Source organism: Amphiura filiformis, chromosome 1 (genome assembly GCF_039555335.1).
Source record: "Amphiura filiformis chromosome 1, Afil_fr2py, whole genome shotgun sequence".
Taxonomy (NCBI): Eukaryota; Metazoa; Echinodermata; class Ophiuroidea; order Amphilepidida; family Amphiuridae; genus Amphiura; species Amphiura filiformis.
The window spans coordinates 9,161,863-9,283,464 of record NC_092628.1 but is presented as its reverse complement, the minus strand read 5'-3'; the positions used below and the strand labels follow the sequence as shown (position 1 = coordinate 9,283,464).

Below are 121,602 nucleotides of genomic sequence, written 5' to 3'. Positions count from 1 at the left end.
CTCGAAAAATCGAGTGCGATCTTATTTTACTATTGAAATCTAGTCGACTGCATCGTTTTAAGAGTGTACATACGAGAGGTAAAATACCATTCTATGTTGTCATAACCCCGGTTATACGTATCCAATGTTGTAACAATTACTGAAGAAGTGCATTATGTTAAACTATAGTTTGCTACATGTATATTGATGACCGGGATTGATGATCTCTGATTTTTCGGGCACGTTTCTTATAGACTCCGTCATCCTCTTCGTGCACTTAAGTTAAGTACCAAGCAGACACAAAAACGTTGAAATTAGGCTGAAATCACGCTGCACATATATTCGAAATTTGATATTAACTATGTTGTTAGCGTTATTAACTTATTTCTACTAAGTTCTCAAGTTGTAGGTTGAAACTTGGTTGAAATCTATTTGAAATTTCAACGTTGTATCCACTTTAGATTTTTTTAAATTTGATATTGATGCAACGTTGAAAACCTTATTTAAATCTATGATTGCACACATACAGAGGCGATCTATTCAACAATTTTATTCATCTATTGCTATGGTAGTTAATCCGAATATTACATAACTTCGACAGCGAATAGTGGCAGTATGACACAGATGGATCAATAGAATGACCTTGCCTTAAGAGGCAATTAGGGGTTTTATGTTGATAGTTAACAAGAGTTATTGCCTTCGATTTGGTTGAAAAAGGAGGTGAGACATGATTAATTATTTTGTTCAGGTAGTGTAACCTAATGTGACTAGATAGTCAAATAATATCTCACTAGATTTCCGGGTAAAATATGACTGATTCCTGACATGATTGTGGGTCAAATTTGACTCGAAAAATCGAGTGCGATCTTATTTTACTATTGAAATCTAGTCAAATCGACTGCATCGTTTTAAGAGTGTACATACGAGAGGTAAAATACCATTCTATGTCGTCATAACCCCGGTTATACGTATTCAATGTTGTAGCAATTACTAAAAAGTGCATTATATTAAACTATAGTTTGCTACATGTATATTGACGATATCTGATTTTGGGCACGTTTCTTATAGACACCCTGAACATCTTCGTGCACTTCAATTTAATAGCAAGTAAAACGTTGAAATTAGGTTGAAATCACGTTGTACATGTACTTGAAAGTTGACATTAACCATCTTAACGTTATTGACTTATCACTGCTTATCTCTACCTAAGTTTTCAAGTTGTAGGCTGAAACTTGGTTGAAATCTGGTTGAAATTTCAACGTTGTATCAACTTTAATTTTTTTTTTAATTTCAAAGTTGATGCAACGTTGAAAACCTTATTTAGGTTAAAATTAATCACCATTAATCAACGTCAAAGTTTCTTATTTCGACCAACCTATAGGTTGAATTCAGGTTAGCGGGATGTCATTTTCTTCGGTGGGGGGGGGGGTTATACTCCGGTCGGTGACCTGAGTCAATTTTTACGACCCCCTATCGCAGGCTAAATTTTTTATGACCCCCCTATCGTGGGTCGAAAAATTTTATGACCCCCCCTCCTTCCGACTCAAGACAAATTATTCATTGCCGGAAGTAAGGCGCGGAGGGCGCCAAAATCTTGGAGCGGAATGTGTGAACCTCACAAAAATCTTTCATTGTATAACTATAAAGATTGTGCGCACATTTTGATTTTTTAAGTTAAAAGTCACCAGCCCTTAATAATATAACCCCCCCATTTTGGTTGTTAAAAAATTATAACCCCCCTCCCCCTATTTTTGGTCTCAAAATTCTATGACCCCCCAAGTATATTCATGATATGTTGATATAAGGTTGAAATCACAACAAACACGATAATGTTTTTAAAATGTTATAAACGTGCAATAAACGCGTTTTGGTTTTGTAACATTTAAATGTCGGGTTTATAAAATGTCATGAAAACATTTTTAAAACGTTTCGTATGAAAAGACAATAAAACAACAATTTAATAATGTTATCAAAAGGTTAATTACAAAATACTTTTTGGCAATTTTTTGTGTTAGAATATTTTGCATCATGTTTTCTAAAACGTTTCTAAATGTTATCAAAACGATTTATACACTTTATATAACACGACATTTAAACGTTTTATGTCATGTTTTGTGTGTGCTGGGATATGCCCAAAGGTCAAGCTTGCATTATTGCTAATGCGCAAATGTGTTTTATTTTTACAAACAAAGTGCCATTAATTCACATTATGGTTAAGACAACTATGCATTTGGGCAAGCATTTTTCACAATCACTCTGTACAATGTACAGGGTGTACCAAATAATTAGTGCCCATCCATGTAACTGAATTTTGGAAATAAATTTCAATAACACTGGAACGGGGCTTGGAACTTATACGTTTTTGCAACTTTGCTATAACTAAATGCGTCTGGGAGACTTCATCAGGCAACCGACCCGCTGTACTGGTCATGTGATAGTTGGCTAGGTATTGTCTTGATGGCCCGGTCCCATGCATAAGATACGTTAAAGCGGAGTGCACCTTTCTTATTTAAGGATGATGGTAGCAATACAAGAGAGGGGTCTCCTCTTAAACTTATTTTATGCCTGGGGCCGGGTCATGAAGACGATACCTAACCGTCTATCACGAGTCAATTGCCTGATGAAGTCTAGTGGTTCCAGACGCAATTTGACATAGCGATGTTAAACAAAAGTGTTTCCCGTATTAGATTTATTTTCAAAATGTTGTTTATCAACTAATGGCTGACTAAGAACATTCACTCATTCATCCATATGACAGTTTTCATGCTATTTTGAAATTTCGCCTGACCATGACTATATGTGACGCGTCATGTCAAAAGGAGACACTTTTGGGCAGGATCGTAAATGGAGAAATAGCCAAAAATCTGCCCGCGGGTGATTTTTTCACAATTTGGGTTTGTTGCGAATTTGTGATGTTATTAATGTTAAAAATATTGTCTGATAGTTTCAGACCCGAATATAACTAGCATCTTGTATTTTTGGACATATTTTTCAAGGCAATTCCTACTCTCAACATTGTCAATAATATTTTTAAAGGCCGATATCTCAATTTCCAATTTTATAATACCATAACTTACAAACTCAATATCTTCGCTTAGGAATGTCCGATTACATTGGGAAAAACGGCATTGTGGAGCAAAATATCTCTTTATTATAGATATGTAAAAACCTCCAAATTGATAACCTGCCCAAAAGTGTCTCCTTTTGACATGACACGTCACATATATGTTTTTCTTGACATAAGGAAACATAGATTGCAGAAATAACAGACAATAAACTTAATCTTTTGATACTGTGGTGTCTTTGAAATGGTTGTGTATGTGTTAATAATAATCCGATGTGCTTTAATATTTCAAGCACCTGACTTTGATTTCTGAAATGAACTGGATAAAAACATTAAAATAGTTAAATAATTAAATAATTAAAATCCTATTATGTGATAAATGACAATTTCAGTGCTCAATATTTAAATTGTAGCACTATTGCGATGTTTACCATGTGCATTGTGTCATGTGATGTGTCTTTATTTATACTTTGAATGAGGTGCATCGATGTCACATGCATTATGCCATCATTTGTTTTTTCGTATAATTATAACAAGGCATCGAATCAAGTAAAAAAATCAAATTCGTCCATAAAAAATGTAGAAACACATCTTTCTGAAAATTTCTTTCTGATATCTTTATATTATTAAATTTGGTCGAAATAAGTCTCAGTTCATTTTTAACTGTCTAAAATCTTCAGACTGTAGGCCCTATATTAACAGTATAAAATGGTTTATTTGTTAACTTGTCGTTCAACTTAATACATGTAGTAAGTGGAGGAGCACAACAACTATAAAATCATATCATCCCAAATAACCAATTTTATTTATTGAAAGGATATAGTGTACCCACCGTTTACGTCGACATGAGAACATTTTCTTCAAATTAAAGGTGGGTTGTCTGAATGGATCTTATTATGGTGTTTTCTACTCTACATCACGAATCACAAAAACACTCTGATCCTGAAAACAAGCTCATTCCACGTTTTGAATTAGATTGCTCCAGTGGTTTGGATATCAGAAGCAAAAATGGCTTATAGAACAAATGCAGTATTACATACCGCTAGAGGCCAGGGATATAGCCAACCTGAACGATGTCCAATAATGCGGCCTTGAAGCCCTTTCTTACAAAAAAAAAAGTGGTTACACTCAATAGGCCGAAGGGTAATTCGCCCTAGACCTGTAAATAACTTACGCTCTAATCCTAACTCTAAACATAGCCCTAACCGGAACTCTAAACCAAAATCCAACCATAACTCTAATCCTTACATTTACCCTAAGTCCTTAGTCCTTAATTAACACCAAACCGAACCCTAATGCTATCCCTAAGCCATAACCGTAACATTATCCCTAATCCTAAACCTAAAATGCTCTAAACCCCTAAACCCTAACACTTTTCGGACTAATGACCCATCAGACTAATCATGTTAATGGACTGTTCCCAAAAAAAAGTAGCATTGTGACTTTATAAAACCGTCGCTGTTTTGACATACTGTCGTATGACGACTTTTGGGCAAAATGAGTTATATAAACTTTCAAAATCTGTGAATTAAACTCTATATATTCACAAAGTTTTGAGACCTAAATGCAATTAGTTAATGAGATATGGCACTAATTAGTGTGATACGACATGTTTTTTATGGAACCCCCCGAAAACGTCATTCTGTATTTTGACATACAGGCGTATCAGGATACGTCGCCATAGGCCACCGTGTAATTGTAGTTGCCTATTATTTTGACATACTGTCGTATCACAATGTCGTATCATTATTAATACATAGGTTTTCAAATTGTGCATATTTTGGCATACTGTCGTATGAGTTTGCAGATTAATTACTACTAATTAGTGAATGAATAAACGGTTTGTATTATGTTGAGAACAAAGACAGATATATTATTGATTATATTCTTTGATAATAATAAACGTATTTGTCTTTTCTTCTTATCGGAAACTCCCGGAGGAACTCGGCAGGGGCGATTTCCATCACCATTTCACCAAGCTGACACAGGGTCAATTTCTACAAACTTTTACGTCTATTTGGAAACATCATAGCCTGATGGTCCATTTTTGGACGGTACAATGATTACTCTAGGGTCTGTTGAGTAGAAGCAATGGCCGAGATGGGGTTCGAACCCACAACCTTACGATCATGAGTCCAATGCTCTAACCAATGCTCTAACCACTGCGTCACACTACCCTATTTTACTATGGTGCTCTCCAGTGGGTCTTCAAAAATGGAAAAATCTTTAAATGCGATTTTCTCAAAACTGTATTTTTCGTCATACGACAGTATGTCAAAACAGTGACGAAACAATAGCCTGAAAATCATTTTATTTATGTGTTCTAGTCCGACAAAAAGAGATGTACTAATCCGATTTGAAAAACATTGCTTGAGTCTGACTGAAGCAGTACATTTCATATGACCACTTTAAAATATCATGGGTGAGCAAGTTTGACCTTGACATTTTAACGGCAAATTCGTGAGATTTTAAACCAAATTATAACGGTAACTTTCCGTTTCCTGGATAAACAATTAAAATAAATAATCGGTTGTTTACCAAAAAATCAGTTGTGAGTGGGTGAATGTGCAATTGCATTGGGGTGGGTAGGGTGGGGTGGGTGTGCGTTACACGTGTTTATAACTGTTGCAACCTACGAAAAACTTTCTTGTCCTTCATATAAATACTGGCAAAAAGACATCGTGTAATTGTATGTTAATTACTGAGTCCTATGAAAAGGTGTGACTATAAAAACGATTCTCTTATGCATCTACGCACAGTTTCCACCTCGATACATCCGAGCACACAGACATTTTCAAGCATACCCCGCCCGTCTAAACTCTACGAAGACTGTGTTTTACTACACTGTTGAGTGCATAGCATCATAATTAGAGCTGTGTGAGATCTAGTGGAAAATAGAAATCTGTGATTGGTTTTTGTCAAAACCTCACAGTCTCCCCTTCATCCAACCAGAATTTTATTTATATAGAACGAAAGCTAACACTTCCCCCAAATAACACTTTTTCTCATTAGGTCAACAGATAACGCAATTCAATGTATATAGCAAGGCGAATATGGGAAATCTGTTAAAAACGACCTATCCCAGCATAATTTTTAACCAAAATGTGGGTTTTAAAAGTCAAAGCCTCAAGTGTTCCTTACAATATTTTTCAAATTTTATGTCATTAAATGAAAGAGCGCACTTATATTGTCCTACTAGGCTCATTAGAATGAGCAATGGCAAATTCTCTTTAAATTGTAAATCTTGTGCAAAAAGTTACTATTTTCGCCTGTTTTGTCATACGGTTGTGAATTCAATGAACTATAACTTTGCTGAAGAGCGCTTACAAATTGAAATGATCTTAAAAACGTGTTACTATACTGCAAACAACAAATGTTTACATTTAAGTTAAACACGATATAGTGTATATTTTGAGTGTTTATTAACAATGATTTAGCATGTTGTTATTAACATAACTTGGTGTCAATAAACATGTAAATAGACACTAATGTGTTTATAACAATGATTATTTTTTTCTCTACAATACACACTATTAGTTCAAATATAAACATTTAGGTTTGCATGTACTTTTGTATTTCATACTGTGTCAAGTTTACAATTTTTTGTTCAATAAGGAAATAAGTAAACTTAATGTACAATATGCATTGAAACAGTTCATTGCACAAAATACAGGTTAGATAGTCAATTCTGTTTAGATATCGGTAGAGTATGTTGTTCATACACTTCATTAATAAAAATGGCATCTATGTGTACCAGGAAGTACTTCATCGTTCTTTATGTTTTATTTATTTGCATTGTTGGAACAACAGGTGAGATTAAACTTATTTTTAGAGAATTATTAAAAGTGTTGAAGTATAAACCAGACAAGGCAAATGTGGTAACTGGGCTGCTCCGGTATACCATAGTTAATAAGTAATGGCATGAGGTAAATCAAAGGCAAGTCGAGAACACATAGAAAGTAAGCTCAAAACGAGTCCTGAACATGACAAGATCAGCTGTCCGCGAAATCTATAATACGTTGAGCTACAATCCCCGGAAAAATGTGTTCGAACGCTAAGTTATAAGCTCTTATTTATACATGTACTCTAATTTCCATGTTCTTCTTAGTATATTTGCGTACGATTTATACCCGAAAAGATTTTTTTAGGTATGAACTGCATTTCTATTGGTCATATCGTTTTGCCTTTTAAGAATGTACGATTTCTCCAATATATTGCACAGTGTGGCTGGACGACGGTGATAAAGGATCCATGTGTTATGATGCCTTTGCACTGCAAATTACACACATGCAGTTTTCGTCCATTTTCAGTAATAGCAATGTCACGCGAAAACGAATCAAGCTATTTCCATGAAAGTCACAGAATAAGTAGGAGACATGTATGGCATTGTATTGCACTTATTACGGTTAGATACACTGTTGACAATATTTTTAATATTATGAAGGAATAACCCAAACAGGGTATAAATCATTCTGGGACACCTTGTATTAGTCACTGAAAACTGGGGTCCTCTCGCTATTCCGAAGGTCCGCCATTCCGAAGGTTCGCTATTCCGAAGGTTCGCTTTTCCGAACGTGTAATTTTACCATTCGCTGTTCCGAATGTAATTAAAGGTTCGCTATTCCGAAAAAACGGTTCTCTTTTCCGAAGGTTCTCTATTCCGAAAATTCTCAAAACACAAACAGGTTATCTATTCCAAAAACAGAAAGGTTCTCTATTCCGAATATGAAAAAAGGTTCTCTATTCCGAATATTCAAATATGGGTTCTCTATTCCGAAAACGAATAAAGGTTCTTTATTCCGAAACAAGTCACCGTGTTCTCTACTCCGAATATGAAAAAGGTTCTCTATTCCGAATATGTTATATGCAGTGGAATTTGTAACATCATGGCTAACCGAAAAACTTTGCTTGGTTTCTTTTAGGGCCTTTTCCTCCGTCATCAAACACATCATTCTGTCAAGGCTAGCGCTAAAACTACAAAAGGCCCCAGGGCCCATATGTGGTCACTAATGGGCCCTACCCCGTAGATTTATCCTTTACCCATCTTGGCCCCAGAGGTCAAAGGTCACGAGCCCCAGATTTCGGAATGGAGAACCCTTTTTTCATATTCGGAATAGAGAACCTTTTTTCATTTTCGGAGTAGAGAACACGGTGGCTTATATCGGAATAAAGAACCTTCTTTCGTTTTCGGAATAGAGAATCCATTTTTTTCATATTCGGAATAGAGAACCCTTTTTCATATTCGGAATAGAGAACCTTTTCTGTTTTCGGAATAGAGAACCTTCGTAATAGAGAACCTTTTTAATTTTCGGAATAGTGAACCTTCGGAATAGCGAACCTTTGGAATAGCGAAGTTCGCCCCTGAAAACTAAGAACTATAATAGTGTTGTCTCAATGTTCATCTTACGTGTTCCCCCTCCCCTTTCCCCACCAAACAATGTTGAGAGAAGATATGGTGGAGAGGAGCATATTGGGCATGCTGACATTGTTCGGGGGTAGAAGGGGGCATTAAAGGCCTTTAAAAAGTATCCGTATACTTATATAACAAATATTTCTAAGATTGTAGCTATACGTCATCTTCAACGACAACTTTAGGTACGAGCCACACACTCAGTCTATAACAGTCCAAGAGATCCGGTTTTTACACAGCCGTGACGTTTTTTCTTACAGGTTCTTCTTTCTTTAAGTTAGGCGTGCAGCCTAACTTATTTCTTTCTTGCCATTTCTTTCTTTCTTTCTTCTTCTTCTCACAATTTGCTACTACTTCCACATCCTTGATCGGATTTCGACCAAACTCGGTCACAAGCAGTATTGGGTAGCTGGCTACAAATGTTATGGGTTGTTTAACGTCAGAGGTCATCCAAGGGGTCACAGGGGTCAAAAAAGGTCATTTTAACCGAAAATGCTCCGATTGAGCTGAAATTAAAATGCAATGATCCTTATGACATTCTAAACATGTTTCAATTATTTTACAATTTATTTAAGGTCATTAAGGGGCCATAAAGGGGTCAAAGGTCAAGTTTTTCAAAATGCTCCAATTGAGCTGAAATTTAAATGCAATGATCCTTATGACATTTGAAACATTAAAAAAATATTTTAAAATTCATTTAAGGTCATTAAGGGGTCATAAAGGGGTCAAAGGTCATGTGTTCCAAAATGCTCCGATTGAACTGAAATTTAAATGCAATGATCCTCATGACATTCTAAACATGTTAAAATATTTTACAATTCATTTAAGGTCAATCATTAAGGGGAAATAAATGTGTCAAAGGTCAAGTTTTCAAAATGGCAGCTTAATCTTATCCAGCACAGTATTGCTGATCAGATCAGATCGTCACAATCATCAGCCTAACTTACCTCGTGCCCTTGCAAAGGGCACAGTTATTTAGTTAAGTTAGGCGGGCAGCCTAACTTATTTCTTTCTTGCCATTTCTTTCTTCCTCTTTCTTCTTTCTTCTCACAATTTGCTACTACTTCCACATCCTTGATCGGATTTCGACCAAACTCAGTCACAAGCAGTATTTGGTGGCTGGCTACAAAAGTTATGGGTTGTTTAACGTCAGAGGTCATCCAAGAGGTCACAGGGGTCAAAAAAGGTCATTTTAACCAAAAATGCTCCGATTGAGCTGAAATTTAAATGCAATGATCCTTAGGACATTCTAAACATGTTTAAAATATGTAAAAAAATTTATTTAAGGTCATTAAGGGGTCATAAAGGGTTCAAAGGTCAAGTTTTTTTCAAAATGCTCCAATTGAGCTGAAATTTAAATGCAATGATCCTTATGACATCCTAAACATGTTAAAAATATTTTACAATTCATTTGAGGTCATTAAGGGGCAATAATGAGGTCAAAGGTCAAGTTTTCAAAATGCTTCAATTGAGCTGAAATGTAAATGCAATTATCCTTATGACATTCTAAACGTGTTTAAAATATTTTAAAATTTATTTCAGGTCATTAAGGGGTCAAAGGTCAAGTTTTTCAAAATGCTCCAAAACGGCAATTTATGAAACAGCCTTATTAAAATTAATACTATCCAGCATCCAGCACAGTATTGCTTGATCAGATCGTCACAATCATCCGCCAACTTACCTCGTGCCCTTGCAAAGGGCACAGTTGCTCTAGTTACACAGCCGTGACGTTAGTCACGGCTGTGTCTTTTTTCTTACAGGTTCTTTACACAGCCGTGACGTTAGTCACGGCTGTGTCTTTTTTCTTACAGGTTCTTTCTTTCTTTCTTTCTTCTTTCTTTCTTCTTTCTTCTGTCAACCATTACATTTGCTCTAGCACTCACATGCTTACATCGATTTTGACCTAACTTGGTCACAATGATCATTGACCGTGCCCCTACATGTCACATGAAACTTGTACGGTCAAAGGTCATGCAGGGGTCACAGGGGTCAAAAACGTGATTTCAACTAAAAATGCATCTTCTCCCATAACTTACGTTGGACAGTGACCCCACGTGCACACATGCATTGTTATTACCCAGTGTCTATGTGGTGTACACAGATTTGGGGTCAAAGGTCATTAAGGGGTCACTTCCGGTATAAAACGAAAAACCTTCAAAATTTTTTATTAGCTAAGTAAACCATAGCACAGTAACAGTATGTTTACATATGATCTGTAGTCACCCAATGTATATGTGGTATTTTTTTTTCTTAGGGTCAAAGCTCATTAAGGGGTTACTTCCGGTATAAAAAGAAATACCTTTAAAATGCATCTTCTTCCACAAATTATGTGGGACAGAGACGCCACTTGCACACATGTATTGTTATTACCCAGTGTCTATGGGGTGTACACAGATTTGGGGTCAAAGGTCATGAAGGGGTCACTTCCGGTAAAAAACGAAATATCTTAAATTTTTTTTATAAGCTAAGCAAAACATGGGACAGTAACGGTTCGTCACACGTGATCTGCAGTCACCCAATGTATATGTTGTATTTTTTATTTGGGGTCAAATCTCATTAAGAGGTCACTTCCGGTATAAAACGAAATACCTTTAAAATGCATCTTCTTCCACAGATTCTGTCGGACAGTGACGCCACTTGCACACATGCATTGTTATTACCCAGTGTTTATGGGGTGTACACAGATTTTGGGTCAAAGGTCATTAAGGGGTCACTTCCGGTATAAAAACAAAAACCTTCAAAATTTTGTATTTGCTAAGATAAACATAGGACAGTAACGGTATGTTCACACATGAATTGTGGTTACCCAATTCATATGTGGTATCTTTTTATTTGGGGTCAAATGTCATTAAGGGGTCACTTCCGGTCTGAGACGAAAAACCTTCAAAATGCCCCTTCTGCCACAAATAACATGGCAAAGTGATGCCACGTGCACACATACATTGACATTAGCCAATGTCTATGGGGTTTTCATATATTTTGGGGTCAAAGGTCATTAAGGGGTAACAACACGGCTGTGTTCGTGGTCTTAGACCACAGCTAAGTCTAGTTCTTCTTCTTCTTTCTGTCAACCATTACATTTGCTCTGGCACTCACATGCTTACATCGATTTTGACCTAACTTGGTCACAATGATCATTGACCGTGCCCCTATATGTCACATGAAACTCGTGGGGTCAAAGGTCACGCAGGGGTCATAGGGGTCAAAAACGTGATTTCAACTCAAAATGCATCTTCTCCTACAAATTACATAGGACAGTGACGCCACTTGCACACATGCATTGTAATTACCCAGTGTCTATAGTGTCTATACACAACTCAAGGAGGTGTCGGACTTTAAATATCTTGGTTCATTTGTTGCCGACAGCAAGAAAGACTTTCTGACTCGCAAAGCTCAAGCATGGAAAGCTTGCAACAAACTGCACACCATCTGGCAGTCCAACATATCAAGAAATACCAAGCTTGCCTTCTTTAGAGCCTGCATAGAGAGTATCCTCTTATATGGAAGTGAGACCTGGACAATGAAGAAAGATCTTCAGGACCGTCTTGATGGTACCTACACCCGGCTGTTGATGAGGGTTCGAAATATATCCTGGCGTGAACATAAAACCAAAGCAGAGATCTATGATGGTGTTCCACAGGTGTCCTCCATCGTTGCTCAACGGCGAGCCAGATTTGCAGGCCACTGCTACCGTGCAAAAGACCAAATAATTTCAGATGTCATCTGTATGAGGCTTCCACGAACATGTAGAGGAAGAAGACCATTCAACTACATCGACTGTGTGGCAAGGGACGTCAATCAAGAAATTAATGACCTCCCAAATCTGATGGCTGATAGAGATTCCTGGAAAAGAATTGTAAACTCTTTCTCGGATGCGTCCGCAAGATAGATAGATAGATAGATAGATAGGGTGTACACAGATTTGGGGTCAAAGGTCATTAAGGGGTCACTTCCGGTTTAAAACGAAATACCTTCAAATATTTTTATTAGCTAAGGAAAACATAGGACAGTAACGGTATGTTCACATATGAGTTGTAGTTACTTAATGTATATGTGGTATTTTTTTATTTGGGATCAAAGGTCATTAAGGGGCCACTTCTGGTATAAATCGAAATACCTTTAAAATGCATCTTCTCCCACAAATTACGTAGGACAGTAACGCCACTTGCACACATGCATTATTATTACCTAGTGTCAATGTGGTGTACACAGATTTGAGGTCAAAGGTCATTAAGGGGTCACTTCCGGTATAAATTGAAATATCTTCAAAAAATTTCATTAGCTAAGAAAAACATAGGAGAGTGATGGTATGTTCACACATGAATTGTGTTTACCCAATGTATATATGGTATTTTTTTATTTGGGGTCAAAGGTCATTAAGGGGTCATTTCCGGTATTAAACGAAATGCCTTTAAGATGCATTTTCTCCCACAAATTACGTAGGACAGTGATGCCACTTGCACACATGCATTGTTATTACCCAGTGTCTATGGGGTGTACAAAGATTTGGGGTCAAAGGCCATTAAAATGTCACTTCCGGTCTGAGACAAAAACCTTCAAAATGCCCCTTCTGCCACAAATAACATGGCAAAGTGATGCCACGTGCACGCATACATTGATATCAGCCAATGTCTATGGGGTTTTCATCTATTTTGGGGTCAAAGGTCATTAAGGGCTTACAACACGGCTGTGTTCGTGGTCTTAGACCACAGCTAAGTCTAGTTTCTTCTTCTTCTTCTGTCAACCATTACATTTGCTCTAGCACTCACATGCTTACATCGATTTTGACCTAACTTGGCCACAATGATCATTGACCATGCCCCCACATGTCACATGAAACTCTCGGGGTCAAAGGTCACGCAGGGTCACAGAGGTCAAAAACGTGATTTCAACTAAAAATGCATCTTCTCCCACAACTTACGTAGGACAGCAAACCCACTTGCACACGTGCATTGCTATTACCCAGTGTCTATGTGGTGTACACAGATTTGGGGTCAAAGGTCATTAAGGGGTCACTTCCGGTAAAAAAAGAAAAACCTTCAAAAATTTTTATTAGCTGAGTAAAACAGCACAGTAACGGTATCTTCACATATAATCTGCAGTTACCCAATGTATATGTGGTATTTTTTTTATTTGAGGTCAAAGTTCATTAAGGGGTCACTTCCGGTATAAAAAGAAATACCTTTAAAATGCATCTTCTTCCACAAATTAAGTCGGACAGAGACGCCACTTGCACACATGCATTGTTACTACCCAGTGTCTATGGGGTGTACACAGATTTGGGGTCAAAGGTCATTAAGGGGTCACTTCCGGTATAAAACGAAATACCTTCAAAAATTTTTATTAGCTAAGTAAAACATAGGACAGTAACGGTATGTTCACACATGATCTGCAGTTACCCAATGTATATGTGGTATTTTTTTAATTCGGGTCAAATCTCATTAAGGGGTCACTTCCGGTATAAAACGAAATACCTTTAAAATGCATCTTCTTCCACAGATTCTGTAGGGCAGTGACGCCACTTGCTCACATGCATTGTTATTACCCAGTGTCTATGGGGTGTACACAGATTTGGGGTCAAAGGTCAGTAAGGGGTCACGTCCGGTACAAAACGAAAAACCTTCAAAATCTTCATTTGCTAAGAAAAACATAGGACAGTAACGGTATGTTCACACATGAATTGTGGTTACCCAATTCATATGTGGTATTTTTTTATTTGGGGTCAAATGTCATTAAAGGGTCACTTCCGGTCTGAGACGAAAAACCTTCAAAATGCCCCCTCTGCCACAAGTAACATGGCAAAGTGATGCCACGTGCACATATGCGTTGACATTAGCCAATGTCTATGGGCGTTTTCATATATTTTGGGGTCAAAGGTCATTAAGGGGTCACAACACGGCTGTGTTCGTGGTCTTATTTCTTCTTCTTCTTTCTGTCAACCATTACATTTGCTCTAGCACTCACATGCTTACATCGATTTTCATCTAACTTCGTCATAATAATTATTGACCATGCCCCTACATGTCACATGAAACTTGCGGGGTCAAAGGTCACGCAGGGGTCACAGGGGTCAAAAACGTGATTTCAACTAAAAATGCATCTTCTCCCACAACTTACGTAGGACAGCGACCCCACTTGCACACATGCATTGTTATTACCCAGTGTCTATGTGGTGTACACAGAATTGGGGTAGTAGGTCATTAAGGGGTCACTTCCGGTATAAAACGAAAAACCTTCAAAAATTTTTATTAGCTAAGTAAAACATAGCACAGTAACGGTATGTTCACATATGATCAGCAGTCACCCAATGTATATGTGGTATTTTTTTTATTTGGGGTCAAAGCTCATTAAGGGGTCACTTCCGGTATAAAAAGAAATACCTTTAAAATGCATCTTCTTCCACAAATTACGTGGGACAGAGACGCCACTTGCACACATGCATTGTTATTACCCAGTGTCTATGGGGTGTACACAGATTCGGGGTCAAAGGTCATTAAGGGGTCACTTCCGGTATAAAACGAAATACCTTCAAAAAATTTTATTAGCTAAGTAAAACATGGGACAGTAACGGTATGTTCACACATGATCTGCAGTCACCCAATGTATATGTGGTATTTTTTTATTTGGGGTCAAATCTCATTAAGGGGTCACTTCCGGTATAAAACGAAATACCTTTAAAATGCATCTTCTTCCACAGATTCTGTAGGACAGTGACGCCACTTGCACACATGCATTGTTATTACCCAGTGTCTATGGGGTGTACACAGATTTGGGGTCAAAGGTCAGTAAGGGGTTACTTCCGGTATAAAACGATATACCTTCCAAATACCCCTTCTGCCACAAAAAGCATAGCAAAGTGATGCCACGTGGACACGTGCATTGACATTAGCCAATGTCTATGGGGTTTTCATATATTTTGGGGTCAAAGGTGATTAAGGGGTCACAACACGGCTGTGTTCGTGGTCTTAGACCACAGCTAAGTCTAGTTATGATTTATTTCGAAAAGTTTTCACTTTGGCAAAAAGTCATGAAAGAAAAGTTGCCAAACACTGTCAGACCTAACAGAAATTTTTAGTAAAGCGTTGAAAAAATATTTTTCCTTTTCTACTTTTATTAAATTTTGACTGATTCACAGCAAGATATCTGGGTCCAGGCGAATATTCCTAATGACTTGAAACTTTTGATGGGATAATCTATTTACAGTAAGGGGTGTTTGAACATTGCAATCATGCATATTGATCAGTGATACCACCAAGGAGGTTAGATATAGAAAGGAGAAGAAATATAATTACGTAATGCTTTGTTCTTTTGATGCCGATTTGAGTTTCCGCCAAGTTATTCATCGAAAGGTACCTTTTGTTCGGGACAAAGGCCTTCCGCCATTAAATCGGTTACAGCACATTAACGCTATAATAGGCAGGCTACTGTCAATAAGTGATCAAATGAAAGTCACGTGAAAGCGCCTACTTGAACGAGAGGTACCTTTTGTTATAATACCACCCAAGGGTGTGCTTGAGTTGTAGAATTATTTACCACCCACCTTAATTTAGGCGCCTCATTTAAATAAATTCAATAGAGCTGCTGATCGATTACCCGTAACAACGTGTCATTGCTGCTAGGTATATAGGTCTCTCTGTGTCACTTTCTATAATTAACTACTTCCTTAGCCACTGATTGAAACATGACAGCGTGAGTGGAGGAAACCTTCTAGATTCAACAGTCTCTGTTAAGGTTCAACAGTCATTGTGTTTCCGTGGGAGAGGCGATCCACCCTTTAACTAGTGGACCTCGGCTGCTACCCACCTGCCCAATAAGCAGGAAACTGTCTCGGCTCCATTTATGGACAAAGTGATGCCACGTGGACACGTGCATTGACATTAGCCAATGTCTATGGGGTTTTCATATATTTTGGGGTCAAAGGTGATTAAGGGGTCACAACACGGCTGTGTTCGTGGTCTTAGACCACAGCTAAGTCTAGTTATGATTTATTTCGAAAAGTTTTCACTTTGGCAAAAAGTCATGAAAGAAAAGTTGCCAAACACTGTCAGACCTAACAGAAATTTTTAGTAAAGCGTTGAAAAAATATTTTTCCTTTTCTACTTTTATTAAATTTTGACTGATTCACAGCAAGATATCTGGGTCCAGGCGAATATTCCTAATGACTTGAAACTTTTGATGGGATAATCTATTTACAGTAAGGGGTGTTTGAACATTGCAATCATGCATATTGATCAGTGATACCACCAAGGAGGTTAGATATAGAAAGGAGAAGAAATATAATTACGTAATGCTTTGTTCTTTTGATGCCGATTTGAGTTTCCGCCAAGTTATTCATCGAAAGGTACCTTTTGTTCGGGACAAAGGCCTTCCGCCATTAAATCGGTTACAGCACATTAACGCTATAATAGGCAGGCTACTGTCAATAAGTGATCAAATGAAAGTCACGTGAAAGCGCCTACTTGAACGAGAGGTACCTTTTGTTATAATACCACCCAAGGGTGTGCTTGAGTTGTAGAATTATTTACCACCCACCTTAATTTAGGCGCCTCATTTAAATAAATTCAATAGAGCTGCTGATCGATTACCCGTAACAACGTGTCATTGCTGCTAGGTATATAGGTCTCTCTGTGTCACTTTCTATAATTAACTACTTCCTTAGCCACTGATTGAAACATGACAGCGTGAGTGGAGGAAACCTTCTAGATTCAACAGTCTCTGTTAAGGTTCAACAGTCATTGTGTTTCCGTGGGAGAGGCGATCCACCCTTTAACTAGTGGACCTCGGCTGCTACCCACCTGCCCAATAAGCAGGAAACTGTCTCGGCTCCATTTATGGACCGGGAAGCTGCGAATGGCCCAACAAGCCTGCAGTTGATATACTACCGTTCAAAGTAAACAAAGGAAATGTAAACGGACTGATTCAAATGGAAAACGACACGGAACTGTTAAAAGACAACGAAATAGCACAACGACTAGGACTGCAACATGGAATGTCAGTGGAATTGGACAGAAGGAACCAGAGATTGTTGAAACAATGCAGAGGTATAGCATCTCAATCATGGGAATATCTGATACAAGACTTAAAGGAAAAGGCATGAAGGAATCGCACAACGACTATGTACTCATCTGGTCTGGAGTGGACAAGAACAAAAGAGCCGTCCATGGAGTGGGTTTCTACCTACACCCAGAATTAGCTAAGAACATTATGGAAGTTGACTACATATCCGAAAGAATAATCAGACTCAGAATTACAACAAGAGAAAGAGGTTACAACATACATCCAAGTGTATGCTCCATGCAATGATTCCTACTCAGATGAAGACAAGGATACATTCTTTGAAGAGTTATCTGATGTTATAAACAGTACAAAGAATCAGGATATGCTGGTGGTAATGGGAGACATGAATGGACACGTGGGAAGTGAACGATCACCTTGGGAAGATTACCTAGGACCCCACAGTGCACCAAACACAAGTCGGAACTACAATGGACAACTCATCTTGGAACTTTGTGCCCAACATGATCTCTTTGTCACAAACACATTCTTCCAACATAGGAGTAGCCAAATATTCACATGGTACAAGTGGAATGACCTCACCAAAGCTTCTCAGCTTGACTTCATCCTCATTAAAAAGACAGATCGATGCAAAGTGAATGACTCTAAAGCAATGCCAAACATCCACATAGATACTGATCACAGACCAGTCATGATGGAAACAAGTGCCAGGAGAAGACCACGGCCAAATAAAAGGCAGCAACCTGAGACAATAAACCTCAGAAAATTAGCAGAAGAACCAGTGAAGGCAGCCATCGAACAACAGATGGATCAGCTATTCCAAAAACTACCAGATCATGAAGGAAATACAGAAGAAGAGTGGACATGGTTCAAAGATGCTCTAACAGACACCCTTAAAGCAAACTGTGGGACTAAGAAAAGAAAAACAGGACAAGTGAAAGGGACATCCTGGTGGAATGACACGGTCAAAGCAGCAACCAAAGAGAAGAAAAGACTCTTCAAGAAATGGTCCAAAAGCAACCTGGAAGCAGACTACAACGAGTACAGGGAAGCCCGGCGTAACTGCAAGAAGACTATCAAAGAAGCCAAAGACCAGTCTTGGAAAACATATGGGGAAGATCTGGCAGAAAAATCAAGTAGCTCAAGCAGAGAGTTCTTTAAAGCAGTTAAAGCCTACGAACAGCGGGACGAGCCTTTTGACCCAACCGCCATCATAAACGACAAGGATGGAAACCCCCTCACAAACAGCTGCGAAATCACCAACAGATGGGGAGAATACTTCGAAGATTTGCTCAACCCAAGCGGTGATGGTGACAGACAACAGCAGCAGCCCTTCCATCCTCGGTTCCAAGAGGAAGTTGATCCACCCATACTCCAGGAGGAAGTCAGAAATGCCATTAAAACCAGTCCCAAAAACAAGGCAGCTGGAATTGATGACATCACAACAGAAGCCATACGTGCTTGTGGAGATACAGGAGTCAAATGGTTGACAAGAGTGTTCAACAGGGCTTGGGAGGAGCGAGCTGTACCCGATGACTGGCAACGTGCAATAATTGTCCCCATCTGGAAGAAAAAAGGGAGTAAAAGAGATTGTAGCAAATATAGAGGAATCTCTCTGCTCAGCCATACTGGGAAGATTTATGGAAAGATCTTAGAGAAACGAATACGACCAGTTGTTGAACATCAGCTGAGCGAAGCGCAGTTTGGGTTCAGGAAGAACAGAGGGTGCACTGATGCCATATTTGCTCTGAGACAGCTGTGTGAAAGGAGTATTGAGTACAACCAAGATCTGTACACTATATTCATAGACCAAGAAAAGGCATTTGATCGAGTAAACAGAGATCTACTCTGGACTGTGCTAGAAGACTACGGTGTAAAAGGGCAACTGCTGGACAGTGTGAGAGCCATCTACAGGGACAGCCTCTGTACTGTCAGGACAAGGACAGGACTCACCAAGTGGTTTCCTGTGAAGTCAGGTGTCCGACAAGGATGTGTCCTCTCGCCTCTCCTGTTCCTCATTTTTATGGACAGGATCACCCAAGAAGCAAATCTAGATGAAGAAGCTCTCAATGAACTACTGTTTGCAGATGATCAATGTCTCATCCACCAAGACAGCCTTAGCTTACAAAACCACACCAACAGACTGCACGCAACCTGCCAGAAGTATGGCATGAGCATAAGCATCCCAAAGACAGAAACCATGCTGATCAGCCGATCCCAAAAGACCTTGGACATCAAGATTGACAACACAACCCTCCAGCAATCAAAGGAGTTTAAGTACCTGGGCAGCATCTTTACTGAAGACGGGAAGATAGACCGAGAAATTGAAACCAGATGCCAGAAAGCAAACAACATCACCTTCATGCTTGGGCCTATACTTTCCCACCCAGCTGTGCCAATGGATGCAAAAAGAACAATCATCAACGCAATCTATACTCCGACTCTCTGCTACCAGGCACAAACATGGGCTATGAACAAAAAGACTGAACGGAAGATCACCACCTGTGAAATGAAATGCCTACGAAAAGCTGTAAACAAGACACGACGGGACAAAATTAGAAATGAAGTCATCAGAGACATGGTTGGCACCAAGCCTATGCTAGACCAGATTGAAAGCCATCGCATCAAATGGTTTGGTCACCATATGCGCATGCCCACAAATCAACCAGCCCTGCGGACCTACAACAGCAAACTGTCCGGTACCAAGCCTGTAGGAAAACCAAGAAGAAGATGGATTGAGGGGGTCAAGAAAATCCTGACAAGGCACAATACCAACCTGACAGATGCTACCCATGCAGCCCAAGACAGACGTCCCATCATTTCCCCGCGACTCTGAGAGGAACAAGCGGAGGACAAAAGTAAAAGTAAAGTAAGTAACTACTTCGCAGCTATATGTTGTTATCGTTGTTATAGGCCTGTTCAACAAAATCAAATGGATTTCTTACTATCACGAATATCCATTTTAAAAGCCAGGACCAATTGAGGTAGTAAAGGAGGGGTCAAGAGGTGAAAAGAGGAGAAGCGGATGGGTGATCGAGATTGTAGGGGAGGGAGGAAGACAAAAAAAAAGGAAGAGGGAGAAGGAGAGAGAGGAGAAGGAGAGCGATGGAGTCACAGGGCTCAAATTTACATAGGCGTAGATCGGGGGTGGGTTGGGGGGGGGTAAATTCCCCTAATATTTTGCCAGGGGGTGGTCAATATGATCATCTCGCCAATATTGACGCCTATGTATTGGTTTCTGTCGAAATTAACCTCATTATTTGGCCATTTTAGCCACAAAATGCCATTGTTTAGCGCTTCGCGCGAATTTATTCCAGTTTTGTCCCATATTTCACCAGTTTAGATTCATTATGCAGTCATGTATACAGCAGAATTCACCACGACCTTTGCAGGACTTAAACCCCATTACACCTAGATAAACCTCATTCAAAACAGCTCAACTATGTTAAATCAGGGATGTGTCTCATATCCCTGGTTAAAATCCATAAACATATGTTTCTGATTTCCTGTGCCATATCGCAATGTGCTGTGATGAAATAGGTATTATAATTTCAGTTGGATGCACCATTACAAAGCAAACGCACATTTACAATACTGAGCGTGGACTTTGTTTCCGAAATGAGAACAAAAGTCTGCATATTGTTATACAGCCATGTTGATGGTACAACTCATGTCAAAATTGTCACATTTATTGTGATCGTATCACACAAGTAAATAAGAAACATGTCGTTTTAGACTTAACACGGTTTGGAAAAGGTTTTTCCATTTTTAGCTCCCTATCGGGCAGTCAGAACTCCATATTTGGGAGGGCTCGAACACAATCTTCCCAAAATCGCAATTTAATCATTTTAGATGACCATAGAGGGAAAGAATTGAAGTTTTTTTACAGCTTCTATGGCGAAAATTGATCAAACCGATCACACGATGGTGCTCGCTTGAAGTTGGAGCTATCTCGAGTCAGCTGTTGAGCACAATTTGCCATTAAAATTACACGTCCGACTGTTATGAAATTTTGGAAGACTCTCTTCAGAAAAACAGCTCGACAACAGCTTTCCCGTGACATTTTTTACTTCAAATTGTAGTATGTTAAGGGATCTAAAATGAGTGTTTATTGCGTTTCGACAGAATTTTTTGTGGGACATGAGAGCACCTCAGACCTATCGAATTGCATTCTGAATACGAAGCATGTCTTTCTGATATCAAATATTTTTTCATTTTTTGAAAATCACAATATAATACAAATTTTATGACAAATTATAAAAATTTGATATTTTAAAATTTTTTGATATATAACAGTCCTCGAAGTAAATTATATAAATCTAATGACATATTCTTAAAGTGTATATAGCAGGGAGGAAAAGCCGACGGTCAATTGAAAATTTTGAACTTTAATATTGAAGATATGGATATATTTTCCCAAAAAGACCTAATTATTTAGGTGTTTTGAGAAAAAAAATCCATATCTTCAATACGAAAGGTCAAAATTTTCAATTGATCGTCGGCTTTTCATCCCACCTTCCACATACACTTTAAGTATAAATCATCAGATTTGTTAAGTTTACTTCAAGTACTGTTAAATATCAAAAATATCAATTTTAATGATTTGCCATAAAATGTGTATTAAATTGCGAATTTCAAAAATCAAAATTATTTGATATCAGAATGACATTCTTCGTATTCAGAATGCAATTCGATATGTCTGATGTGCTCTAATGTCCCACAATAAATACTGTCCAAACGTTCATACCCCAGCCCTTAAGGATGAACATTATAATTCACATGTGAGCCTCTATGGCTATTATTGGGTGAAGGGTTTTTCCTCCAGCCCACTAACTAGTCTATTGCTTATACCTACAATACCGTGAGTGAGCTAAAGGTCAATCATCAATTGGAGCGCTGTGTGTGCACTGAATAGGAAAAACGGACAGTAACTGCATAATGTCAAGAGACCTATGCTAACATTTTCGGGCGCATTTGTACCATAAGGTCCACTGTACCGGATACTTTATAAAAAATCCCTCCCTCCCCCCTCCATGTCAAAAAGAAATCTACGCCACTGCTTAAGTGTGTGCATAAGTAAGAATAAGTGCAGAGAAAGGAAAAGAAAGGAATGAATAAAAAAAATAATAATCATTATTATAGAATCTAAGCATATACATGTATCAGCACTAGGCAGCCATTTAATGATGTCAAAACCTTAATCCGTTACGTAAGTATAACACCCACTCAGACATATTTCACACCTGCCAAACACAAGTCACCCAATTTCGATAACTGGACGTTGAATGTACACTCTCATGAATATTGATTGGCAACATTTTCCAATATGTCAATGCTCAAATCGGACACAATAGAACAATAGACCCTTCAGTGCGTTGGATACCACCATTTTTTTCTTTGTTCTTTATCATCGATGCAATATAATAATAGATGCTTTTAATAACTGTCGTTTTATCTTTTCTGTTTCGGGAGCTCTATTGTTCAGAAACGAAAACGCAAGGGATTAAGTGAGATGATGTTTAATTTGACTTCATTCGGTCATTTCAGATGTTTAGTTTTAGTTTTGGTTTTGGTTTTGGTCACGTGGTTTCCTATATATTATCCTGCCAAACCACTTGACTCACAAGATATCGAATTCTTTGTTTCTACCTTTTGTTAAAAACTGAACATTTGTATCAGGCAGATTCGGTTTTCGTTCCAGTTTCTTATAAGTGGTGTTAAGAAGAAAATTATTTGATTTTAAGTTACATGATCTAAGAATACAAAAGAAATGTTTAAATTTCGCAGTGCAATATTCACGAGGAGAGAAATCGAGCATGGCAATCTACATTGAAAGACGTGGTTTACAAAATCGAATAAGCCAGGGCTATTTCAGCTGTGAAAATATATAGACCATCGAAATATGTGCATTCGACATTACAAAAGGAGCGACTGTTGTAATTGTATAGGTGTTATAAACAAAATCGATTCATGTCCTTAATCCCATGTACCAGAATCGATGGAAGGTCGTTATATAACTGCTAATAACATTTACTGAAGCAATTTTTAACGGAAAAAGTAGAAGATAGAGGGGAGAAGAGATTGTGTGAGTGTGGGAGTGTGTGGGGGAGGTAAGTGGGTAAGGGCAGGGAGAAAGAGAAACAGATGGGAGAGAGCATTGGAAGTGAAAAGAGAAGGGGGAGGAGAGCTCGAGATAGAGAAAATATCGAATGTAGGGGAGGAGGGGGGAAGGAGACACTTAATAGGGAAGAGGTGGTTATATAGGTGGGGGAGAGGGGAGCCCCTCTTAAAGAGGTATGGTTGTGCTTACCGGGGATAATAAACTAATTCATAATCAAATCATCTCCATGCATCGTTTATGTTTCATACAAACAAACAAAGCCCCCACCCCACCCCATCCATCAATATACACGCATGTATATGATTTCTAGGCCTAGAACTCGGAGTGTAATATGCCACCTTCGACAGAGAGCATCACCTGTCGTCCGCGGGGATAGATTTCCGATACCAATCATGATGATAATTATGTTAGCACAATAGGCTATTGTATACTTCTGGTTATATACACTATACTGTGCCCTCCCAGCATAATAGTGTTATGATTGCAGACCAGATCTGCTCTACTTTTTAATCCCTTGATTTTTGGTTTCTGAACAAAAGAGAAACCAAAACTAAAGATTTGAAATGAGGGATTGTTACGTTTGGGGCATCATGCTTCTCATTTCAAGAGGTAATAATAGGTGCTGTCAATCACACTTATGTCTGTCAATAAAGTTTGGATAAGTCAATTATATGCAACACTGGTGCTTCAAGTGGGCAATCTTACTCATGTCTCTCATTTAAAGGGCAGGTCTATTGCAAAAACAAGTTTATCTCTATTCGAAGAGAATATTTATTACATTACAAGTTGACACTCGTTGCAATTTTTTTATGCGTATTTCTCCTGAAAAATGAGAAATTGTGTTGGTAAAGTTTAGCCTCGTACGTGTTCTTTCTCCGTTTGAAGCGTACGTGTTCTTCCCCCGTTTGGCTGATGACGTAAGTAAATGAAGCGAACACTATATCATGCTCTCATCATACAATCACAATCACTTTGACAAGTTTGACATTAGCAACAATGAGTTGTACTATTATTTACCATAACAATGCTGCATAACAATATGCAGATTATTGTTCTCATTTGGGGAACAAAACGTCACACAGTATTGTTACTATGCATTTGCTTTGTAATATTTCATCCAACTGATGAAGTTTTCCCCCTTAAAAGTTGTCTTTCCCACTTTGTCCACCCTCTGAAAAAGTGCTTGCTACGCCACTGCCTCTGAAGGGCCTCAAACCCTCTCAAACACCCTCTCTTCCCCCACATTTTGATATGGTCGACGTCTCTGCTGGTGCCACATGGGAAGGATTCGCCGGTCATTTGTCGAACGTTGAACGATCGGATATAAGACGCCTGCAGGATTATTAGCGGCCACAACGCATAGAGACACGAACTGGAATCTGACCCCCAAATCCGGTCATTTGTCGGACATTGAACGATCGGATATAAGATGCCTGCAGGATTATTAGCGGCCACAACGCATCGAAGAGACGAACGGGAATCGGACTCCATATCCCACCGAATCTTCTGCCGGACTGGTGATTTTTCCACCGGATCATTACTCGTCGATACTCGATAGATCGCCCAATAAAGCGGCCAGTTCCAAAAAAATGCTTAACTACAGGCCTTACAGTACGACAGCAACTTCGTGACCTCTTTTGTTCGACAGAAAATTTATACGGGTTGGTGAACACGGGTTACGTAACACAATGGTGAAATTTTAAACTATGATGCAATTTTATCAGTTTCGCCGTCGAGCAATGATTAAAGGAGGAAAGAGGAAAAGTGATCCCGCCCGGGAATTGAACCCAGGACCTCTGGTTTACGAGACCAGCGCCTTAACCACTTGGCCACGGGAGCTTCATGATTAGGCAGACTGGGAATTCAACCTATAAGCGGTCACTTAGCCCTACTTCTTAGCCGGCAAACGCTTTTTATCAAAATAGCTCCAGAAATGGAAGACACGGGTCGTATATTGCTCCATTTACAGTACGACAGCAACTTAGCTCACTTCCGGTAATTTTTACCGGCGTGACCTCTGCTGTTACGTAACGCAATGTAGAAAATCAGGTGGCAAATACGGTTTTTCAGAAAACATCAAAAAAATGGAATACACGAGTCGTTTCTCCCTTCATTTCCATATTGAGCCCATAGATAAGATATGAAACATGCGTATAAGGCAAAGAATAACGTGTAAAAGTTGAATTATTGTGGAAAAAATGAATGCTTTTGGTGCGCGAAGTAGCCTAAAAAAATGACAGAAAATGCATGTCACGATCACTAAAATGCTTATATATACAGCTTTGAGGAAACGCCGGTCTAATGCTTTTCTGATATGATAAACATTAATTAACCACAGCTTGTATTAAAATTTCAGCGAAAATGAGCGGTGGAACAACCTAGTCGTAGGTTGAAAAGTTGCGTTCTTTGAGTTCTCGTGTCATAAGCGCACGTTGCAAGTGTCACGATGCTTCACGAAATGGATCCCAGCCGGCGCTGTCTATTATACATGTTATATTGATTAATATAGCAATTAAAAACGTCTATATATTTTATGAATGCAAATTGTAACAAAATATTGTAGTCGTCAAAGAAGGTAGTATCATCTCATTTAACTGAAGTACAAGCAGTTTTGAAAAGATTGTTGTTGAGTGAGATCCTTGAACATGTTGAACGAGAAATAAGATAGCAAAAGAATACCCTTTGCCCGAACAAGTTGCGATGGCTTAGTGGACAGAGCGAAGGTGTGCAAGGTTGAGAGTTTGATTCCCATGTTATCTTTTCGATGATGTGGAATTTTTCAGTGCGTTTTTCTTTTCTTTTTTCCTCTCCCTTTTGTCTTTAATAATATAGGCCTAAATGAATGTCAGCTTGAAGGCCCACTTTTTTCATGATTTATTTCTTGTTCATGTTTAAGCCTAATCCTACATTCGAGTTCATATCTTTTAAAAAAAATGCATTTAAGTTCAGTAGCTTTCAATATGAAATAATCAAATAAAGCATGTCAAACTTAAGTAATCTTTAAAAGTTCAAGAATATATATATATGCCTATAAAATAAAGGAACGTCAACACAGATTTTCACGATTTTTTAATTGGACTAGACCCTATCGGCAACATATTTTATGAGCTTTTATGTATACATATCAAATCATGAGATGCACGAATTTCAAACCTAATATTTTGGCATATTTGTAATTTTTATACAATATCCAACTTACACCTCGGATAACACCTAATTGGAATCAGCCCAGTTCGTTGTAACTTTGATGTCTTATTAAGACTAATCCCCCATAGAACACAACAGTTAAGCGGTCAAGATATTAAGTGTTTTCTTTCATTTTTATCTCGCTACTTCTGCTTCAAATGTAACGTGAAAACCTTCCTGACAGTTATTTACTAATATTATAAATATTGTTATAATTTTAGGAATAACAAAACTTCAAATTTGCCCGAAATCGTATATTATGGCTTTAATAAAGATATGAAAACTAGGATTTAAAAATATGAGTTAAAATCAAATCAAAAATCAAAGAGAGGTGCTTGCGGGGTTCGAACCCAGATCGAACTTCCAAATACATGTATTTACCACTAAGCCATACCAGAGATATGATTAATTCGGTGACAATAATAGCAATGTTATACCCACTCAGTGGCTCACTCGTGATTCTATTTCTGGAATTAATTAACACCGTCCAAATAATGTAACACAAACCTTTATGCTGACTTTTAAAATTGTTTAAAATTGTTTGAACGTTGTCAAGGCAAGGTGTGAAATACAAGTAGTATTTTAGTTATAATAACCTTGATGATACCCGACCTGACCTTCCATTATGGCGCCCTATTCGTGTTATGTATTTCTATTATGCTCTCAAGTAAAATAAAATTCCAATCTGCACTGAGCAGACAGAATGTTACTTGGCTCCCAGCATGAATTATTGATTTTATACGGAGGTAAAGAAATGCACAGTGTATGTGCAAGCCGTACAACAAAGGCAACAATACTCCAAATATTTACGGTAAATCTGAATAGTGGTCACATGTTCACATATCATGTGGTCGGGAAAGCACGTGGCAACATTTTAAGATTTCAGGATTGTTTACTAGTTAATTGCCATTTGTACTCTTTATTATTTATCTTTGTTAATTAACATATATGTTAAATGCTGATAAATCGTGGTTGGCTGCCCATCATATCTGTTAAATTAAATGTTTTATGAATATAATTCTACCACGCAGAGGGGGTCACGCAGCAGAATTTCACATCACCTGACTTAGCTCGATTTCGAAGCTCTGCTGTTCAAATTCATGTAAATTTCAAAGTTTATACATTTAATATATTTAATACGATACTAATTTTTTGTTATAACCAACTGGTGCACGAAATATACTATTGTCTGTCCAAATAACTTAGACACCCGGTTTTTAGGATATATTTCGAAAAGTTTTCACTTTGGAAAAAAGTCATGAAAGAAAAGTTGCTAAACACGGTCAGACCTAACAGAAATTATTAGTAAAGCGATGAAAAAATATTCTTCCTTGTCTACTTTTATTCAATTTTGACCGATTTACAGCAAGATATCTGGGTCCAGCCGAATATTCCTAATGACTTGAAACTTTTGATGGGATAATCTATTTACAGTAAGGGTGTTTGAACATTGTAATCATGCATATTGATCAGTGATTCCACCCTTTTTTCTTTGATCCTTTTACTAATTCACAATAATGGTGTCTACTCAAATGCAATCTACCGCGAGAGGTCGTCTCACACACATAACAAATACACTGCGATCAAATAGGTTGATGACAATATTTGATTGAATGGACTGCACTGTGCCATGATTTCGGTGAAGGACACCGGTTCAAATCCTTTGTTTGGAGCCAATCAATAATTCCATGCTCAACCTCTATACCTCAAAAGATGTCACAGTTGGTGCATTATAACAAATGATAGAGCAAGTTACTATGTGGCTGGAGTGTATTGTGAATTATACTCCTCACCAATAACATCAGAACATTTATAGTGCATACAATTGGTATTTTCTTAGAATTGGGCCAAGCCAAAAGCATGCACAGAACAAGATTCAAATAGCCGCGCCGAATTGTTGTAATTGGTTGAGGGACAGCTGGGATCACTTATAGTTAATACACTAAGAATAAATATGCCAATTAGAAACACTGTCTGCATTTTATGAACTGAATTATATTTTTCATTTTTATAAAATGTTTTTGGTGAGAAGTATAATTAATTTACTATTCATCCATTCACTATCCAAAATCACCATACCTACAAATCTGTATAATGAGACCTTCCAAAATAGTGGTACCCAACTTCTACCGGATTATTTTTAAAGTGTTCAGAAAAACCTTCCAATTTCAATAGAATTTCTGGTAAACTCTCACTCAATGCTTTGGAAACACAAAAATCCCGTTAGGTCTCAGCGAATGTTAACACTTTTCTTTCATGACTTTCTTTAAAAGTGGATATTTTTTCAAATAAGTAACAAAAACTGGGTGTCTAAGTTAATTGGACAGACAATAGCTTATTACCTATACAGAAAGGTGAGTATCAGCCTTCACTCAGCAAATTGACATGCCCGGCATATGCAGCCATCTCCGTCTGGATAACATGACTGTCGCCCTCAATACGTCTGGGCACAAATTTAAATAACAATACGCTATTTACATATCAATGCGGCCTCATGCTAATTAAAGCTGCCCCATCCAGGAGTTCATCTATGATGTACATTCACGTTTCTATACACTTCAACCGCTATTGTTATATCATAATCCTCGGATTATATCCCAACACGATGGTCATCGGTGACGTAACATTTCTATGACATGACATTTTCAATTCTAAGGATACCGTCAAGCGACCATTGCTTCATGGACTAAATGCAATATGCGGCCGTGTGAGCAGAAAAGGGCGGGAAATATGAATGAATTATGGGACAGATGGGATAACATAGCCAAACATAATGCCTTGTGGGAAGGATGTATTACCAAAATCGGAAGTAGAAAGTCATATATTTGACACATTTAGGGGGAAATTTATCTATGTGGGAGGTCTGGGGCTCATATGAAGGCAATCATTTGATAGAATTGATTTTCCGTTTGTCTTATGATAAAATCTGTTGCCATTTTTCGGAAACAACCGGAACAACTTGTTTTATACCTTTACATTTTAATTAAATTTGGGGTCAGCGAAGATACGATTATCCTCACAAAATGTAAAACTTTTTTTTAAAGTGCCTTTAGTCGAAAATACAACGTATTTTGATTAAATTTCCCAATATTAGTATTGTTTTGACTTCTCTGCATCTGAAAATGCAGCAAATGTTTATAGAATCCAGTCTAAATGAACGTTAAAATTGCGCTTTATCGTCCAAGGTCACACCAACCGGTTTAAAGCGCAAAGATTTATCGCTATGAATTTCCAGTTATGCTACCAAATCACGCTGATGGCGACAATATAAGTGTCCTCAAAAGGGAATTTGTTGAGTCCTCTTCCTTTGTAATGAAGAATAGATAAGAGGGATTAGTCACAGGCGATCGATTTCGTTGTGATTCCTTCTCATCTGCTATTTCCATGGTCATATGTGATGCGATCAAGCCAAATCAGTCGGAACTCGGAAATATTGATTTTGAGATATAGCCAAACAAAGGAAACTTTTCCTTTTGTTTCTTCTTGTTTTGGAAACTCTTTAATTGCTCATATCTTTGGAACTGGTTGTTCAATTTCAATGGGGTTTTCTGCAAAATCTAGCTATGTAAATGCTTTTTACTATCCTATAGGAAACTGAAAATTTATTATTGCCGAGTTCCGACTGATTTTGCTTGATCGCATCACATATTGAAAACAACAGTACTCTTGACTTGTTTACTGTCAGCAAAATGCATACATCACCCTGTCCTTGTGTACAACAAAGCTAGGCCCCATTGTTTATTTAGATATATGGCTACACACCAATCCACTGTTACACAAACTAGGGGCGAAATTACCTAGCCGGGACACCGGCTAGGTCTTGTGATGCTATCGGATCTTTCTTTACCTAGCCGGGACACCGGCTAGGTCTTGTGATGCTATCGGATCTTTCTTCTTTCTTCTTCTGCTTCTTTCTTCTGGCAACAAATTTCAAAATGCTTCTTCTCTTACATGTTACATCCTACAATGACGTCACTTGCACATATGCATCAGCTATATCCAGTGTCTATAGGATATTCACAAATTTGGGGTCAAAGGTCATTAAGGGTCATTTCCGGTATAAAACCAAATATCTTCAAAATGCTTCTACTCCTACATGTTACATCATATAATAACGTCACTTTCACATATGCATCGGCTATATCCAGTGCCTATAAATTATTCACAGAATTTGGGTCAAAAGGTCATTAAGGGGTCATTTCCGGTCTGAAAGCTAAAAATATTCAAAAAATCACTGTCTTTACAAATTACATAGCAGAGTGTTGTCATTAGCACACATGCATTGCTACCAACCAGGGTCTTTGGGGTGTCTACAGTTTTGGGGTCAAAGGTCATTAAGGGGTCGCTTCCGGTCAAAAACCAAAAATCATCAAATATGTTCGTTTTTTTATATCTCAAAACGTAACAAGACCAGAGTGACATAAATTTCATATATGCATTAGTGATACCTGATGTATGCACGGTATTTTTATTTTTTTGGTCAAAGGTCATTTAGACGTCATTTCCGGTTTTAAGCTAAATAACTTCAAGAATTTTTATCTCCATAACTAAGCATAGTAGATTTTTTTAATTTAAACTGTAACAATGCATTTTCTCGGTGTATATGAGGTTTTTTTATATTGGGGTCAAAGGTCATTAAGGAGGTCAAAACGTCAAATTTGCAAAAAAATGTTTAAAATTACGGAAAAGTAGCTGTATCTCAGCCTATGGAAAACGGATAAAGCCCCTACATGCTACAGTGATGCACCATTAATGGTGTGAGATGTCCATAATAGCCGGTCAAAGGTGAAACTTTAAGTTAAGACTGGCATTTCCGGCCCGGCTAGGTCCAGATCTGTAACCAGATCTAGTCTTTCTTTCTTTCTGGCAACACGTGCGTGACTTGCCACGTTTCGCCCTAGCTCTGTTATGCTTTGACAGTTTTTGACCATACTTGGTCACAAACACCACTGACCATGTCCCCACATGTGACATGACATTGAACTCCATTTGACCTTTGACCTGCTCACAATGGCAAAAATGTGATTTTACTCTAAAATGCTTCTTCTTCCACAAATAACATGTGATGGTGACATGCTTAGGTCATGTGACTTGACTTTGGTCGGTGTCTATAATTTATTCACAGAATTTGGGTCAAAGGTCATTAAGGGGTCATTTCCGGTCTGAGAGCTAAAATATTCAAAAAATCACTGTTTTTACAAATTACATAGCAGAGTGCTGTCATTAGCACATATGCATTGCTACTAACCAGGGTCTTTGGGGTGTCTACAGTTTTGGGGTCAAAGGTCATTAAGGGGTCGCTTCCGGTCAAAACCCAAAAATCATCAAATATGTTCATTTTTTTATATCTCAAAACGTAACCAGCCCAGAGTGACATAAACTTCATATATGCATTAGTGTTACCCGATGTATGCACAGTATTTTTATTTTTTTGGTCAAAGGTCATTTAGACGTCATTTCCGGTTTTAAGCTAAATAACTTCAAGAATTTTTATCTCCATAACTAAAGATAGTAGATTTTTTAATTTAAACTGTAACAATGCATTTTCTCGGTGTAAATGAGGTTTTTTTTATATTGGGGTCAAAGGTCATTAAGGAGGTCAAAACGTCAAATTTGCAAAAAAGTGTTTAAAACTACAGAAAAGTTGCTGTATCTCAGCATATGGAAGACGGATAAAGCCCCTACATGCTACAGTGATGCACCATTAATGGTGTGAGATGTCCATAATAGCCGGTCAAAGGTCAAACTTTAAGTTAAGACTGGCATTTCCGGCCCCGGCTAGGTCCAGATCTGTAACCAGATCTAGTTCTATTTGTATTTTCAATGGCGTGTTCGCTTTTGGGCAAGTAATAATAGAGGTTATCCACTTCACTCATGTGTGACTTCTAACAAAAGGCACTGGTTCCCGTAGTATTCCTCATTCAAACTAATTCAATGCACGACCTCGGAGTTACCTGCATGACTTTGGCGGGCTATTTTGAAACAGTCATGGTTGCATAATGCACATGCAGGTACTTCTTTAGAATGTCCTAAACAAGGTATAGCAGTCGTTGATAGGATATGCAGCTTATAGAACATGGAATTGTGAAGCTTCACCTTTTGCGTGGTCTTGACTTTCTTAAGCCAAATTGGACTTCACGTACACAGAACTTTATTTAGTTGAAAGATCCAGCTTCCCGCTGATACCCTTTATTTTTTGGTGGGGTGAAATTTTATTCTGGTTTTTGTTCAGTAAAATTTGCTAATTTTAGACTACACATTTTACCATTTAAATTCACAGTTTTTCAACAAAAAATATCATGTAATTATCCTTTACCTGCTGATACATGTAGTTCTCTCAACCAATTTGTCGTTCAAATACACAAAAACAAATCTTTAAAAGACCGATTTCCAGCAATCTCCATGACCACGGCAAGCGCTGTGAAAAGAAAATCGAGATCAATCTGTGACCGGATGACTGACTGACAATAGAATGGCTTCTGGCATTTATTTAACTTATTACAGCCTTGTTCACACAGTCGGACTTAAACCACTTAATACCGGACTTAAATTACGTCGGTAATAGTATCGGGTATAAGTGGCAGTGTGAATGAGCGTCGGATATATAGAATGGCTTCTGGCATTTATTTAACTTATTACAGCCTTGTTCACACAGTCGGACTTAAACCACTTAATACCGGACTTAAATTACGTCGGTAATAGTATCGGGTATAAGTGGCAGTGTGAATGAGCGTCGGATATAACTATATCCGACGTAATGTGGTTTAAATACGACAATTTAAATCCGAAGATGACCAGGGTTAAGAGCTGTTAAGACCGATCGAAACGTTACGATCGGTAATAGTAATTACGTGTGAACACTGAACAGCGCTTTTGGGCTGTCGGATATAACTGTGACCTTTCACCTTTCTGCGTGATTCAGCGTGAAGAACACTTCCGGGTTAAATTAAATCACTCGCGCAACTGATTTGAAGCAAAGTATAAATAGTGTGACCAGTGAGAGATAAAACAAAATCATCATGGATGCAGGTGCGAATATCAAACGCAATAGAGGAATGAACTGGCAAGAGAAGGAGACATTAGCTCTGCTGACCATTTCCGGTTAGTTATGACCGGTAATAGCTCGGATATAAACACGTCGGACATAGAGCTATTGCCGACTCGTCGTGTTCACACAGTCGGACTATTACCGGACTTAAATTACGTCGGTAATAGTATCGGATATAAGTGGCAGTGTGAATGAGCGTCGGATATAAAAAAATTACTATATCCGACGTAATGTGCTTTAAATCCGACAATTTAAGGCTGAAGATGACCAGAGTTAAGAGCTGTTAAGACCGATCGAAACGTTACGTCCGGTAATAGTAATTACGTGTGGACACGCAGCACTATTGGGCTGTCGGATTTAATTGTGAGTAGGCCTATATCACTCGCGGAAAATTTTAAGCATCTGGAGTAATTTATGGCTGCAGCTGCAAATATTAATATAAACTAGCGGGATGCAGGCCTTGCCGTTTAGATTTTAAAGGCGAGTGGTTAATCACTCGCTAGCATGATTGTAGGCGAGTGGTCGAATTTTCACAAATATCACTTATTTAGGAAATAATCAATTAGAGTTTCTGTCTTGACACGGTATTTATGTACATTTATGTTGAAATGCGCGCGAAGCGCGCTAACATTTTTCACTTTCTACGCTTGGAGGGAGTACAGCATCGATTAAATACTGAAATGGCTGATTCAGTGGCTGATTTTGGGAGATTCGCAGCGAGTGATATTTAGTGTCTATGGCGAGTGGAAAATCGCGCACTAAAAATCGAGTTTGGGCGAGCGGCGGCGAGCGAGAGCGATCGCTCGCCTCAAACGGCAAGGCCTGGGGATGCGATTATTTTTTTCGGACATCACCGTTAGATGAGTAAATGGGAGCGTTCACTATAACAGGAAGAATTACTGAACAGGTAGAATCATTGAAAATTAACATTAAAATCTGTTCTTTCTTACATTTCCCTTTTAGCTTATTTTTTTATTTGCTGCTTGTGATTTCCCGTTTCCATAGAGGGGTCAATTGGAATGACAAGGAAACATTGGCAATACTCAAAATTTGGAGAGACACGGAAAGTATTTCTGGGATAAAAAAAGCTTTGGGAGGAGATAGCCACGCTATTACATGACAAGGGGGGTCCCGATACGGTCGGGGGAGCAGATACCTGTAGTGATAAAGGCACTGAAAACTCTCCATCGCACCCTCCATGATCGGGTGAAAAATTCAGGCGCAGGAGCAATTGACCATCCTTATTGGGATAACCTACACGAGTTTGGGGGGGTAGCAAATGTTAACCCCAGAGGGTTCAGTGGGGGGGCAGTATGGCCCTGGATGTAGATGGATATGAAATTTATTAAGCCATAAGCATGATAACAGAAAGGCATGCAATTGCATTTTATAAGTTGATTAGGGGGGTCCCAAATATATACGGAAAGAAAAAAAGGGGGTGTCATAAAATATTTTTGATGACCAAAATGTAGGGAGTCACAACACAGCATGACTACAGATAGTGTGTTTATTTTATTCAAAAAGACTGATGCCTGTTTTTTTTGGGGGGGGGGGGTGTAAACGGAGGGGGAGGGGGGGTATGAAATATTTGCTGCCGAAATAGGGGAGGTCGCGATTTTATTGAAACCGACTTTTTGTAAATTTGGGACCCCCACCAAGAAAAAAATAGCATGATGATGGGAGTCAGTGTAATTTTGTTTATTTTTGTCATTTTTTCAAAGATGTCCACCATAGTAGGGCCTACATGTATAAAATGCGATATAGAGCTAAGTCTACTGTAAAATGGGACTACTTTGTCAAACTAAAATAATAATAATAATAATAATAATAATAATAATAATAATAATAATAATAATAATAATAATAATAATAATAATAATAATAATAATAATAATAGAACCTACATAAATACAAAATTGGTCTTAATTTTGGAACTTTTGAATTTGCATTTTTCTTACATGACATACCTACCGCATTGTCTGTAATTTGTTCTAAAGAGGGCGTTTATTGAAAGTGAATTTTCAGTGAAAACATTTAAAATCGGGTTAAATTTTCTGATGATGCTCATGTAGAAAGAAGAGATTTATGACCGGTAATAGGCTTTAACGGACATAACACGTCGGGCATACGCTGGCGAAGTTACGTCATTTATCGGATTAATTACCATAGCAATAGGTGAAAACAATTTTGAACATTTCGCGCTGTACTACAAGCAGGTTGCACTCATCACCTGTATGTCTGCAATCATAGATTGAATACAATACCGGTCTTTTCAAAGATACTAATCTTACAGGTGCAACTAATCAGCATGATTCACCTATTGCTATGGTAGTTAATCCGATTATTACGTAACTTCGCCAGCGTATAGCATATTGCCGACAAATGTGGACGCACTAAGGGATTAGCGGAAATATTTAATTCGATCGGACATAAGCCTAGATAAAATATTACCGGTAATAAGTGCATGTGTGAACACAGCTTACGAGTTTGAATTACTGATTAGGGCCTATACTAGTTTTAAGTTTCCGTAAACTGCCGAAAATATTCAAATGGTTATCATTTAAATTTCTTTTCCTTTGACCTTATTATTAATTTTACTGGAAAATTAATTATGCTTGACTTTCCATAACTTAACAAAACTTTTGATTTTTTTAATGGGAGTTGCAATATATATAATGCTTTTTTACTCGTTTGTAAATCATGGTCACCCTGCAGTTATTATTATTATTTTTAAAGAGCATGACTGCGAAATTTTCTATAGTCCATGATTTAACGATGTACTTCCGTGTATATTTTATAATATATACAGTTAGCAGCCTGGACAACCGATTCTTTTGTTTAGCAAGGCTCACTCAGTCATTTAATGTGGCAATACAAACGATCGAATTTGGTGTTGAAACGAGCTAAATTTTGAGTTACACCTTTTCAATGTAAAATTAATTTTCTCGGCCAAATGAAATGCAATCATTTTCATTTTTCAGTAAATGTCAGGTCAAATTGTAGTGCTTGATACTTATTTTTTTTTCAAATCCTAGTGTTAAACTTAGGCGTGAAATTCAGTCATTTCGTGTAAGATTTTCGATTTTGATAGGCTTAAACTCTGCCCGCGAGCCTTTTCTTGGATCAACCTTTTAGCTTTTCAAAGTAATATAGTACGCTAATGAAGGATTTTTCCCAACTTTCTAACGCACATCACCGTGAGCGATATATCATAGTTTTGTCAGAATTTACGTTTTGATTTCACCATTTTTCACCGGCTGAAATTTTTTCAAAATCAACGCGTGAAATATAAGGCTAATAATACTAGCATTGTGGATCGATATCCCTGGGTTTAATAGGAATACCGGCATGATACAGTGTTGCCAGAACTTCAATATAGCAACGAAATTCCCAGGCCTAATAGCGCTCCTATACTGATCATGTTTATAGCACGATGAGGATATTTCATCATCACGTGAGTGATTCGGACCAATGTGTTGAAATTTGCTTCTCCTCAAAACAACTTTGCCCGAAGGCTTACATGCAATTGGGCAATATTTTAAACAAAACTTTCTTTTACAAAACATTATATTACGCTGTATGTTTTATGATCAAGCAAACTGTTTGGAACACACTTCCAAAGAAATAACCTTCGTAACGCCCCGGCGTAACGCTCCAGACTTTCGTTATTTAAACGCCAGAAATAGATTGTCCTTATAAGAACCATCAGAGATTGTAGCTTATAAGAACCGTTCATTATCATTGTTAACTTAAACAGGTTTTTTTTTTAAACATCTTTATAAATTGATTGTTTTTATGTTTGTTTGTAAATTTCGTGCTTTACGCGCTTTGAGTTCCTCATCAGAGATTGTGCCTTATAAGAACCATTCATTTTCATTGTTAACTTAAACAGGTTTTGTTTTAAACAAAAACCTGTTCAAGCAATTATTTAAAATTGCTTGCCTAAAAACAGAACAACTTGGATGTTAATACTTGACGTAGTGTTTCAATTGTCATGAAGGTGACTGGGTATGGTGCCTTTTGTTTGTGTTTGTTTGAAACTGCTTTTGGAAACCCACCGAAAGTCATAGGCCCTAATGAAGCAGCCAAAACAATACCAGGTTAAACATGGAAGTTTATAAAAACTTATTAAATAACCTTAAGGAAAAAAAAAAAAACATTTGTGGCAACAATAAGCCTTGCATTGAAAGTCATGGTTAAAGTGTGTTGATTACCACACCAAAGTTTCCCTACATACACCCCCGCTACCCACCTAACACACATCTGCACCGACCCCACCCTATAGGCCTACATGTACATGATATTACATAATAATATATAGCATAGCTATACATTTAGGTATAGCGCTTAATTATGACAAATATGGTTAGGCCTATATATAGGCCTACATGTCAAATTAAAAACAAACCCGAACACTGATGAATCTCTACAGAAACCCGAACACAAGTCTGAAGGGTGTAATGAAAATGGCAACCCGCGATGGGGGGGGGGGGGCAGGGGTAGGTCATACAAAATTCACATGGAGATAGGAGGGACAGAAGATTAAAATCCCCTATAATAACACGCTAATTTTTCTAGGTTTGGACCGTGGATTTTCATGAACCTAGGTAAACAAACACACAGACAGACAAAATGGTTTTCATAATCATGGAATCCATATAAATTGAAATTGCAGGCTATCACGGGAGCAAATTTTTAAAATTCACCTCATTTACCAATTGGGGATTTGGGCTACCAAATCGCTAGTCGAGCAATCTTCATGATCTTTGCTTTTCAATGGAAAATTGCCCTGGATGACAACAATGAAAATATCGACTATTTCTGCTGGTTGCGCACGAGATAAAAGCACCGAGTTTGACATTTTCAGAGCATGAAGGGAAAAAGGGTAAATAAAACGGACATTCTGACAAAACTATAATATATAGACCCACACGATGTGCTTTACAGAGGTGGGAAATATCTTTCTTTAGCAAACTATATTAGTTTGAGACGCTAAAAAATCAATTCCGTAAAAAGCTCGCAGGCGAACTCAAGGCCTATAAAAATCAAAAATATCACACTAAAAGATACAATTTGATGCTTAATTTTAACACCAGGATTTTAAAAAAACATGTATATCCAAGCACCAAGTTTTTAACTGACATTACTGAAGAAAAAAAAAATATTTCTTTATATTTGGCCGAGAAAATTAATTTCATAGCAAAAGGTGTATCTCTGAATTGTGCTGATTTTAACATGTATCGATCGACTTTTAGCGCGACTAAGCATTTCTAAAGAATCGGTTGTCCAGGTAGGTGACTGTATATGTATATAAGAGAACTACCGAATCAGTCGAGCGTGTGGCGGATGAACATATTACCACAAAGAAAGTTTCAAGTGGTGTTTTAAGTACCCCAAACAAAGAAAAGTGAATGGAGGTTAACTGTGGGTAATATGTTTATATAATATGATTATATGTTCGAGCGATCTCCTCTTTTCTCATCTTCTCTGATCTTCTTAACTCCTCAACAATGGGTCACTGACCTCAATCAATGACCTAAATCTACAGAATATATCCATTACTCGTCGAGACTCGATAGAGCGCAAAATAAATAATATTCTTGTTGTCCTTTGACATGTTTCCATAGTTAGCCATGGATATATTCTGTAGAACTGGCCGGTTTATTGGGCGATCTATCGAGTATCGACGAGTAATGAAAATATTTTTGTATACGGTGATGCCAACGTTGACCCAGTCCGTCGTAGTGTGACAGAGCCATCAAGATTTGTGCATGCACAAAACTTGCCGACGGACTAAACAAACATCACCTAACACGAAACGCATTTGGCGGATAATAGCAGGACATAAAAAGAACATAAAACGAACATTGACGAGCAATAACGGATTTGCTAAAATACCATCAGTTTCTTGTACGTAGGGATGATTCGGTTAGGCGAGTCGTGTTTTTTCCACCTGTCCATGCACAAAACATGCCGAAGGACTTTTAACGAACATCACCTTACACGAAACGCATTTGGTGGATGATAGCAGGACATATAACGAACATTGGCGAACAACAACGAATTTGCTTAAATACCATCCGTTTCTTGTACGGAAGACCGATCCGGTGTAGTGTGACAGGCGCTTAAACAGTTAATTATAGAATGGTGCACAGGCCTGGCTGAAACAAAAGAATCAAAAAAGGTATACGCCAAGAATGTTCGAATCACGTACGTCGAAGTTCACTTTATAATGTGCGAACAGTAGTTAGAGGATAACAAAAACGACTAGTAAGCAATTCTACTAAATGACATCACAAGTTCAAGTCGTCTGAAAAAAAATTAAAATCAACATGGGATCATCGGGAAAAATAGGTTCCTAACATAAAATAAAACACTTCCGCTATATGGTGTTTCACGATATACGTCGCGACGTAAACAACGTACCGGTATTAATAATTAATTAGGTAAAAGCAAATGTGTATCCAAATGTATGCTAATTAGGGACAGTCTGTTTAGCTCAGTGAATAGAGCACTCGCCCCGCAAGCGAGAGGTATGGGGTTCAAATCCCGCATAGGCTATACAGGCATGTCCGGAGATATTACTCGAGTTTATCTGTCTATGCATGTCATGCTTGCACCGGTAATTTCATGTTTATTTGTGCTAGTGTGCGATGCGTGATTCTTCTTTCCCCTGTATATTGATATATTATTAGCTTTCCACAGATCTGACGAATAATGCACCAGCTGACTCTTCCACATTTAAGTCTAGGATAGATCAACAAAAAGATAATCACTGTCCTATTTCAATCCTGCAAACTGTTAAGCAAACATTTATTAAATCAAAAATAATTGCATAAAAACAATATTAATGTTTGTATTCTTTTCCATTATGATCTAAAGCATTTCCGTGTTAATCATTTTCATTTTGGATTACAACCACGTAATATCATGGCCACAACGTGAAAACACCCCGGGAAAACACCTTAAGGTTGGTGGCTAAATGGCAACGTCGACAATAATTATACTGTGAAATATTTCATTCAAAAAAAAATACATACATGTCTATCTGGGCCTCAAGGAAGAACAGATGATTAATTGTGTTTTCAACTGATTGAGTGTCCCAGTTAAAGAAGATATAAAAGAAACAAAAAAATCGAGAAAAATAACTTCTATTACTGCACTGTTACTACTTGCATTGTTTATTTATTTCTTTGTTTGCTTGCTTATTTTCAGGTCAATGTTACCCCGTCAATGTTCAACTAACTCCTGTCACCTATTCAACGTATCGAGTATCATGGGAATGTCGAGATCCTGGAAAATCCAGTGAATTACAGGTTGTCTACACACTAATTAACAAAGACGGATGTAACGCTGATGACCAATTGAACATGCAGCAACAGTCTACAGAATGGGGACAATGGAACTGTCAAGCAGTCGAAGGACTCAACGCCCGTTATTCATACTGGATAGACGTAACTGGACTTTATCCATACTCCACCTACAATTATTTTGTTCAGTCAAGGGTATTTTATAGCTCTATTAATGACTACTTGTATGACCAAACCAATGTAGTTTCCTTTATAACAGGTAAAGCAGGTAAGCATATGCAATATAAATTATGTTTGTTTTGTTTCTTATTTATTCATTCTTTCATTAAATCTTTCGAAATGCATAACAAAAAGTATAAACAAATTATGTACAGGTAAATTTCACAAGTACTTTATACGAGATGTCTATAAAATGTCTTTACCATTTTTAAAGAGGAATCTAGGTCAATTGTTTTGACCAATTTGTGTGTGTGGTATTACAATGAAATTTAAAAAACTGTACGAGCCACCAAGCTCCCCCAGGACTAACAATTTTTTTACTTAAATAAATGAAGAATTGAACTTTTGTTCACAACACATAAAGTTGCTCACCTGAAATTTTCGGTTGTTATTACTACAACCTTCTTCAGCAGAATGATCCAGTTCGTTGATCGATTTGACGACTCTTGACTTGTGACGTCAGAACTGGATCGCAGACTCTTGCTAAGTTGTAGCGCCCCCCGTCCTTATTCAGAGAGGGTTGGTTGGCCCGGATGTGGATGGCCTCTTTGACTCCTCTTTCGAAGTACCGGGGTTCTCTGTCGAGGATCTGCACTTTCTCTAGGTCCACGTGATGTCCTGGGGACTCTATGTGTATATGCTGAGATACCTCGGACGAGGTGGAGCTAGGCCGCCTGTGCTCAAGGAACCGTGTTTTTAGAGACCTGCCAGTCTCTCCTATGTATGATTCCGAGCAGGGACCCCGGGTGGTCTGACCCTGGCAAGGAATCAGATATACGGGACCCGTGACGTCCTTTTTGTCCGTTTTGTCCTTAGGCGCAACTAACAGTTGACGCAGTGTGCGCGTTGGCTTAAAACACACTCTTATGCCATATGAGCTGTAAATGCGTTTTAAGGCATCGGAGATGCCTTTGACATAAGGAATAACGACTTGTCCTTTGTTGGTGTTCGTACTGTCCTTCGGCGGTTTACTAGTGTCCTTTGGTTTGTTTAGCCTGTCGAACAACTACAACTTGGCGCTACAACTTAGCAAGAGTCTACGATCCAGTTCTGACGTCACAAGTCAAGAGTCGTCAAATCGATCAACGAACTGGATCATTCTGCTGAAGAAGGTTGTAGTAATAACAACCGAAAATTTCAGGTGAGCAACTTTATGTGTTGTGAACAAAAGTTCAATTCTTCATTTATTTGATTACCAACACAGATGAACTTTCATGATAATTTTTTTACTTATTCTTAAATTTAGAAGAAAACATATACATGCTAACTACCTAAACTTTGAAGTGTATACATGATGAGAATGTAACATGAAAGCCTAGAGAAGCTTTGCCATTGAAGCATGATTAATCATGATGGTCATTACAGCTATAATAATGTGGGAATTGTTTTGTTTTAAAAAGTCAAAGGCAAAAATCAAGTAATATTTAGGTTTGATAAACATCTCCAACAAACATTCTTAACTTGGATATCTAGTTGAGATTGACATCCTTGGTTTAAAAAATGCACTTGAGCTGACAATGAAAGCAATATAATACCCCATATGTGGGTGTTTTTCTTTTCTTTCTTTTTTTTCTTTTTTTTTTTTTTTTTTTTTTTTAGGAAATGCTATTCATACTGTCAATGAAAAAGAAAACTATGTCAAGTTTGTATCAGAATAATTGTACAATTTTGCTTTTTGTTTTTGCTTTTCAAATATGTATTTGAATGTTCCTTACGATAATGATGGTTCAATACTGGTAAAGAGACCTTTGGGATACCCTGTTTATAATTATACTAAAACATAAATGTAAGTTCTTATTGCAAAAAAAATATTGGTCTTTGCATTTTGGTTTCTTTCCTAACAAGTTTCTGGTCAGAGGGATAGATTACTCGACACGAACATATTCAAGAAATTAGACTGTGTCGCAGTCAGAATTGTATCATACGTTAACTTTTCATAATTATGTCAATAATGTGCATGTCTTTGCGGTTTTCCGGTGTATGAAATACAATTTGAGTTCTTTTCTTTCTGACATACGGTATGGTATATCGAAAGAAAAAACGTAGCCTCATTATATTGCAGGTGGCATTCCAAAGAATACTCAGTGAAAGTTTAAGGGCTGTGGTACGCAATTTACACAACTGAGTTTTGAAATATAAGAATATAACTTTTCCCCGGGGGCACTTAACACAAAAGACCATACGGGTATGTACCACCAGAAAGACCCCCCTATTTGGATTTCGCAGATCCGAAAACCCTCCTAAATTCGACCACTTTTAGCTAGAGCTCCGAATGACCCTTGATTTAGATCATTTCAGCTCTAAAAGACCCATATATTGGTCATTCCTTACATTTCTGGGTTTTTTTTCAGACGATTTTCAACCAGAAAGACAAGAAAGATCCTTGATTTTGACTGTGTGCAGCCCCAAAATACACCCTTTTACCGGTACGCCGTCGGCCCCCAAAGACCTACACTATCAAAATTCCGGGAACATGCCCACCAAAACTGTATGGTGTGCCCCCCCCCCCCCTCCTCCGCGAACTTTCTTTGAACGACCCACGTAAAGGCTGCACCAACAAACATAATGCATTCATGTTCTCCAAACATTGAAATATGTGATGCGATCAAGCGAAATCAGTCGGAACTCGGAAATATTGATTTGGAGATATAGCCAAACAAAGGAAATAATTCCTATTGTTTTGGAAACTCTGTGACTGCTCGCAACTTTAGAACTGGTTGTCCAAATTCAATGGGATTTTCTTTGCAAATGCTGCTTACAATCCTATACATTACGAGTGGGTTTTGGAAAGAACCTTCTGTTAAATCATGCCTATTCATCTAAACTACTCAATTACAAATCTCTAAATCCCTTTCTTCTTGACTATTGATATTTTGAATAGTGTTTATCTTTCCCTAATAGATTATGATACTAAATGAACAATCAGCTGAGCAGTTCGCACTGCATCTCATAGGACAATAAAGCTAGCGCCCTGATCGATTCTTCCTGAATATCAATATGCTTCATTTACAGAGATCGGACACTAATCCCAACCATAACAAACCATGTAAACAATGATCATTTGTTCTATATTACAGGATTTGATTTGCTTGAGCAGGAAAGATGTGATACTAGTAGTCTAGTTCCCGGCGTCATGTATATATAGAATTTTTTTTAATGACGATGACATGGACGTACTGATCATTATGTATGATGCAAACTCATAGGTGTTGTGCGTTTTGCAATTTAGGAGGGTGGGGTTCAAAATGACCCCATAGGATTATATGGGGGTCAAAATTTCAAATTGCTCAAATACCCCTTTCAAATATATCAAATTATTTACATAAGTACACAAATAAATAAATAAATAAATAAATAAATAAATAAATAAATAAATAAATAAATAAATAAATAAATAAATAAACAAACGAAAAAATTGAACAAATTGTAGCGTAGCATTAAAATCATAAATATAACCATTGCTGGCAGGCGGACACGAACCAACGATATTGACATTACCTGATGCTCTACCACTGAGCTATGACAGCAATTAGTGATGAGGGTCGAGTTTTTAGCTTATACAACCTGTCTCCAAAAAAATTGTGCAAGTGAAAAGCGCCCTCTCTGGCAATTAGAAAATACATTCGTGACATATTGCTTACATCAACGTCAAGGACGTAGTCTTAGTTCTAAAATGCCGTTTGTTCTGTTCAATTTGCTTGTTTTAATCTCGAGATATGTTTAGTTAAAGACGAAAGGGTAAAATCACAATTGTGCCACTTTTACTAGGGAAGAGGGCTTTACATGTAACAGTGATAGCATCAAGTTTATCAAGAGTTCCTTCGTGAAATCAAAAGAATGTATCAATAACACAATACAAAATGTTTTTACTGTTTTTACTGTTTTATCATGATGCAGGAATGATGATTCTCTTTTTCCACTTAAAAGAGATTAAAAGATAAATAAATATTTCGCATTCTGCTGTAAAAATTAAATACATGTGCATGTCAATGATTTTATCATGATTTTATCATGGTAAATGCTGTTCTCTTAGTCACTTAAGAGACAAACAAAAAGACAAACAAAAAGACAAACAAATAGTTCGCACTTATACATGTTATAGGTTTATGAACGCGTATTACTTGTTGGGAGAGATATTAGACAAAATAATGCACGCGTGCTGATGTTGATGCGTCTAATGCATGCGCCCCGAAAGGAGGAGTGAAATAGACGCATCAACATCAGCTATCATTGATTTACATGTACAGCTCTCTTCCCTAGTAAAAGTGGCACAATTGTGATTTTACCCTTTCGTTGTTAATTAAACATCTACCAAAAAAACGTTGACAACGTTAAGAAATCAGCAAGTTTAAAAAACCCACCTCGGCTCACTTTTTGAAACTTGGTCCCATTTGTAAAGGTACTGATTTAAACTTTATCATATTTATATAAATTTCAAACATTTCCAGAAGTGTTATGTATCTTTAATGTGCAGAAGCGATATTAATTTGTTTGTTTTCTGGAACGACCTGAAAGGTTATAATCTTGTTCTTGCATGGTAAGCCAATATCTCCATTGTGTTTTGTTTTATAATAAACATAACCCGGAATCATGATTAATGATTCAATTAAACGAATAACAAGTAGGCTTGTAATCTTGTTGGAAACGCTGTGTTCTGTTGAAATAAAATAAAAACACTAATTTGCTATTGGTGCTCAACATTAAAATGGGACCAAGTTTCAAAAAGTGAGCCGAGGTGGGTTTTTTAAACTTGCTGATTTCTTTACGTTGTCAACGTTTTTTTGGTAGATTTCTTTTCTTTTTATGAATGTAGCCAAGCAGTTCCAAGCTTGGAAAGTCATCATTACGTTTGGGTTTTGGAAAGAACCTTCTGTTAAATCATGCATGACTCAATTACAAATCTCTAAATCCCTTTCTTCTTATCTATTGATATTTTGAATAGTGTTTATCTTTCCCTAATAGATTATGATACTAAATGAACAATCAGCTCGGACAGTTCGCACTAGGCCCTACATCTCATAGGACAATAAAGGCAATAAAGCTAGCGCCCTGATCGATTCTTCCTGCATATCAATATGCTTCATTTACATTACATTACAGAGATCGCACACTAATCCCAACCATAAAGCGCTCCACAGACTCCGAGTATTGTACGTACAATATTGTATGCAACATATCTACGTTATTTAATCTATTGCCATTCTATTTCCAGTAATGTTTAAGTTCTAACGAATGTTTGATGACGAAAAATCGATAATATGTTACATGTAATATCTAGTAGAAATATATTATCGATTTTACGTCATCAAACATTCGTTAGAACTTAAACATTACTGGAAATAGAATGGCAATAGATTAAACAACGTAGATATGTTGCATACAATATTGTACGTACAATAAAAAATCTGAATACTGCTTAACATACCATGAGCAGGAATTGAGCAGGAAAGATGTGATACTATTTTTTTTTATAGTAGTCTAGTTGTCGGCGTCAGGTATACATAGAATGATTTTTTTTATGATGATGACATGGACGTACTGATCATTATGCATGATGCAAACTCATAGGTGTTGTGCGTTTTGCAATTTGGGAGGGGGGTGGGGGTTCAAAATGACCCATAGGATTATAAAATCAAAATTTCGAATTGCTCAAATACCTCTTTCAAATATATCAAATTATTTACATAAATAAACAAAAATAAATAAATAAATAAATAAATAAATAAATAAATAAATAAATATAACCATTGCTGGCAGGAGGACTCGAACCAACCATATTTATATCAGCAGTCTGATGCTCAACCATTGAGCTATGACAGCATATAGTAATGAGGATCGAGTTTTTAGCTTATACAGTGTTTGTCTGTGATAATGCCGCCTCGTGAAAGAAATAAATATAAAATCTCAATTTTTAATTTAAATTTATTTGATAATTTCCTAACCTATATTTTCTTTAGAGCAGGGACAAATATTTCCCCTTTTATCCAATTTGACCGCTATATAAGAATCTACTTCTTTTATTACTGATTTAATTCCGCGATTTGTTTCATTAAGCAATATCAAAGATTAATGTCACACATCTCACAACAGATTTTTAGTTGGCTTAGTGGTTTTGCACAGTGCTGTTTAACCGGGAGGTACCGAGATCGATACCCACCTCTGCCTGCAATTTTTTGTAAAGACTGGGAAATAATAACCTGACATTCGCCGCTGACATTCGACTGCAGAAGCGGAGTTATGTATAGGATAATGGCCAAGGATTAGAACGTGAGTGAATAAGAATGGCCGCGGCGCGAAGCGCCCAGGCCATTCTTATTCACTCACGTTCTAATCCGCGGCCATTAACCGACTTAATACACATCTAGGACGTCGCGCTATTGTTTTATCGCTCCATTATTTTCCACGAATGGAGTGTTATAGAAATAGGTTGCTCATTTACAAATTGATCAATTGCAGATTGATACCGTAATAATAACAATGATTGTGCAGGTGCGATTGAAAAATACATTGACTTAGCTTTATGTAAAACTTCTATAGAATTACCCATCACGATCCTGGTGTTTAGTTCAAATCATCCGTAACCACCCTCTTGAATTATAAAGATTTAAAATGTTTGTTACACAAATTAAATAAACGTAGATTTGCAAAATCATTCAAGTGATTAGACCATCAATAGGTCTTTATGCCCACTTCTAACTATTGAAGTAGCTGCGTTGAGGTCTCTATTTTGCATAATAAGGAAAATTGGCAAAATGGTCATAACAGTAGTGTACCTCAAGAAAGCTAGACCTGCCGCTATACCTGAGCAACCATGCAGTTATGAACACTATTTTTTTAGCTTCGTTGAATTTGGATGATGGAACCATTCCGAGGATATAATCGTTGATTCTTAGCATTTAAGGACTTAAATCAGACATGATTCTTCTTTTGGCCGAAGAAAGGTAAGAGAATTGTAAATGTGTAAACTTTGTTTTATTTGGTTGGCCCTATTATAACCCATTTTACCTAGGCCTACATGTCCCTGAACTTCGGCGGCAAAAAAAAAAAAACCTTCGCCGCCCTCGCCACGAAATAAAAGCCCCGACTTCAACTTCCAGTCCCCCTTACAAATCCAAAATAAAACCTAACACTTTCATTCCCTTTTCAAATAATCGCACTCTAAAGTCACTTACACACATCAAAGTGTTATGTTTAAATATTAAACATTGTTAGTGTTTAGAGTTTAAAAGTCTTCAAACGTTCGAAATTTGTAGTTACTACAACTGGGTTGGCCCTATATGTATTACAAACCATTTTACCTTCATGTCCCTGTACTTCGAGGGCAAAAAAACACACCACCAACAACAACAACCCCCCCCCACAAAAAGAAGAAAACATCGCCGCCTTCGACGCGAAATAAAAGCTCCGACCTCAACTTCCAGACCCATGGACTATCCGTAACATTATAAAATTAATTATCGGATAGGCCTAGGCCTCCTGATCATGCTGATCGATATTCAAGCATGCCAAAATACCGTCAGATGAAACAAAATGCAGCTTGTACGAAAGCCAAATAAAAATTATACAGAAAATAGGCCTACTGTGGCTTTTATCATTATTAAACATGCCCAAAGCAAACAATTAAAAAATAAACAGATTGCATAAATGCATAGGTACAGAATGTAGCAATATGTTGCCCAAATAACAAATTATACGTAGGACCTACTCCCCATTCCAGAAAAATACATAATTTTTTTGGATTAAAAATATATTATCCAGTTTTGCCAAATGAAACATAGCTTAATCCTAATCCTTTAGGTTATAGTCCTAACTGGCGATGAAAGTCAAATTTTTGGCAATAAGGGCCAAAAACATTTTTAGGGTGTTTTTCAACCTTTTTCGTATCATGTGACAGTCAGGCCCAAAGACTTGAACAAAGACTAATTTGAAGTTCATGCATTCTAATAATTTGGAAAACACATTTTCTAATCTTTTTAATATCCAATTAGCAAAAATGACATGTGATATTAAAATTATGAGCTAACTCTTAGCCTATACTCAAGATTTTGAATGCTTAGTCTTGTGCCAAGTCTTACAATTTTGTCACTACAATTGTAAGAAAACATGCAAAATTGCATGTTTTGGGACCATTTTACCTCAAATTGACCAAATATTGAAATTTGACTTTTATTGCCAGTTAGGACTAGCTAAAGTATTAGGATTTAGCTATGTTTCATTTGGCAAAACATGACAATATTTTTTTATTCAAAAAAATTAGTTCTGTATTTTTCTGGAATAGGGAGTAAGACACTGAAAACGTAGTATAAAAATATAAAGAAGAAAAAATGTTATAAAAGCAGTAGCATGTTTAACTTCCCTTTTTTACCTAAATTGAGCGTGGAAAGAAAGGTCCAAATAATTAAAAGTATACGGGTCTAATAAATGAAGCCTAAAATAAGTATTTTCCAAAGTGTGGCTAAAAACATATCTTGCATAATAAGTAGGCCTACAACTTAGCCAACAATTTAACCTGCCCGTTATGATTTTGCCTTGCTTTTCACAGATTGCATTGTAAATTTATGTTTAAGGGCTCGGATAGCGACGTTTTCACGTATTTTTTTGTGGGACCTGAGAGCACATCAGACACATCGAATTGCAATTTGAATATGAGGAATGTCCTTAATTTAGATTTTTTTAAATTCGCGATATAATACACATTTTATGGCAAATTATTAAAATTTATAGTTTTGAAATTTAAAAGTCCTCAAAGTAATTGTATAAATCTAACTCGATATGTACTTAAAGAGTATGAAGTTTGCGTGAACAGCATACGTCCATCATATGAAAATTTTGACCTTCATTATTGAAGATAATAGCTCAAAACACTAAACAAAATGTAGGTCTTTTTGGAAAAATGTTTATGTTCAATATGAAAGTTCAAAATTTTCAATTGATGGTCGGCTTTTCATCCCAGCTACATACAGTTTAATTACATGTCATTAGATTTATAAAGTTTACTTCGAGGACTAATAATTTGCTATAAAATGTGTATTACTAGTATCGCGAATGTCACCAAATCAAAATTATTTGATATCAGAAGGACATTCCTTATGCAATTCGATATGTCTGATGTGCTTTCAGGTCCCGTAACAATACTATGCAAATGTTGCTATCCGCTCCCTTAATTTATTGTATTAATGAAAATCATTGTCTTGTTGTTTTTCGTATCATTGTTTTGCATGAATGAAGTGATGATAACAATACTGCACTTTTCGCAAATACTTGCTTTTCGAAAGTGCAATTGTTATTAACACTACATTCGTAAATGCCAGTACTCTTTCCTGAGAAGTATTTGGTCTCAGAAAAAGAAGAAAGGCATTACGAATGGCGTGTTATTGTAATCATCGCTCCATTCGTGGAAAATAATGGAGCGGTAAAACAATAGCGCGACGTCATAGGTGTGTATTAAAACTTGTTAAACTTTGCTCCTTCCGTAAAAGGGTACATTATTTTAGCACTACATTATTTCTTCTTTTTTTCCACATTGCATGTATTAAATATCAAATAGTCATAATTGGCGGTCACTTCAAATCATCCCCAACTGAACGAGGTTCAGGAATGTCCTCTCATTGTTAATTGTTGGTTAACCCACCACTTGAGAATAAAGGACTATGGATAGGTGCAACAGGATTACCTACGGGATTATCTCAAGGATATAATTATGTTCTCCCTCCTTTTCTTACATCTTCTCTGATGTGTGCTAGTGTCAATGGTTATTGTTAAAAGGCAATAAAGTGTGTAATTACAATATTTCCTCTGAATAGGAAAGACTCTCTACATCGAGTTATGTATGCTGGTGGTTCGCAATACTGTTATTTAAGAGAAGGTATCTTCCAAATCCAAATCGAAATGATCAGGTTAGGAAGTGCTCCATAAAACGAATAAAACGAAAAATAAATGTTTGAAGTTGCAATTCTTGATTCATGACAATAAATAATTAAACAAAACTTTATCAGTCGTTTATTTTTAAAACTTGCTCGTTACGCGTGACTGTAATGTTAAGAGGCGTACACAGTGATCAATATACATTTTAATATATTTTAATTAATCAAGGCAACGTAAATATGTAAAGAAAATGTAAATATGAACAACACACACCCAATGTTGACAATGCCAGAGAGTCCGATTTAGGCCTACTTCAAGTCGGAACTGGACGGATAAATGCGCATATATTTAAGCCTATACTACGGAAGCGTCTAAATTCCCCGAGTAGGCAAGATAATCGTGTTTTCATGTTTGTGGTTCTTTGTAGCCCTGCGGGGCAACCTAGTTCGATATACCAATTAAGCGGCGGTGATCGGCGATCTTTCGTGGTTTGTGGTTTTAATTTCCCTCATCAAGCCCTGCCCTCTTTCGGGAGCTAATTTATAGTTTAAGCTTATTGGATATCCATATTTCGTGGCTTTGAAGCCCTGTGGGGCAATACAGTTGCATATCCAAATTCCGCGGTTTGTGGTTCTTTATAGCACTGCGGGGCAATCTAGTTGGATATCAATATTGAGTTAGGGGTTCATTCATATATTTTCATGATTAAACGGTTGTTTATGCCCGAGGGGCCGCTTGACCCCGTTCATACATACCAGAACATTTTGTGATTCCTATTTCATCAAAATAATAACAAAAAATTATTAGTAACATTATTAAAAAGTATGATTTTCCTTCATTTTTCCTACCCGGCGATCGCACATCCGGGACACCGGGCATAAACGCTGTTTATGCCCGGCTCTCGACCAATCACGCGCGCCGTTACATAGCGTGTATGTATGAACGGCAGTTATTGGCTATCTTTCGCGGTTTGTGGTATTAATTTGTTGGATATGAAAATTTCGCGGTTTGTGGTTCTTTGTAGCCCTGCGGGGTAATCTAGTTGGACATCCCTATTAAGCGGCGGTTGTCGGCGATCTTTCGCGGTTTTTGTGATTTTAATTTCCCTTATCAAGCCCTGACCTCTATTGGGAGCTAATTTATAGTTTAAGCTTGTTGGATATCCATATTTCGTGGTGTGTGATTCTTTGTAGCCCTGCCGGGCAATATAGTTGGATATCCAAATTTCGCGGTTTGTGGTTCTTTATAGCCCTGCGGGGCAATCTAGTTGGATATCAATATTGAGCGGCAGTTGTTGTTGATCTTTCGCGGTTTGTGGTCTTAATTTGTTGGATAACCATATTTCGCGGTTTGTGGTTCTTTATAATCGATAGGCCTGCGGGCAATATGGTTGGATATCCAAATTTCGCGGTTTGTGGGTCTTTATAGCCCTGTGGGGAAATCTAGTTAGATATCAATATTCAGCGGCAGTTGTTGTGACAATTTATAATATTTATTCCAAAAATAATTTCAGTCTGAGCTGTGAACAGAGCCACTGATAAATGTGTTTTAAATGACGAAGATGTCATGATAGTCAGGCATGGCGATAGCATCTGGAGGGTGAAATAAGGGCCCAGGCCTAGGCCTAAATGTGAATAAAAAATCAAACATGTTTGTTTGATGAAAAAAATATAATATCACAATAGCAATGGATGTTCGAAATGGTGTTATTCTTGATTTATGACAATAAATTAATAGTTAATTAAACATTAAAAAAAAAGTGGTGGGAAGTTTCGAACTTGAGCAAAACTTTACAAAATGGATTAGAAGTCCATGGCCTTAACCACTTCGCCACGGGGACGTCCCGATATAACGACGTGTGAAAGTGGAGTATTTATTAATATGAATATATGCTGTGGTCCGGAAAGAATAAAAGAATTGTGAAAAACTTGATTTTTTGGCGAATGGGATCCAGAATTTATATGTAGGGTATCCAGGAAAATGCTAGGGTATATTTTGAATGTGAATCTCACAAAGTAGTGCGACAGTGACAGCCATGTATGGCTGTAGCAGTGACGAAAGATTCTGGATATCAGTATGATTAGCTATGATTTGCCACTAATTTTGGCTATAAAATACCTCGTGAAATAAAGCAAGAATGTTTGTTTATTATCAAACAATCCGATTGACTGTAAGATTGGTGTAAGTTTTTGAATTAATGAGCAAATCCGATTGACTGTAAGATTGGTGTAAGTTTTTGAATTAATGAGTTATTAAAATATTACACTTTGGACAGTAAGTTGGATTTAGCATGGTTTTAGATATATTTTGTACCCAGCGAAAAATATCTTAGAACAATAGCGTTTTGTTTCGTGTAAATATAGTCTCGCGGTACATCTGCTTAGTCTTAGCCACCAGCGAAGTCTTTCCATCCAACTTCACAGCCTTCCGCAAGGATCGGAATACAAAGGATGGTCGTGGAGGAGTATTCATCGCCCTCAGAAGTGACCTCATTGGCACTCAGGTGACAGACCTTGATAGCGATTGTGAATCCATCTGGGTGAGCGTTCAGCTTGCTAAGTGTAAGAACATCCTCCTTGGGGCTTTTTATCAGCCTCCAAGTACGCCTCATACAAGGTTCATAGACCAGCTGGAGTTGTCATTATCTCGCATGAAGTTGGACAAAGGAACTGTTGTCTGCTTAGCTGGAGACTTTAATTTTCCTGACATCCTTTGGGATACACTAAAAAAAAAAAAGGAGCTAAGTACCCAAATGTCTCCAGAAGGTTCATAGAGATCATCCAGGACCACTCGTTGGAGCAACTAGTTACTGAACCCACTAGAGGACGCAACATACTGGACCTTTTCCTTACCACCCACCCCACTCTTGTTAACAAAGTTACAATGACGCCTGGAATCAGCGACCATGACGGCATACCAATGATCGACCTCAGCACCAAACCAAAAGTTAACAGACCTCCACCAAGAAAGATCTACCAATTCCACAAAGCCAACGACGAAAGCATCAAGCAAGACCTTAGGAACCTGACTGAGACTATGACCAACCGTGACAACTCTGAGACTACATCCACCAGCCTATGGAACGAATTCAAAGATGGTGTCTTTAAAGCGATGGACGATCATATTCCAACCAAGATCATCAAGAAGAGAGACCAAACACCATGGATAAACTCCACTGTTAGGAGTGGCTTACGCCGCAAACAACGCGCGTATAACCGGGCTAGAGATTCCAACAAAGACTCAGACTGGGAGAAGTTTAGAACAGTCAGGAAGGAAGTCCAGAAAGACACCAAAAGGGCTTATTGGAGTTACGTCCGCAACACCTGCCTCGAATCTCCTAAGCAGTTCTGGGGTTTTATCAAACGGCTGAAGAATGACACTTGTGGCATCCAAAGCCTCAGAGAGAACGGGAAGCTCTTTTCAGATAGTACCACCAAGGCTAACGTCCTAAACAGGCAGTTTGAGTCGGTTTCACCGAGGAAGAGTCCATGTCCAAGATCGATGACCCTGATGCATCATCATATCCAGGTATGCCAGGCTTCAACATCACGCCTCAGGGAGTAGCTAAACTCCTGAAAGATCTTCAGCCTAACAAAGCTACTGGACCGGACGGAATCCCAGGTAGACTTCTCAGACTCGCAGCCGACGAAATAGCTCCTTCCCTCGCTCTCATCTTCAATAAATCCATCTCCACCGGACTTGTACCTGACGACTGGTTGACCGCGAATATTTCCCCCATATATAAGAAAGGCGACAAGACCACCCCTGGCAATTATAGACCCGTATCCCTGACCTCCATTTGCTCCAAAATCATGGAACACATCATACACAGCAACATCATGAGACATCTTGACCGACACAACATACTCACAGACAAACAACACGGCTTTCGTACAAAACACTCATGTGAATCTCAACTGCTCCTCACCACACACGACCTTTTACGCTCACTTGACAACAACACACAGACTGACATCATAATAATGGACTTTAGTAAAGCTTTTGACACGGTACCCCACAACAGACTCTTATACAAACTTGACAAATACGGCATCACTGGCAACTTAAATACATGGATTTCAAACTTCCTCACCAAACGTAAACAGAGGGTGGTCGTTGATGGAGAACACTCAGACTGGACCAATGTTCGTTCGGGCGTGCCACAGGGCACAGTTTTTTAGGCCCACTCCTCTTTTGCTCTACATCAACGACCTCCCTCACGGCATCTCATCCACAGTCAGACTGTTCGCAGATGACTGCGTCATGTACCACACCATCAAAAATGACTCCGATGCACAGACCTTACAACACGACCTTGACACACTCACCAAATGGCAAGACAACTGGCAAATGACATTCAACACTGACAAATGTTTCACTCTCAAAGTCACTCGTTCCAAAACACCCAAACAACATAAATACAAACTTAGTAACAGAACACTCCAAGAGACCAACTCTCACACGTACCTAGGGGTAGAGCTTTCCCACGATCTTAGATGGACCAATCATATCAATAAAACCACTGCCAAGGCCAACAAGGTTTTGGGTTTCATCAGACGCAATCTACATTCCTGTACCCGTGACTTGAAAGCTTCAGCCTTCAAGGCCCTTGTACGTCCCCACCTCGAGTATTGTTCGACGGTGTGGGACCCTCATGTTGGAGACCTAGTGGATAAAATTGAATCCATACAGCGCAGAGGCGCCCGTTTTGTCTACAAGGACTATAGAACGACCAGCAGCGTAACATCAATGCTCTCCAACTTGGGATGGGATCCACTACAAGACCGAAGGAAGATAGCAAGACTAACTATGCTCCAGAAGATTCGTCAGGGTCAGGTAGCCATCCCGGCAGGATCGTTCCTACAACCGGCCTCATCACGCCGTTCATCAAGCCGTTTAAATCATACACACAGTTACATCAAACCAACCGGCAGAAGTGACTACTATCTTCAATCATATTTTCCACACACCATAAATGACTGGAACTCACTCCCCGAACACATCGTCAATATCAACGACACACTACTTTTCAAGTCAGCAGTGACAAACTACATCTCACCGTCTACTGCATCAAGCAACCAACAAGATTAAATAGCACATGCGCACACCCATCCCTCTCGTCTGGCTTCAATCAGGAAGCGTTGGGAGTATTTTCCAGATCCAGAGATCCAGATTCTTCTTTATCAGTCGTTTTTTTAAAACTTGCTGGTCATGCTACCGCGTGACTCTAATATCTCGAAATTGACCAGGGGCCGACTTTAAGAGCGTTTCGATGTGGATGGTCACATATGTCCGATTTCAAACTGATTTTGCTTGATAACACCACATATGCTAGTAGCTCCTATGTGTGTATATACTTCCCAGATACTACTGTTACGAGTCGTACCTGACTCGAGGCCAAAATCACCTTTTACCCGAACTCACACGAATGCACAACACAAATACACTGTTTGATTAAGCTAACAAAATCTGAGTCTTCAATTGAAAAAACAAAATATGATGGGCACCATATATGACAACAAATGCACATACAAAAGTATTCAAATAATAATAATCATTCTTTAACTAATTAGTACTTAGCCAGCATTCTTCTTCTTGAAGATAACAGAGTTCTTGCAATGTTCTGGACGGCTGATGTAAATATCCTTAATCACTTGTCCTGCGAAAATCAGCGAAGTCCTTTGTACCCTTGCACTTATAAATATCCTTGCGTATAAAATCCTCACACAAAAATGGTGCTGCTTTCTCCAAATGCTTATCTCCTTGCGCTGCTTTCTCCAAACTTGACTCCTTGCGCTGCTTTCTCCAAAAATGGTGCTATTTCCACCTTTTACACAATATCTTCAGGAAGCAGGACTGTGTTCCCCACTTATTTTGACAGTTGCGTTAAATCAAATACCATAGATCATCATATTTAGATAATCTATGCATAAACCAGACTTCAGCAAGGCGACAGAAGAATATATTCCTTTCTTTGACATATTGTAGATCTTCTCCGACAACACTGGCAGGCAGTAGTACATTAACTACAAAATATATTTCTAGTTTGCAATTTCCTTTCTTTGAAGGAATTGGACTGTAAGCATATTAGCTAGCTAGCCCAGATCAACACTATAAACTATGAAGAATTATGTTTACATTTTCTTATATACCAAGCATTGGGAAATCCCAAATATTAATAGCCAAATGTGATCTTGGAAATTCCCAAGCCTTAATTATAACATTAACCTTTCACATGAGATCACTTCCTGAGGGGAATCCCGTGACATCATTTCCTGAGGGGAATCCCATACGATGTCATCTTCACTTTACAATCTCAGTGGGGTTTCCAAATATTCCAAATTAGATATGATTCAATTTGTTTTTGATCAAGTTGATGCAAGAAAGGGAAATCCCTAAAATGTCTCATGAAATTTTAATTGTAAACAAAGATAAATCATCAAATTAAATTACTCAGGGCACATCACACTACATTCTTTTTTATTTCCGAAAGCTCCGATCGATTCTCCAACTGGGATTATGAACGTAATCGGACAAAACACAGCAACTTCTCTGACCTTCCAATTCAATGCAATACCCTGTGGAGACAGACGTGGTGCTACCCGTTATAAATTTGAGGTGAGGGACTTTGATACAGGACCAGATGAAGTGATTAGTTCAGCACGTTTTCAATACACACAGGAAGATGCCCTTCTCCCGGATCTTGTGCTAGTCACTATCGATGGTTTACAATGTGGTATATATGCATTTCGAGTTAGAGGATCCAATCATGATGCTAACGATATGATGGATGGGTCATTGGATGGGCCATATTCCGGGTCATTCACTGGCGTGACAGTCTGTGGTAAGTGGATATGTCCAAATTAATGAATCGTTTGTAAAAAAAATCTCAGAAATAGCTTTACAACATGTATGTTTGGTTGGTTGTTTGTTTGTTTGTTTGTTTGTTTGTTTGTTTAACATGGTTGTCCCCCGGGGTTGGTCCGTAAGGACAAACGCTAACAGCTTAATTGTAATCTCATCTGTGGAAAAACCACTGTGACACAATATGCACAAGAAGCCAGGCAGTGGCGGCACATTTTTCTTGCCCTCCCCCCAGTTTGCCCTGCCCCTCCCATTTTTGAGGAAAAACAAACAAAATTAAGTAAATTTCCACTTTTTGCGGCAATTTTGCGTAAAATTTGTCGATATCCCCTGAAATTCACTTTGCCCCTCCTCCACATGCCCCCCGAAAAATTCCTGGTGCCTCCACTGATTAGCCAGACCAATAAACTGAAACTAATGTCAACTAACAGTCTCAGCCACGAAGGCCTTCAAAAGCATGCTGGCATTAGTTACAGAACTAGTGATGATCACAGATCACAAAAAACAACCGCTTAGGCCTAAAAAGTGTTTGATTGGCGTAACATATTAGGGTAGGTAGGTAGGGATTAGTTTATTTACTTTTAAGGAATGTAAAGAGGACTTGGATTCCGGAGGGAGTGCGCATGTAAGAGACACAGCCATCAGAAAAGGACTAGCTCAGGTCGCGCGCCAAATAAGATAGCAGTTCAGAAATTGCAATTTTTTCCCAGCCTTGGAAAAAATAGGCAGTGCTGGGAATCGATCCCGGGACATGACATCCCGGTTGTGAAACTTAGTGCATTACCATTAAGCAAACTAAGGGTCCTTTCATCTTTTCTGTTTCTGTTTCTGTTTCCGGTTTCGGTTTCGGATCTCATTGTTATTTTGAAGTGTTAGCATGGTACGTGTGAACAATCCTTTTATTCTAGTCTTTTGTTGACTACAGAAAAGTTGAACGAAGATTTCGGTTTCGGGAGTTATGTTAATTTCTGACATGAAAAACGTGAGATGAGAGTGTTGATGCTAATCTAGACAAAAGAAGTGTCTAAATTTTACGGTGGTAAATTCGCGATAAAGTGTACGGCTTCAATTGACTTGCGTTGGGTGTATAGGTACTCCAGCCTAAGCGGGAGTATCTCCTGAAAATAACCCAGCGTCGAAATATACATTAACATGATTAATATAAATTAATCAATAGTAATCAGTGTTGCCAAGAATTACGTATACTTGTTCGGCGTGCAATCGCGCATAGCGATTAAATGGGGAATTATTTTCGTCCCAAATACACCTTAAAACTTGGTAATATGCAACACCAGAGAAGTGCGTTGAAGTGAAACTAATAGGGTTTCTTTCATTGGAATTGGTAATCTGATAATTGCTTCAGGCAAAATTGCCAGACTCAAATCTATTTTAAATGTATATTATTTGGAGAGGAGAGGAGAGGAGAGGATGATGATAGTGATGGTGCTGATGTTGATGACAATGACGATGATGCTGATGATGATGTTGAATAAATATGACATGGTATGACAATCAATTGTTAATCTGACAATTGGGCCTATATTTCAACGTTTTTACAGAAAATTCGACCTTTTCATTCGGATTGGCATTTTGTCACATTACATGTGAATCAGTTTACCAACATCAAAGGCCTATCGGTATTAGAGGACATTAAAGCGAGCGAAAGGGGCGCTAGACCACTAAAAACACCGGTCATCCACACACTGTGGGTGTTCCATTCTTGTCTTATCCAGCCTTTATTAACAACAGGCATGCATGTATCTACCTATTGAAATCAGCTCAACTTACCATACTTTGCCTAACCAGACAGTCCATTCCAAAATTGTTACTACACCTTTACATTTCATCGAATATCTTTTTGATGTCTGTCATTTTGAACATCAGACTTGAAAGATGTATGCTATGTAGAAACTTTATTTTGCAATTTCATAATTTGCATATTATTAGCATATTTGCAAGAAAAAACATGAAAATCAATAAATACCTATATTTTTCACAATTTCAATATTTTATTAGAAATTAAGCATGTAGGCCGTTTGTTATGACTTGATGAATGTAACTGTTAGACAGATTTTGATATTTTTGCTTATTTTTCCTTTTTTGCCCCAAAATGTGTAAAAATCACAATTTTTTTGGATGACCTATATTTTCTTTGAATATTTATCAAATTTCTTAATTTAGGTATAATACAGTGCAGAAAAAGATGTCAAAAAAATCTGTTAAAACATATTTCCAATAAATTGTTCCATTTTCATTTTTGGGTTAAATACTCAATTTTCATAAAATGAAAACATGTCCATTGCACTTTTTCCTCGAGATGTACTATAATATCAAGGTTACGGATATATTATAATCCCTTCTTATCTTCACTGATCCATCAGATACCTATTGTTATGAATGATCAATGAAAAGGTTCAGAACTGGGCTACTAATGGTCTTGTCAAGTATATATAGTTATTTTCATGAATGTGTCAACTCAAAAATCATTCAAGGTCGAATGTAGGCAAAGTACGGTAAGTTGAGCTGTACTTCAATGAATTCAAGGAGCAGATCAATTCACATAAATCCCTTGCGTTTTCGTTTCTGAACAATAGAGCTCCCGAAACAGAAAAGATGAAACGAGGGTAACCGTCGTTTTATCTTTTCAAGCTGTGTTCACACATGCACTTATTACCGGTAATATTTTATCTAGGCTTATGTCCGATCGAATTAAATATTTCCGCTGATCCCTTAGCGCGTCCACATCTGTCGGCAATAGCGCCATACGCTGTCGAAGTTACGTAATAATCGGATTAACTACCATAGTAATAGGTGAATCATGATGATTACTTGCACCTGTAAGATTAGTATCTTTGAAAAGACCAGTATTGTATTCAGTCTCTATGTTCAAAATTGTTTTCACCTATTGCTATGGTAATTAATCCGATAAATTGCGGAGCTTCGCCAGCGTATGTCCGACGTGTTATGTCCGATAAGCATATTACCGGTCATAAATCCCTCCTTTCTACATGAGCATCATTAAAAAAATTTAACCCGATTTTAAATTTTTCACTGAAAATTCACTTTCAATGAACGCCCCTCTTTAGAAAAAATTACAGACAATGCGGTAGGTATGTCATGTAACAAAAATGCAAATTCAAAATTTTGTATTTATGTAGGTTCTATTATTATTATTATTGTTATTGTTATTGTTATTGTTATTGTTATTATTATTATTATTATTTTAGTTTGACAAAGTAGTCCCATTTTACAGTAGACTTAGCTCTATATCGCATTTTATAGATGTAGGCCCTACATGGTGGACATCTTTGAAAAATGACAAAAATAAAAAATAACAATGACTCCCATCATCATGCTATTTTTTTTTTTTGGGGGTCCCAAATTTACAAAAAGTCGGCTTCAATAAAATTGCGACCTCCCCTATTTCGTCAGCAAAGATTTTATGACCCCCTCCGTTTGCACCCCCCAACAGGCATCAGTCTTTTGGAATAAAAGAAACGAACTATCTGTAGTCATGTTGTGTTGTGACTCCCTACATTTTGGTCATCAAAATATTTTATGACACCCCCTATTTTTCTTTCCGTATATTTGGGACCCCCTAATCATCTTATAAAATCCAATTACATGCCTTTCTGTTATCATGCTTATGGCTTAATACATGTCATCTCCATCTACTTCCAGGGCCATACTGCCCCCCCCCCCCCCCCACTGAGCCCTCTGGAGGGTTTACATTTGCTACCCCCCCCCCCCTAGAAACTCGTGTAGGTCATCCCAATAAGGATGGTCAATTGCTCCTGCGCCTGAACTTTTTACCCGATCATGGAGGGTGCGATGGAGAGTTTGCAGTGCCTTTATCTTAGCATGTATCGGCTCCCCCGTCCGTATGGGGAAGCCCCTTGTCATGTAATAGCGTGGCTATCTCCTCCCAAAGCTTTTTTTTATCCCAGAAATACTTTCCCTGTCTCTCCAAATTTTGAGGATAGCCAATGTTCCCTTGTCATTCCAATTGACCCCTCTATTGCGTTTATTTATATTAATATTTGCAGCTGCAGCCATGATGACAACACGCAGTAAATTACTCTGCTCAGTGGCGTAGATTTCTTTTTGACATTGGGGGGGATGGAGTTGGAAAACAATTCAAGTATAGTCAATCCAACACCTTTTGGCGACAGAATACGTTTTTGGTTCAATTGTGCGCGAAGCGCGCGAAAAATGTTGCTATTTTGAAGCTAAACTGATGAAATAATGGTGTAAAAGTAGAATAAATGCGCGCAAAATTTGCACTTTTGGGGCAAAAAATGGACAAATATGAGGTTAATTTGGTCAGAAACCCATTATCAGGCGTCAACATGGGGGGGGGGGTGATTTTATGGACCATCCCCTGGTAAAATATTGGGGGATTTATCCCCCATCCCCCGGGATCTACGCCTATGACTCTGCTTCAAATTTTGCGCGAGTGATATACCGGTACTCAGAGTTATATCCGACAGCCCAATAGTGCTGCATGTTCACACGTAATTACTATTACCGGACGTAACGTTTCGATCGGTCTTAACAGCTCTTAACCCTGGTCATCTTCAGCCTTAAATTTTCGGATTTAAAGCACATTACGTCGGATATAGTAATTTTTTTTTATCCGACGCTCATTCACACTGCCACTTATATCCGATACTATTACCGACGTAATTTAAGTCCGACTGTGTGAACAAATTGTCGGATTTAAAGCACATTACGTCGGATATAGTTATATCCGACGCTAATTCACACTGCCACTTATATCCGATACTATTACCGACGTAATTTAAGACCGGTAATAAGTGCTTTAAGTCCGACTGTGTGAACAAGACTTCAGTTTCTGTTTCCGTAACCGTAATAGTTTTTGTAAGTCATTGTTATTCTGAAGTGGTAGTCTCCCAGGTGTGACCAATCTTTTATTCTAGCCTTTTGTTAGTTACTGAAAATTTGAAGCTCGTGAATTTCAGTTTTCGTTTTGGTAAGTTATATTGATTTTTTACATAAATCCTTGAGATGTGCGGTTGGGTGCTAATCTAGACAAAAGAAGAGTCTAAATTTTACGGTCCTAAATTCGCGAGAAATTGTACGTCTTCAATTGACTTGTGTTTGGTGTATATGCACTTACGCCTAGACGTAAGTGGCTCTTAAAAATAGTCTTGCAGTGAAATATATACTAACCATGTTGCCAAGTTATAAGCAAATTGGCGATGAAACGAGCGTCTAAAATAGTCAAATATCTCCCAATGAGGCGCGTACAAGTGGTGATTTGGTAATCATGTTTGATATTGAAATGCAATACAAAAGAAATGCATTGGAGCAAAGATAATGTATTCTATTCATTCGTACCAATGGCAAGCTAATCTGATAATTGGTTGGGCCTATATGCATGACTCGGGTTTATTTTAAATGTTTATTTTTGCAGAGCTTATTTTTAGTCATGGATCATACTGATAAATTTCGCAAGGGAGGGCCGGGGGAGGGAGGGAGGGAGATACTTGAGTGAACAAGTGAGAGTGTGAGGGGGTGAGGAAGAAAGAGAGGAGAGGGAGAGACGGAAAGGCTAGAAAGAGAAAGCTCGAGAGGAGAGAGTAGGGACCGGGGAGGGAGTGTTGAGCCTGATGGGCAGGAGGAAGCAAAATAGGGAGATAGACATTGATACGAGGGAAGGGCGACACTGTGGCCCTACAAGTGAAATGGGGCGCGACAGGCTCATAAGCGGACCTTTTGTGATTGAAGGGCTTATTTTCAACGTTTTTACAGAAAAAAGTGGACCTTTTCATTCGGATTTGCATTTTGTCATAATAATGTGAATCAATTTATCACTGTCAAACACGAGAGGGCGTTAGACCATTAAAACAGCGGTCGGACACCGGTGTTCAATACTCTTTTATCTCCAGCCTTTATGGGCTTTATTGACACAGGCAATTACCTCTATTGAAATAAGCTGATTGGTACTTCAGAGTTAACAATGAAGCCAGATTACAGTAAACTTACTGAATCCCTTGCGTTTTCGTATCTGAACAATAGAGTTACGGAAACTGAAAAGATAAAAAGACCCCTTATGTCAATAAAACCGGGAGAGAAAATATTATGTTAACACCAGTGTTTTTAATGGCCTAGCGCCCTCTTGGTAAATTGATCTACATCAATTTGACAAAATGCATGCCAATCCGAATGACAAAGTCCACTTTTTTCTGTAACAACGTTGCAAATAAGCCCTAAAATCACAAAAGGTCCGCTTATGAGCCTGTCGAACCCCAAAGCACTTGTGCATGGCCACAGTGTCGCCCTTTCATCAATGTCTATCTCCCTATTTTGCTTCCTCCTGCCCCCCCCCCATGATCAGTCTCCCCACTCCCTCCCCAGTCCCTACTCTCTCCTCTCGAGTTCTTCTCTTTCTAGTCTTTCAGTATCTCCCTCTCCTCTCTTTTTTCCTCCCCCCTCCCACTCTCACTAGTTCAGTTTCAAGTATTTCCCTCCCTCCCTCCCTCTCCATCTAGTCCTTCAAGGAGGACCACGCTCCATTTAGTACGATAGTCCACGCCGTCAGGCGTGGGTCCTTCTACATTGGACATATCCTTCCCGGAAAGTCGGGGGAAATGTCAAACTGACTAACCACGCCTACTGACAGCTACTAATGATATTCAGCCAATCCGATTGACTGAATATCATCAATAGCTGTCAGTAGGTGTGGCTTGCCTACCTGCTACCAGAACACTAGCTTCTTGACACAAGTATTGCGTAACAAAATTGATTATTAATCCTCTTCAATTGCATATGTGTTAATGCTATTATAATACTCGATTTTCTTCTTACCCTCATCGTTCACTGACCTGTAGGTTGCACACAATCAGTTCCTTTTGTCATCACTACATTTAATATTGTCCTGGTTAACCACGATTCGTTACTATTTTTGTATAGAGGTTGTGCTTGAAATTATTGATTGGCTACAAACAAAGGAATTGAACCGGTGTCCTTCACCGTCATCATGGGGCAGTTCAGTCCATTTAATCAAATGTTGTCATCAACCTATTTGATCGTAGTGCATTTGTTATGTGTGTGAGACGAACTGTCTCAGTAGATTGCAATCATGCTTTTGTTGAATGGATTTGAGTAGTCCGCCATATTTACGGTATGATACGTCATGGTCATATGCACAACCTCTATTAATTGTGATAGTTGGCCTATTCGTTTAACATGTTTAAGAAAAATATAGAATTGGAGGACACATTCATAAAAACTTTGGGTTTCACTCATTTATTTACTTTAATTCCTTTCTTGAAAATAATAAGTTCAGCAAGTTCTTTCTTTCTTTCCTTCTTTCTTACTTTCTTTCTTTCTTTATTTATTTCTTTCTTTCCTTCTGTCTTTCTTTCTTTCTTTATTTATTTCTTTCCTTCTTTCTTTCTTTCTTTCTTTCATTATTTAATACGGGCCTATAATTATATTTATTTCGTTTATCATCATTTATGTTTTATTATTAATGTGTATTCATTAATTATTCGTTAATATATTTATTTCTATTCATCAGTATTTGTTTTATTATTCATTTATTTATTTTCTATTCGTTGATTGATTTATATATTGCCCTTTATCAGGCTTATGTTTTTTATTCATTTTATTCGAATTATTCGTTGATTTATTTATCCATTTATTTATAAAGAAAATATTTATTTATTATTTATTTACATTAAATTTATATTATTATTTTTCGATCAATATATATTAATATATATTAATATTATATTAATCTTTCGATTGATCAAATGATCATCTCCAATCTTATTTTTGTCACGTTTTTGGCTTTTTACTTTACAAAAGGTCAAGGGACCCAGGGACCCAAAATGTAATCAAATAATTATATAAGCCTGCGGAATAAAGGGCCAAACTGTTTGCATTGTGTTCACAAGTTGATTCTCTGTCTAAAGGTGTTATATTAGATAAATAAAGGAACAAATCAAAGGTCGACGACGTATTATAAACGAATTTTGCTTGAGAAATTCAGCCCAAAAGATCAATTTTGACCGATATTTGACCCCAAAATATATGGTTTTATAAACATTTTGAACCCCTCCCTGCTAAATGAAAAATCGATTATATGACGTCATCGAACTTTTGGTTTGTTCCCTATAAATAATAGAGCTTATATCGAGAAATTATGATTTCTTTCATTTCTCCTTGCTTACTTTTTTGTTTAGAGTTTTTTAAATCAAAGACTAATCATATTTGAACCAGAGTATTTGCTCAAATTGTCATTCCATTGATGATTAATCAGTCACTAATGAATGAATATCATGCATATGAATTATAAACGAATGCAAAATGTAATTAAATTTTATTTATTATTAAATAACTATTTGGCTGACTGATTGAGATTGCCAGATCTAACACTATATGGACCACAATGACCTAATCCCAATGACATAGTTCAATAACCTCAATTAAATACTCTATAGTGCAAATTTGACCTCAAGTTGCAGAGTATGAGTTTTTGTACCCAAATTGTCAAAGGTCATTCAATGAATATACAAATGTATTGGGGTTAAAGAATTGTGCCCTTATTAGATGAGCATGTTGTGGATCCTAGTGTAAGACCATGGAGACTGATTATTGAGTGGTTGCTTGACTCGATTACTTGATTGATATTTTAACACCAAGATACGGTACATTAATTGTGAGACTACAATGTAAATTGTTAATAATTCATCGATTGATCAAGCGAATGATTATTGATTGATGCTTGATGAGTAGTTCAAATTTAATTTCATCAGACTGACTATTAATTCATCGAAATATCAATATAATAAGTTATTGTGATTCTATTATATTATATTATTATATTAGATTGATTGATTGGATGACCTCCATATCAAATAATTCATTGTTTTATTGATTGTTTGTTGAATACTTATTGGGCGGATGTTGGTAGAATGAAACAACGATTGAGTGATTAAACAAAGAATCCCTTGAACTTGAAGAACAGTTTGCATCCATTTTCCAAAATCGGAGTGACTTTTACTTTTTCACCCCTAGCATGCAAATTGACCTTGGACCTGTCGAGCCTCAAAACTTGGTAACTATATGTCCTACGTGCAAATATGTTTTACTTTTGTAATCCTTGGACCTAGACAAATAATTTGACATGTTTTTAGTGAATTTGGAGCATGTTTAATTTTGCCCCTATATCATGATATGACTATGAGCATGTAGGGTGTTTGAGGGTCTTTTTTTTTGGTCACGGAGTTCCAATGGTTGACAAAAGTTTTGAATTCAGCATACCCGAATGAAACAAAACAATCTGGTTGCCAGCTTTTACGCGAACTTGCCGCTTGATGCTTAAATAAGCACATTTCCAAAATAGAACCAGACTAATAAAATAACACTGATTTTACAAAATAAATTAATATGATATCACGGTTTAGGCCTACACTGCTGGTCTATCGAAACCCAGCTACTTCAAAAGTGTGAAGTGTTTTGATCCATGTAATCTCAAAATCAATCGATTGAGATGACTAGCGTACTCGTCCCAGTTACATAACAGATGCGGTTAAATGATGGGCGTGGAATACCAACCATATTTGGAGTTATTACGTTGTCATTAACTGGGTTGGTTCAGGTCACTGCTTATGGTAATTCGATTGCGCTGCTGGGGGTAGAGCGCCAATCTATAAGGACCAACGCCTGACGGCGTTGTTAATAGTGCTACATATTGCGTTGGTCCTGTATGGACTATCTCCATCCGTTGCGAAATTTATCAGTATGATCCATGACTGAAAATAAGCTCTGCAAAAATAACATTTAAAATAAACCCGAGCCTTACATATAGACCCAGCCAATTATCAGATTAGCTTACCATTGGTACGAATGAATAGAATACATTATCTTTGCTCCAGTGCAATTCTTTTGTATTGCATTTCAATATAAAACATGATTACCAAATCACCACTTGTACGCGCCTCATTGGGAGATATTTGACTATTTTAGACGCTCGTTTCATCGCCAATATGAAAGACTTGCTTATAACATGGCAATATGGTTAGTATATATTTCAATGCAAGACTATTTTTAGGAGCCACTTACGTCTAGGCGTAAGTGCATATACACCAAACACAAGTCAATTGAAGCCGTACAATTTCCCGTGAATTTAGGACCGTAAAATTTAGACTCTTCTTTTGTCTAGATTAGCACCCAACCGCACATCTCAAGATTTTATGTAAAAAATCAATATAACTTACCAAAACGAAAACTGAAATTCACGAGCTTCAAATTTTCAGTAACTAACAAAAGGCTAGAATAAAAGATTGGTCACACCTGGGAGACTACCACTTCAGAATAACAGAAACTGAAAAGATAAAACGACGGTAACTATTATCTGTGAGAAGTTTGATAGTAATCCTTGATATTGCTGAATAGAATAAATCAATACTGATATTTATCTAATGTATATACGATGCTATTCAAATAGACGTCCCATAGAAACTACCGACCCTAACTTTGGAGCTCTATGATTACAAGGATATTGACTATCTATTCATGAGTGGTGATTCTATAATGCATATACAGGTTGAGTCAAAAAGAAGTAAACTCATGTTCGAGGGCCTGTAACTAGAGATCTGTATAAAGGAATCTGCAATAAATGAAGATATCATTGAAAAGAGCAAACTCTACACGTCTAGATAAAAAAAGAATTGTTGCAATTGCTCACAACAAACTAAACTTGTCCTCATTTGAATACAACCACCCATTTTTTTATATAGCTGCACACGGCTGATTGATTTTCATCCCTTTCAATTTGGACGAATCAACAAAATGTTAACAGGATTTATTGTTGAAATTACATACAACTTTTGCTTTAATTAATATTCAACAAACAATGCATGTAAACTCAGGATGAAGTCCATGGCGGTACTGTAGTTTGTAGGGATACCAATTCAAGTCTTTACGAACGATCCGGCAGAAGCTTTATTTTGGAATGTTGGGTAAAGGATTGCATCTTGAGCTGATCTTTGGGTCTTGCTGTAACGCATGTCTAACTCTAACAATGTTCACTTGTGATCTAGAAGGTCTGCCTGAAGCTTCCGGCTGTCTGTTCCTTAGTGTCCCGTGCACATTGAGCTTGTTCACATTCTTATATATTACACGGTTGTTTGATGGCATGTAAAACTGAGTCATTTTAAAGAAAGGTTGAAGAATGATGGCGCTATTTATCTCAATCTTGTTTGGATCTTTATAAGGGGTAGACACTTGTAAAATGGTATTAGAACATCCGCAAACAGACTAACAAATGACAAGGGAATTTTCAAAAAACTTTAAATAATGAAATGTAAGGTATAACTCATATTATTTACGCCCTCAATTTGCACACAAATGTACAGTTTATAGAATAAATTTACCACAAAAAAGATGAATAATTTAGAAACGTAAATCTACATTAAAAATTGCTACAAGATGTGTATAATGCCGTTTATTAGTGTGATAGCTGTTGGTATTATTCAGGTCTAGAATTGAACATTATAATAATGTTTTGTTAGAAAAATTAATAAATGATTACATCAAACAACCGTGACTGCTCCCTTACATGGAATCCGATTAGCTGTGGGAAATTGGAGACGAAAAAGACGCTGAACTTCAGTGGGACTCTTAGTTTCATAATACTTCGTCGACAGAAACGTGCGCTCCCGTGCGGTAAATTGTGGTGTCATGTTGTCATTTGGGCCGTTTCATTATAATGTAGTGCAATGAATTAAAATTCATATTAAACAGAACCCTTTAACATGTACCAATTATTGATCGAAACCACACCTGCCACATAACTTTATTTGCATTGAATATCGCGCCTTACCGATCAATATAATAGGTACTTGGAAAGTGAAACTGTGTACAGCTACAAAAATGGGTGGTTGTATTCAAATGAGTATAACTTGAGTTTGCTGTGAGCAATTGCAACCATTTTTTTTATTTACACGTTTAGAATTTCCTCTTTCCAATGATATTTTAATTTTTAGCAGAATCCTTTCAGATCTCTAGTTACAGCCCCTCAAACATGAGTTTACTTCTTTTTGACTCAGCCTGTAGACCTTATGGGTTTAGACCAAATACACTCCTCTCTTCGTCATACATAAATTCTCCCAGTCACATTTCCCTAACATAATATGAAATTTAAAAAAAATGGAATTTAGTTCGGCAGAGGTGGGGCTCGAACCCAAGCTGCACCGCTATCATGTATACAGTATCGACATATTACCAGCGCCTTTACCGCTCGGCCACCTTACTTGTTGGTGCCATCTTGAAAATTTGAACATATAATCGCAACTTCATTACTTCAACATACCACGTGACAAGCAAAGACAGAAAACGTACCATATTTTGGAATTTTATCTGCTTAAAAACATTAATGTTTATTATAATAGAGCTACCATTATTAATATTGTTGAATTCTCAAGCGCATACAGACAATACGAGGGGGCTATGATACATACACAATACATAAATCGATTTTGATTTCGTGCCACGTGCTCTGTGCTCAGGACATCTTGTAAGACGGTCTGAATTTTTGCAATTTATATGAAAAGTCCAAATAGGTCCCAAAAGTTTCTTTCAGATATTAAAAGATTAGATTCCCATAAAGACGAAACAGTAATCTTTAGTCGGGACCTATGTAAAATTTACATAACATTTTCACCATCAATTCAGTGTTAATTTTTACTAAATTCAGATAATATTTTGGCGTATATAAAATTGAATTAAAATTCTTTGCCTCCTAAACCACATAAACATTAGCACGATCGGGTATTAGGAATCGTTATATATGATGTGCATTTACATTCATAATTATATTCTTTTATTCATAGGATGCTTCAGTTTTGACACATAAAATATTTCATTGAAAACCCTCCCACTCGGCTATTTCAAAAAGGTAACCACGCTTCCCTAGAATGTGCAATAAATTAGCATTAAAAATTTTCTTATTTTAGCAGCATTATAAAAACACTTGGCGTTTGGCGAAAAGAGGATTAGACCAAATAGATGTAGACGAAATGGTTATTAGACTAAACTAGGGCGGTTACCCGTATTTCGCGGTTCTCGGCTGTCATGGTTATTGGCTTTTGCAGATCACAAAATTAGGGTGTGTCCTTTGGCTGGGATCACTGTCCTCACAGCTGAGCTCAATTGGATCTTTCTTGGCCAAAGTTATACCGCATCCACCAAGTTTGAGCTCCATGAGCAATTTGAAATTTTTGCGGTTTTTTTTACCTATGACCTCGTAACCGTAGGTCTGACAAAAAGGTTTGTTAGTCCAAGGTCCACCCACCCACCAAGTTTGAGCTCCAAAGGGGCAATTTGAAATTTGTACCTTTTGACATATGACCTCTTAACTGTAGGTCTGACGAAAAAGTCACCGTGGAAACTTTTATTTGTTAGTCCAAGGTCCACCCACCCACCAAGTTTAAGCTCCATACGAGCAATTTGAAAGTTTTGCCTTTTTTGACCTATGACCTCTTAAGGAGGTATGGGTTGTGCTTCCCGGGATAATAAACTAATTCATAATCAAATCATCTCCATGCATCGTTTATGTTTCATACAAACAAACAAATCCCCCCCTGCCCCACCCCATCCTTCAATATACGCGCATGTATATGATTTCTAGGCCTAGAACTCGTGAGTGTAATATGACACCTACCGTCGACAGAGAGCATCAACTGTCGTCCGCGGATAGATTTCCGATATCAATCATGATAATAATTATGTTAGCACAATAGGCTATTGTATACTTCTGGTTATATACCCTATACTGTGTCCTCCCAGCATAATAGTGTTATGATTGCAGACCAGATCAGCTCTACTTTTTAATCCCTTGATTTTTGGTGTCTAAACAAAAGAGAAACCAAAACTATATATTTGAAATGAGGGATTGAACAGTGAAGCGGTTCGTTCGGGCATATCGACAGACCAATCCCTCGCCTTTGTTGATAAACAATGATGTAAAGTGGTCTATAAAAGGAAGGTTTGGAAATCTGTAGTTTATGACTTTTAAAGCGTTTAGACGAAGAATCAATGGCATCCTTTAAACTTTACACATTACTTTCAGATATCAATGAATGTGCTAGCGGTCCTTGTGTTAATGGCATGTGTCAAGACGGACTAAACCAGTACATGTGTCAGTGTGATGCTGGATGGACCGGAACTAACTGTGATGTCAGTGAGTTACATCAGAATTATGTTTTATTTTCTTCCTGTGAAAGGAAGGTTTGGAAATCTGTACTTTATTACTTGCAAAGCCTTTAGAAGATGGTATCGATGGTATCCTTTAAGATTTTAACATTAATTTCATATATCATCAATGAATGTGCTAGCGGTCCTTGTGTTGATGGCATGTGTCAAGACAGAATAAACCAGTACGTGTGTCAGTGTGATGCTGGATGGACTGGAACTAAGGGCCGGTTCATAGTGAATATTCGAAGGCGAATATTCGGCTTCGAATACTTTTTGTGACGTCAAAATATATACGGCAACGAATAAAATATGATGACACGCCGAGTTGAATCGGATTAAATATCGCGCAACTGATAGCGAGATACTATTGATTTATATGAAAGGCCCGAGGTCACCTGAATATCGCTCGACGAACGATGATTTCAAAAATCCCCAATGAAAATTAAGGGATCTGGAATGAGCGTTTTGAGCGATTCGACAGTATTTTTGTGGGACATGAGAGCACATCAGACATATCGAATCACATTATGAATACGAAGATTGTCTTTCTGATATCAAATAATTATCATTTTTTGAAATTCACGATATAATACAAATTTTATGACAAATTATTAAAATTTGATATTTTTCACATATTGATATTATAACAGTCCTCGAAGTAAATATTGTAAATCTAATGATATTTTCTTAAAGTGTATGTAGCTGGGAGGAAAAGCCGACGATCAATTTAAAATTTTGCCCTTTCATATTGAAGATATGGATTTTTTTTCCCAAAAAGACATAATTTTTTTGGTGTTTGGGGGAAAAAATCCATATTTTCAATACGATATCTTCAATACGAAAGGTCAAAATTTTCAATTTCATCCCACCCACATACAGGGCCGTTCCTAGGGATTTTGCCGCCCTAGGCAATGCCTCTCCCTGCCGCCCCACCAAAGCATACCAAAAAAAGTATTAAGGGGGTTACCCCCTTGAAAACTTCTCAGTTTTGACCTATTTGTATACTGCCCACGACCGTTTTCCTCAGTGGCGTAGATTTCTTTTTGACATTGGAGGGATGGAGTTGCCACGGAAAAATAAATCTTGAATTATAATGCGCGCGAAAAATATTCCCATTTTGAAGCTAAACTGTTGAAATGTGGTGCAAAAATGAAATAGATTCGCGCGAAGCACTTTTGGGACTGAAATGTCCCCCGGATCTACGCCTATCAGCCAATTTGTGAATCAGGCATTAGGCTGAGTTCACATAGAAGTATGCGGTATACGGTATTCGCTATACGAAATACGCTCATTCGATCAGGCTGAGTTCATATAGGAGTATACTATGTGAACTCAGCCTGATCGAATGAGCGTATTTCGTATAGCGAACAGCGAGTATGTCAGTTAACCCATTTTCTTCGTCTTATCAAATGCTTGTAACTTTACTTCTTGAGGTCACATTGCATTCAATGAGGTGTCATAATGTGCAGAATTAGATTTTAGAATTAAAATCTATTAAAAAAATTAATTTTCCCACATATGGTTTAGGTTTTTAAAATTAGGACGGTATACGCTGCACTAAAATTGAACACGCACGATTCCCACTATACTATACTATACGCAGGTATACGGCCTTTTCGAATAGCTCTTATGTGACCCGGTACTATGAAATTACCTTGCTCGATTTAACCTATACGCGTGCACCTGCAAAACGTGCATCGTATACCCGAATAGTATACTTCTATGCGATCGTAGCCTTATGTGACCCGGTACTATGAAATTGCCTTGCTCGATTTAAGCTATACGCGTGCAGGCTGCAAAACGTGCACTGTATACCCGAATAGTATACTTCTATGTGAACGCAGCCTTAAAACACACTTAGACCCTAGCCATATATGCCTACACAAGTTCGGAACGAGACTTTTTATCTTTTGACGCGTATTTCGGTCGAATGCCAAAATTGATTGCTCAATGAATCATGAAATGAGAGCAATACTACTTTGATGATACCGATCTCAAGTGGATATCAGCCAATGAAAAAAGTATTCACCGGAAATATATTTGTGGGAGTTGAATTTTGTTGAACTCGACAGATATTCAGTATCGAAGTTACGTAATGTTACTATGTCAACGGGATCACGCGCTAGAGTAATGAACCACGATCGAAATGATCACCACATAAAGTATATGGCACTCGAAGGCATACCAAAGTAGCGTGATCCGGTAACCAAGAGAATTACGTAACCACTTCGATGCTGAATATATTTGGTGGGTCACCGTGGGTGGTCTCATATATAACACTTGTGAGGGCTGTCATATTTGTTGTCGCTTCAATCATATCTTATGATATTTATATATTTATTTATTTATTTATTTATTTATTTATTTATTTATTTATTTATTTATTTATTTATTTATTTATTATTTATTATTTAATTATTTATTGACTTATTTATTGACTTATTTATTTATTTTTTAATTTATTTATCTATTGACTCATTCATTTCTTGATTTGCTTTGCAGTTGAAACCTACAAGAAGGTATGGGTCAACCTCCGCGCCGGTTACAGGCAGGTCGTAAATGCCTCGAAAAGCAAATATTTTTGACTCCTATTCAGGTCAGGGCGTAACCAGACCTGACCTTCGGGGGGGGGAGCAAGATTGAAAAATTTCCCAATTTCTGATCAAAAGTTTTAGTATTTATGTTCGAGAGAAAGCTCACTTGCCGCGAAGCGTTAAATGGGTGGAGTCGGTGGGGTCCAGGGGCAAAGCCCAGGCGGGGGTCAAGGGGGCTGAGCGCCATGAAGCTCCTGGTGTTTGGCATATTAGAAAATATCAGTGTTTCAGAGTACAAATTTCACAATGAAAGTAGTAGGCCTATAGATCTTCTTCTCTCTTTCTTTCCCTTTTCTCTTCTCCCTTGAGTCCCTTCCCTTTTCTCTTCTCCCTTCCCCTTTTTCTTTTTTTTTTCTTCTTTTCCTTTCTCTTCCCTCTTTCTTTCCCTTTTTTCTCTTCTCCCTTCCCCTTTTTTTTCTTCTTTCCCCTTTCTCTTCCCTCTTTTTCTTCCCTCTTTTTCTCTCTTCCCCTTTTCCCCTTCCCAATTTTTGACTCTTCTTCCAGGTTTTTTGTGTCCGGGGGCAGCTTGCACCCCCGGCCCCCACTGGTTACGCCACTGCTCCTATTTAGACCCATTTATACAGACCCTATACAGACATTAAATCATGACAATAGTTCAATGGAGTTTACCTATTATGATTTTATTAACTTCGATAAAGAAATTCTCTAAATTTTGCTTACCTTGGTCAACGGGCAATACTTGTGAACAGTCAGGCAACGCTGTGAATTGTAGAAATATATCTTTCTCCGGTTCATAGTTTTATATTCGAAGCCGCATATATTTTGACGCCCAAAACGTATTCGAAGCCGAATATTCGCCTTCGAATATTCACTTTGAACCGGCCTTAACTGTGCTGTCAGGGAGTTACATCAGTATTATGTTTTATTTTCTTCCTATAAAATAAAGGTTTGGAAATCTGTACTTTATGACTGTCTTGCAAAGCGTTTAGAAGATGATTCAATGGTATCCTTTATGCTTTTGACATTAATTTCAGATATCAATGAATGTGCTAGCGGTCCTTGTGTTAATGGCATGTGTCAAGACGGACTAAACCAGTACATGTGTCAGTGTGATGCTGGATGGACAGGAACTAACTGTGATGTCAGTGAGTTACATCAGAATTATGTTTAATTTCTTCCTATAAAAGGAATGTTTCGAAATCTGTACTTTTACTTGAAAAGCGTTTAGAAGACGAATCAATGATATTCTTACACTTTCAACATTAATTTCAGATATCAATGAATGTGCTAGTGATCCTTGTGTCAATGGCGTATGTCAAGACAAAATAAACCAGTACGTGTGTCAGTGTAATGCTGGATGGACTGGAACTAACTGTGATATCAGTAAGTTACATTTTCTCCATAAAAAGGATTTTCCTTCAAAAGGATTAATGTTTGGAAATCTGTACGACTTGCAAATGGTTTAGTCGACGAATCAATGGTAGTGCTGCAGAATGCATTAGAGAATGAATTTGGAGAAAACCTTCTGATAATTACAAACACTCGCTGAGCAGCAAGACCTTCCCTCTTAACTTTTAATCCGATAAGCTGATTATCTATTTGTTTTCATGAATTGGAAGACATTCTTTGATGTATTACTAAGCTCAATCATCTGAAATTACTGGAGCGTGAGCCACCCAGGCTGGTGGCTCGGCATAGTATTTTATTAACAGAAGGTTTTCTCCAAATTCATTTCCTAATGGGTACAGCAATATCATACCTATTGTGCATTTTGGTTGAAAAGCACAGAAATTGGCACATATATAGCTGTTGATGTACTTAACAAATTAAGTGCCAATATAATTTCTTTCCCAAATGGCATTGAAAAGGCCAAAGTTTATACAGGGATCAAATTCCAAATTGTTCACATCGTTTTGTAAACCAAACCAAACTATTGCAGTGACATAACGTCATGTCATAATGATTTTTATATTTACCTCAACAGGGGTCAAATTCTTCAAAAAGCTCTGATTTTAACCAAATGATCTCAAAATGATATTGTAATTTATTTAAATCAAGGTCGCTCTGCATAAAATGGACCTTTCTACGTTTTGTTTTCAGACATCACTGAATATTCTGATCTTAACAGTCTTTATACATGTGTGACGCTGGATTTACTGTAACTAATCTCTATGTGATTAGGCCAAAAAAAAAAAAAGTTTGTCTCAAAGGTGACTAAAAATTTAAAAACAAATGCGAAATACGATTTTTTTTTTTTTTTTTTTTTATTCCCGACTTTTTTCATGGTATTTTGTAGGCCCCGGCCTCGAAAATACGAAAATAATAAAAAAAATATTAAAAAAAAATATTGCCTACCTGGTCCTCTGTTGATCAGAGTAGGTCAGTTTAGATTGTCATGTAATTTGTGAACAACTCACTGAACTGCCGGCCCGGCGTGAGTTGAAGAAAAAGTGACAACAATTTGACCATGAATTATGTTTTATAGTCAAAATATTCCACTAATTCGATTAATATAATGATATTTGGCCTAAACTTGAACTCATTTGAAATGAAATGTCAGATTTTATTGAGTTTTTACACTCATCCATGTGCTTGCAATGCTGTTGAATTCTGCACTTTGGCGATGTTGGAACTGCATTTTATTGAATTCGGCGAACTTTTATGGCATAAAGCAACATTTTTATAGTAAGTGCACTGCTTGGAAACTTTCTTAAAAAGCGAGATAGTTGGTTTAGAATCACGGCGAGAAAATTTTGAGAAAAAAGTCTGATTTTCGCCGATTTTTTCTGGAAAAAACTATTAAAAAAATTGTTTTTTGAAAAAAAAAATTTCCGCATTTGTTTTTTGTCAAATCGTGGGATTTTACAAACGCGCGCGTCAGCTTTGAGACGAACCTTTTTTTTTTTTTTGCCTTACACTTTATGGATATTATGACTAGTTATGGACTTTGTTAATTCAGTCTGTTTACATATGTGACGTGTCATGTCAAAAGCAGACACGTTTGGGCAGGTTATCAATTTTGAGGTTTTTACATATCTTAAATATAGAGATATTTTGCTCCACAACGCTGTTTTCCCAATGAAATAGGACATTCCTAAGCGAATATAATTGAGATTGGTATTATAAAATTGGAAATTGAGATATCGGCCTTTAAAACTATTATTGACAATGTTGAGAGTAGGATTTACCTTGAAACGTGTCTCAAAAAATACAAGATACCAGTTATATTTTGGTCTGAAACTATCAGACAATATTTTTAACATCAATAATATCACAAATTCGCAACAAACCCAAATTGTGAAAAATTCACCCCGGGCAGATTTTTGGCTATTTTGGCCATTTACGATCCTGCCCAAAAGTGTCTGCTTTTGACATGACACGTCACATATTCATTTTTTTCTTTTAATATCTTTGGTTAGATATCAATGGATGTGGTAGCATTCCTTGCGTAAATGGTGCATGTCAAAACAGAACGAACCAGTACGTGTGTCAGTGTGATGATGGATGGACTGGAACTAACTGTGATATCAGTGAGTTTTTCAGGGCATTAGTCAATTGAGTTTGCTTATACGGGTGTTGGGTTTCCCGGTGCATCGAGCAAAAAATCTTTCGGACACCCAACCATAATACACAAAACAAATAGATTTTGGCACCTGAATATAAAAGCTCATTGCGGAATACAGTTAAATTTTGGGCTTTTTCGGGACATTTCTTGGTTTGTTTGGAATGGTAAGTATATTAGTATAAAGTATATATTTACATGGTCACTACTTACAGCTTCAATTGTAGGTGTCATGTGTGATAGTTGATCATTAGTCAGCGATAGTTTAGAAAAGTGGCTAATTGTTTAAGGATGCAAAAACCAATTAAGACATACTGCAGTTACTGTTCATTTTCCTATACACAATACACAGTACTCTCACCATTGACGCGTGACCTCTACAAACAGTGTATGTTATAAGCTGTTATAGGTATCGGTTCGGGGGCACTGATAATTCACGAACATCTCTGATATCAAATACTCTCGAAGCTTCATGTCACGTCGACATAACAGTATCATATTTCAGAGACGTCTCATAAATCACATACTCCCTAGTTTCAAAACCCAGTCGCAAACGATATTAGTAATTTTGGTGAACGTGCCAGCGCAGTGGGAATAATTTTGTGTGTATGCCTTATCACGGTTGTAGCTAGCCCAAGTTGAGCATGTTGAGTGCCTGCTAATTTTACTATCCAATTCATGAATTGGATAGTAAAATTGGGATTTATTTTTACTTCAAAACATTTGATTTTGGCCATTGCAAAGTGTGTTCTGGGACCATTTGTCAGAATTTGCACAGATAGATATAGTTTTTGCACCGGTAGATATTTGCCAAACATAGGAAAGCTTATTCTAATACACTCAGCTTCGTTCTGATGTGCTGCATCGAGTGCCCAGCTGTCAGAGACGTCCGTTTATTACGAGTGCCCCCGAACTGGTATAGATAGGGCATTGCCTAGTCACTGTGTGAAAAATAACCGGCCAATATTTAAAGTACTCTCTGAAATTCTAGAAAATATAGTTTTGTAACATGTCCTAACATTTAGCTAATTTAGGTGTTTGGAAATATTCGCACTTTGGTGTTTTAGGAAGTAAGGGCACGGCACGGCCTGCAAAATTTTCTGTGTAAATCGGATGCATGATTTTACTGACTATCACTCACTTGTGTACTGCTCTCTTGCGAAGGGCATTAAAGCTAAAATGAGTAGGTTGGGCATCTGCAAATGGTAGTACCTCCCTGATATGTAAATGACTGATAACACCAAAAAAGAAATGAAGAAATTATTTCCAAACCGTGTTCAGTCTACAACCATTATGTTTCTCATTTTCAAGAATGCTGGTTAACAATATGCAGACTATTGTCTCATTTGGGTAAAACAAAGGCCCACACAGTATTGTTACCTTGCGTTTGCTTTATAATCGTTCACCCAACTGAAACTATAATACCAGCTCATTGCAATATCGCACAGGTAAAACAGAAACACGTGTAGTGTGGATTTAACCAGAGGAGATCTGATTTAACATAGTTGAGCTGTTTTCAATGAGTGTTATCTTGGTTTAATAGCTTTTATTGGGGTTTAAGTCCTGCAAAGGTCGTGGTGAATTCTACTGTAGACATAACTGCATCATGAATGCCAAATTGTGACAACGTGACGAATATATTTTTTAAATTTACTTTAAATGCTCATTGCTTTGTAAATCATCTTCTATTTTAGCATGTTTAGCTTCAAACTTAATGATAGAGGCACTGTCGCCAACTGAACTGAAGGTATCATGGGAAACTTCCACCGATTCCTGCAGGGATATCTCAGAATATTTTGTTGACTATCGTCTTACTAATAGAGACCAATGTCAACCATTGGATGCCAATGAGGAAGAAGCGATAGCCGTCTCTTTATCTGGAACCTTCACCACATTACCAAATTTGTTTCCACATTCTACCTATGAAATCCGTGTGAGTGATGGTGATACTGAAGCGACTATGTTTGGAATGACTAAAGAGACAGGTATGAATCTGTAACAGCATGACGTGATCCTACATGCTAATGTTAACGTTAACAAGTTCTTTAAATTCATTATGCAACGACTACTTTTATATATTTGGTATGCATTTTCCTTAAGTATTAAATTCAAAAATACAGTTGATCGTTTAATGGACTCAGTGACAACAATTTTGCTTTGGTGTTCTGTCAATGAACTTGTTGACTTTCAAGTTGTATACGTATTTATAAACATTCTTGTAAGAATCTACTGCAACACATTGTAACATAATAATAAACATTGAAGACAGGTGGAATGGGGATTCATTAAATCATTTCAACGTTAGCTTCCTCATTTTGTTTCATTACTGTGTCTGTGTGATTTTCAATCAGAACCAAGTGGTACACCCACAGATATCAAGGCTACCAGCACAAACACTACCATAACGCTTTCTTGGAACCAACCTCTCTGTACGGAAAGAAATGGAAACATAACTAGTTACACCTATGATATTTTTAAGACCGAAAGCTCGGCTTTTATAGCTGAAGATGTGGTGACATCGGATACATCAATTATTGTTAACAATCTAGAGACGGCGACTGAATATAGTTTGATAATATTAGCTAACACGAAAATAGGCGCAGGACCAAAGGCCGTTTTTCAAACTCAAACACTACACAAAAAAGGTATTGTATAACCCATATTTACAGAAGTAACTAAGGGCCATGCGGTTTGCTTTGTAACTCAGGATCTTGTGATCACAAATTCCGACTTATTGTGTGCCTGTCTTAGCCAGTTTGAAATAAAGAGATAGTACTGATATCAAAATAAAGAAAAAGTTAAGACAACTCAGGATCTCAAGAACTTATAGACAGTATCTGTTCAATTTTCACGGCGTCAGTATTTTAATTGTAAGCCCATCCACATTAGTTATCTCGAGACTTAAAGTCAGGAACTCGTAAACTCAAGCCGCGCTTGAGTTCCTGACTTCCTGACTTAAAGTCAGAAACATAGGATCACGAGATCTTGAGATCCTAACTTCATGACTTTAAGTACTGTATTATCTCCTCCAAGCAGTTTTATGGTTTTGTCAAGAAACTGAAGAAAGAAGCGGTCTGTATACCAGCGCTCAAGCATCAAGGTAGACTGATATCAGGTGGTAATAGGAAAGCTCAGGTGGTAAACAACCAATTTGACTCTGTTTTTACAAAAAAAATATGGAGAACATGCCTAAACAAGAAACAGTTCCTCCTATGCCAGAGATTCATGTAGATACAGAAGGAGTTACAAAATTATTACCAATATTCAAAAACGGAGACAGAACAGCAGCGGCCAACTATAGGACTGCTTCTTTAGGAATTTTGGAACATATTCTAGGGATAGTCAACACAGATTCCGCAAGCAACACTCATGTGAAACACAACTAATACTAACAACACACGACATAGGACAAGCACTGAACAGTCGAACGCCTTTGCACATGATCATCGTGGACTTTGCGAAGGCGTTCGACACCGTCCCACACAACAGATTACTCTTCAAAATACACAATTATGGTATCACAGGTAGTACACACACTTGGATTAAAAAAGAAATGTTAATACAACGTATTAAAGCAATGAGTTGTAGTTAATGGTGATCATTCCAATTGGACTCACGTCTGTTCAGGCGTCCCACAGGGGGCAGTCATGGGATCTCTTCTCTTTTACATATTTGAATGACTTACCTACTAACATCAATTTCGAAATGCGCTTATTCGCAGATGACTGCTTTATGTATAGGAAAATTGAAAGTGCTGAGAACTCTACACTCTTACAACAAAATCTTAACACTCTGTTTACATGGCAAAATATATGGCAGATGTGTTTTAAAGAAAACTTTGGCCAAATTGAGTTAATTGCAATTCTGGGTAAAAACCACATGTGCCTGCTAACGATCAAAAAAATTTTATTGCATGAGGTGAAAGGGCTTTGGTAGTAGGTTACAAAAAGTCACATCAAAAATTCCTCCGGAGCTTGTTGCCATAGCAACGGCAGTTTTATGATTTTCGTGATTTTTGCTTATTTTGGGGTGAAAATAAGGGAAAATATGTACTTTTCTGAATTGCTCCTGACTTTAAATTTGAGGTCACATTAAAAAAGCAACCTTACCACCATAAAGTATTATCTTTGTGCTTTAACCAGATGCAAAAAATATTTCAATAATATTTCTCCATGTGCAATTTTAGGGCTGGGCAACATTGCCAATTAAGCACTTTTGAAAAAATGCAATTTTTACCCTATCTTTGAAGTCTAAAAACTAATTTTGCTTGAGCACCCAGAATTATTTCCTCTTTGATGGTACTTGAGCAGACATTGCCCCTTTCAAATTTGGTAAAAAATCTCTGGGGCTATTTGACCTGTAAAGCCAGTGTTGCCAGAAAGTTTGATAATTTTCAAAAAAAGCATTTTTCGAAATAATGCATTTTTCTACATGTTCACTCATGTAACCTTTAATACCACCAACTTAAATATTTGCACACTTTGCACACATGATTAGACACACACTGCAACGGAAACAACACTTTGCGGCTGGGGACAAGTCCTGTCCTGCAAAAACCGGTATTGCCAGAAAATCTTACTTCATTAATCCAAATTTCCAATTTGTGCATTTTACAATATTATGTATTCGGTTAAGTTTATATTATCAATGTTAGTTGAATATAATGTGCATTTAAACATCATCTGATACAATACATGTTCAGACACATGGGCAAGTTTCTCGACAGGTGGCTTAGTAAGCCTTAGGCTTAGGAGACCTTGAGGATACTATAGGCTAAAGCCTATAGTTTTGACCCAAAATAGTAATTTTATATGGACATTTTTTGAAATATGACAAATGCATCTTGGAAAGTGTATCAGTTTATTAAGATGGATGTTAAATCAAAAAGGTGACCTATGATTTTGACCTATGACCTCTTGTAATTCATAAGTAGGCCTAAAATGCCGGTTTTCAATGATATTGTTCATTTTGGGTAAAAATGGACCCTTTTACCATTTTTAGCAATTTTTGCATTACAAAAGTTTTAAATTACACTTAACTTTATTGATAAATAGGGCTTCTTTAATTTTAGGCTATTGAGAGAATTCAACAAGTATGCAGTTTCCATGGCAACGACCATTAATGCTCATTTTTAAGCAAATATCTGTGAAATAGAGCTAAATTCCCAGTAAAATTAGCAAAAATGGGCGTAAAAGGTCGTTTCCTTGTAAACTGGCATCTCTTTGAATTCTCCTAATAGCTTAAAATGTTATGCCAATCAAACAATATTTTAAGCTTTATGATAATCCTGTTAATGAGAATACACGAAACTGCTGATTCTTGATTACGAATCCACAAGGCATAGCCGAGTGAACTCGTATCAAGGAATAACAGTTTCAAGTGTATTCGCTGATTTAGACCATTGCTTTATACTAACAATACGCTCTAAAACTGTGGATTCTTGCATAGAAACGTGTCAAGTGTTCATTCGTAGAAAATAATCTTCAGTAATGAATAGACGTCATAGCAATGGTTTAAGTACATTTTCCAGACATAATTTGTGTGATCTAGCCTGTAAATATATCAGATATTTTGTGTAATCTATTATGAGAATGATGAGTTTTAAACCTGACTCAACAGGCTTTCGTAGACTACATCTACACAATTTTTAGCGAAACATGGTACACAAGGCTAACAAAGAATCGAGGCTATATTGTAGATGAATCCAATTTCATGCATTCCTACACCTCAATGGCAGCCATAGCTGGCCATAGCTGCCCCCTATAGGTATATCCCACCTGAAATGTGAAATGATATGGCCTTGGCAGTGGCGGATCCAGGGCAGTCAGAGGGGGGATTTGAGAAAAAATAGAGAAAAATGTACGAAATGGAGTGGCCCTCCCGTCCCACTCGGGCCCTGCATATTGGCGGGCCCGCAGTAATTTTCACATGCGTTTAGGACGAGGACCCGCCTTCAAGCAATGCCTAAAATAATCGCCTTTCCTCCCTTTTCTCTTCTCTTTTTCCCCTTCCCCTTTCTCTTCTCTTCTTTCCTTTTTTTTGGAAGGGGGGCGGCCGGAATGAGGGGGCCGGGCCCACTGCCCCTCCCCCAAATCCGCGCCGGGGTCTTGGCGGGGATATGAAACTGCTCTCCCTTCCACCCAATGATCATACCATGATACTTTTGGAATGGCAATTTTTAACCAAATTGATAGCATATAGGCCTACACATACAGATAGAAAATTATCTTGAGGATTGTGTTAGAAACAAGGGGACATCGGGAAAATAGGGAGTGTTTTAATTGCAACAGCCTATCATGACCCACTAGCTTCTTCACCAGTTGGATTATTATTTGCATTGTAAACATGGTAAATATTGTCTGCACGGTTGTTTCGATGTGAACACATGTGATGTTACCTTTCCACCCTGGACAAGTATATCTTCAACAGGTCCTGTATCAACGTAAAAGTAGAATTCAAATTGATGGTATCAGAACGGATGTCTTAATTTAGGAGAGAAATTCAATAAGGGTGTCAAATAATGCAAATGTCAATATTGATGCCCCCATGGGAGTTTGAAGTTTATATTATTGTGCGTATCATTAATTTTACATGGCTACGTTTTCAAACAAATGCACGCATGTTTGACGAACTCAAAAATTACGGGTAAGCCTGTGGGTAAATTAATTGTCATATAATCTGGCAATACCATCATTGCCTAAGTTTCAAAACCTGTTTGTGATGGTGGTTAAAAAGGGTCCATTTTTGCCCAAAATGACCAAACTCATTAAAAACCTGCATTTTAGGCCTACTTATGAATTCCAAGAGGTCATAGGTAAAAATAGGTCACAGAAAAATATTGTGATTTCCTTTTTTTTTGATCCAAACGTCCATCTTAGTAAGCTGATACACTTTTTAAGGTGCATATATCATTTTCCAAAAAAATTTCTATGTACAAATTACTATTTTGGGTCAAAAGCAGGCTTAGTATCCTCTAGGTCGCCAAAGCCTAAGGCTTACTAAGCCACCTGTCGAGAAACTCGCCCATGTGTCTGAACCTGTATTGTATCAGATGATGTTTAAATGCACATTATATTCAACTAACATTGATACTATAAAATTAATTGAATAAATTGCACAAATTGGAAATTTGGATTAATAAAATATGATTTTCTGGCAATACCGGTTTTTGCAGGACAGGACTTGAACCCAGCCTCAAAGTGTTGCTTCCCTTGCAGTGTGTGTCTAATCATGTGTGCAAAGTGTGCAAATATTTCAATTAAGTTGGTGGTATTAAAGGTTACATGAGTAAATATGTAGAAAATGCATTATTATGACAAATGCATTTTTTGAAAATTATCAAACTTTCTGGCAACACTGGCTTTACAGGTCAAATAGCCCCAGAGATTTTTTACCAAATTTGGAAGGGGCAATGTCTGCCCAAGTACCAACAAAGAGGAAATAATTCTGGGTGCTCAAGCAAAATTAGTTTTAGACTTCAAAGATAGGGTAAAAATTGCATTTTTTCAAAAGTGCTTAATTGGCAATGTTGCCCAGCCCTAAAATTGCACATGGGGAAATATTATTGAAATATTTTTTGCATCTGGGGGAAGCACAAAGGCAATACTTTATGGTGGTAAGGTTACTTTGTTAATGTGACCTCACATTTAAAGTCAGGAGAAATTCAGAAAAGTACATATTTTCCCTTATTTTCACCCCAAAATAAGCAAAAATCACGAAAATCATAAAAACTGCCGTTGCTATGGCAACAAGCTCCGGAGGAATTTGTTGATGTGACTTTTTGTAACCTACTACCAAAGCCCTTTCACCTCATGCAATAAAAAATTTTTGACCGTTAGCAGGCACATGTGGTTTTTACCCAGAATTGCAATTAAGCACGGGAAATTCTTGCTTATACATGGGCAGATTCGGAAGTCTTTCGGAAGATAAATTATCCATACGAGTGTGTAACAAATCTCATCTTAAATATGTTAAAATTACCAAAGTGTCTTGTTATTCACCAATATACCATTTAGGTAATTCCCAAAAGCCTTTGCAAATTTAACGTTATCGTCGGTGCGCACAAGTTACTACGTAGTTCAACGTGAGCAGTGAATATGCGAACATCTACCAAGACGTGCAAATGATTACGGGAATTGCCAAAAATGTCAGTTGCATTTCAAATGTCATTTCAGCCACAGCAGCAGAAGTAAATTCTGGACTGGTGGTCGGCTCCGTGATTGGCGTGATTGTAATAGTTGTGATTATTGCGATTGTGGGAATAGTGATCTACCGGTAAATGAAAAATACTTTTTTAATAATAATAATAATAATAATAATAATAATAATAATAATAATAATAATAATAATAATAATACTGATAATAATAATAATGATAAAAATAATAATGGCTGTCTGAATGCGTTGCCATAACAATAATGAATGTATAATATTTCGTGATTTATATACATTATAATGTATTTACAGTGTAAGGAAATCTAGAGAAGAAAACAATGATTCTCCATACGAAGTGAATATCAGCCCATCTAAATCAATGGAGATGTCCTCCAGGAACCTTGGCTACCAACAAGACAAAGATCAACGTATATCAAGCGATGACTATGAGAATCCTGAACCACAGAGAGCACAATCCGAATATTATGAAGATCTAGACAAGAAAACTATGAGCAAGGAGCAGGAATATCAGTCTTTAGCCAAGGACGGTGAGAAGACGGAAGCGAAACAACCCAGGTATCAGAATGTTACGATGACTGGCAAGACACAGAGCTCTACACACGTGCCTGTTGACGAGTTTGATTATGAAGTTGCTGGACCTGCTGAAAGAAAGAGGTCTTCAGGATTGTATGAAGATCTGAATAAGGAGACAATGGATTCAAAGGATTAGGAATACCAAGATTTGGGAGAAGACAAGAAGAAACATTTTCAAAATGTTAATTTGTAAATGGTGTACTTGAAAAACATAAAAATGGCAATGAATTATTGATTTAATACGTACATACTTATTTGATCCATCATTGAATAGCGATCAGGAGATGGGTAAAATGGAATAAAAACTATCAAAAGTTTCCTCGTGAACTAGAAATTTAAAATGGAGGAAGCAGAAGTCTCAGAATAACAAATTCACCTAAAAATACGAGGTTTATGGATAAGATGGTTCTAATTAGTGAATTTTAATTGCCGCTATTTTGACGTGTAAATATTATAAAGAGGGGAATTAGGGTTTATTACGTATTTAAATACGTATTTAAATACTATTTAAATACGTAATAAATCCGAACTCATTTTGGAACAATTATAACGATACTAGTTAGATACTAGGAAAAATACTGAAATAATTATTGTTCTTGTAACGTGTGTAAATGATATCAGTTTGCTCTTTCTTGAAGAATAACTTCTTATGTCCATAGGTGACTTTAAATGTTTTATTTGGTGAGGATATAGTTTCTCAATATTTTTATACAATATTCAAGAAAAAACGACCTACTTGTACAATTATATTGTTGTCAACTTTTTTAATAAGGTTTCGGTTCATTCTTCGAATAATGACTATGAAGGTTGTTCAGGCCCATGCTCCAGAAAAAACTATGAATGTCGCATTGTCTTTAAAATATTGTGAAGCCCTGAATTGCAAAAAAGAAACACAACTTAATAAAATTAGATCAACCGACGCGTCGCGACGGTGGGAAAGCATGCCAATTAAAGGAAGAAAGAAAAGGTGGAAGATCCAGAAAGCGTAAGGCATGCACTAAGGATATCAGAAGATAACTACCAATGGTTGGATGATAAGCATCACTGATGATATCAGTCGTGCAACTAATATACCAGAATTGTGTAAATGTGGCATTATATCAATATGATATGAAATAATAACTTCTTGGGCTTTTTGTTTGAACACTCTGTAAATACATTTAGTAAAGTGTACTTTAGATTAAGGCAATAATAATATGTTCGTTTGTTTTTCGTTTGCAAGTAATACGTTTCGTACCTTTTAGTACCTTTGTTATTGTCAGAGATGTGCTAACATAGCCTGATAGTCAGTGGACTTCGGTTGTATATATAAATGCGCATATATAAATGCGCACGTGAAATACAGTTGATCGTTTAATGGACTCAGTGACAACAATTTTGCTTTGGTGTTCTGTCAATGAACTTGTTGACTTTCAAGTTGTATACGTATTTATAAACATTCTTGTAAGAATCTACTGCAACACATTGTAACATAATAATAAACATTGAAGACAGGTGGAATGGGGATTCATTAAATCATTTCAACGTTAGCTTCCTCATTTTGTTTCATTACTGTGTCTGTGTGATTTTCAATCAGAACCAAGTGGTACACCCACAGATATCAAGGCTACCAGCACAAACACTACCATAACGCTTTCTTGGAACCAACCTCTCTGTACGGAAAGAAATGGAAACATAACTAGTTACACCTATGATATTTTTAAGACCGAAAGCTCGGCTTTTATAGCTGAAGATGTGATGACATCGGATACATCAATTATTGTTAACAATCTAGAGACGGCGACTGAATATAGTTTGATAATATTAGCTAACACGAAAATAGGCGCAGGACCAAAGGCCGTTTTTCAAACTCAAACACTACACAAAAAAGGTATTGTATAACCCATATTTACAGAAGTAACTAAGGGCCATGCGGTTTGCTTTGTAACTCAGGATCTTGTGATCACAAATTCCGACTTATTGTGTGCCTGTCTTAGCCAGTTTGAAATAAAGAGATAGTAATGATATCAAAATAAAGAAAAAGTTAAGACAACTCAGGATCTCAAGAACTTATAGACAGTATCTGTTCAATTTTCACGGCGTCAGTATTTTAATTGTAAGCCCATCCACATTAGTTATCTCGAGACTTAAAGTCAGGAACTCGTAAACTCCAGCCGCGCTTGAGTTCCTGACTTCCTGACTTAAAGTCAGAAACATAGGATCACGAGATCTTGAGATCCTAACTTCATGACTTTAAGTACTGTATTATCTCCTCCAAGCAGTTTTATGGTTTTGTCAAGAAACTGAAGAAAGAAGCGGTCTGTATACCAGCGCTCAAGCATCAAGGTAGACTGATATCAGGTGGTAATAGGAAAGCTCAGGTGGTAAACAACCAATTTGACTCTGTTTTTACAAAAAAAATATGGAGAACATGCCTAAACAAGAAACAGTTCCTCCTATGCCAGAGATTCATGTAGATACAGAAGGAGTTACAAAATTATTACCAATATTCAAAAACGGAGACAGAACAGCAGCGGCCAACTATAGGACTGCTTCTTTAGGAATTTTGGAACATATTCTAGGGATAGTCAACACAGATTCCGCAAGCAACACTCATGTGAAACACAACTAATACTAACAACACACGACATAGGACAAGCACTGAACAGTCGAACGCCTTTGCACATGATCATCGTGGACTTTGCGAAGGCGTTCGACACCGTCCCACACAACAGATTACTCTTCAAAATACACAATTATGGTATCACAGGTAGTACACACACTTGGATTAAAAAAGAAATGTTGATACAACGTATTAAAGCAAGGAGTTGTAGTTAATGGTGATCATTCCAATTGGACTCACGTCTGTTCAGGCGTCCCACAGGGGGCAGTCATGGGATCTCTTCTCTTTTACATATTTGAATGACTTACCTACTAACATCAATTTCGAAATGCGCTTATTCGCAGATGACTGCTTTATGTATAGGAAAATTGAAAGTGCTGAGAACTCTACACTCTTACAACAAAATCTTAACACTCTGTTTACATGGCAAAATATATGGCAGATGTGTTTTAAAGAAAACTTTGGCCAAATTGAGTTAAGCACGGGAAATTCTTGCTTATACATGGGCAGATTCGGAAGTCTTTCGGAAGATAAATTATCCATACGAGTGTGTAACAAATCTCATCTTAAATATGTTAAAATTACCAAAGTGTCTTTTTATTCACCAATATACCATTTAGGTAATTCCCAAAAGCCTTTGCAAATTTAACGTTATCGTCGGTGCGCACAAGTTACTACGTAGTTCAACGTGAGCAGTGAATATGCGAACATCTACCAAGACGTGCAAATGATTACGGGAATTGCCAAAAATGTCAGTTGCATTTCAAATGTCATTTCAGCCACAGCAGCAGAAGTAAATTCTGGACTGGTGGTCGGCTCCGTGATTGGCGTGATTGTAATAGTTGTGATTATTGCGATTGTGGGAATAGTGATCTACCGGTAAATGAAAATACTTTTTAATAATAATAATAATAATAATAATAATAATAATAATAATAATAATAATAATAATGATAATAATAATAATAATAATAATACTGATAATAATAATAATGATAAAAATAATAATGGCTGTCTGAATGCGTTGCCATAACAATAATGAATGTATAATATTTCGTGATTTATATACATTATAATGTATTTACAGTGTAAGGAAATCTAGAGAAGAAAACAATGATTCTCCATACGAAGTGAATATCAGCCCATCTAAATCAATGGAGATGTCCTCCAGGAACCTTGGCTACCAACAAGACAAAGATCAACGTATATCAAGCGATGACTATGAGAATCCTGAACCACAGAGAGCACAATCCGAATATTATGAAGATCTAGACAAGAAAACTATGAGCAAGGAGCAGGAATATCAGTCTTTAGCCAAGGACGGTGAGAAGACGGAAGCGAAACAACCCAGGTATCAGAATGTTACGATGACTGGCAAGACACAGAGCTCTACACACGTGCCTGTTGACGAGTTTGATTATGAAGTTGCTGGACCTGCTGAAAGAAAGAGGTCTTCAGGATTGTATGAAGATCTGAATAAGGAGACAATGGATTCAAAGGATTAGGAATACCAAGATTTGGGAGAAGACAAGAAGAAACATTTTCAAAATGTTAATTTGTAAATGGTGTACTTGAAAACCATAAAAATGGCAATGAATTATTGATTTAATACGTACATACTTATTTGATCCATCATTGAATAGCGATCAGGAGATGGGTAAAATGGAATAAAAACTATCAAAAGTTTCCTCGTGAACTAGAAATTTAAAATGGAGGAAGCAGAAGTCTCAGAATAACAAATTCACCTAAAAATACGAGGTTTATGGATAAGATGGTTCTAATTAGTGAATTTTAATTGCCGCTATTTTGACGTGTAAATATTATAAAGAGGGGAATTAGGGTTTATTACGTATTTAAATACGTATTTAAATACTATTTAAATACGTAATAAATCCGAACTCATTTTGGAACAATTATAACGATACTAGTTAGATACTAGGAAAAATACTGAAATAATTATTGTTCTTGTAACGTGTGTAAATGATATCAGTTTGCTCTTTCTTGAAGAATAACTTCTTATGTCCATAGGTGACTTTAAATGTTTTATTTGGTGAGGATATAGTTTCTCAATATTTTTATACAATATTCAAGAAAAAACGACCTACTTGTACAATTATATTGTTGTCAACTTTTTTAATAAGGTTTCGGTTCATTCTTCGAATAATGACTATGAAGGTTGTTCAGGCCCATGCTCCAGAAAAAACTATGAATGTCGCATTGTCTTTAAAATATTGTGAAGCCCTGAATTGCAAAAAAGAAACACAACTTAATAAAATTAGATCAACCGACGCGTCGCGACGGTGGGAAAGCATGCCAATTAAAGGAAGAAAGAAAAGGTGGAAGATCCAGAAAGCGTAAGGCATGCACTAAGGATATCAGAAGATAACTACCAATGGTTGGATGATAAGCATCACTGATGATATCAGTCGTGCAACTAATATACCAGAATTGTGTAAATGTGGCATTATATCAATATGATATGAAATAATAACTTCTTGGGCTTTTTGTTTGAACACTCTGTAAATACATTTAGTAAAGTGTACTTTAGATTAAGGCAATAATAATATGTTCGTTTGTTTTTCGTTTGCAAGTAATACGTTTCGTACCTTTTAGTACCTTTGTTATTGTCAGAGATGTGCTAACATAGCCTGATAGTCAGTGGACTTCGGTTGTATATATAAATGCGCATATATAAATGCGCACGTGACATCTACAAGTCGCCATACCGTATTAAACGATATAAGGTACCCGGATGTACATAAACTCCCCGTGCAAAAGTATAGGGAAAATGACAGGTCGCAAGGAAAATTGCTTTTGCAAAATAGTGGCATTGATTGCAAAGGGTAAAATAACTTGACCCGAAAGATAAACTCTTTATTAACGTTTTCCATCACGGAAAAAAAATAACTACGGAAAAGCTAGATATAGCTGATTTACAAACTTATATTTCATAATTTCCGTGCTAAATGGGCGTGCCAATTGGCCATATCTATGACGTAGTGCTGGTTTCATACTATCATGCTGCTTGCCGCCGAGCGGCGTGACACACGCGCATTGTAGACAAACAGACACAATCAAGACTTGTGAATGGCTGATAAGTCATGCCTCTTGTCGCAACGGCATGAAAGTATGAAAGGGGACATGATTGGCTTTAAGGTCAGAACTGTGCAGTCGGCGGATGACATGATCGAGCCGGCAACTTCTGAAACCGCCCGGCCGTATGGCATTTTCCAATATAGTCGGTTAATTTTGTGGGGTTCATTATCGAACCCCAACGGTTTTAGCTTGTATTTATATTATTTATCAACATAGGCCTATTTGTTTGTGATATTTCAAGCGTTTTAAAATTTCAAAATAATCCCATTCAATTACACGGTTGACGATGAAAATTTACTGAATTTAGAGAATGCAATGCGGCCACCACCTGGAACTGTGGTCGCAATTTCAGTGATTGACAGTGAGGTAACACGAACATGGCACTGGCCATCTGGTCACGTGCGCATTTATATATGCGCATTTATATATACAACCGAAGTCCACTGATAGTGGTTCAGCCGAAAGCTGTGTATTTAAAACAAAATAAGGCATTTACAGGAAATCTGTAATTTATATACTGACAGTATATATAAATTAGCTACATGTATTTGAATGGGGCCTCAATTTTGACAATACTGCTGTTTTCCTCATATTTTGCCATTTTTCTTCATTTCAAAAATACCAAATGACAATTTCAATGAATTATCCTTCACTTTTAGGCAATTTATAAGCAATTTAATTAATTCAATTTGTTTTATTGTTTGCACTTTTGCTGGGATCAATTCACTAAAAGGGCCTTTAATAACCTGACAGTTAATCAATTGCGTTCGCACGAAACTTTAGTAGAGACTAGTCAGGACCGAGTCAAATTTAAAAATTGCCCGCGACTAGCGATTTTATATATGGTCGGTTTCCATCAGGGTAAACTCCCGATTGTCGGCTACGCTTGCCTGTCCTGTAAAAATGCCCTGACCCGCTACTGCGACCTCCTTCACCAGGTCACTTTTTTGTTAACACAAATGTAAACAGACGCTGGATATTTCGGTATTCGACCGCGACACCGAAAGTCGCTATCGAATTACTGCTTTATTAAAATGTAGCTTTTTCCTAAATCAAATCAAATTTGACTTAGCCGAAGTACTCTTTATGTTTTAAGAAATACTGACAATCCTAATCACTTCATTATTGTGTTTTGATGAATCCAAGTGTGTGAAAATATTGGATAAAAAAAACATAATAATGATAAAATTGGATGCGTTACGCCTAATATGTATTGGTCTCGCTATGAGTTTTAAAATTTAATTCATGGTTCGACCAATAAATATGGGCTCAATCGATCCAATTTTATATCAAATTCAATCTAAGTTCTACATGTATACTCTGTTTCACCTCGAGTTTGGTAATGACGTCATTAATGTTAAACGTGATTTCGCTGCAATAATACTGGCAAACGTACGCATGTGTAGGCCCTTTACACTCTGCGGGCAAGGCAGGTAAGCTATATAGTACCCCTCTCCGTTCTTCACAATCCCGTTGAGCCAGCCCCATCAACGACCATACAAATCCCGTACATCTAGCGAAATTCACTTTTGAATCACGGTAGGCGAACTTGTGCTATATCACTAAATTTGTACGAAAAACGGCTTATTTAACTAATGTCATCAGGGGCGGCACTAGATATATTTTCCCAACATCTTGAACTAACACCTAGGTAGATGCTTCTTTCAATATTCATCAATATTCAAATAAGGGTTAAGGTTAGGGTTATCTTATTTGCGTATCGGGGAATATTGAATGAAGTAACTACCAACACCTCGGATATTTGGTACTTCACAGTGTGACAGTAATGGAAAGCAACGTTCAAATGTTTGCCATTTGAGTTGTAACCTCCCTCCCCGATTTTTTATCCGCCATAAAAAAACGCCTTTAGACGCACGCCTTTAGACCTAAGCTAATCTAAGCTAATTGTGCTCATTTTAGTGATAAATTTTACCCCAGCACCTTTTTCCCGGAGGTAGGACCGGCCGTCAAAGATGACCATAGAGGGGGTTGGTGAGGCCAACCACTGGTTTCTACAGTAAATTAATGATTTTCATTTCACTCTTGTAAAATTGTTGAAATAGTCATTTCCTTTATATTGAAGGGAAAATTCGGTGAAAATCGCATTTGTGCAGAATTTTTGGCCAAAAAACAATTTTGCCTATACTTTTGTACATAGCCAGATTTTCCGAAATTTGCATGGGCGCCCTCACATTACGACGTCATAGTGACATGTGGAGAATGTTTGTATTTATTTTGGTATCACTGGAGAGAGGAGACACATATCTAAACTATACATTGGTACAAAATATAACGGTATATGACGTTTCTAATTGAAAATTAGGGGGGGGGGGCGTGTTGCAAAATATTATAGTCCGTGTTACAAAATATAGCTCAGTAGTTCTAAGGTTTTATCAAAATCTGAATTTTTGTCCCCCTGTGGAGTCCAAATTTGACATTTGACCTTTTCCTTTATAACTCAACAAATGTACATCGGAGATAGGTCAAACCATACTTTTTTCAGAATCCTTATGACGAGAGCAATACATTGGTATTTTTAGCAAGATTTGACCATTGAAATTATACCCTTGCATATTAAGCGGCCATTTTGGATTTATGCAAATTGGCATTGTTCCACTACTTGGATTTTGGGGGACTTTTGATATGTTTTGTGTGAGTTTTTGAGAGATAGACGCATGCGAAATGGATTCTGTTACAATTAGTGGTGGGTGATGATTTTAATTTGACTAGCTTACTGTAGTTGCGCTTTCCATAATGCGTGACTGGGGCGCTCGCCTATGTGAATTTAACCGAGCATAAGTTGGGACTTTATTGCTGCGTATTGAGCTGTACGTGGTCGGATCTTCATTTCCTTTCAAAATACGAGGGTCATTGATACAAAAAGTTCTACCTCCACCCTCATATCTCCGCTTCTGCAACTAGTATCCGTTTCATATTTTCCTTGATTATAACCTGGAGTTTTATTTCTTAGCTTCTAGTACATACGGTTGTTTGATAGCATGTGAAACTAGGTCATTTTTAAGAAAAGGTAAACACTGTTGGCGCTATTAATCTTAAATCGTGTTTTCATCTTTACAAGGGGTAGACACTGGTATAATGTCATTATAACATCAGAAAAGAGTAACAAATAGCAACGAAATTTTCAAAACACTTTTTATCATGAAATGTTAGGAATAACTTGGCACACAAATATACATAAACACTACCACAAAAAAGCAGAAAAAGATGACTTAGTTAGAAAAGAAACGAAAATCTATGTTTAAAAGAGTTGGAAATATAATGTACATATTAGTGTGATATTTGTTGGTATTGTCCAGGTCTAGAATTGAACATTACATAAAGTTTTATTTGAAAATTTAATAAATGATCACATCAAACAACCATGATCTATAAGGAACACATAAGAAGATCGACCAATTTGAAGTGCCCATAAAATACCATTTGGTCACTTCAGATGGCTAAAGAGGCTGCTTCACTCCAACAAAATCCTTTGCTTTTTAGCAAAGAAACGATAAGAACTGTAATCAGTGGTAAAGAGTGTTTGCGTGTCATGAACTTTCAGCTCTGAGACAGAACTTACAAGTCGTTTCATACAGATCATCGGACCATCGGACATAACAGCAAAAACTGGATGTTGGTATACGATTTTAGAGTTTAAATGGATTTTTAATAATGGCCATCAGCTTGGTTACAAATTTGATGTTGTGTCAGTTATAATCTGTTAGCATAATCATAACCCTTGCATATCGAGCAAATTTCGTAGGAGGGGTACACATCTCGTCGGCAGAGTGCTACACTATCGTAAGTGCAGTTTGGACAGTTTTACAGTAGAAGCATTTTTGTGTTTAGCGTAGCCGTTTGTTTCCAAGTAGCCATAAAATGACATGGGAATGTAAAGCAATTTGATTTTAATAATATAAACTATGTAAATGATGTTAAAGTTAATAAATCGATGAATTATTTACTGATTTAGATGTCGTAAGTGCCACATACGATAGTGTTACACTCAAATACAAATGAGTGTAGAGTGCAACACTATCGTATGTGCCACATACGATAGTGTTGCACTCAAATAGAAATAAGTGTAGAGTGCAACACTATCGTATGTGCCACATACGATAGTGTAGCATTCATTGCTAAATTAGGATATGCGTAATATAGGCTCAAATATCCAATATTTTTTCATTTTATGTTTCTTAATAACAAGTGTTAATTTATTTTGGCACATAATATTTACAATAGCAAGACACCTTTTGCCGTAATGTTATCTCTCAAGATTTATTACTGAATCTAAAACTAAAAACACCGGATTTATCGTCTCTATTACCAGTCTTGGGAGCTATGAACTTAGCCAGCATGATGACAACGCATACAGCCGTCAGCGTCACAGCCAGTGATGTGTTAGAGACTGTTTTGCACTTACGATGGTGTAGCATTCCGTGATTTTGCTGCTTTAGGCCCAATAAAGTAGCGTATGTGGTACATACGATGGTCTTGCAGCAAATGAAAAACAAAATTAGCGTGCAACACTATCGTAAGTGTCACATACGATAGTCTTGCATGCATTAATTAAAATTGCATTGCACTTACGATATTTTATTTTATTAATTAAAAAATAATTAAGTAATTTTGAAACTTAAAACCTGGTTTAAAATGTGCGTTTTATATGGCCTTTCATAATTCGTCAAAATCTCATTTTGGCCAAAAATGTCACTTACGATAGTGTAGCACTCTGGCGACGATCTACTTTCATGTAAATGTTTTAACGATTTTTTACCGTTTTCGGTGTATCAAATCTTATTTTGCTTCTGAGGTCACCTACAGAAGGGTATCAATATACATTTGCTCTCATTTGTAGGGTGACATTACAAAGTATAATCGTGTTGAGTTTGAAGAAGCTACCATTTACATAACCAATGTTACAAGAGAGGAGGTAGAACTTATTGAATGACCCTCGTAAAACGCGAACGCACGACCTTGCTACGTAATGAAAATACTAGCCAATCACGAGTGAGTTGGATTCAATTTTGCGTTACGCATTACGCACACGCGGGCGTTCATCACACAGTCACGCCGTTGGCAGCTGTTTTCATTCAAATAAAATCTGTCATTTTAAAACTTATTTTCCAACCTGTATACAGCCGTTTCTTAGTCTTGATTGTGTTTCAAGGTCAAAGATCACGCAAAGGATCAAAGACGTAATAATTATGGCCAAAAACGTAATTAATTGCCAAAAACATGTTTGCGTCGAAATGCTTCTACAAATTACATAGCATAGTAACATGACTTGTATGTGTAAATTGTCTATGGTCAGTGACAAACACTCGCAAATACGATCATATCACACCCATTCTTATGAATCTGCACTGGCTTCCTGTACGTGAAAGAATTGAATTTAAAACTCTTCTTCTCACATGGAAAGGTTCTTCCATGGTTTAAACAACACCATCTTACATTACGGACCTTCTCGTTCCATACGCACCTGCACGCACTCTAAGATCGTCAGACAAATGTTTATTAAAAATTCCACGATCTAATTATTCTCCGGGAGACCGTGCTTTTTCTACTGTTGCACCAAAACTTTGGAAGTCACTTCCCTATAATCTGAGACAATCAATTTCTGTTGATCAGTTCAAATCTGGACTCAAGACTTTCTTATTCAATGCTGCGTATAATGTCAACTAATGTTTGATTTATCATGCTTATATACTGCTATGTATTTTGTTTAACATGTATTAAGGATTTTTGGTTCATGTTGATTGTATTTTGTATGAATTTGTATAGAGCTTACAATTCTAGATTTAATTTTCTAGATAAATGGCGCATTATAAATGCTTATTATTATTTATTATTGTCTTATGGGGTCTTCACAAATTTAAAGGGGTCATTTCCTGTCTGGGACTGAAAACCTGCATTGTCATTAGTCAATAATTACCGGATCATGATAGATCTGGAATCAAATATCATTTAGGCGACGAAAAAAGAAAACCCTTTTCTACGGGCCCGACCGACCCAGATTTTGAACAAATTGGGGAAAAAAATCCTGTACAAATGAATGCCGACCCAAATTTCGGAAATTTCAGGAACAATTTTTTTTTCTCTCAAATTGCAAATTATTTACAGATTATGGTGATTTTTTAGGTCATTTAAAAAAAATAGAATAGGGTTTCTTTTTTCGTCGCCTTACGGGTCATTTCCGGTCTTAGATTGCCTTATCTGTCACAACATCCGCACTCATTTTATGAATGAAGCACAGTTTTGATAATACACAATTTTGACATTTTTTTATCTTTTACTAAATGCCAATCATTACAATATTATTGCTTGCCACAGCAAAATTGCTTGTAATTTGTATCTGTGTTTTTGCGCCTTGGATTAGATTTAATTTTCTAGATAAATGGCGCATTATAAATGCTTATTTATTATTATTTATTATTGTCTTATGGGTCTTCACAAATTTAAAGGGGTCAATTCCTGTCTGGGACTGAGTCAATAATTACCGGATCATGATAGATCTGGAATCAAATATCATTTAGGCGACGAAAAAAGAAAACCCTGTTCTATGAATGAAGCACAGTTTTGATAAGACAAAATTTTGACATTTTTTTATCTTTTACTAAATGCCAATCATTACAATATTATTGCTTGCCACAGCAAAATTGCTTGTAATTTGTATCTGTGTTTTTGCTTGCCACAGCAAAATTATGAGCACTAGTACGTTTACAAAGGTGCAAAATATAAACTAAAAGATATATCATAATATGATAAACATTAATGTTTAAATGAAAATGAGTATGCATTCAAATACACAATTCCTCATTTTAGCTTTGAATCACTTGTTCTGATAAGAATTATTTCGGTTCACTCATGTTTTGTCTTTCCAGAACAACAACAGACGTTCCAAAGATGGTGACAAAAGATTGGTCAAGCTTCAGGCTAAACTATTGTCACGCGATGTATTATACGGGTGATTGTTTTCCCTATGAACTAACTTTTGTTATTAATTGTCTATTATTTGTGAAAAAATGCTCACAACGTTTAAATAATTTTAAAGTCAGCATAAATGTTGGTATTTTATTATTTGGATGATGTTAATTACTCCCTATTCCAGAAAAATACAGCACTAATTTTTCGGGATAAAAAAAATATTATCCTGTTTTGCCTAATGAAACATAGCTAAATCCTACTCCTTTAGTTAGTCCTAACTGGCAATAAAAGAAAAATTTTAATATTTAGCCAATTTTTGGAATTAAGGGCCAAAAACATGCGTTTTTAGGGTGTTTTTCGTATGCTGTAACAATCAAGCCTAAAGACTTGTACTAAGACTAATTTCAGTTTATGCATTCCAGTTTTTGGAAAAGACATGTTTCATTTTTATAACCAATTATTTAATTATTGTAACACAAAAAAGTGGGACTTAGAGCAAAATTGCAGCATCTACTGTAGATTTTGAATGCTTAGACTTGTTACAAGTCTTTGATTTTTGTGACTCGATTGTCAGAAAACATGCCAAAAATGCATGTTTTTGGCTCTTTTTTCAAGAAATTGGCGAAATATTAAAATTTTACTTTTATTGCCAGTTAGGACTAACTAAAGGATTAGGATTTAACTATGTTTTATTTTGCAGAACTTGATCATATTTTTTTAATCCCAAAAAATTAGTGCTGTATTTATCTGGAATGGGGAGTAGTTCCAGAAGGAGTGAGCCACTGAGTGCGAATAAGATTGCTTTTAAAATACAACCTATCAAACCACTCGTATGGTTTAATAGCGGTAAGTCTTTGGACTCAGGAACTACAGAGTCCTTGTTCAAACCCCTCTAGCATGTCTAGGGCACTTCTAACTTTATTTTAGTTTAACTCGGTTTTTTTTTCTTAATCCTAGGGTTTATATTTTTGTTAAAACCAAAATATACATGATATACGATTTCGGTTTATTTCAGTTTAGTTATTCTTTGCCAAAAAATAAGAAAATATTTATGATATTAGTAAACAACTGCCATGAAGGTTTTCTGGTCATTTGAAGCAGAAATAATGAGGTAAAACACCAATTATGTTGACCACTGCAGCTGTTCTACAAAGGATTTATTGTTTTTGAGACATCAAAGAGGTTCTCAAATTTGGCTGATTCAAAGTACATGTAGGTTAAACCAGGGGTGTAAGTTGGGACATGCGTAAAAATTACAAATATGCCACACAAAAAAATCAGATTTGAAAAACAAAACCATTCGTGCATTTACGGCTGAATCTCATGATTTATGACTGAATCAATCTCGGAAGTGAGATAAGTTGCCGTCGTACTGTTTAGAAGTCCATCATTGATATCTGGCATGTGTCAATCAATCAACTATCCAATGTCACTTGTTATCTGAGAAACATCGTGGGGAACGTAACATGTGTGATCGCGTCTAGGTTCCTTCCCAAATGTATATAAAGTCCCACTCTCTAGACTTCATCCTCATTCGTCTTTGTTGGCACATTCGGTAAGTACAAAATACTTTTCTTTCAAAACATTTTAGTGTTTGATATTATGTTTGTTGTATTTTGTTGAAAGCTTTTCTTTGGAGTTTTATGTCATTAGTTTCAAATTTATTTCAAATTTTCGCGATATTGTTCAGGAATATACTAGTATAGTCTTCTTCTTCTACAGTGTTTCTCCGTTGGCATACGCCCTCACTCAAATTATTCCAAACTTTCCTGTCGCTTACATTATGCATCGATGAATTTTGATGATCCGAATTCAAGATTAATTTTTTCAAGTCTGCTGATTCTTTAGATCCAAGTATTTGTGGGTCTACCTTGTGGTATTTCTACAGGTCGAAGAGCTTCAACGTATAGCTTCGTGTGGAGGTGTTTTTGTGCAGTCAATGGCTTGGTCGGAGAAAATAAAACAAAAGATGGCTGCAAGCCGTCTTCTGTTTTATTTTCTCTGCAGAAGATGGCTGCCAGCCATCTCCTGTTTTAAAAGTTACACACCTATAAATTAATATTAAAAACAAAAACAATTGTGCATATTTTAGGAATTAAATGTAGGCTTGAATCTAAGCATCTGCCAAGATTGAGAAAGATTCTGTGCTTTTTCATGCATTTCTCAGCTGCTTCTAGGTAAAATCACGAGTGGTTCTATTTTGAAAATAGGGTGAACAAAGTATATTGTATTCGTGGTCCAGTAGCTCGAAAATTCAATTAGTCATCAATATATTTAATTTAGTTTGTTTACTTGCTTGTTCGTTTGTCTGTCAGGAAAACATCAGTTTAAAGAATATATATATATATAAATCAGTATAAAGAATAGATTTTGTACACAAAGTATAGGGAAATTTATTACTATTGTGCATCCAATAGTATATGGGCAAACGGATATTTAGTATCTTACTTAGAAGTTTTCTTTGGAAGATGTCAATAATTACAGTTTTTCTGTGTCAAAGAAAGCCCATGATTCATTGTTGTATAGGAAGATGCTTGTGACATACGCATTTATATTAGTTGTTTTGTTAGCATACACTCTAATGACGGCCTATTCATTTTTTTGAATAGAAAGTCATAGGGCCTGCACTTTGGCTCGTTTTTTGCAGGTTTACATGGTCCAATAATCACAAGATGACTGACATGTGGTAACAAAGGAAGCAGTCACTGCAATTTGATTATGTCCCATATGATTGGCCATTCAAGACACCCATGTGAATATACTATAGCGGCCTTTTCAAAATATAATACCTGTTTGCTTGATTGCATTGACAATACCCGGGAACAATAGGCCTACACACAGTATATGCATTGGACAAACTTTTTACAATAAGCATGATAAGTGATGATGTGACTTCCAGATTTATACATCGTTCGTCTCGCACACTGACAACATTTGATTGAATGGACTGTAGGCTACTGCGCCGTGATTACGGTGAAGGACACTTTTCAAATCCTTTGTTTGGAGCCAATCAATAAAAGCATGCAGGGCCTCTATACCCATGTACAGTTTATCCCTTATATAACCTATGTCTTGAATACGCTGGCAAAGTTATGTAATAATCGGAGTAATACTATATATATAGCAGTAGGAAAACAAGTTTTGAATAATCCGCGCTACAAAGTCCCATTCAGTGATCCCAGCGAAAGTGAAAAAAAAATCAAATTGTTACCTTTATACATTTTTTTAATGAAAAACAAATGGCAAAAAAACAAAACAGGAAAACGACAGTATTGACGAAGTTGAAGCCCCATTCAAATACATGTAGCTAATTTATATACTGTCAGTACCGGTATATAAATTACAGACTCACGTAAATGCATTATTTTTTGCCTTAGACACACGGCTTTCGGCTGAACCACTGCACTAGCAAGCTTTGTTAGCACATCTATGACAATGACGAAAGGTACAAAATCAGCCATGTAAGGCCTTTAGATAGCAGAAGACACCAAATGACCAAATTGGTGTTTTATGACCTTTGACATTCTTTTGTGGCGAGTGACATGGTCTTTCAATTCACGCCGAGTGTCCTTGACAGGTTTGACTATGCTTCAGTGGTCATGAAAGAATTCAAAAGATAACCTCTGCCCCAATAATCCCAAGCAATTGTCTGAAACTGCTCCTCGGATCATAAGAACTCAGTCCTCAAATGATAGTCATAGTAATGTCCAAAATATAAAAATTACTGACTATCATTGAAGACCGAGTTCCGCAGTCTAGTATCCAAAATCTGAATTTTGATGATTTTTACGACCGTCGGGATGAAACAAAATCAAAAAATCACTGAATATTCCTTTAGTTCCCTCCTCTTCTTACCCTGGCAATATAAATCAAAGAAAAATAAATAAAACAAGAAAAGAAAAAAAAAAGAAAAAGAAAATTAACCAAATTAAAGACTTAATGTACGATTTCCTTCAAATTTTAAATTTGTCATTATATACTCAAAATGCTGAAATAATACTAGTAATAATTATCGGGAATGGTTTCTGTTAATTTTGAGCTGAAATAATAAGGTAAAGTGAAAGAAACACTGTTATTTTGGCGGTTTAACACGCAGTTCTATGGGAGGACATTATGACTTTATGTCGAACTTACCTACAAACACAAGCAATTTGGCTGATTCCATTTAGGTGCAAGTTGTAAACATTACAAATATGCTAAAAATCAGGTTTGAAAAAAAATAACCAAATTCATATTATAAGATCGTACATTATGACTTTAAGGGATCTGGAATGAGCGTTTTGAGCGTTTCGATAGTATTTTTGTGGGACATGAGAGCACATCAGACATATCGAATTGCATTCTGAATACGAAGAATGTCTTTCTGATATCAAATAAATTTCATTGAAATTTATGATATAATACAAATTTTATGACAAATTATTAAAATTAGATATTTTTCACATTTTTGTTATATAACAGTCCTCGAAGTAAATATCATAAATCTAATAATATATTCTTAAACAGTCCCTGGCATACCATACATGTATAGTCCTATGTATAGTAATTTTGCTTTATCTGTTTTGTGCTGTTTAAACAAATAGTTAAACATAATTTCCATAAAATGTAAGCTTTTACTGTCGTATAATTTTATGTCCCCTTTTAATTTTGAACAGAACAAGTGAGGTAAAGCAAAGAGGTGGGTGTGTGTAGGGGTGCGTATGTGTGTCCTGCACGCGTTTTTTTTTTTTTTAACTATAATGGGACGCAATACGATACCGGTATGTTATAAGAATCAAACTTACAAGAAAAATGGCTCTTGTCAAATCCTACAATTCTGTCAGAGAAAATATGCATATTTGCATTAAATTTTAATTAATTGACATAATTGATTAATTAATAAATATTTTATTTAATGATTTACCATAATTCCAAACATGTCAAACAATGTGTCAAATTAAAGCTAATTAAATGCTTTATAAATTGGTCAGATAGAGCACATTTTGCAGAATGCATTTAGTATTTTAGTTACATGACTCCAAACATTCTATTCCAATTTTTTGCTATACACGCATAGGAGCTGTACTTTTAAAATCCGCGCCTAATCAATAATAATAGTCTTTCACTCCATTGTCAAACCTAGAGTGTGATGGTTTTGTAGCAGATGACAGTGCTCATTCAAGCCTGTCAAGGTCAGTTAGTAGCCACTTGCTGAATGGATGGCCATTATCAGCTATCAAAGAGATGCCTTGTGCAGCTGCCAATCACAGTAGAGGTTTGATAACATTTTGTTAAAAACCCAAATGTGATATAAGGACAAAGCTGTGCATTTTGGTACTTAATTGTTTGGATTCTTATGTTGAAATGCCCTTGTATTAGTATTTTTATGTGTAGTGTATATTGTTCATAAATTATATAGCTTTTAAATTATGGGCATTTTGCTCTGTTGCACTGTACCATTATGGAATATGAGCAAATCAATTACCGACACAAGCAGGTATACAGTGCATTATTTTATTTTTTATTTCGTATCTCAGGAGCACAGCTCACTTGGTAAGGCATCAGAATTTTGTTCACGAGCGCTTCGAACTTTAAATCGGAAGGTGGTGAGTTCGAGCCTCATCACGGTCACATTAATTTTATAAACCAAATATTGTTCGAACTTTTCATATTTGTTTTTCTTTTATTAGGGATAACCATCAAAATTTCATGTTGACCCTATTGCTACAAAAGATTGTTTTCTGAGTAGAACTAATCAACAGAAGTATTTTGGTGGTTGAATGGTCAAAATCGGTCAAAAACTTTTCGAATTATGAATTATCAAAGTTTCCCATTCTGACCGGTCATTGGAACGAAATAAAATGACAAGGTCCAAAAATAGCAATTGGGAGCAAAATTGGCATAAGCATATATTTACCTTTATATATTTCTTTATTTTAACATATTTGCAAACATGAAACAAGCATATTGTGAAAGTATCAAAGGGTTTCTTATGAAATGGCACTTAACTAGTCACTGGCATAACTTATTTTTTCAAACCAAGGCATTGAAATCATGCATTTAGAGGACATTTGCCAAAAATCATCCAAGATAGCCGATATGGCACAAAATCAAAATTGCACTAAGTAGGTGAACTTTTTTTCACAACCAAGAATTTCAATGTTATTGGGTTTAATATGACCAATTAGTAGGTGTATGTAAACAAAATCTTAAGTTTTGAAGGTCATTGACTCATTCACAACAATAGAGATTATCCTCATCATGCTGCCTCATGTGTATTCCTGTAGTATTCCTCATTCAAACCAAAGTAGCACTCAATACATTATGAGTATCTTTGTTCAAACCAATTCAATGCTTGACCTCGGAGTTACCTGCATGACTATCGCGGGCTATTTTGAAACAGTTATGGTTGCACATTCAGGTACTTCTTTTGAAAGTACTAAACAAGGTATAGCCAGCAGCAAGTTGTAGATGTTATAGGCCTAAATATAAGAAAACGTTTAGGGTTAAGATCAGGTGAACAATACATCGAATGAGCACGAAACTTCACATTTATGTTCAGAAAGGTGTCTTCTTAACAAGATTTGAAAGGAATATAAAAATTCCAAAGGGAAGCTGGTGATTTAATTTGTAACTCGAGATCTACTTGTTCAATTTTTTAACCTTTTTACAGAGGGTATGATAGAGGTATTACTGGCAACTCTGCCAAATTACAGCTCAGTAGGCCACGTTTTTCACCTGATCTTACTGATTTGAATATTTTGTGCCATTCTTGAGCAGTGCTAAACTCAGCCACTGGCAATTAAGCGCACTGTGGCGATGGACCAATTTTGACTCGCACTTACAGAAAAACAAAATAAGTTATGTTGCTGTAATTTGCAAGATAGTTACAAAATATAATTGGCAGTAACTTCCCCAAATTTTACAGAAAAATATTAAAAAATAAAAGAATGAGATCAATTTAGAAATGTATGTGCAAGCAGTGCACAGTTGAGCTCCCTGCATGTCTATGGGAGTGTTCTAATCAAGTTGATGGTTCATTGGTCATCCCTACTTTTATTGTTTCTTTTCTTTGTCTTTTTTTTTTTTTCTTGTTTTCTTTTTTTTTTTTTTTTTCTTTGATTCATATTGCCAAGGTAAGGAGAGGAGGGAACTAACGGCCCATTCAGTGATTTTTTCATCCGGACGATCGTAAAAATCATCAAAATTCAGATTTTAGTACTGCGGAACTCAGTCTTCAATGATATAGTAGTCAGTAATAATCTTTTGGTCATTATATGACTATCATCATTTGACGACTGAGTTCTTATGATACATCATCCGAAAAGCAGTTTCAGACAATTGCTTGGGATTGTTGGGGCAGAGGTTATCTTTTGAATTCTTTCATGACCACTGAAGCAGAGTCAAACCTGTCAAGGACACTCGGCGTGAATTGAACTGACCATGTCACTCGCCACAAAAGAATGTCAAAGGTCATAAAACATCAATTTGGTGTCTTCTGCTAGTGGTTCAGCAAAAAGCCGTGTAGGCCTATTTAAGACAAAAATAATGCATTTACGTGAATCTGTAATTACAGACAGTATATAAATTAGCTACATGTAGGCCTATTTGAATGAGGCTTCAACTTCGTCGATACTGCCGTTTTCTTGGGTTTTTTGCCAATTTTTTTCATTAAAATTTTTTATAAAAGTAACAATATGATTTTTTTTTCACTTTCGCTGGGATCACTGAACTGGGCTTTGCAACGCGATAGGCCTATATTCAATACTTGTATTCACCTACTGTTATAGCATTAGTCCGATTATTACACAACTTCGCCAGCGTATTCAAGACATACAATGCAAATAATCACCTAGATTATGACGTAAATATGGCGGAGTACTCAAATTCATTCAACAAAAGCATGATTACAAGCTATTGCAATCTACCGCGACATCTCACACACATAACAAATTTAATGCACTATACGATCAAAAATAGGTTGACGACAACGTTTGATTGAATGCACTGCATTGCGCCATGATTACGGTGAAGGACACCGGTTCAAATCCTTTGTATGGAGCCAATCAATAATTTCACGCACATCCTCTATTATTGCCAAATTATTGCCCGGGATGATTGCACACTGTAAAAGAGCTATTGTTATAATGTTTGATGAAATCGTGTTTAACTATTTGCTTAAGAACGGCACAATACAGATAAAGCAGACAGATTTACTACATGTGGTACATGTATATACATAATAGGGAATGTGTGTGAGTCGAGTATTACCTAATTATAATAGGGGCGTATCCAAAAATGAATTCACGCCCCTTTCAAATGTCGAGCCAAAGTGCAGGCCCTATGCTATTCATTTTGTTAAAATAGAAACTCGTCAATTTGAATAGATCCCTTATCATTTTTAAATCGAATCATACCGTTTGATGCGATTTAGTATCAACATCGCAGAAAACTTTGAATCGACACACTCATCAAAATGACGTCAACGATAATGAGGGATTTCATTGGTCAAAAGTACGCACGCTGCTGTATCCGGTGTCTTTTGCTTCTTGGTCGGCCGCCATTACACATTTGTACAGTACGGTGGGGACATAGGCACGGATGAAAAACACAGGGCAAACGCTATTTAACACCATAGATGTTATATTTTCAAGCAAATACATTAGAATTTTCTGCAATCCACTTTTGAGACCGTAATTTTATAGATAATTTCTGTAGTACGTGTCACCATGATCTCAAATACACTTGATGGCTATTCAACACCACGGTGATGAGTCGCAGCGATCGCGGTTGGGACCATGTGACGTGATATTGAACTTTAGAAAGTCTACACAATTCCAGGCACGACAGCAACCTTGGAGCGGGACCACGCCCTTTTAAAAGGAATTCTTGTTGATTCAACAACAATTCCTTTTAAAAGGGAATAGTCGCAGAGCGGTACATGTAGGCCTATTTAGTCATTTGAAAGATGAGTCACAAGTAATTGTTGTTTATTTTCGACAATTTCTTTATGTATTTCTGTAAGCCATGTGCCTCACGTAAATATTTACCAAAATATTTTCAGTTGGTAGCTTGTTTGAAAATAACAGTTTAGGCCACATTATAAAAAATGTTTCTCGTTAGGGGCCACATTTTCTTTGAAATGTGGGCTCATGAATATACTGGGGCTCATTGAATTTTTATACCAAAATATGGGGGGTCGTAATTTTTTGACACCAAAAATACAGGAGTTTTAAAATTATTAGGTGCTGTGACTCAATATATTTGCGCACTACACACACATTTTTTTAACTTGCATGCATGCAATTAAATTGTGTGCACAATGCCACAATCTTTAGGTAATCAAAATTTTTGTACACTCAGAATCTTTTCTTTACATTTTAATCATGTAGAGCCTAATAGCCAGTATCCTCTCTTAGCGCGAAGCGGAAGTATTCCCAGGCATATATTCGTTCCCTATTGACTAGAGTCAAATAGATTCAAATAAATTGAATAGATTCTAATCAACTGTAACTAGTAAACTATTCATTTTCTGACAAGTGACCTCTTCATTTTTGAATAGAATTTGGGATCATTTATTTGAATAGATTCTCTTAAGTGCCCGGCGTACATGTTTACCTATTCAAATTTGAATAGATTCTATTCATTTTTGAATAGGTTTTTTTAGCGAGTGTAGGCGTAGATCCCAGGGGATGGGAGATACCCCCCCAATATTTTGCCAGGGATGGTCCATACAATCATCCCCCCAACGTTGACATCTGAATGTGGGCTTCTGACTAAATTAACCTCATATTTGCCCATTTTAGCCTCAAAAGTGCAAATTTTCACGCGCTTCGCGCGCATTTATTCCATTTTGGCACCATATTTCATCCCTTTAACTTCAATATAGCAAACTTTTTCGTGCGCATTTGTACCATGAACTTATTGTGTCGCCCAAAGGTACTGGATTCAATATACTTCAATAATTTTTTCCTACCCCATTGGCCGGTCATATACACTGACCCTTTTGAGTAACCATATTGTCTGCAAGACTTTCCTTGTATGTTTCTGTTAAAGTCAACTTTGTTTTTCTATTTTGTTCTTTCTAGAATACAAGATGTTGCGATTTATAGTCTTAGTCGTGTTGATCTGTGGAGTTCTCTCGAGCCCGAGAACCAGTGCTGTTAAATCGAGAACTGTTATTGAACCCAAAAACGGTAACATGACTACAATTAGTTTTCTTAATATGAATTTATGAATTTTGTGGAAATAAGTATAGTTTTATACAACGACTTTTAAATTAGTAGTTCAACCTAAAGAAAAAACATAAAATCGTTAATAAGTTCCAACGTTGTTTTAAAAACAAAATAATTAGACTAATAATTCGATATTATATTGCGTAAGTATATTGGCCATATTGAGAATTCTTTGCGCAGACGCACAAAATTTCTACTCTTCTTTACGTATTGGGGATGGAATAAGAACGATTTGGTATTTACGTTGGTTCTTTTTGATTAAATACTAATGAATGTGATTAAAAATATCACGCTTTGTTTTTCTCTATCTACAGCCCCAGTTTTTGGTTGCTACCATACTAACTGGTCACAATACCGTCCAGGCGCAGGGCAATTCTTCCCTTACGACATCGACCCATTCCTATGTACCCATTTGTTCTATTCATTCGCTAAAATTGCCAATGGTGTTCTGGCACCGTATGAATGGAATGATGAATCTACGGAATGGTCAAAAGGTATGTTCGAGCATTTCACCGACCTGAAGATGCAAAACCCGAGCCTAAAAACTCTACTAGCTGTCGGTGGATGGACCCATGGATCTGCCGGATTCACGGAGGTGGTAGCATCAGCTTCAAGCAGAAAGAAGTTTATTGATCATGCCATCGGTTATCTGAGGAAGTGGAAGTTTGATGGTTTGGACCTTGACTGGGAGTATCCAGGAGACAATGTCAGAGGTGATGATCCGATGAAGAGACCAGAAAACCGAGAACTGTTTACAGTACTTTGTCAGGTAATCATTTTAAAATGTTTAAATTGATACTTGTTGTTTTACGTTTATCATGTTTATCACCTAAACGAACCATGTACTTTAAAGAAATTTTTGTTGATATTTTTACTTAAAAACTTTGAGAGCCTTTACAAAAACAATTTGTTCAATCCATTTCCTGGGTTTAATAAACCACGCCCTTTATTATTGAAGACAAAATTAGAAAGACTAGTTTGCGTCTGACGTCAGGGCAAGGGCGCGAAATGTGATTGGACTGACCTGCGTAGTACGTCATTTTTGGTCTGGTTAACAGAACGATCAATTATAGTTTCACTTTTTGGACTAAAACAAAATGGATTCTTTTATACCATGTTTATTATATGTTCACCCAGCAAACACAAAACGTTTTCGACATCATTCGCAAAAGGTTATAAAAGGTTGTCAGAAAACGTTTAAATGTCGGGTTATATAAAGGGTACATTAATGGTATAAAACATTTTCATAACATTAAATAACATTTGTTGGTAATTAACTGCACAGTAAACACAAATGTTTTACAGAAAATATTTAAATGTCGGGTTACATAAAGGGTATAAAAACGTTTTAATAACATTCAAAAAGCATTTTTGAAAAATTGGTACAAATCATACTAAAGAGAATGTTATTTTGGGGTTGAAAAAATGTTTTGCAAAAATTGTTTGCCCCAAATATTTACAATAAAATTTTTAAAATGTTTTCACGACCTTTATATAACCCGACATTTAAATGTTATTAAAACGTTTAGTAAAAAACATTTTAAGAACATTTCTGTGTTTGCTGGGTGCAAATATTTTAACACAATGTTATTTAAGTGTTGACAAAATATTTGACCAAAAATGTTTGCAAAAACTAGTTGAACAATGACATTTCGAAAACATTTTAAAAATATTGTAGTAGTGTGTTTTCATACAAAACGTTTAAACGATTTCATGACCTTTATAAAACCCGACATTTTAATTTGTATGAATAAAGAAATGGGTTAAATATTTTGGTAACTTTCTCTAGGAATTGAGAGCTGCCTTTGAAGCCGAGTCTGCCGCAACTGGCCAGGAGCGTATGCTTTTGACTGCTGCTGTAGCTGCTGGCAAAGGAAACATGGATGCTGCCTATGAAATCAACAAGATTCAAGCGTAAGTTAGTTTTGTCAAAATTGTTGCAGTTTGAAGATTGAAAGTTAACACAATGTACAATTGGGATTTTCGGTGCATATCATTCTGATATATATTAAACATGGATCAGAGGATTTCCTGATGAAGAAAATATTTAATTTCCCCTAAGAATCTGGTACTAGTGTGAACCTCGTACACAAACACGTGACTCATGTCGCATACATCAGAAATTACCAGTGGCGTAACCAGTGGGGTGGCCGGGGGGGCAAGCTGCCCCCCCCCCCGACACAAAAAACTGGGAAGAAGAGCAAAAAATTGGGAAGGGGAAAAGGGGGGAAGGAGAGAAAAAGAGGAAGAAAAAAGGGGAAGGAGAAGAGAAAAAAAGGGAAAAAGAGGGAAGAAGAAAAAGGGGAAAGAAGAAAAGAGGGGAAAAAGGGGGAAGGGAGAAGAGAAAAAGGGAAGGGAGAAAAGAAAAGGGAAAGAAAGAGGGAATTTGAAATTTGTACTCTGAAACACTGATTTTTTAGCTTCTAATATGCCAAATATACCAGGAGCTTCAGGGGGCTCCGCCCCCTTGACCCCCTGGACGCCACCCGTTTAACGCTCCGCGGCAAGCCGCTCGCGACTTTTGGTCAAGAATTGGGAAATTTTTCAATCTTGCCCCCGGAAGGTCAGGTCTGGTTACGCCCCTGGAAATTACCATGCATCCTTAAACATTTAGCTACGATTGTTTGCTTGTTATCGTTGCAAAGGCGTTGCGTTGTCCGTTGCATTTTTTTTTAAATTTATTTTGAGCACGGTTCACCTAAGAACATGCATTTTAATACAGTTGAGCTGTAACTTTGACTTTTGGTCTATTCTTCCGTTAACAGTTCTTTGGACTGGATTAACCTGATGAGCTACGATCTGAGAGGAGCCTGGGAAGCAGTCACTGGTCATCATACTACAACTCGCCCTCATACCACCGAGGACGACACTGATACCCAACTTCTTACAGTGGTTAGTGTTTTTTAATTAAAAACTTTTTGTGTGTTGCATTATTTTTGAAGTCACACTGCTCAAATACTTCAACTATTGAGGCACATTGGAGGGGAGCATGGCCGAGTGGTGTATGCACTCAAATATTGAGACAAATAAAGCTGGTGCACAAGAGGGACGGTATAGATTTAAAAAGGAGCTCCCAATTCTTGATATAAAGGGTATCATTCCGCCCCATGCGCATGATTTTTCACGGGAGGGGGAAACACCCGAAAATCCTTTTGATATATTTATTATTGGCCTTGGCCTTATATAGCTTCCTGTCATTTCTTATAAAATAAATGTATTAAGAAGTAAAATATAGCTCCTGTCTTCTCACTCGCCTTAAAACATTATTGTAACATTTCCCTAAAAATATATTTGTATCTATTTTCCATAAAATGTTAGATTTCACTGTCAGATATGTCCCCTTTTGAGGTAAACGAAGAAAGTCGTTAATCCCAGCGCCTATGTCGCCAATGCATGTCACTCCAGTGCATGAACATCGCGCACGCACTCCACTTATATTTTGCAGGGTTATGTTAGATTGTTAAAGTATTACGATCGTGTAAATTCGGGATGTTGAAAACATTGAGGGTGTCCTCCTTCAGAAAATGTCCCAGACAAACTACTTGACTATTTTTTGTTGATGAAGATTGAACTTAAACGACGTGATAAGTATGTATAAAGTCAATGTTTTAACATTTGCCCCAGGCAAACGAGTACTCGTAAGGCCATGATGTTTTTTGTTTTATATTTTTATAAATTTATTGGTTTGTTTGTGTTTTTCTGAACAACCGTTGTACAATTTATCTTTATCCGACAGGAATGGGCGGCAAATGAATGGCTGGCCAGAGGCACACCACAAAGTAAGTTAGTACTTGGTATGGGAACCTACGGAAGGGCATTCACACTTGCCGGAACAGAGAATGGAGTCAATGCACCTGCATCTGGAGGAGCCTCAAAAGGCACATACACCAGAGAAACTGGTTTCTGGTCTTACTATGAGGTAAGAAATATTTTTCAGGGAACGATATTGAATATACACCAGCAAATAATTCCTATATAAACCGAAACACACACCAGAGTAAGTGGATTACTATGAATTTAAAAATAACCGGAAGAGAAACTAAGCTGTTTCAGATAAATTAATCTTCAAAGTGTCCACGTCGTTGTACACTTGTGCACAGATGTTCAATACCTACAATGGCGACAAGCTAAAATATTTTCTTAGAAAACTTTCAGAACCAGGCCTGCACAATTGTTCAATTTCAGTAAAAGAGTAACAATTCATGTGCGAATGAGTATAGTTACACCGATGATCAAGTTTATTCTGACACATATATTTGAAGAGCTTGGATTCAAACGATGTTAAGTCCACAAAACATGTTTCTGATTTACCTGTGCGATATTACAATGGGTTGTGATGCTATACGTACAGTGATTTCAGTTGGATGCACTATTACAAAACAAAGAGTGGATGGATGCACAGTAACAATACTGTGTGATGCATTTGGTTCCCAAGTGAGAACAATAGTCTGCATATTGTTAAGCAGCATTGTTGTGGTAAATAATGGCTTGTTGATGGTACAACTCATTGTTGCTAGATATAGATAGATAGATTTTATTTGGCATTTCAAAAGACATTATACAATTTACCAGAACAGAATATACATAAAAAAATTGCAATAAATAACATCACACAACATATTTATAAAATAACATACAATGCCAAGGATAGCCCAAGAAAGCCCTTAAAGGGCTTATTTTCATTGAGGTCCTTTATAAAATAAAACATTAATTACTTAAAAAATTATTGAACTTTTGGTGAAACAACTGCATATGATAAAACTGCATAATTATGATAAAACAGATTCAAATCAAGACAAAAAGTGGCTTTTAACTACCTTTTAAAACTGTGAATGAGTTGTGGATTTTTAACATCAATTAGCTAATGTCAAACTTGTCAAAGTAATTGTGATTGTATCACACAAGTAAATTAGAAACATGTGGTTGTGGACTTAACGTGGTTTGGAAACAAACTCTTCATTTGTGGAAGTGAATAACAGGTCCATCATGAGCGGATCGTCGTATATACTATCTATGTTTGGATAATGATGACTTGAACTTTCTGCGGAGAAAGAACATGGCAATGGATACTTGGAGTTTTGATTGTTATTTTTATTTCATATATTCTCAGATCTGTGAGAAATTGGCTCAAGGCTTCAAGGTGGAGGAGGAACCTGTTCGAGAGATTATCTACGCACATTCTTCTACTGAATGGGTTGGATATGATGACATATACAGCTTGGACAAGAAGGTAAGAGGGTATAACAATGGGAAGATGAAAATTGACATATTGAATTAAGCGTTGCCAACGTGTCCAAAAACATCTGCAATAACAACTAGATATACTGCGGTCTTAAAGACCACGAAGTCCATCTGTGGCCTTGAAATGACTTTTGATGACCTTAAAATGACCTTGCACAAATTTTTTTTATAACAAAATTTGACCTTTGTTTGACCTCGGTTGACATCCATCAATATTTTGAATCATATCAGCATCACATATACTAATTGTCATTCAAATTGGACACATGCTTAAGCCAAATCTGATTAAAATCCTCAAAGCACCTCTAATGCTAGCGCATGATCACAAAACTCAATATGCATTGACATTAGCTGGTGTAAAATGTATGCGTCAGTTTATCCTAAATGCGTTTGACGTTCAAATTTTTACCTTTTTCTATAAATATTTTTAAAACACGGTAAAAAAATAGCATGTCTAGTTTTGAAAATCCATAATGCAAAACAACTACACGAAAAAATAATTAGTTATATCCAAAAGTATTTGGGTCAAATCATGCTTATATATGATTTTCTCAAAAGCTGCATTTTCACATAAATCTGACGTCACAATTGAATTCTTTTTTTCACAGAGCAGTTCACAGGCAGCAAGAACAAGCAATTACTGCTTTTTAGTAAAATTCGGCAAACCTGTCGTCTGCTGCAGACGTCATTGAGTGCAAAGTCTGTTTATAGAGAACCTTTATAAACCATAATGATGTAGCTTGCACGCGATGAGAGGTAGTCAAAATACCGCACTCGGATGTTCACGTGCATAGTAATAATAGGTGCTAATTCTTTTTTACTATAGGGTGCTATCATTAAAGAATTGGGTCTTCGTGGTGGTATGGTCTGGGCTTTGGATCTTGATGACTTCAGAGGAACATTCTGTGGACAAGGAACATGGCCATTGATGAAGAAAATGCATACTATGGTACTAGGAGGTAAATATCGCACCTAATGTTTTTTTGAACGTAAAAATGTATTTTTACGTTCAAAACACACTATAATTTTGTGGCGACGGAAGCATTAAATTTAAGAGACGCAGCGGCTGATCTAGACCAGCCAGGGGGATCCGACTAGATAAGGATCACAAAATGTAAAAATGCGGCTGCGAAGCGACCATCGCGGCACACTTGTCCGACCTAAGTGGTGCACCGGGGTGGTGTCTGGGGTGAATGTGCGCCCCTGAGAAGTTGGAAACCATTTGATTTTTATCCACACGCAGGGTGTGTCTGAGGGGGGAAATGCCCCCCTACCCCCACCCGAGATGTTGCAACATTTTTATACTATTATTGTTATTGTTGCATTAAACAAAATCGTTTACGGATTTCCAAAATAGAAGCCAAAACGGTCACTTTTTATATCCATAACATCTACTCCGCGCCTGGGGAGAAGAGCAGATTAAAATCAGATTTTGAAACTTGAAAAACGTATAGCCAAATGTAGCGACTTAATTTTACAGTGCGGATGGGTGAACACAAAACTTGCCGTATTAATATTTATCAACTGTGGGCCATAGAGGCTGACAAGTGGAGATTGTATGAAAAGAAATATTTATTTACAATTTAATCATTTATTTTAATTGTGATATTTTGCTTTTTTCTTCACTTAGGATTTGTTTTTTGGGGGGTTTTTGGCATCCTCCATATCATATGTATAATATTGTAAATATGTTAAGGGGTAGTAGCCCCGAACCATTGCTTTACCCTTTAGTTTGGTATTTTTTGGTTATACGCTTTACTAAGGGGTAACAAAATCCTAGCTATGACAATGCATATGCTAAAAATACATCTCATCATGCAGTTATTGTTAACTACATGTATGCACACAACACAGGGGCGCACACAACACGGGGGCACTCACAATAGGGAATTGAACCCTACTGGTAGCGCTGTGTTGTAGCTATTGGGGATGAACTAGTAAGTATCATATATCAAAAAGTATAAAAGCTATGATTTTAGTACTTGCTCTATGTTTCAATTACTTATTCTTTTCCAAATATCTGAATCTTCAACCCGGTACAAGCTTTAATAACGGGGGAACATACAAAAAAAAAAAAAAGAAATCCTACCATCTATCCAAGCTCGCCGTGTTATTCCAATGCACATTTTGCTTCACCGGGCAGCCATGGCTTGGTCGTATTTGGAATATTGGTGTCATAAAACCGTCATTGGTACAAATTTAGTACTTTTTCAATCAAGTATGGCTTATTCTCTACATGTCAATCTTTAAATAATTGGCATAGTCCTTATAATAACGGTGGTCCGCCTTGATGAGTAAATGACAGCAAACAGCTGCAAACCAGTGAAAAATACCCCAAAACTCGGTCAGTGGAGCTCCGCTCGTACATGTCAATAGCGTCATTATCGCTTGGATTAGTCGTCCGTAGCGGACAATTCGGTCGCTCATTGGATTAATATTATCAGGTGGTAATAAATTTGCATTGGACAATAGATTACTATATAATGGTTTAGTACTGCATATATCGGTTTAATCTTCAATAAGCGGGTTTATGGCTGGAAAGGTCACGGTGAATTTGCCGTGGACGTAACTGCACTATGTTTCACTTGTAGACAATGCATATGCCAAAAAAAATATATTTTCTTTAAATGATACAATACGATTTACTCGCTTTTTAAAGTTTTGAATCAATATCACTTATAATATTTGTGAAAGACCTAAAATTAAGTATCAGTGTTTTACTAAAATGAGCGCAACATGTGTGTTTAGTGCATCGGGAGGGGGGAAACTATTAGTGGCACAACCCCTGCAATAGTAAGACCAGGTTGAAGGGATTGGTAAATAATGGGTCGTTTCATCTTTTCTCGTATGAACCTCACCGAATCTTTTTAAAAAATCAATGTTTTTACCGGTATTACAACACGTAAATGATATTAATTACTAAACTGGTAACGTTTGCCCTATGAACTCTAACCCTCCAGCAACATGTCGCCTTCCCATAATTCAAAGTTCCCTGGTTTGGTTAGTCGACTCAATTGGTCAGTATGTGCATGAAGTGTGACTAGCCCGCTTTTGTGGAGATCACCCTAGGCGTATTCGTTTCTGTTTCCTGAAGGCAAAATTACTTCTGTTGGTTAGGTTATGATGTTATCAACTACAAAAACCAAAATCAATGAAGTATACAATTTTGTGTAGCTCAACAGGACAAAGGATTTTAACGAGGTTAGACGCGAAAAAGATAAACACACCATTTTTGTGAATACTTTCAATATCTTCTTTGATTCAGTGGTCAAGGGGATCCCCATGTGACCAATACAATTTTTTTGTAATCGACCGATTCTCCAAAGTAACTATACTCTCACATACATAAATGAAAAATCTGTTGATGAAATGATTAATTTGTTACCAATCAGTAGGGTGCATTGATAATCATTAAAGAGATCTATTTATAGGGTTCCATTATTTTTGTTAAAGGAAGACAAAAGGAGTATATTGAAGGAAACAATCTATAAATAATGTTAAAGGATTTCAACAAACACCAAAAATCAGTTTTGTGATACAGTTTTGACAGTAGACCGCAACAGGTTTAAAAATAAGCGGACCAATTCATAAACGGTTAGAAGACGGAATCCAACTGACACCCCCCAATACACAATTTTTGTCGGCAAAAATTGATGTGTTGTCGTCAAAACCATGTGGTTGTCGGTAAATGTAGTGAAAGCTCCCCCCAACCGTGTGTAAATGTGGCGTACGCTATAGTCATAATTATAGCCTGGTCTAAAATAATCCCTATTAAAATACGCTGCTTCTTATTTTTCTGTTTTCTAGGTAACTACACACCACCACCAACGACAACCAGAGATCCTAATCTACCAACAACTCAAACACCAACGATTGACCCAAACAACCCTTGTTCTGGCGTTGCTGACGGTCAACTGGTTGAGTCAGGACCATGCAGCGCAAAATACTATCATTGCTCAGGCGGACAGATCATCGATACTCAAACTTGCGGCTCCCCCCTTGTTTTCAACGGGGCCTGCAGCTGTTGCGACTGGACAGACAACACACCATCATGCCAATAGTGAAGTAAAATTAAAACAATGTTTCAAATTTTACAGTTTGAGAACTTAAAAAATCTGTTTGCTTTTGTTAAGATCATATGATTCCACATTCATGTTGTATAAAAGTATCGCGTCATATTCAGTAGTAAATGTTGCAGTTATCGAAAATCCCGTCGAAAGGAGAAATAACCTCAAAAACTACAGTGTGTCTCAATTAATTCTCAAAATTTATCGGAGACACATAATGCTAACAGAAATGGTGAGTTCACTAATTTCTCATTGTCTGAAACGTTCATCAGATTCGGTTCACTCAGAATTTTGCCACTATACCTCCCAGACGGCAATATTAGGACACAGTAAACATCTGTTTTGTGGTTGACTATTTCAAATATTCCATGTAAAGTATGACTAAAATTCTCATCAGGAAACCAAATATCACATATGACCGTATGTTATATTTAATTTGTAAATCTCCAAACTGTATCTACTTATGTTTAAGGTACAAAAATAAGCCACAACGTTGACAAAATTATTTTACAAGATTGTAATTAAAGATTGTAAAATTGGCAAATATGATTATGTATATAATGCTTTAGAATGATAAAAATTAATTATGAGATGCAATGTTTGTGTCATGGTTTTTATGAAGAAGAGTAGTTTTTAAGTAATAACACTTCATTAAATATGATAAACAATGATGGTGTTGTGAAAGTGTATCCAACTGAATTCATTAAATGAAGAGCTCTGTTGCATCTACTTTTGGCTGAAATTGAGTTATTAGCATGACATTATAGTGTGGGTAAAAATGTTGGTGGTTGTTTGACCTTCATACCGCCTTCCCTTCCGGAGATATCGTATATTTCCCGTTTGGGAAATCTATAATGAATATCAAATTTTATGAAAATAATTTTTTGATGTATAAGGGATCACACCACTAAATCAAGTTCATATTCTTTTATGTGTTAAAAGGTACCCAATAAATCGTCATTTTCTCATGGTTATAACGTCATCGTTCATTCAAAACACAATTTTTCCAAAAGTTTATGATATATTCTACCCTAGAACCAGCATTTTTTCGGTAGTTGAGCGGCTCGATTTTTCGCAGTGGTGCATCGAACATGATGTAAACCATACCAAACTCTACAGCTCAGCATCTCTATGTTGTGACATCAGTTAGTCCATGGAACCAAAAAACCTTCATAAAATTTCAGAATTGTAGTATTCTTCATCTTTTTATGCTCAATGATGAGAAAAACATCCACAGAGCACAACTATCACCAACAAATTGGCATATCAGCCTTCATTTCAAATTTTTTTATTTTATTTTAATGTATAAGGTTGGACCTGATTTAGTGGTGTGATCTCATAATAGTAGCATTGGATATTCTTTAACTATTAAAACCAAAAGGAACTGTTTTGGGGTCACTATGTTTGAAAAAATCATTGTAATTAACAAAAGTTGTAGCTTCGGAAATGCTCAAAACAAGTTCAACGCGTTCAACCATAGTATTCATCCTTGACTTAGGGCTTTTGTGTAGCAATTACTGGTTGTCCTAAGGCTATATACTCTAAACTTGGTATATAAGTTATAGTTAGTCATCCCTGTAATATTGAGCAAAAACTCCGGTTAAAACCGAGGATTTTAAAGCAGAAAATAACAATATTGTCCTTTATTTTGTGCATAATTTCATGTGATTTCCCAATTTCGCGAGGGGGCCTCATATAATTACGCCATAGCGATATCATGTGAGGAATGTTGGTACTTAAATTGGTATCACTGGATAGAAGATACCAAGAGCTATCTATTGGTATATATAAATATAAATATAACAGTATAGGACATTTAGTATAGAAAATGTTGGTATCCATCTGTAATATTCAATATAATAGATCAACCTGATTTGTACAGCTAGTATACGATTCGTCTATTTGACAAATTCATTAATGCCTTACGCATGATTTGACCAAATTAAAATTTCAATATCTGCGACGGGGAGTAAGCTTTGCCATTAATTTTTGATGGCAATGAAAGATCTCCTGAAACATAATCATAATCATACAATAACTCAATTTGCTCAAAATTCTCGATTCCGTCACTCAGCCGAATTCTATAACGATGTATAATAACAAATTTCACACTCTACTGCATTTGTGCATCTATCATGAGCTACCCTTTTGTTTTGCTCTAATAGCCTTCCAAAATTTACGTGCAGTTTATATGACATCGGTGACATCGGTTTATATGACATCAAAGAAGAACCTTGGTTGATCTCGGTGTCAATAAAATGACTAATTCCCACTTTTATTT

The 121,602-nt window shown here is 36.9% G+C and overlaps 3 protein-coding genes and 1 non-coding gene across 5 annotated transcripts; 3 read left to right on the top strand and 1 right to left on the bottom strand.

Annotated features, from left to right (window-relative positions):
• The first annotated feature begins 6,763 nt into the window (after positions 1-6,763).
• Positions 6,764-88,399, top strand: LOC140147875 (uncharacterized). The gene is made up of 11 exons (XM_072169694.1): positions 6,764-6,853; positions 41,039-41,401; positions 57,710-58,060; positions 72,185-72,295; positions 75,899-76,009; positions 76,137-76,247; positions 78,284-78,394; positions 80,121-80,411; positions 80,778-81,071; positions 86,601-86,700; positions 86,893-88,399. Exons 1-11 carry the CDS (start codon positions 6,781-6,783, stop codon positions 87,308-87,310), a joined length of 2,334 nt encoding a protein of 777 aa, XP_072025795.1. The 5' UTR covers positions 6,764-6,780; the 3' UTR covers positions 87,311-88,399.
• On the bottom strand, positions 25,355-25,428 carry Trnat-cgu (transfer RNA threonine (anticodon CGU)). The gene has a single exon. It is a non-coding gene; the product is annotated as a tRNA-Thr (tRNA).
• Positions 88,400-88,881: 482 nt separating the features above from the next.
• Positions 88,882-93,934, top strand: LOC140147785 (uncharacterized). The gene is made up of 3 exons (XM_072169570.1): positions 88,882-89,044; positions 90,556-90,655; positions 90,864-93,934. Exons 1-3 carry the CDS (start codon positions 88,912-88,914, stop codon positions 91,279-91,281), a joined length of 651 nt encoding a protein of 216 aa, XP_072025671.1. The 5' UTR covers positions 88,882-88,911; the 3' UTR covers positions 91,282-93,934.
• Positions 93,935-99,775: 5,841 nt separating this feature from the next.
• Positions 99,776-119,440, top strand: LOC140165471 (chitinase-3-like protein 1). 2 transcript variants are annotated; one of them, XM_072188766.1, is made up of 9 exons: positions 99,776-99,839; positions 109,867-109,974; positions 110,328-110,782; positions 111,803-111,927; positions 112,779-112,905; positions 113,750-113,932; positions 115,124-115,243; positions 116,081-116,213; positions 119,062-119,440. In XM_072188766.1, the coding sequence occupies exons 1-9, from the start codon at positions 99,779-99,781 to the stop codon at positions 119,313-119,315; spliced, it is 1,566 nt and encodes a 521-aa protein (XP_072044867.1). In that variant the 5' UTR covers positions 99,776-99,778; the 3' UTR covers positions 119,316-119,440. The 2 variants fall into 2 exon arrangements, with proteins under 2 accessions (XP_072044867.1, XP_072044875.1); XM_072188774.1 differs by lacking the exon at positions 99,776-99,839 and adding an exon at positions 101,088-101,354.
• Positions 119,441-121,602: the final 2,162 nt, after the last annotated feature.

Bases quoted from the DNA above. Each gene is read 5' to 3' on its own strand.
- LOC140147785 (XM_072169570.1), top strand. From the start codon at position 88,912: ATGACATCGGATACATCAATTATTGTTAACAATCTAGAGACGGCGACT. The intron at 89,045-90,555 runs GTATTGTATAAC...ATGTCATTTCAG, and splicing joins TCAAACACTACACAAAAAAG to CCACAGCAGCAGAAGTAAAT. The intron at 90,656-90,863 runs GTAAATGAAAAT...ATGTATTTACAG, and splicing joins GTGGGAATAGTGATCTACCG to TGTAAGGAAATCTAGAGAAG.
- LOC140165471 (XM_072188766.1), top strand. From the start codon at position 99,779: ATGGTGACAAAAGATTGGTCAAGCTTCAGGCTAAACTATTGTCACGCG. The intron at 112,906-113,749 runs GTTAGTGTTTTT...TTTATCCGACAG, and splicing joins ATACCCAACTTCTTACAGTG to GAATGGGCGGCAAATGAATG. The intron at 113,933-115,123 runs GTAAGAAATATT...ATATATTCTCAG, and splicing joins GTTTCTGGTCTTACTATGAG to ATCTGTGAGAAATTGGCTCA.
- LOC140147875 (XM_072169694.1), top strand. From the start codon at position 6,781: ATGGCATCTATGTGTACCAGGAAGTACTTCATCGTTCTTTATGTTTTA. The intron at 72,296-75,898 runs GTGAGTTACATC...CATTAATTTCAG, and splicing joins CGGAACTAACTGTGATGTCA to ATATCAATGAATGTGCTAGC. The intron at 86,701-86,892 runs GTAAATGAAAAA...ATGTATTTACAG, and splicing joins GTGGGAATAGTGATCTACCG to TGTAAGGAAATCTAGAGAAG.